This window comes from Lonchura striata, chromosome 2 (assembly GCF_050655825.1).
Source record: "Lonchura striata isolate lonStrDom1 chromosome 2, ASM5065582v1, whole genome shotgun sequence".
NCBI lineage: Eukaryota > Metazoa > Chordata > Aves > Passeriformes > Estrildidae > Lonchura > Lonchura striata.
Window position 1 is genome coordinate 56,559,285 of NC_140704.1, and position 144,179 is coordinate 56,703,463.

Consider the following 144,179-nt stretch of genomic DNA (forward strand, 5'->3'; position numbering starts at 1 on the left):
CCCTGTATTTTCTTCCTGATTATTTATTTTTAATTTCTATAATAAATAATTAAGTAGTGCTCAGATTGCCAGTGTAAGGACTTAAAAGTGAAAGCTGGAAGATATAAACTTGAAATGCTGTTGTCATATAAATGGGAAGATAAAATAAATTACCTGGGATTTCAATATGCAAAAAAATAACTAACACTGAAAACATTACTAGGGTCATCGTACCTAGTCAATTATCTATCAGTCTATAAAGCCGCATCATATTTTTCATATATCTCATTAAGAAAAAAAAATGCAAAGCCATATCAAAAGTAATACATTATTAAATGAAGTGCAGTACTGTCCTACTTTCAGCCAGAACAGGGCTCATTTGTTCAGTAGCCAGGAAGGAGGCACGGTCAGACCCAAACATTATTGAATGCTATATCATGGGATGAGATGCAAGGGGCAGGAATAAGGGACTCACTCCAGGTGGGAGAAAGTGGGAAGTGGTGGGGAAGAGCCAGTCAGTATTTTGTCAGTTTTTCTGTGTAAATAGTTTCTTACGCTTATACCTTTTGTTATTAATACTGTTGCTGTTACTGTTTTTATCTTATCTCATTGCTGTTTCGAGTAAATTGTTGCTGTCTCAATCCCTAATTTTCACATTTTAGAGCCTCCAGTCCTCAGCTCCATTCCTGGAGTGGGAAGGCAGGGAAGAATGAGTGGGGAACATGCAAGCAGCATCTGGTCTGGGAGAGCCTCAATTGCAGGGGGCACTAAGATGCAAAGTAACCTTCCTGAACCATGACAAGTACAAACACTGGAAGTGTCGTATACAAGTACTGGAAGTCTAAAGTTCAGGTCTAGTAGTGCCATGCTTTTGTGTCTGGAGCAATAAATAATGAGACAGGTTGTTAAAACCTGCTACTGCTGTCTAGTCTCACCCACTTGTCTTCTTGGAGTGTCAAAAAAAGTTCTCACAGAACTTCAATATTTCTATAGCTGAGTTTTGTGTATTATTTTGTATAGTATTTCGTATATTATATATGTATATTTTATTTCTGCATACTTACAGGTTAATACAGAGAGAAGCGAAATACTGTATAAACATGTATAAAGGGAAATAAAAATTTGAAAAATCTTTAAGATGCTTAGACTGATTGTGCTTTTATTATTTATATAGACTTTGATCATAATTATGATGAAGCTAAACTGTTCCATATATGGTGTTGAAGAAGGCATACCCATAAGATACTTCAGGATGTTCTGAATACATTTATTTTATTCTTAGTCTGGTGATTGTGCTTTAATTTTCAAGTAATTTCATTTCAATATGTCCTTTTTGTATATTTGTCAAATGCAGGTCAAGGAAATAAATGTATTGCCATCAAAAATCTGGTTTTGGAAACAATTACTGGAGAAAAGGATTATTTTGGAAGAAAGCTTTTAATGGAACTTTATGCCCTGAATACAGATCAAATAAGTCTTTTAGCCAAACTAAGTGAAATATATGTGCTATTCTTAGGTGAATCCTTCTGTTCCCACCTTTTTAAAGGGAATATTAGAAAGAAACACATGTAGGATGTATGATGTAGAAATCTGTGTTTGATAACAAGCTTTGTAATTGTGTAGCCATTATTCAATCAGCCATTTTGCCACTAGAGGCACAGGAAACAAGTTCCTACACATCCATTCAGGAAGGATAAGGTTGCCAGGTTGCAACCTTATATGGCTGTCCATATATGACACTATGTTAGTATTTTATACAAAGAAATATTGCAAAATATAGGCTTAATTCTTAGACTGGAATCTAAATATGTTTAATCTGTAATAAGCTAGTAGACTTTATATAACTGTGAAATGTTTCTCAACATTTTAGTTTTGGATCACTCACACTTAATAGCAAGATTTTGTACAATTGCAATTTTTGTTGCTTTTATTTTATTCTTATTTATTGCTCGCCATGAGTCTTGTTTTTAAAAGCCTGCTTTTTTTCTTGATGTTTTTGTATTATTATTAAAAGCCTGATTTTTTTTCTTTGCTATTTTTTTATTAAAGTCATATTCTATCATATTACTTTTTTATAGAAAAGAAGTTAGAACTGTATTTGAGACTGGAGAAAATGTTAAATTATTTTCTTGTTATCATTAATAAAACATGCATGAAGAAAATTATTTAAAAATTAATAACCTAAGATATCTTGTAGTACAAATATTCAACAACTATAAGGATACTGTGTGGCTCTCTTTTATTATACATAATCACTAACATCTCTATGATGTGCTATACAGTGTTCATTGTAGCAGCCTATTATGTAGTCAGAAAAGTTCATACTACCTTTCCATCATTTAAACATCTTCTACATTGTCTTGGTCACCCTAGCACATATATATATCTTATTTAAATGCAGTAACCTTATTTAAATGCAGCAATAATGTTGTACATATGTTATTAATATTGTGATAATAATTTGAAAGATTATTTATATTCTAGATATATAATTACGTCCATAATAATTAACGTATTTTAATATTGAGAAAAGTGCAGAAAGATGCTATTGTAATAAACAGTCCTAGCATCTAGTCCTTACATACATATAATATGTATATATATTATATGCATATAGTATAATTACTGTAATGTACAAATGAAAAATAAAATTTTGTTCCATAAATACAGAAAATATATTTTTATGTAAAATGAAGAACAGTTTGTAAGAATTCCTACTATCCAACAAAATGTAAAAGCTCCACGTATAATGATCCATGCTCTATTTAGGCACAGATTCTTCACATCTAGATTTCTTCATAAGTGAGAAAATTTCCTAATTAAATAGATTTTCTTAGGTTGGAAAAGATCTTTAAGATCATCATGTTAAACAGTTCAAGCAGCACTGGCATGTCCACCACTAAACCATGTCCCGGGGTGTCACATCTATATGTCTTAAATGCCTTAACTTCTCCAGTCCCTGCCTTGAGGTCCATCCATGCATTATATGTGGGTAGAGAAGTTGCCAATGAAGGCTGAGGTAAAAATGTTGTTGAGTACCTCAGCCTTCTCCTTGTCTGTTGCCTTCATTTTCTGTCTGACATACCTGTAGAATATTTTACTACTACTACTACTACTACTATTATTATTATTATTATTATTATTATTGTCTTTTTCTGAGCTCTAGCTGTGCCTTGGACTTCCTGGCTTTACTCAGCTGTGCCAGTGTCTTGCCTTCCTCTTTTGATTTCCTGCACCTGGACATCAAGGGCTCTTGCAGTATGTAAAGGATCCTTAAATCCTTCTCTTGTTCTTCTCCCTAGTCTCTCAGGGCAGTTTCCCTGAGTGCTATTGACTAACTCTTTGAACAGCTGGAAGTTTCTTTTCCTAAAATTCAGAGTCCTGACTTTACCCTTTGCCCACCCTATAACTCACAGGTCTGTGAACTCCACCAGTGCATGATCACTGCAGCTCAAGTTCCCTCAAATCTTGATGACCTTGTTCAACTTGCATTGGTAGCCACCAGGTCCAGTATTACATCCACTCTTGTAGGGTTGTCCACTACCTGGCATAAGAAGATATCTTCAATTCTCTTCAGGAACCTCTTGAATTGCCTACAGCTTATTGTGCTATTTTCCCGGCAGATGTTGAAGTGATGGTTGAAATTCTTCACTAGGTCAAGAGGCTGAAAAATGTGATACTTCCCATAGGTGTAGCAAGAAGGCCTTTTTAATAGGCTTTTCTTGACCAGGCAGCCTTTAGTAGACAAAACAATAATGTTCCCTTGCCTCAGTCTCTAGTTCTTCCTCATAAGTTTTCAACCTGCTCATGGCTGCTCTTCAGAGACAGTTTTTTGTATTTCTGTTCATTTCTTGGTGTAGAGGACAACCCCTCCACCTTTCCTTCCTCTCCTGTCCCTTCTGATTTGCCTGTAGCCACTGATAGCCAGACCCTCAGCTTTGTACTCATATCATCAAGTTTCACTTATGGTCACTAGGTCGTAGCTTTCCAGCAGCACAGTGGCTTCCAACTCCCCTTTGCTGAGAATGCTGCATGCGTAACTCTGGAGGCACTTCAGCTGTCCCTTCATAGAGAAATGTACCTTAATTCCTTGGAGGTATTTAGGCAGTATTTCCCTGTTGGTTCCTATTACTCGTCACCCATCTATGTAAGACACCAAGTGTGCTCCAGCATGACTCAGAGCAGCAGGCTAAGAGCCCTTAAAAGCAGCATGTCCCTCTACCCTTTGAAGAAGGTAATTCTTATAACTGGACATCCAGTACCCAAAAATATTTCACAGACATTAAGGAACTTGTAATATCTAGACTTTATATAGCATAGAGACCTACTTTTAGAATCTTTCTAGATTTTAACAATAAAAGAAAACATGAAAGGAAATATGGAATGTGAAAACTGGAATAGTGGAATAGAATGGATTATCCCAATTGGAAGGAACCTACAGTGATCATCTAGTCAAAGTGCCTGACCACTTCAGGGCTGACTATAAGCTAGAGCACATTATTGAGGACAGTGTCCACATGCCTCTTAAACACTGACAGGCTTGGTGCATCAACCATATCTCTAGAAAAGATTCAAGTGTTTGACCACCCTCATGGTAAAGAAATACTTTATAATATCCAATCTGAATATCTTTTTTTTTCCTGCATACCCTATCTCTGGATCAGGGAGAAGAAATCAGTTCCTTCCTTCCTCTCCACTTCCCTTCCTCAGGAAAATGTAGTGTTGATGTCATCCTTCAGCCTCCTTTTCCCCAAGCTAGGCAAGCCCAAAATACCCAGCAGAGAGAAGCATTCTAACTAGCCAAATTTTGTTGATTGGTGTCATTTTTTATGGATAACATGCCACATTTTACTAGTTTAGCTAGCCTTCCAGTGATGCTTATCCAGAAGCCAAGGTAACAGGTAAACTTCTGAAGCAGCACTTTTGGCCACAGACAGTCCTTCCCCTAGAAGATGGTTGCTAAGAAGACTTTGGCATCTGTTCAGGTGTCATGTCATTAGCATACCTTTAGTAGCTGTTACACATCCAACGCCTCCTGTACAGGCAGTTTTGGACATGGACTGTCAATTGAATGATTTCCTTGATGTAAGGTTTTTGAACATGCACTGAAGAGGTGATAAGTGGAAATGTATATCCCACACAGAGGAAGAACAAGTAATATTTTGTCCTGACTTCACATTTCATACTTCTACAGGTTGACAGAATATAAAGATGTATTGAAAAGTGCTTGCAAGTAATTGAAAACTACCTGACAGTACTGGGGAGATTAAGTCAGTGAATATTTGATTTTTAATCTAAAATATGAATTTTTGTAATAATACTAAGGAAACTGTAATCTTCCCACTCATATATACTAATATTCTGATGCTGGCAAACTGTGTGAAATATATTTTTGTCAGACAAGGGATAATGGAGATCCTATGAATGGATAGTTGCATATCCTTCCTCAGAAGATAATAAATGAATCTAATTTTAAAGAGATGCTGAGATGATCCTAAGTAAGTTACAAGCTTAGCCTACTTTTTCTCTCACATTTTACTTAGAATGTTTTGTGCTAGCCAATCAACTGATATTAATCATTCAGGTACCATGAAATACGTACAAGCCCTAGGGGCAGTACTGTTACATTTATCTTATTGTGACAGAACTGGTGCAGAACTGCCTTAAGATATCTGTATTCCTACAGTGTGTGTAATGTCACCTGGAGCTACCCCATGAACATGTGGCAGACTAATCAATTCTGTGAGCTTGCTCCTTCTATCCTCACTGGTGCAGGGACTGTAGAATGGAGGCAGAAAGAGAGGAAAAATTATGACTTAAAATAAATGTCTCTAGAAGGGTGGAAAAACATGGAGAACTCTCGTTTGTGCAGGAACTGTCATATTTCTACTCTATGTCATAACTGAACATCTAGAGGCTTCTTTCTTTTTCTTTCTTTCTTTCTTTCTTTCTTTCTTTCTTTCTTTCTTTCTTTCTTTCTTTCTTTTTCTTTCTTTCTTTCTTTCTTTCTTTCTTTCTTTCTTTCTTTCTTTCTTTCTTTCTTTCTCTTTCTTTTCTATTGATCATCGTGTAGTTCCTATTAATAATTTTTATTTTTAATTTTCCACTTGATTTTTTTTTGTGAAGAACAAGCATGTGAGAGGGGTTATATTTACTGTGTAATGTTGATAGCAAAAGGTTTTCACTACCTGGATAATCTATTTAATATTTTAATGCATTTTTTTTACAGTCTGGTCCTCCATATATATTGAACAGGCCAAAGTACATGGAAACCATTCCTTAATTACAGTGTGCCAAAAAGAAAAATGTAGCTTGAAATAAGATGCATGAAAACTTGAATGTTAGTGGTGTTTTGATATTTGGCTTGTTTGACTGTTCACTCCATTTAACTATTATCCACAATAAAAAATGTAAGTCCGTGGTATTTCCCATGCTTTTGCCAGATGAAAAGCTGTGGCCTTGTTCATATTAATTGTAGGCCACTATTATTCCATTTAGAGCCTGGCAAAATATTATTTGATGTGATTTGATCGTCATGGGTTAGAAAAGTGTTCTGACCCCTTGTGAAGGCTGTGTATTTATTTTGTTCTTCTTGTACAATTTCTTGCTTCTAAATATATTTGTTTATAGACACAACAAATTTTCCAACATTTTACATTCTCAATAGCATTGGAAAAGTGAAGGTGGATTAATCTAGAGTCTGATTTTAACATTCTTTTTTCCTTCAAATGGGACTTGAAAATCAAATGACAAATACTTACACCTTACTTTGTTTTGTAACACTCCTTCTCTTATTTATATGTTTGTTAGTCATAATAATATGCACTTATTGTAGAAAATTGTAAGTCAAGGGAAATCTTCAGACTTGTAGCTCTAGAAATTGCTTTGTACAATGATAGAAAAATCTTGGTGAAGAAGAAAATTCAGGACTTAGTTCACAATAATGAAATGCATAGAAAAAACTGAAAGAAACAAGAAACCAATTTCCCTTGAAACAGGTTTATACTACTCTTCTTATCCTCTTTTTTTTTTTTTTTTTTTTTTTTTAAGCTTTAGCAGAATTAATCCTGATATGTAGTAATTTAAGTGTAAGCAAAAATTACATCCTAAGAGATAATTTCAAAGAATAGCCTGATAAATGTACACTCTGGCACTCTTAGCTTCAAGCAAGTAAAGATTTGGAAACAAAAGTATCAAATTATGTTAAAAATTACATCTATTTAATAGAGAAACTAGAATGCCTTCTCATTTAAATAATGTGTATCAACCACATGAAAATCCAAAACTCTTTTGACTGTTTTAATTACATATACTGTTCCTATTCAGATTAATGCTTCTAGGAAATATTTATATGTTTCTTATTTTAAACTACTGGATTTAAGTGAAAAACTGAAGGTTCTTTGCCATATAACAATCTCATTGCTATTCTTGGATCTTCACTGCACAGGAAGGAGTGGTATGGTTTAGTAAAGACCTGCAGTCAGTGGAGTGGAAAAGGTACATTAGACCAGAAATAGTAGCCTCTAAACGAATTGTGCCATCAACACAAAAAGTATAAATTTTATATACAGCGATTATTTGAATTTCTCTTGTACTTTTTGTACATACAAACATACAAAACCTAAAATATTGTGAATTCACACATATAAAAACAGAGTTTAAAGTAGAATATAGCTGTTCATTAAGAGATGCTTATAATAAATTGCATCCAAATAGCTAACACGTGCTACTTTTCTACATAGCAAAATGAAAGTTTTCCCTGGCAAACTTAAAATGGGTAATGACTTGTTTTCTAATGGTTGATGCAGATACATTAACCATCTAAAATTTTCTCTTAATTATTGTGATGGACCTAGTCTAAGTGAGAGCATCCTAATCCTGTCTGCCACCTTTTCTGTTGTAATTTCAATTCACCTAGTTTCTTCATGCTTAAATATTTCTGCAACGTTTTGTTTTACCTACACTTGGATAGGAAAATTAAATACTCAAAAACATACAGCAAGCTCAAGATTCAGTTTGAGATTCTTCTTGAAAAGCCAGCTTCTCCTCCAAGTAAGTCTCTTTCTATTACACATGCCTCAAACATTAAGTGGGTATTTTTGTATTGCATTACATCTTATATGAGCTACCAGATCAGGTCCTGAATTCATCTTAATCTTCATATAACTGTTCTCAGATACAAGCTTGCAGCCATTAAAGCTGCCTTACAACAAAAGCAAAGCACATTTGCTTCTGCTTGCTACCTTTCCAAATGTTCTATTGATCCTATGATTTTTTTCTGACCCAAATAGTGGAAAAAAAAAAAGATTCTGTGGGGCTGCTGCAATTACTAGCTGTTCCATTCCTCAACAGTCAGGTTTAAGTGTCAGCGTTGTCATGTAGGAGGTGTCAGAATGTTGCAGAATTTCAGAAAATGCACAAGAGAACCTTGAGAATAATAAAACCTCTGATTTTGGTGTCAGGAAGGTACTAAATGGACTCATCTGTATTTTTTAGCCATGATCCATTTCCCAGTTTGCTAGGCAATGATAAATAAACATTTGTGTTGTGGTTCAGACTTCTTGTTTGTTCTACCTGTAAGTTTAAAAGGCTCTCATAAATACAACTGTGATTTCATCAGACAGAAGAAAACTATGCATCAAACAATTCAGTACCTTGTCTGTCTTGGTAACACAATGAAGATATTTATATTGACATCTTTCCTATGTTCATTATCACTGTCATTCTCCTGAAAGGTTAATGTCTTCACAAACTCATTTAGACTCATTTAACACACAAAAAAAATTAATTTTTCACTTCCATCTGTGCAATGAAATTAAATCATAATATACTCAAATTATGAGGTCTGTGTTAAAAAAAAAAAAACAAAAAAAAAAAAAACCAACAAACAACCAAAAAACAAAAACTAATTTCCATTGTTTTTTAGGATTCTGATTTCCATTTGTGTCTGGCCATCTTATCCAGAGTAAGACTAAATGCAGACATGTTAAGGGAATAGGCAATGGTGAAGGAGAGAGAGGAATAGAAGCTATTTCTGTTCAAAATCCAAACAAGAATATGCTCACAAGGTTCCAGATCATAAGTAAAAGCACTGTTTAAATAAAAGCTGTGGCAAAGTATTTAAGAGAATACTCTGATTGTAGTAGCTGGAGCTGTGTGCTTTAATTCACCACCTTAAAGATTCTTCTGTAGTTTTTAGTTCACCAATTTAAGATTTCCCCAGTTTTGAAATTTTCCCAGTCAACACACCAAAGAATGTGATGGGTTCACTGCTGGTCCATCACCAATACACTCACTTCCTACTGTGAGATAGGATTAGAAGAAAGGCAAAGCAGGCTCAAAAATTTAAAAGGGTACAAAAGAGAATTTTATTAAAAGTAACTAGAGGGAAAAAAAGGTAGTAAAAATGGAAACAAAGAAATCCTTCAGAACACTTCTCCTCCCCGCCTCCACAACCTTTTTCTTCCCACTGACAATGTAAAGAAACCAAGTCCCTCTTGTTAAGATTATGGAGACTTCTCCATAAGAGGAAAAAACATCTCTCTCATGACTCTCAATTTTGTCACAGGCAGCCACCTGGGGAACTCTGCCATCGTGAAATCTTTCCCATTGCCACAAGCCTTCCCACAGCTTGTTGATGAGCCATGCCAGTTTATGGGGTATTGTTTTAAAAATGAGCTGTTAAAAGGCAAAATTTGTCATTATCTATTTCTAAAAATCATCTTTATCCCTGGAAACAGAGATCTTCTTCTCCAGGAAGCACAGGAGTATTCTTCTTTCTTTCTCTGTTCAAACTTCTCATGGGATCACAGCTATTTCAACATCTGCTTCTCTTAGCATGGATGCAATATCTATTTTATATCATGTTCAATATAAATTTGAATACTTTCATCTTCCCAGTTTCATGCGTTATAAGGAAAAAAGAGTCTTCTCCATAACTCACAAGAGGATTTCAGCTCCAAAGCAGCGAGATTTCAGCAAGGCCAGCTACATTCTGCCCATGGCACCCTCTCTCCCTGTCCTGGAGCAGATGGAGCAGATGGGGAAAAGGAGGGAGGGCCGGCAGGTGGCTCGGGGAGAGGGAGCCCAGCCCTACCCGTATTTCTACAGATGTGCCTGTATATAAGGAGCAGCCAAAAAAATTTTAGGTTGTCCCAGTAATCAAGGTAATAATGCCCATCATCCATCTACAAGGCTTTGGTTTAGCACATTATTCCCAAGTTTAAGACATCTATTAATGCTTTATTTCATATTTTTAAGGGTGTTAAATTGGCATTTGGACAATTTTGAGGATACTTCTTGTATGCCTCTTATTAAGAGTGTAGGTACTTTCCAAGGGTAAACACGAAAGCTGATAAAATTGACAATAGAACAATGTATAATGAGCTTAGAAAATTCATAGGGAATTAGAATTGTCTCTAGGACTTTTGAGTAAGATGTTGTCAGCTGAAAATGAGCTAAGACAATTCTTTTAATTGCTGAAGAGATACTTCAGAGGTTTGCAAGTTGTCACCATAATTTCTTTCCCAATGTATGCAAAATGCATGTGTGAAGTGGTACATGCACATTAACTTGCTATATCTAACGGGAATACCATCACCATATGGCAGGTTTCCATTACTTTTAGCCTTAAATATGTAAGCACAATTCTACCCCTCTCTGCTGAAAAGCGGCTCAAAGTTGGAAAGGCAGAATGATGTGAAAAGAAGGGCTGGAGAGACAGGATTCACAGCTGGAACCTGAACAGTTTGAAGAAAACCAGGTTGGACCTTGTAAGAGACGGTCCCAAGTTCCCTCATTTTTGCCTCGCATTTGCCACAATGGCAGAGACTGAGATCCTGGAGACTCTGACTGGAGTTCCAACTTTGATGACTATTTTTGCAGGTGTGTTTGCTCTACCACCATGGACTACTGCTCTGAGCAGGGCCTGGCAAGGGCCTGGCAAGGAGCAGCTTGTTCTAAGTGCTTACACCTGCTTCACGATACCTGCTCAACCCACAAATTTTCCCACCTCTTGGCCAAATAATCTTTCTGGGGTAACTGGTGATCTCCCGTGGAAAACCCCTCCTCTGCCTCATGACCACCGGAGATTGAAGCCCCCTCCCAAGGAATGAAGCTGAGACTCCTAATACAGGGGGGAGGGTTGGCCTGACTGAATGAAGCAGGTGTGTTCACTAGACCAAGAAAACAATGGGTCTTGTTCACTGCTGAAATTGACTTGCTTCAGAACATGGACTGTCTGTACCTGTTCCCCCCACTTGGCAGATGACTATAAAAGACCCCTAAGTTAACCAAGACTTCAGTGAACCCCCACAGACAATGGCAAAGCTATGTGGCTGGACCATTGAGGATTTTGTCTCTCTGTTTGGAAGCTGTATTCCCCCCCACATCTCTTTTTCTGTCTATCCTTTATCTCCTTTCTGATCCCTCTATCATATTTGCTGTGGGCACTCAATAAAGGTGCATTTGTTGTGATTAACTGATGGTCCCCTGCTTTTTGCCTTTTGCACTTTTGGGATTGGTTAATGAACCATCATGACACCCTGCTCCTCCAAGCAGATCATGACAGACCTATGACAGTCAGATGAATTACAGAGTTACCTATGTTTCATACTTGTATAAGGTATCTTTATATCGAGTGAGCAATGACTTTTTATTCAGTAATAAAACCCAAAAGAAATCAAGAAAGATGGAGCATTTCTTTTAAAATAAAACCAAATCGTAGAATCACAGAACCCTTAAGTTTAGAAAAGACCTCCATAATCACTGAGTTCAACCTTGAGCTGAGCACCATAATGTCAACTGAACCACCGTGAATGTCTTGAACGCCTCCAGTGATGGTGGCTCTTCCACTTACCCAGGAAGACTTCCAGTGCTTAACCATGCTTTCAGTGAAGAAGTTATTCCTGATGTCCAATCTGAACCTCCCTCTGGCATGTCTGGATCCCTGGACCATTTGCTCTTGCTAGCTGCGACTGAAAAATGGAAACTCCCACCTGGTTACAGCCTCCTTTCAGGTAGTTGCAGAAGAGTGGAAGGGTCTCCTCTGAGCTTCTTTTACTCCAGGGTGAACAATCTCATCTCCCTCAGCTGATCCTCACAGGACTTCCTCTCCAGACTATTCATCAACTCCACTGCCCTTCTCTGGATATGCTCCAGCACTTCAATGTCTTTCTTTTGGTGAGGGACCCAGACTGACACAGGACTTGAGATGTGGCTTCAGCAGCACTGAGTACATGGGGACAATCACTGCCCTGGTGCTGCTGGCCGCACTACTGCTGACACAGGCCAGGATGATACTGGCCTTCCTGGCCACCTGGGTATATCCTAGATCATGTTCATTCAGCTGTTGACTAGCACCTTCATATTCTCTTCTGCTGAGCCAGTTTCTGGACACTCTGCTCCCAAACTGTAGTGTTGCCTGGGTCATTGTGAATCAAGTGTAGGACCTGGCCCTTTCCTTATTGAACTTCATACTGTTGGCCTTGGCCCATTAATTCAGTGTGTCCAAATCCCTCCGCAGAGCCCTGCTACCTTACAGCAGATTAATACTCCCACCAATTTAGTGCCATCCTGCATGGATGTGCTCAATCCCATCAGACAGATCACAGGCCCCAATCTTGAGCCCTGGGGAATGTCACTTTTGACTGGTAGCCAGCTGCATCTAACTCCATTCACCAGGTAGACTAAATCCACAACTTTTCCTTTATCCACTAGGCAGGTCATAAAGTTGTATTTACTTAAAATCTTTCAAATATCTATTCCAAACTTTGTTAGCTGCAAACAATATGTTGTAATAGATATTTGTTTTGTTGTTTTTATTTGCATTAAAACAAACAAACAAACAAAAGGAAACAAAAAAACCCACCCAAACCTGCCTACAGCTGTGTCTCAAAACATTTTTTATGCATAAATAATAATGAGCCAATTTTCAGGGTGGAAAAGTTTTTTCACTCCCACCTTGGCCAAAGAGCAAAAAACTTAATGTGAATCCCACAGAATAACAGAAAGGTCTATGACGCTTCTGGTCACCAACATTCCTTGTTCATACTTTAAGGAGATATTGTGTTTAATCACAAGTTAAACAAAACCTCTCACAGGAGTATTGTGGCTTGGTAAAACCATGTTAGGAGGAAAATTTCATATCAGCATTTTATATTTTTCCCTCTGCTAGCACTGTATGTTGGTAGATTCCACTTGCAGTTGATCACAACTGCAATTCTTAGCCAAAATCTCTGAAATTACCTAGAGAAAAGAAAACATCATGCAGACAGTCAAGCCCTGCATGACAGCATACACTGCAGTGGGTGTTTCAGAGTCAGAATTCAGGTTTTGAATTTCATGGAGAAGTCCTACCTCACAATGATGCCATTCACTTTATAGAGCAAACACTCTCAAAGTCCCTGACAAATAAAGACCTGTGAAAAATGTGTGAAATAACTAATTAGCATGAAAGTAAGAAGCAGTTCAGAAGGTATACAATCTGCAGAAATGAAGTGTGAAACACTTTTTTGGAAGAGCTAAATGAAATAACAATCAGTGGTTTTCTAAGAGAATTGCTGGCTATTTTCCCCCACACTGAATTTTGCCAACAAAGGATATTTGAAGAAAAAGAAAAAAAAACACTCAATGTTTATCTGAAAAAAGTATGCCAAAATTTTATGGTTTCCAGTTAAAAATCAGAAGAAATTACTTGAAATGTGCTTGCTTTGCTTCAAAATTTGCATGGAAGCAAATTAGATCAGTTTCACTGCTGTAAATGTTTTGAAGGCAGAAGCTGAATTGGCTAAATCAGGTGTTTTATTGCCATGTTTTAGATAGCATTTTAGAAAAAATGAGATTCTATACAAAATTATGTATTTTCTCAGCCTGATAAATATGTGTTCCATAGCCCGCAACAGCTGAGGTAACTTCCTTAGAGAAAAAATATATCCTACCTTTAATACTGCAAGTGCCATAGTAAAGAACGCCTCACATTTAATGAAAAGGTAGTTAGACTTCAGAAAAGCTTTGAATGCCATTTCATCTTCATACTGTGTCATTTAAAAAAACAGTACAGGTCCTTTACACATTAAGTGAACCTTCCCAAAATTTTTCTGTGGAAAGAATGAATAGTTACAGCCTCTGGCATCAGACATTGGATTTGGCTGACCAAGAACAAGCAGCCAAGTCTTGAGCAGGATAACATGGCTGGCTGAAAAAGAGCTAAAACTGTTCTGACTCTTCATCCAAGAAGAGATGCTATAGAGTCACATTTTTTTTGCCATATTTACAATTTATGTAAAAATATATAGAGAAGTTCCTAATAGAATGTCACTCAAAGTTGTAGTATGGGGTTGGGAAATGAGATTTCTTTTCTGTGAAGATAGTATTATGTAATATTAACAACAACAAAAAGATAAAATGAAAAGCATCCTAACGGATATTTCTTTAGTATGTAAAACCACTAAACAAACACCTGGAGTAATCTTTTTCTAATTCTTCCTAGTGCTTTATGTTTTGCATTGGTAACATTATTACAGGACAGTCTTGGGTATATTTTAAATAAAAGTCTTTAAATAAGAGAGTTGAAAAAAACAGTTATTACAGCAATATAATCTTCCATGAAGAGTTAGTTAATGCCATCATTATGTGATTGAGTCCAAAACATTAAGGTGAAAGCAGTTTGGCAGCATTTTTGCATAATATGCCTCTGCTTGAAGCATCAGGCCAGTTGAAAAAAGATAATGTTTGAAGGGGGAGGAAATGGGGGAAGACAGATGAAAAATACATAAATCAGAATAGGAGGATTTAAAGCCCATTAAAAAAAAAAAAAAAAAAAAAGCTTTTCATTTCCAAATATAGAGCATCAGATTTGGTTGTGATTTTACTTCTTTTCAGTTGGCACATCAGTTATACTGAAAAGGACTAGAAACACCACTTATTGGTGCATTATCCTAATGCAGAACCTCACTAAATTAATAAAATGTACAATAACAGTTTTGAATATGCTAACATAAACATATTTTAATGCTCAATGTAACTCACTTTTTTCTCAGACAAAAAAGTGTTAAACTAAAATAATATATATGGGAAGTTGTTCACTTGGGCATGAGGATTAATTGTCATTAATTCAAATACTGGTTAATTTTGTATCTGTAAAATGAGTTTCTCTAGAGAAGAAATTTCAAATGCTCTAATTTGTAGTTCATGAGCCATTTCCTATATATCTCTTAGTGAGATAATAATATGCATGTCCTGTGTAGTCAGAAATCTACACGACATGCTTCTTGAGCTATCTTTGTGAAAGTTATACTTCTAATGATGTGGTGAAATATGTCAGATATGTTTCAATAGAGAGACATAATCAGAGCTCTCTTATCAGAGAGGGATGATATACCTTTATTGTGATAATGTTATGAAATATACTAATACTTATGAAAAACAGTTTCTTGATTTCGTGTACACTTTTAAAATGTGTCTTCCTAAAACACAATGTGCAGTTAACAAAGGAGTTAGGAGTTCAATTTTTTACAAGCTCTTGGTGATTTTACAGGACCTAATTTTAAGTAGTTTTATTTTTTCATGCTGTAAAAATATCAAAATATCATTGTTGCTTGCTAAATATTTGGGTTTCTATTTAAGTATACTCAAGATGATATAACTGAAATATGCTGATATTTGCATATCATCAAGAAAACAGATGATAACTTGCAAAGGCATTAGAAATATAGAGCTTCTCACTGAAAGTCAAAAATATTTGGTCGTATAGAATGTGTTTTAGACAGCTGGATTAGATGATATTTTTGAAGTGTATACATTTCAGCAAGAGCACCAGCAAAGATCAAAAAATGGAGCAGGTTTATAATATATAAATATATAGTATAATTCTTGCCATTCTGCAAAAGTCTTCTGGTTAAGAAAAACCTGTAACCAAATATGTTAGAATCAAGTAATAGCTTTGCTCTGCTATTAACATATATATCTGATTCTCAAAGTAATTGTGAAATATTAACAATGGAATTTCCCTGAAATATCATAATAACAGGAAGAGATATGGGTCATCTTCAGTCATAGTAATGCCAGGCAAAAATATAGATAATTTTAGCTCTTTTAGTTTTCTGAAAGTAATAAATAAATTAAAAAAAAATCTTTATATTGCTTCTAGTTGTTTTTATGAATCAGGGAAGGCCCAAGTCACAGACTTCGGACTTGAAATTGTCTTTTCCCTAGTCTCATTTTACTCCTTATGCATCTGCCTTTTAAAGGCATCAGCCTTTAAGGAAATGAATGGTGCTTCTCTCCAGAACTGCACCAGGACATAGTAGTAGAATCTACTACAGCTTCTTTTCAGATGCAATCCCCCTCATGCTCAGTACACAGCTTATTTCATGCCCATGTCTAATGAGAAAGAGTTTAAAAATCCATAGCCCATTGTTTTCCTTTATAAAACTCTTCAACTGTTCTTTTTTACTGGAGAACTAATAAGGGAAAAGTAGACTTTCAGAATGAGTTAACAAGTTTATTTTACTATATATGCTGATTTCTCAAAACAAATGTTTTTTAATGGAAGGTTTTATTTATTCATACATTTTTATCTTTGCAAGTTCTACTTCTTTGTTTGTGCATGACAAATCCCACTATAGTTATGAAAGATTAAACACTCTGAATTCATAAAGTACATGGTCCTCACTAACTCAAACTGCTGCTGAAATTACATTAAAGTTCTTATCACTTTTGGGTTCTACTTTCTTTAACATCAGCAGAGGAATATCAAGGTGCTAGCAGGGACAAGGGTCTAAAAATATTCAGTTAGTCTGTCAAAGGGTTGTTTGTGCTTATCTGAACTGAACTGAACCTGTTTGAGGTACATCCACTGGAAGAAATAAAGCTGAACTAATGATAGAAGGAAACACTGGCCATTTTTTCAAGTAATAAAGCAGTATTTTATTGCTATGTAATCTTAATAATTTTTCCTGTAATAACACTGCAAAAAAACTACCAAGCCAAAAACATTATTCAGCTTTCACTACTTTATAAATAAAAATTAATTTATATTCAACTCCCAGCGGCAGTGTGAATTGCTGTTAATTCATTTCACAGCATTTGGGTGCTAGAAAAAAACTAGACTGCTCCCCGCTCATGGCATTTTACTTTTCAACATAAAATGTTTTTCCTTTAATATCTTATGTAAGATAATTGTGCATTAAATGGCTTAGATATATATAAATAGCTGACACTGGCTAGGAGTAGTTATTTTCAGTGGGCTTAAAGAGATTTTATCTGCACATATGAATCTTGATTGCTATTGCTTTTACTTATGTTAATTAAATTAAGGCATGCAATCACAGAAATATTTTGTTTTCATTCAAATGGAAAAACTTGACAAATAGCTACAAAGCTGAATTTTAACTGAGCAGATTCATCTAAGCCCTGTAGGTGGATTTGTTTTTCCTAACATCAAATATTTGAGAAAGATTTCCTCTGTTTTTCAATTGCAGGTCTTCAAACATACTCTCTATTCTGGTTTTAGGCATCTTCAATGAAGCTTACTGGCATTCATTTTAATAGTGTTAAGGCATTCTTTGTGTGGTTTGTTACAGGATGTACTTGATGCTGAAAAAAATTACATCCTTCTGTAATGAGCATAATCAGGCAGGTTTGTAGCTCTGGAACTACAAAGATTTGAATTTAGAAAGCAGATATACAAGATTGCTTGCATGCTGTCTCAGTCAAAAAACAGTTTCAGTTTGCAAGCATGTTTTATGTCAGAAAAATTTTGTAGTGAAAAGTAGAAGAATAGAGCACTTTATAAAACCAATTTCACATTAGATATTTGATTTTATTCTCACAGTTCTTAAGACTAGGGGTAAGGCCTACGGTATTAGAACATGCCTGTAAATAAATATGACAGAAATAATTAATATTCTTATTTGAGGGTTTCTTAATGTGCTATCAGAAAGGAATAAATACAGAAAATATTGCTAAATGTACTTTTAAGAATATTTACAATTTATTATTCAATCATATTTTTACCCTATGAACTGGAAATAGAATTTGCTTTTATGCCTCTGCTGATAAAAAGGCTTTTTAAAAAATGTTTTATAGTTGAAGGTTTGGGGTATGTTTTTTCTATTTTCCTATATGACAGATAAGAACTCTGATGTTTTACTAACATTAATATTAATAAATTATTCAATTTTTTTCAGGAAACAATAACCTGGTAGGCCTTTATTTACAGTAAACAAATAAAAAAAATTACCTTTTGTTTTAAAAAAGGTAAAACAACAAGGGAATCTTATACCACAGTCCACCACATAATTTTCAAATTGTATGAATGAAATGGTTCCTTTCACATTACAATACAGATATAACTGAATTTGTAAGGAAAAATCTGATGAAATTTATCACATAATAATGGGAATAATACTCAAACTTATTATTAGTTAACAAAATTAAGGCTGTAAAGGCAACTCAGAAAATACTGGGTTTAAATCTGTGCTTATTTCTTTATTTTATGCGTGTGTTACAGGTGAGTTTTAATCACATGGTGGATTTTTCAGACTTTTTTTCTCTCTGCTGAAGGAAAGCTGGCCTGCATTTCATAAGTAACTATTTGTCCAATGAGTAGCCAAATATTTAATTTACTTTATTCTCCTTAGAAGGGGCTATCAAGTATTTTGCCTTGTTTTGGTTGCTTTTTCTTTTTGTTTGTTTCTTTGCTTGTTTGTTGGCACTCCTTGTGCTTGCCACTATAGAAAACCAGTGTTTGACAATTAATTGATCAATAAAAATCCTCATGGCCTAAAAGGCTTATTTATACCTCTTTTACAAATAAGATCTGAGGAATAACTACTGAAGTAAGTGAATTCCACCCAGCTGAGATATGTGGCCATGAATTCTTGGTTTGAAGGACTGACAGTTTTGCCACTAGCTTGGAGCTTAGAAATTCAAAACTATATAGGTTATGGTTCTCAATATTTATTTTATTTTAAAACTCTCTAGTAGAAATAGAAAACTGTTTCCTTGGGAAGTGGTATTTTGTTGGAATATTTTTACTACAAATGACAATCTCTTTATGAAATGAGGCAAAACCCTACAGAAAATAGTTTTTTTACAGTAGCCTCTAACTATTCCCAAAGCAAGTTTACCCAGTGTGGAACTGAGGAAAATAGAGCAAGCAGAACTAAAATAGGGAAGCATAAGAGTTACCATAATACTTGGAGTACATGGAAATTTGCAATAAGGAAGATTTTTCTCTCTCCGTCTGGTGCACTAGTATGGAAGAAGACCAGACTGAGGCCTTAGCCAAGAAGAAACACTCTTTATTAGGAACTGTTTTCCAGATTATATAATTAAAGGTCAGAAGCCAACCTTCATGATTTTCTTTTTTTCTGTCTTCCAGCCTCATTTGTACTAAGGCTGCTCAGGTCACTGTTTTGAGTTGGTGATGCAGGAAGGTTTATATATCTTTGATATAATTTTCCATAGCAGTTTCCTAAAGTTTCTCTGCTGAGACTGTCATCCAGAAAGGTTACTGTGACATTTCCAAAACAGTGTCTTATTAATAGGAATGAAACATGCTTGATTCCCTTTTCATGCACTAATATTGTGTACATGTTTATCTATATTGTGATATGTTTATCTAGAACATGAATACATACTTATGTATATATCTATATATATGGAATATTGATGTTAGAAATAGTTTTTTCTTTTGGTTATATTTTACTTTGAATGTAGCATAAAGAGTAGTAAGCAAAACTACTTCTCAAACATGAATAATTCGGAGGAGAGAAAGAAGTTGGGCAACAGTGTGCTTCCAATAGTAGTTTTCAGCATCCTCTGTGTTATAAAAAAGGTTTACCAACTTCCATTACTAAAAAAGGTGATATTTATGGCAGCTAAATTAACTATAATATCCTTGACTATGTCTGATGGACTCTCATGTAGAGGGAAATATTTTAAATTGCAATTTATATATCATCTCATTAAACCTAGTGTTTGCTAGCTATTATGCCAGACATGTCGTAGAAAGTACCCACTAAATTTTCTTTTAATAAATTTATATTTTGGTTCCACTTATATTAAAGTGCAACTATAGTGAAGGGAAGGTAAGTTTAGCTGAGTAATGGTAAAATAGAGCTTTACTGTCAAAACCATCTAACATTTTCCTGGTCTACTTCTCTTCTGGATACTGTTAAAACACTTTCTGGCATGACAATTAGCAGCAGTTAGAGATATATTGAAAGAATGTCAAGAATTTTTGATCCATTGAGAATTATACAGTGGAATTTGTTTCTGGGGACAGAGGGAAAGCCATAAAAATGAGAATACATTAGTCATTGTAAAATAAATCCAAATGACTAGATATCAAAACTTGTCTTTGAAGGTGGCCAGCTGTGGGTGATTAGGAAGAGTGAAAGGATAAAGTTAGCATGTAGTGATAACTCCATAAAGCATTTTTTTCTATGATCACTTGGAGTGTAAAATTTTGGGCCCTCTTGATTGATTATAACTTACATGGAGGGGCTTTTGAAACATTTCTTTAAACAATTCTGTAATCCGGTTAAGCAGCTGGCATCTACAAAATCTTGCAGCAAGGAAATTCACAATCTAAAATGTGTTTTGTATCTGAAAAATAACCCCTTTTCCTTGTTCTTTATAGAGAAACCATTTTCTGACTTTGATCATCGCTTGTCCTCTTCTTTATCTTTGTCAGATTGAGAATACTTTGTCTGTAGGAGGACATGCTAATGACAGCAATAAAACCTTCACTATAAGGACATGACAGTCAGTAGTATAACATTTTTTCTTTATTTCCTAATAATTCCTAACATATTATTTCCTTTATTTACTTAACACTGAGCTAAGACTTTCCCACAATTAGCTATTATAACTACAAGATTTCATTTCTGAATAACAATGTTGTATCACTTCATCAGTTCACATTCTTTTGAATGGCCTTTTTATTTACTGGTCTTAATAAAAATCTCAAATAAGCTCTTATACCCATTATTCATTTCCTTTGCCAGATCAAAAGATCAGATCTAGAAGAATTCCACTTTTGTCCATCCTCTATTAGGATTATTGAATATTTACTTTAATTATTTTTTTGTATTTTGTTGAGGGGAAGATTTTCTAGACTGATTTATTTAGAAATGCTGATATAGACCTTGTCAGATACCATGTGGAAAGCCCAGCAGACTATGAAATCTGAAGCCCCCTCCTCTGTAAGTAAAAAATATGATTGCCTTGATTCATAATATGCAAATAAAATTCCTGTCTGTGGCCAAATCTTAATTTCTGTCCTTGTGAACAAGCAGGTTACCACATTTTCCAGAAAACAGCTGAAAATAAGGACATTCATTGAATTTGTAATTTTTTACAATTCTAAAATTAGTAGCATGAGACATCCAATAGCAACATGCAATATGATGGAGATATCCTGTATGCAGCTATGTTAAATACACCAAAGTTCCTCTGTAAATTAAAGTTTTTCACTAGTGTCATGACTTCCAAGTCTATTCAGGTGTTACTGATTAATTAATTTGTATTTTCCATGTATTTTCTGTGACTGCAAAGTTGCAAGTTCTGCTGTTTGGAACATAAAAGATACCTTCTAGATTCAGCTACTTATTTTCCTCTGACCTTTCAGTGAATATAATAAATTAGAATTTTTTCTGTTTCCCTCAAAAAGTTTTGCTAGAAGTTTCCACACACAGTACCTAGACATGGGGGCAAAACTAATTATAAAATGCTTACTTTCCAAAACATAATTATTAAATAAAATACCATTTGACAAACAGTAATGGAAATGTACAAGATTATTTTTGCCAAATATAACTTCAAAATTTATATGATTTCTGGTTTGCAGCCAAAAAATAAAGGAATATTTCATATTTCTTTTCAAATGCATTTTTAGATTTTCTATGTTGACTAGGATTTACGTCCATTTAAAGACAATTAATTTTCTCAAAAATTAAATGCTTGTTTTGATTTTTTTGGGGGGAAAACCCAAGAGAAACTGACATTACAAAAAAAAAATATTTGTTTAAAAAGTGTCATTTTGATTACATTGTTGACTATATTCTTTAAAATTGAAAACAAATATAGCTATGAAGAAGAGAAAAAATAATTTAAAAAATTCTGTCTGGCTTATTATTGTGTTTGTGAATTCCCATGTTATTAGTTCTATCTTCTGTCATGTAGAAAGTGACTTGTCATCCAGCTTAACCATATTAGAATAGAGTTTAAATAAACCTCTGAAAGACTGGAGGCAATAGGGAAGCCCAGAATACTTTGTTGGAAAAATAAAAGTTGTATTCACATGTCTCCTTATATTTCCAATTGTCTCCTTTTGTTTACTATTTATAGGATGGCTTTGAACATAATAGACGACACTGTTATGAATAAGTGAAATTGTTTTAGATTGAACATCAATTTGTGCATCTTGCTGTGAACAGATTACAGCTGAGTGATTTCTGTGCTGTTCAAGTGAGCCTGATAACACAGTATTTGAATGCTTCTGGTAACTTTTATTTCCTGATCTCCAGTTCAACTTATTTGACACAAAGCAAGGAAATCTAAACTCTTTATATTCTTATACAAGATGTATGTGGGTCCCTTCCAACTCAGGATATTCTGTTATTAGCATAATGAGCAGCTCTGTAGCCATTAACAAATGTTTATGTAGTTAACCCAGTAGGAGCAAATTATAATAACAGGTTTAAAGGGAAATAATGTAGCAAAATTGGTCCTCTTTCTTCCAACTTTGTGTGACAGGCAGCACAGGAAGAATTTAGGAAGTCATAGGAACCTGTGATTCAAAGGCAACAGAGTCACACTGGGCAATGAGTGAGAGGAATGAAAGGTAAACTCTTGACAGGCAGTAATGCAATTGATAAATAGTTTGACCTGGGAATAGTATTACATATGACTGAAGGAGAAATGATGGAAATATGATATGCTATAAGAGTGAATGAGAGAAAAACATCTGTATATACAGAGATGGAAAATGGCAGATATTACCTGATCTTCGCAACATGAGGATTTTGTTGTTTTAAGTGCTTGTTTTGTACTCTGGGGATGTTTTACTCTTCTTAGACTGTTCCTCCTATCAACCACTTTCCTGAAGGCCTTATGAAATATTACTCTTTACATTGTTGTCACTAACACAAGATTTTGTGCACATCTGCTTCCATAAAATCCCTTTAAATATACTTTTTTTTTGCAACAAACTCTAAGAACTCTCTGTCAATTGCATGTCCAGTGGCTACAATAGTTTTTATATGCTTCTGACTTTTAAAACATTCATAAGGTGTCTTGTTGTTAATAACTTGTATTTCCAACTGAAATGCAATATTAATGTTTTTTTTTCTGTTTCTGTGATCCAGTGGCAATTTTGTCTTAAGAACATATAGAAAATTCATTCGGACTAAACAATACCATGATTTTGTTTACTACATATTGGTATGTTTTATTAATTTCTATCCGATTCCATGTGGCTAAGCTTAGGAGGTACTACTTGGATAGAAGGTACCCTGTTTTCCTTTTTTACTACTTTGAGTTGCCTAGGAGTTTCACTTTCCAATTCCTCACTATTTAAAGGGTTCAAGAAGACATTTTAATAGTGCCCTTGAGTCCTAAAATTTCCTAAAATGTACTGAGAAATAAATGTCCAATGATATGGCAACAAATTTAAAAAAAAATCTTCATTTATGCTATTTATGTAATAATGTTAGTAGTATGTTTATATATGGTTATATACTTTCAAAATTTATACTAATATTTTATTTAATAACACATACAGAATTAAATTTTAAACATCAGATTCAGATTCTACTGAACAGGTATAAAATAACTTCCTTCAACATTGTGATAGAAAAATATTTCCTTATAGTTATTGGACATTGGCACTGTAATGCAAATCAAAGTCATAGAGTCTTATTTGATATTTGATTATATAAATGTATAGGGAGAGAGATATGTGTATTTGCTTTTGCCTTCTGGATATAAACCAGATATTTTTACTGAGTTATATGTAGAAGTGTTTTCTGGACCAGCTTAACCATTTTTTTTTTTTTTTTTAAGCAAAGAGGTAAAAACACCGATGTTTTACAGCCCATTTCATCTTCTGTCCTAGTATGTACTCAGTTAAATACATAGCATGTCACTGATCTCAATGTTTCTGTAGGCAAAATTAGTTTTGGAATTATGTCTTTTGTCTATATGTGTAATGGCTGAATATTATCTGTTTGTTTCTTCTTGTTGCTGTTGAATGGGGATTTAGTAGAAAAAAAATTAGGTCCTGTTCATTAAGTGATCATAAAGATCAACTGTTTGTATCACCTTTTAAGAAGCTTGTAATGCTGATTATGTAAGACATTTCTTAATATTCTTAAATTAATATTCTACTAAGGAATATAAAAAATCACTAGTTAATAAAAGTACTATTGATTGAAACTAAGAAAAATCCATAATATTCACAGTTTCTTAATAGATCAAATAGTTTAACTTGATATCAAGTCAATAAAAATTTGGTCTCCATTTCACCAAAATAGATTGCTTAATGGTAGTGTATTCAGCTTTCAACTTCACTGGGTTTTATCAGCCCATGAAGGAGAAGAAATATCCAACTAAAAGAGAATGCAGCATTCCACTTTTCAAAGGCCTAATATATTTCCAATATCTCTTGGTGTTATGCCAATAATTAGCTAAGAGAAAGTGAGGAGGAATAAACCTTCAGGTGTTTTTCTCCCACAGTAGTTAATACAGATCTTTTTACATACTGCTGTGACTCTGGAATTATTTAATCTCAGCAGCATTTCAAAATTGTCTTCAGTGCTTGTCTAGTACAAAACTTGTGTAACCTAAAGATTAAGGGAAAAGAAGAGGCATTTCAAAATGGTTTTGGATATCTACTCTATTTTGTGATAGCTAAAGTATATTTTGGGTTACCGTTGGCTAGTTGCTCAGGTTTCTTTTTACCAGAGTTGAGAAAGCTCAGTATATTGAGGGGAGGGGATGATTGTTTTTGTGACACTTTCTCAGTTTTCAGCCTGACAACTTTAAAGTGTTGAAAAACTACATATAGCGTTTGTCAGCAAATGATTTGTCTTTGGAAAAATAGAGTTTAAAAAACGATTGAGCATCTTTTTACACTTTATCTGTTGTATTTACAGATGACTTATGTAAATGATAATTTAAGCATGATTAAAAATGGAGAACTATAGAACAAATAAACTGAGATTTTAAAACTGATGTTATGTGTTTGGATAGATAAATTGTGCCAGCGTGTTTTTTAGAATAAGGCTATTTGAGTTGACACAAGATAGTAATTCATCATTCTAGACTAGAATATGATTAGTTTAGTTAAAATGTTAAACCAAAAAAATCTCATAAACATTGAACTGTAGAAAGTAGCACTTGTGAGTAAGCAAGTAAGTGTATAACTTGTTCCTGCCTCAGTGAGCACACACACTTCAGACTGTGTTGTATGTATGAAGAATACTTCAGCACAGAAGTATTAGCAGTTGGTTGCGATGTCACGGAGAAATTCCATGTTCTCTTCAAGCTTGAAATTTACGGCCAGAACAGGCAGGCAAGCATTAACATAGTTGTAAAAACTGGTTTATTTTTTAAAAATAAATACAAAAATATAAATATAAAACATTGGCAGATAGAATTTGATGAAATGAAGTTGCACAAACTTTTTTTTAAACCAGCTGCATATTACACTTATTAACACCACATGTACATTTTGTTTTATTTTAATGTACAGAACAGGACATATTGGATTTTTTTCTTCTTCGCCATCTTAAAAGCTGCACTTGCAGGAATAGGACATGTACCTAACAGAAGCGGCTTGTACATGAGGTTGCTTAAGGGATTATCACCCTGTTCAAATTTCGGAAGGTAAGATATTTTTTATTTTACTTACTAAAATGTACAACACTGAATTTCCATAGCTTTGGCTCTTGGAAGTTTGATTAAATAAAATGTTGTATATATTCCAAGTGGCATCCTACTAGAAAGAATGAATGACATTAATGGACAAGTTTAAAATAAATTTTAAAAGGAAACCATTGTGCTGAGTGGCAGGAAAGTTTTCCTGAATGTTAAATACTGTTGAGTGCAGAAGGTGTCTGTAAAATTACTTCCGCTCAAAGGAAAAGAAAAAAGTAGCCTACTGTAGGTTAAGAAGTGTCTTTGTCACTTTCTCCTCCACCGTACATCTCAGCTAGCTTATTAAACCGAGGGCCCCACTCTCGGAGGTAATCATAGTTTTGGTCTCCTTCTGTAGTACCTGACTCCAAGGAACTCAAGGATTCAGCTATGGAATCATTTCCTTCATAGGCATAGGTTGCAAGCGAGTCATACGGCGGCGCGGAGGGATCAGTGTCGTGCTCTTTTAGCCTTTGGTTAATGAAATCTCGGACATCTGTGTTGTCTGGTGCCGAAGGAGTCCTCCGTGGCACAAATAACGTTTCAGGGATAATGTCTCGCCGAAGCTTCTTATCTTCGATAGCTGCAGGATTCCTCAGCGTGCCGATATCAAAGGCTTGGGTGTCTTCCTCTCCACCGCCTTCGTCATTGTAACTCACAATGTTGTCTCTGATGTCCTCTTTAGAAAGGATCAAAGGCTCCTTCTTTCGTTGCCTCTTCAGAGCAGCAAATAGCACCACTATAACTTAAAGATGGAAACAAAGAATGGGTAAAGATCTCTATTTAACAATTTCTTAGCAGCAAATCCACCGGGTACAAGAGCTACATTTCAGCTACATTTCATCAACTCTTTCTTTTTGATAACTGGATAAACACCTCTACTATATAATGGTAGTACAATAAAGTCTATATCAAAAACCTATTTTGCACACATTGTGTGCTCTACTTTACAGGACCATGAGCTTGTCTCCTTCTGAAGCTGTAATGAGTTTTAAAATAGCAGGTCTGTTCTCAAGATATTTTTCCTTTTTCAAGCTCAAAGGATATTGTTAAAAAATGGGTTTGGGTTGAATTATAGGTCATTAAGTGCTATTCTGCAAACCACAAAATGAAGGTTTTACAAAATTTCCTTTTTTTTTATTACTGTACTGAAATCACTGTATAGACAGGGCTTTGATGTAGTAAAATTTCTGCTTACTGTTATATTATATGTGAAATATATACTGCATACTGATTTTTAGTAGTTATTTAAATAAAAAAAAAAAGAGACTTTTCCTCAAAAAAAATTTAAAATAAAAAATATGAAAGCAATTTTTGATTATACTATTCATCCTCTCTGAACTTTCTTTTTTTGGCCAACTTAATGAAAGAAAATAAATGAGCTTCTGGTTGCACAGTGATAGTTTTAAAAGTCCCAGACTTGAATTCTTATTTAGTGTTAAATTAAGAGATAACGAGGGTTTGCCTTTGTTTTTTTTTCCTTTTTATTTTAAGCTGCAGTTATATTCTTCTTGCAAAATCCAGGATTGTTAACTCTATCAACCTGCATAATTTTGTGAAACGAATCAGGCCTTAATTTTTTGTTCCTGGGTAGGGGAAGACACGTTTCCCTTCTTACCTAGCAGGATAATGATGCAGAGGAGAATGGCCACCAGTGCCCCGGTGCTGAGGCCGGCAGGGAGCAGCAAGGCCTCGGCGCTGCAGGACTGCATGTTCCCCCGGCTGTCGCAGGCACACACCCGGATGGTCAGCGTGCCCGTGCTGCTCTGGATCGGGTAGTCGTTGTCTGAGATGACCACTGGCAGAAGGTAAGTACTTATTTCATGTCGACTAAAGCCATTCCTCCTCGTCAAAATCCTGGCAGTGTTATCTAGATCGATTAAAAGACACTGTTGTAGGCTGGTACGAACAGAAACCATACCACTTATAGTAGATGCAAATTGTATTTTATATGACTTCCAAATAGATCCTGATAACAGTGGTATCTCTGTTTTTCTAACAACATTCTCATTTGATCAGAAAGCTATTTATAGGTTTTTAGGTAAATCTGGCATGCTTCTCCGTGCCTCTGCACCACTTTGGCTTGTGATTTGAAAAGAGGATTTCTCAAAGCTTAAAATGTTTTATAGATTAATGCATTCAGTGTGTGACACAGTTACAGTTCAGGGCTGAAACCCTGAAATGCAGCATCCAACCAAGGTAAAATAACCTTTCACTTTGTGCAGTTCAACAAGTTCTCTGTTCTAGAAGATTCTTTCTGCGGATCATCTGTGACAACACCCACAGGAATGCTGTCAACTCAGTATGAGATTTGCTACACCGCTTTCAATACACTGTAGAACAATGAATGTACCTTAGCACATGAAGTAGGGCTTTTTTTGGATAGAAATTGTCTTAGGAATTCAGAAAATGCGAACGATGGTAGGTATTCCTGCACATTTTTGATATGTGAACTTGCTAAACTGTATCTGCAGCAGACAAATCTTAGTTTTGTGCAGGATACTTGAGCATTAAAAGCTGTCCACTTGAGTGGCCAGAGGGAAGGAAAGGAAGAGAAGGAGTGAATAACATCAAGAGACTCTTTCTTCTACTGTTAGAGCCACAATGCTAGAATGGCAGCCAATACCAGAGTTGATAACTGTTTAGTCCAAAAGAGAGAAAATACAGGTTTAGTGTGCACTAAAATGAAAATTTAGTTTTCATCATATTTGTGGGTTGCCTGAGCTATGTGGTTAGCTATCTGTTCAACTTCAGGGACAACTAAAATTACCCACATGCAAAAGGAAAGAAAATAATTACAGATAGTAAGGAAATATCAAGATCTATACCTCTCTGTACTCAGGACCTAGTCACCAAAATATAACCTTTGTTTAAAATATTAAATATTTTAAATTCATAGACTTCAAGATGTGAAAGACAAAGGTTTTCTTTCTTGCTTCCTTTCACTGGTTTTATGTATTTTAGCATTATTTGTTTTCACTCAACATCAAAAATTACGTGTCTCGTGGATCTGTAAACACCTCTTCTGGAAGGGAATTTATAATGTATGCAAACTATTTGATTTAATTACTTCACTTTCCCTACCATTAGAAGATTTTTTTCTGCTGTTGTTTGTAGTCTACTACATCCTGAAGTACTCATCAGGAACAGAGGATTATTCCCTTTGCCTTTATGCCTTTGAAACTTTTGAAGGCTAATACCATGTCCCCTCTCATTTATTTCTTCTGTAATCTAGAATTCTCTCAATTAGTCATTCTAATAATGAAAGCCAAAATCCATAGTCTCACTTCCCCAACAGAAGCTTCTGAAATTTTTTTTTTTTTGATAAGTACAGCTTGAGAAAGGATCAAAAGAAAAGCCAAAGTGGCTCTCAGAACCATTATTTTCATTAATGGTCAGAAAGAAGTAAAACAGAAGGCCAGTGGAATCAGAATTATGTGACAAAAGGCTAAAGTGAAAAATCTCAACTTGTCAACTTAAGGCATTTTTGAAAGCTTTATTTCTTTTGTTGTCAAGTATTTCATCTATCAACTCCAATTCAACACATTTCTGATTTTCTTTACAACTTTTTTTATCACATTTTTGCTTCACCTACACAGATAGAAGTTCTAAACCTCATTCAGGTAAATTATTCTTGATAGTAGCAACCTTCACATCTTTTCTACATATTGATAGACATCAAAAGCAAATATATTTCAGGAATGTAGCCAGACAGAAAAGATAAATCTCCTTCCTTGGAACAGGCATGAATTTTACCTTCATTATCCTGAACAGTGAAGTTAGGGTTAACGGCAGCCAAACTGAAGAAAAATTTTTGTCCACCAAGAGGGTCATCTTTGTCTACTGCACTTATGGTTTGAATAAGCTGCAGGAAAAAAAGCAAGCAAACAAACAACAACAACAAAAAGACCAAATGCACCTAGGTTTTTGATAGAGCTGTCTGATCAAAGAAGATGAAAAGCATTGGAATAACTTATCAGTCACACATACTGACTTAATATTTATTCTGTAAAATATGAAAACTAAACACATGTTCAACAAGTGTCTTATATAAGTTTTTTTGAAAAAAAAATCTGTATTTTTTCACATGATTACACATATGCACCTGTATTTTTGTAGCTACATAGTGGACAAAACTTGCTAAAAATAGTTTTAGCTGTTGCTGGCAGTTTTTATACTTCATCTTTGATTCATCATTTTAAATTCAAATCAACACCTAAGACAGTAATTCACATGAAGTTTTCTATTTTTGTGATAAAAATGGAATTTTATCAAACAGATATTTCTTGAAAGGGAAGTTAATGTTTCAAATTACATTTCAACATTAAAGCATTTTTCCTTGAACATGATTTTTCTATTTATTAGTATAGGAGAACACACCATCATGATTCCTCAGATAAAAAATGCCAGTTATATTTTATACATATTTTTACTCTTGTAAAACATTGTAGCACACCCTAGAGATGCACAAATTTGTAGTGGAATGAGAATCAGGTGTCATAATTCTCAGAGTAAGCTGTGCCAGGTCAGTTCCATGCTTAGACTCAGAGCATTCTGCAAGGCCTAAAACAAATTTTGGGTATTTTTGGGAAAAGTAATGGCAACCCCTTTATCAGTACTTATTTACCTTTCAAGTAAGTGAATATGTGGCTTTTTCACTGAAATTTCTATATTTAAGAGTGGCTAAATATTGTTTCCCAAGCAAAATTAATTTTTTTACTTTTATTTTTAATTTTATTGCCTAACTTCAGTCTGGGGCCTTTTTTATACCATGGCATATAAACTGAATTTAAGTCTGGATTTTTGTGTGTGCATGGTTGAAGGTTCAGTTATGTTCTTAAGTTTAACTGCCAAATATAGATTATCTTTAGTCTAGATAATTTTTATTCTTCATTTCTTATCCATCATTTTAAATTGCACTGCTTTTTCAACCATGGAATTACATTTAATTTTTAACACTATTTCTTCCCTGTGGTGTACATGTTAAACCCTATTTGTTTTTCCTCTTCCAGTTCTCCCAAATACAGCCATTTCTCTTCATATCACAGCTTTTGTCAGGTCCGATCATCTTTAACATCAACAACTGCAGTACACTCCTCTTTGACTTAAAAAAACGCATGACTAACTCCCAACTTCTCTCTTGTCCATCTGGAAAATAGCAGTAAATATCTTGATGAGGCAAGGATGAGATTTCTTTTAATATAGTAGCTTCCTTGCTTTTTCAACAGGAGATTTGTCATTCTCTAAATCTGTTTTCTTACATAATCCTCCAATAACTTCCTAAATAAATAAAACTGATAATGCAAGCATAGAATAAAATTTGTTTTTGTAAAATGAATATTTTAATTATTTAGTGAGCAATTAGCATATGAATTTTCATAAATATTTACAAAATTAAATTAAAAACACTAGTTCATTTTACTTAACAACTAGAGACCATGAATATGGTCAGTTGTAGGTATTAGGCTACTGTAAATCAACTGATTTGCTGAGTGTTCATAATCATAGTTTAAAAAGAGTGTGTAGAATTAAAAGCATTATATTGCAGATTGAAAACTGTTTCCTGATAATATTAATTACTATTTTAACATGATAAATCCTGTTTTACATGTGGTTTTAAACAGCTTTTTTTCTCTTAGACCTGGTCAGCCATGGGAAACCCCAATTACCTTGTAAATAGGGTTATAAAACTCTAAGTTTCTTCTTTCTAGAAATGCCACAAAGCAGTAACTGTAGGGAAGCCAAGGATGTTACTCTGTATGATAAAAGGCAGGAAATTAAGGGCCCAGTATCAGTCATGAGGGTTGTTAGCCACTAAAAAACTGATAAACCACTGGAAACAAGTTTGCTGTATAGTCTGCTTATTCCAACAAAATTCATCTTTCTGCTTGGTAGGACCTCTGCAAGCATCAGTTCTATCAACTGTTTAGGTAGATGTGTTCTTCTAAAATATACTATACATTTGCTTTTAAATTTAGGGCAAAGAAAATATAATGTGCTATTGAGAAAAAGAAAGCAGAACTCTTTAGAAACCCTACATCAATTTGCAGTTCAAAAATGTTTTCTTGCTCGAATGAAAATCCTTTGAGAGTTTTTGAAAAAGGTAAGGCAAAGACAAAATTCTGATACTCATAAAACCACTGGAAGGTATAAGATCTATGGCTATATAGTGAAGAAATTAAAGTAAGAATGAATCAGGGGAACTGGGAAAGAAAGAGAACAAAATTTCAAGTAAATTGATCACAAATTGTCATTTGTTAAAAGACATGAAAGAGATGCAATAAACTAAGATAAAATAACACTTCAGGATTAAAGGATTTAAGAAATTTTTATAGAAGTATCTGAAAAATAGGAAGGAAAAATTGAATGCTAGAAAAAAACTCCAGGGAGTTTAGTTTTCAATAGATACAAATTTTAGCTATTTTTAGAAAGACACTTCATGAATATAAAAAGGAAATTTCTGGAAATATGAAGAACCCAAAAGCCATGTTTAAGCAAGATTATGGTGAGAAAAGCATCCCTGATGCTTTTGTTATCCCCATTGTTATATGGGTCAAATGAGCTGATGACATGAAGAGCAGCATAAAAATAATTGGTTCAAGAAACCTAGTGTGTTTATATAATCTATACTGAATTAAGTTATCAGAAAAAGGAAAGTAGACTCTATGGTTCATATTTTAAAATGTCTTTGAAAGAGACTCCATTATGAGCTAGAGAAGAACTAAAAAAACTTCCCTTAATACCCCCCTTCTTCCCAGGGTCACCTCCACCCCTTCACTAGTGAGTTCCTATTCTCAGATACCCCTTCCTCCTCACACTTTTCCCTGCCCCAGTGTGAGCATTCCCCATGGACTGCAACCCTTCAGGATAAATCTGCTGCAGCACGGGATCACCTTCATTTTGCATAACCTGTACATCCCTTCTCACATGGCCAAATGTTATGTAAATAGATCTGTTTTGCCAGTGATGGTAATTTGAAAGTTTTCCCTTGTCTTAAGCCATTTATTTTCCATCTTTTTCTCCCCTTATAGTGTTGAGGGGAAAGGAAGTGGCTCTTTGGGCACTTGACTCCTGACCAGGGTTAACTCCTGCCTTCTTTTGTTTTGGCAGATCATTTACAAATAGAGAAGAAGAGCCTCTCTTCTGACATCTGCTATAGGGATAATGAATATATAGAAAAGTTATACTCAGCTTTCATGCAAGATCTCTCTAAAGCAGGACTGACTCCTGCTTTCTAAAATGATTCTTATCTTTTACATTAGAGGATCTTTGGAGGCTGGCAGCTGAGCTGCCAGACATGTGACAGCTGGGAGCTGACAAAACCAGTGGGATTCCATCTGTCCAGATGCCCAGCTCCTGGCTCTTCTCACCTGGGGGCGGAGGACAGCTGAACTTCTTTGGTTGCAGGGCTGCAGCAGTCTGAGCATTTTGCTGCTTTATTTCCCTGAACTCCTATTGACTCAGTCTTGTGTAGGTCACATGGATGCCTGTGACCTCTTTATGCCATCATACTAAGACTGTCCTCATTTTTGGGGGGCGGGTCAAAAGAACAGCAGCTACCAAAATAGCATTCTGCCAGAGGTGCTGCTTGTGTATAGCTTGAGCTTTTTGAGATAGGATATTTGCATGGTTTGTAAGTTCACGGTATGATCTGACATCAGCAGTAATAGCAAGCAGGAAAACAATCACAGGCCCTTTGAGTCATGTAGACTACAAAAGTCACATTTCTCTCTTGTTATATATTTGCATATATGTGTATGTTTGTATACATGGATTGATGTGCACCTCCCTAGGTATCATATATAGTATGTGTGTGTCTATATAGATGTATATATAAAATTTAGGATTCTGTACAAATTAAGTAAATGGAAAAATATAGTATTTGTTATAATGCCTGTGTTGAGTAGATGGGAAATCCTGAAATGAATACCACAGAATCTGTGACTGATGAAGCATCACTAGTTTCAGTGACCTAACAGATATAAATTTCATGGATCAAATGTAATTATGAAAACCTGAAAGGGAAGAAAAATAGCAGAAATGTGTGAGGAATCAAGCTCAGAGGACCATGTTCAGTTTGGATTGATTACATTCTCTCAGGACAGATTGAATTTGAAAAATAAAAAGTCTTATTTATGAGCTGCCAGTAAACAAGAAGAATATAATTATATTCAAATAGATTATTCATGTTATCCTGCATTACATTTTTTTCTCTTCCCACAAATTGTTTTCTTTAAGCAATCATTTGCAACTCAGATTTCTTAAGAAATGTTAATATTTATGGCCCTCTCAATAACCTTGGCAGGTTTTTTGTGATAAAGGCACTATTGAGCCCTATAACAATTTAAATAAGAATTTGTGGATGTGTAAACTTTTTAGCATCTCATTTATTAGTTATAAGTGATTAGCGTTATTTCACTCAACTTTTTAACTGACGGCCTATTCTGATTATAACAAATAAAAAATTGCAATGTAAAAATACGTTTATATTTTCTTTTAAATTATACTGGCTTTAATAGTCTAGATAGCTCAGAATACACTGTTCTTTAACATACATTTACATGGAAATTTAACTGCTCTCTTAACATTTCCTGTGTGCCCTAGAACTAGTAACCTGCACAGAAAAATTTGTGAAACCTGAGATGAGTAAAATTTGTAGACACATGCATTTCTATTTTTTAAAACACAGGATGGGGTTTTTTTTTGTGAAGCTGGAAGAGGAAAATTCAGTGTTCTTCTTTTACAAGTCTTAATCCCTATGCCATATCGAAAATTATTAAAATATTATTTTAGCATTTTTAGTTGACACTTCAACTGTCCAAAATTCTACATTTTTAGCTGGTGATTTCACTTTATCTCATACCTTGAATTTTCTTGCAACTATCACAGCAGAAAAATGCACTTGCTCAGTACCTTTAGATATTTTATGCATTATAAATTTGGGCCTCAAATTCTTTGTTCTAAGTTCAAACTTATAACAAAGTATATATCCAAACACTTTGGAATGAAGGATGGCAACCTGAATGTGAAATTTGCAATACAGCCTGAATGTTATACCTGTGGGACTCTAACAGTTAAGCTGGCAGCTTTTCCACATTATATTCAAATGTGCTGAAAAGGTTTCAATCAGATACTACTGCTACCATTTTAAAGGCTTTATTATTGCCTGATTATACTCTGGGACATGTAATAGAAAAAAAAATTAAACAGTTCTAATACATAACTGCCTATTGGGCATTAGGTATTAAGCAGTACAATCATTTCACTTAAATTGAAGTACACATTGCCTCTAAGAAGCAAAAGAAAGTATTATGTTACCATTTAAAAAAATGTATGTTTTCTTTTTTAGAAATTTTTGGTGTGAAAATGTAAGACGACATTTGGGGAAAAAAAAAAAAGTGCAACAGATTTTTTTTTGTTTGCAATTACCATCAGCATGGATTGAAATATATCTGAATTTTGCTATTGGAGAATTATTGAAAATATAGATCAAACTTTCTAGTTACATATAATGATCTACTTTGTGAAATTAAGGGCAAAATGAATCATGACCATGTCATGGACATATCTCACCAGGATTTAACAGCAGTACAAGGTTAGGTAAGGAAAAGTGGTGACCGAAACACTGATGCATTTACAGAGCTTATTTACTTTCATTTTTAACATTTCAAAAGCTAATTTGGATACGATTTTTTCCTAAGCAATAGGCAAGAATGATCTACAATTGAGTGCTGTAGCAAAACTGGATAGTGGGAAGGGTTTATCAAAGGCATACCTGTCCAGCTCTTGCGTTTTCACAGACAAAAGTGTCGTAGAATACAGCAAACTGTGGGGCATTGTCATTAACATCCAAAATTCTTACATAGACAGGAACACGAGTAGTATCTTTGGGGTTGTCTGACAGCAGAATAGAGAAGAAACATGAAATTATTTTCTTATTAAGAATTTTCTGTTTTCTTTCAAATTTCATGAGCAATACACATGCAAGATGAAGTTTGAATCTGGTTAATATTTAGTGTACAAACCAGTAACAAGTCAGAATCAGGCCTTCTGAAAAATAATGAAAACTATTTGTATAGAGTAAAAAAAAAAAAAAAGTATTGTGATCTAGTAAGAAATTAAGTTTTTCACAAAGGTACAGGGCTGCAAATGTTAATATATTCAAATATTGTGTATGAAAAGTATGCCCACTCCTACAATAACAAATTTGATCCCTTGGTGGACTCAAGGTTTTGACCATTAACTTTGAAATACTTTGTGATCTAGTATGTTTTACAGCAAAAAGACATAAAAGACATCGTTTGTGCATTGTGTTGGTTTTGGCTGGGGTGAGTTAATTTAGTTAATCACATGCATACATATCTTGAAAAAATTTCAAGTCTGACTTTCCTGTCTTGACACTCAAAGAAATTCCAACAAAACAAATGAAAGTACTCCTCCAAAAATTTGGTAAAGAATTTATTAGAATAAGATTATTTTTTGTTTAAATTACCTTTAAAAATATAAATGTAAATTTTCAGACTTTAGGTTCAGAAATGAGAATAACCTTCCCCTTGCTAAATGCCAAATTCTACTATTATTTAGAGTGCTCTTCTGTTAATATAGGTTAATTAAGGAATACAAGTGTCCGTCCCTGCTCTCACTTGCTGATCTTGTTGCCATACCAAAAATAATAAATAATGCCTGGGTGTAAAAAGTGCAACTGTTTCTTGGAATTCTGCTGTGCAGTAGTTAAGCACCATATGAATTTTTTATATTAATGGAACTGGTTAAGTTACAACAGTAACAGATTGTTCCAAATTACTGATTTCCTCCTCCCTTTTCTTCTGCTTTAAATGAAACAAAAGACATTTAGGAGCAGCTGGAATTACACTGGCTTGTTATCAGTAACACCTTTGCTAAAGAGCATGAAGAGGATCTTTTTTGACATCCTGAATTATTTCAATTTCCAAGTTTAGGATGCAGTTTTTAATCACCTTCTGCATGTTTGTACTAACTTTCCAAATGAATTCTAACACTGCTTTAATTCTGTCATGCTTCACAGGTAGCATTTTAAAATATTTAAAAATCTAAACCTCCCTCTTCACTTCTTTCTTCAAAATAAGCATGTCTCCATGGTGAATGCTAGCTATACCAGGTATGTCCACAATATAAATTTGCTCTGTTTCCTGTCAAGGAGATCAGTTTAGCACTAAGATCTAGGCATACAAGGGTGCTAAGTTTCATCATTATATAAATCTGAAAATAATTTATACAGCATTGGACAGCACTCTGAATGTTGTTGTTTTGTTTGTTTGTTTGTTTGTTTTTTAAATGCAGAATGTTTAACTGGCAGGATGCAATGTTCCATTTAGTCCTCCGCAGTGTAACTCTTGCCAGCCATGTTTCGCTGCTGACCAGTATTTTTTAAATTTTTTTTTAGCTGATACACAATTAACCTTAAAGAAATTAGTGACTTTGAGAGGAAGTGATTCTTAGTTGCTGACTTCAAAGGTCAGACCTTTGTCCCTCCAAAAATTTTCTGTGCATTGATTAAAGCTATTCTCAATAATGTAGTAGGTTTAGGAGAATATCTACTCTTCTCTTCATACTCTTAACATGAAAATATTTAGAGAGATGTTTTAAGTGCTCTAAGTAATTCTACTGCTTCAGGATGAAACTGAATGGAACTTGTAACATATACTGATTCTAAGAGCTGTAGGTGTAGATACCATAGGAAGAGATAATGAAAGTATTTCTAAGTAAATGAAGAAAATAATAGAAACAAAACCATAGATTATTATGCTAAACTCAGTTATTTTAAGACAAAATCACATTATTGTCCTCCAATAAAGGGAATAAAAATAATTACTCCAGTCTCATAATTCAATTGGCTAACATCTCAGAAGTAACTTGGACATTAAAGGTCAGTGATAGAGGTAGGTGAGGAAAAGAGCAATGAGGAGACAGCTGCTGTTAGCTACCCTACAGTTCACTTTTCCAGAACATCTAGTATAAAGGGACAGGGGGAAAATAAAGGAGGGCTGTTTTCTTCACAAAGTAGCAGCTGTAAATTTACAGGCTAAGGAAGACTGAAAGGAAAAAGAAAATCAAATTAGCTTACTAATCTCAGCTGCTATAACACTAAGATTGTGCCATTGGGATATCTCACGGTCAAGTGGCTTAGAAGTATAGATGGACCCGTTTCCAGAATGAATGTTAAATATCCTGTCAAGGTCAGTGTGACGATCCAGAGAAAATCTAAATATGAAAATGAAATAGAAAGTATCATCAAAATTACAGAAAGTCAATGAAAACATATATTTCAAAAGTCAGTATAGGTTTTATGTTCTACATTACAAACTTTTGAAAAGAAGCATTTACATAGTTTTGGAAAGTCATATATTTATTTTCTATAAATACTTCTGAAGGTTAGCTCCATAGAACAAGGAATTAAAATCTGGATTTTAAGAATGTGATACAATCATAATATTTGATAATTGGAGCTTTTACAAGAATATAGGAATTTTTTTTTAAACAACCAGAATTTCAATGTATAGTTAAAGAATTAATTTAATCCTGAAAGGAAAATGGTCTTTGTTATACTGTTTCTTCCAATGAGACTGACAACTAATTTACAAGCTGTTCAAAAGTATTGCTATAAGCTCAGCTTCTGCTATTTAGGATGTATTATTCACTAGAGATCAAGTTAAAAAACTTGTATAAAAATAAGTCCACATGCAGAACTTACATCCATAGATGTTAGAGAACGTTCTATATTTCTATAGTTGCTATACTTCTGGCAGGCATGATGTCCACCAACATGATATGGTGGTGTCAAACTAGTATAAGAAAATTTATTTTTCCTCCTTCTTTTTAATTTTAACATTTTAACTGTACACTTGTACAGTAGAATAGAAACAAATGCTTATGTTTCTATGAAAATGTATGAGTGATCTAAACTGTTTATCAAGGGCATCTGGTTTCATTTACAGCACTTAACTAAATTAGGCCAAATGAAAAAAATGCTGTTATATGAAAATAGCATTTATATGGTCTTGGTGGGTGTTGTTTGCTCTCTCTACTACATGCAATTGCACTAAATATGAAAGACAAACAAATAAAACTCCAATAAGTCAACACCAAAATTAATATAAAAACAACAAAAACAAGGAAATTAGAACAGCCAATGAAAACTTCTGATAGTGCAATGAAGACTTACTTAAATGTTTTTGTTTTTTTTACTACTAGCTTACCTTAACAACTCTTAACTAGAATAAAATAAAACCCTGCTATTTTCTAGAGAAATTATATTTAAGACTATTTGGCTTAATATGATAATCATTTCATTTTACTTCGTACATGATATTAGTTTTATTGAAGGCTAGAACTCGTTTCATCAGCATTCTAAAAGCTTTTCACAGTGAGGAGCAAAAAGCAATCCTGATGGGCCTACTTGAAATCAAGTTTTTTATGAATTGTGGCACTGGAAAATATTTTGTGTGTCTCTTGGGTGCAAGTAAATTGCTATTGCCTGACATGTTTATAGGTTTATAGATTGCACCATTCTCCATTCTGTCTATCTCTGGGACACTAATAAATAACACAAAAAATGTCTATGTGAAATTAATGTTCTATTACTATTTATCTTAATTTCTTTAGCAAATGATGTGTTTACAGACACTGAAGTATTACCTTATTGGACTTGAAGCAGAATCAGGATCTCGTGCCATTACTGTTCCTATTATTGTCCCCAACTCAATATCTTCATGCACCTCAAATAGATAAGAAGACCTGCTGAAAACAGGAGGTTCATCTACATCTTCTACAGAGATTTTCACAATAATTGTGTCTTTGAAAGGCCCAAGGTAATAGAAACGGGGATCCACATGGGTATTTTCAGCTTCTACTTTCAAAGTATAAAGTCGTCTTGTCTCGTAGTCCAGTGGCTAAAAATGAAAATTGTGATAAATTTTATTAAATTAGATTTACATATTGGCAGATGTTGACCTATGTACATAATGGAAACTGAAGAGGGCTCAAGCCTTACCAGATCCTGCCCCTGCATTGTGAGAACACCAATGCAGTTAACATTTTCCCCCCACAGGATTCACTTTGTCTAATAAGAAATTATATTGTTTCTAGAAGAAGTATCTTTTCCTGTATATTAGTTAAATTATCTCAGCATGAATGACAAAAAGATTTTCACTGCAAATTTACCAATTATTCAGGGAATTTTGCAGCTGATTCACAAGAATATGGATTTGAAACAAACATATAACCATTTAAAATGCTTGAAATACTGACTGGAAATACAAACATTCCAGAACAATAACACTAATGTTTCATAGGAAATTCTGTAAATATGGATAATAAAAATGGATAATCAAAATGACCAGAGTATTCTTATTGTCAAGCCTATATAGTGGGCCTTAAATAAGAGGAATGTTTTAGGTGTCTTTGAGGAAGGTGTGTGTGTGTCAAAGCTCTCTATATTTAGAGAAACAGCAGGGTTTAATCTTGTTCCTTTTCATTTAATTTAATGAATCCGACATCAGAGGGTTTTTTTTTTTGAAAATGTATTTGACATTTTTGTCAGCAGTTCCTTTTTAAAATGGGAGGAGGAGCAGTTCACAGTTATAATTAGAAATCATTTTGGATAGAAAATAATTCTATTCCTTCAAATTTTTCTAGCTGTCATAAATGAAAAGTGTTACCTAATTAATGATTCTAAGGAAATGAGCAAGCTGAAAATCTACCTTTCTGACACAAAGAAGATTTTATTAACTCCCACAGATTTTCAGAGATATAGAACTGGTGGTTTTCATTCATCAAAATGGGTGGTTGATGGCGTATTTTTTTCTGCCTAGATGCTTTTAAATACTAATTAATGTTCACTAAAGATGCCAAAGTGTCAGGTTACATATTTAAATACACCATTCAAAAGCAGAAAGATGCAGTCCAGTGAAAGAATGAGTTTCCCCACTGCCCTAGACTTGTTTTAAAAAAGTAGTCAGAGCAGATGGGAGAGTATCTATGAATACAAATGAGAAAAGCAACTATTTAACCTAGATCTGAGGCTATTGTGTGTTTAAAGTGTATCATTCAGCTGTTAAGGGACACTGGCTTCAATCCTAAAAGCAAAGACATGCTACTCCTGATTTATTCTAATTGGTTTAATCTGGCAGAATGTGCACCATGAATATGTAAACTTGCTACTACAACATTCACATCCATTTTGGACATCTTGTCCACCTACAGTGCAAAACATGGATATGAAACCTGTGGATTATACAGGCATTCCAGCACATACACAGTAATGAACAAAAGTCTTGCCCAAATATATGAAATTGTGGGAAATAAATTATTTTGTCTGTGAGAAATTGTATAGAAAAATTTGTATAGAAAAATTTCTTTTACAGCATATAATAAATTCAGACTTAATAACTTGCAGGCTTTGTAAAGGAACACAAGCTATTTGTAGTTATTCACTACTGAAAACAAAAATTACAATCAAAGTGGATAAATAACAACAAAAAAAAGAGACTATTTTAATGAATCAATGAACTCAGCATTCTCATCTCCTTCCTTGCTTGTTAGTGCTGTTGTCTGTGGTATTGAATAAACTACTCATTCATGACTGAGAGAGCACCATGAAAAATGCAAATTCTGTCAGACTGTTAATGACAAAATCAGAAGATCTTGTTCATTAGTATTTATTGACATTTTTGGAACCGCTGTATTATAATTTAGGAAAGTTCTTGTGCTTGATTCAGCTACTAGACTTTTTTTTCAAGACACCATTAATTTAATATAATTGTGTGAAAATCTGAAGCAAGCAAGAAAAGAGCATCTCAAGAGAAGGCTTCACAAACTAGGAAAAGAAAAAGTATAAGACCTCAAACTTTTTTTTTTTTCCCAGATAAACAACTACACTGACTATGAACACAATAGAAGACAGAAATTAAAAAGGAATGCTCTTTGCAGAACTTCTGTCTTCCTTGGTTGCCATTATCAAGAGATGTGAAGGTATCTTTTATATCACTGTTTATTTCATTATTCTGTGCTTAAGAACATTTGTTTGGAAAGCTAATATAAACAGTGCTTTATCTTAAAAATGTTGTCTGAACTCTTTGAAGTTCATCTCAAAGTCCCAAAGACAAGGACCAAGGGACTTCTGGAAGGGAAATTTTTGAGGAGTAGGAGAATGACATGTCTACTTGTGAGATCTTAGACTTAGAAGACAAGCATTTGAAAATGCTCTGACAATGCAAGACAGAGGGTAAAGAACTAAAGAACTAAAGGTAGCCCTGGACCAGGAACACCTTCATTACATACACATTGTTCATGTGGCAGCTCTCTCATTTGCAACTTATGTCTGTGTTCTGGCATACAGATCTCATCTCACCCAAGTAGATGAGAATCTCACAGAGAAGGAAAATCTGTGTCTCATTAGTAAGCTGCTTGCAGAAAACAAGTTATAGAAATACCTAAGAAGTCTGCATTTGAAATCACAGAGATAATTTGTGCTAACACTTTGGGTCTGGCCCACTTTTTCGTACTTTGCTTACAACAATGTTTTAAACCTATGCTGCATCTTAGATATGGTCACCACCTTTTATTTCCAGTTCATCTTAAAAGGAAATAGTACCTTTCAGCCACTGATGGGGGATGCTTGCAAATGTTAAGCAATTAGCATGTGGTATCACATGATATAAGCAATGAACTCTTGTGACATAACATTGACATCAAAATCATTTAGTGAATGCCATTAATAGACACCTTTCGCACAGTGATGATGCCTTCCTGTGTGTCCTTCTGTGTCACAATGTCAAACATATCGGTCCCATCACCATCTATAATCCTGTACTCTACTTCTGCATTTTTTCCAGTGTCCGCATCTGTGGCTTTAACGCTGCCAATGGCTGTCCCAACTGGGGAGGACTCAGGAATGCGGAGATGGATGGTACCTGTCAAAAAGACAAAGAGTGATTCAGGACCCCCACAAACTGGTACACATGCATGAAGTAACACAAAGCTGATGTGACACAATAGATGATAACATAATTTTGTGTATTTTTTTATTCTAGAGAATTTGCCATGTAACACCGAGACAGTAAGACAAAATATGAGGCAGAGAACTATCCAGAGGAAAGTTTTATATAGAAGACTGAAAACAAAACTGTAGAAAAAACATTCATAGGAAAGTAAGGTTGAGAAAGACCTTTATTCTGTCTCAGAGAAGATTCAATTATATCTGCAGTCTTCTTGCCTTTATTTTCCTTGTAAATTTCTTGTCCTAGTTTTTCTTTCATTCCTGAAATATCATCTGGAAAGACTGCTTTGTGTTCTTTCTAGGCTTTACTCTTCTTTTTTACCCCTTAATATCTAAGGGCAATCTTTGAGATATATTTTACATGTATTTTATCATGGAGGTTATAACAAGAATAGGACTCCTTGATTTTGCTGACCAGATCTATGTAAAAGGCTGAAATTTTGTCTTTAAAAATTAAGATAGATAGTAATTAAGATAGTAAGATATCATATTAAATAAATCTGAATAACACATTAATGCATGGGGAGGTGTTTTAAAAATCTACGAGCAGAAATTATACCTATACTTGTTAAAGCAGTTAATTCATACTTAAATAGGCTTATGAATATTGCAATTCTTGGTTTGTGCTACTTTTCTTATCTCAGTTATATCCCTTTATGGTAGTGTCATACAGCTAATAAAATATATAGGAATAAAACTGTCATAATTCAGACATGCTGCAGTAAATTGAAATAAGTATCTTACCATATATTTTAGCATTCTATGTCCTAGCCTTAGTGTGAAAACTGTAAATAAGTGTTGAGATATTTGATCCCATCTGTTGGAACATATGCTAGAAAAACATGTGGGGGACATAATGCTGTGAAGAATTCTCAGAAAAAATATTTTTAAATTAATGCATCTACAGTTGTCATTCCAAAGATGAAAGTGAATTCAACAAATCTCTCTTGGAAAACTTCTTCTTCTATGGCCTTTGTTAAGTTTTCCAAGATTTTCTGTTCTACTTAGAGACTACCTAAGTTAAAGGAGTTAGAGGTATACTTGAAATAACAAAAAAATGGAAATGGCAAAGGACAGCAACCACAACAGTAAAAAGCTGAACAGGCTACACAAAAAGCAACACATAAATACATTGCCCAAATAAGTATTACAGAAAAGTCCATTAATGGCATATTAGTTTTGTGCAATCAAGAAGAATCATGGGGAGAGATTGGCATGGCTATATGGGAAGGTCACTGGCAACGTGATTTTATCATAACTCAGGAAAGCATGAGTCATTTGAGGATTATTGATGTATTACAAGCCAGCTACAGAGTGACACTTACTACAAAAAACCCCTATTATTTATTGTGTCATTAAAGATTGTTTCTGCTTCCACAGATTTTTTTTTTCTGTTCTATTATGTTATTATGTTCCCATTTGACAAAGCTAAAAAAACAAAAATGCAAAAATTGAAAAAGAAATGCATTCACATTTAGTTTGCAATTAAACATTGAATGAAAAATATTAAAATATTAAAATTTAATTTATTCATATAATTTTACTTCAGCATATTTTAATATGAAACAGTCATATAGCAGCAGAATTAATTCTTTATGGCTATGTACACACCACAATCTATTTATATGGTTTTTTTTGCTCAGTCACATTTTGATGTTCAATCCAGTATTTTATCCTGCTTTTTCTCTAATATTTTTGTTACCTTTCTCTAATATCTAAACCTCTAGAGACTCACTCTGTAATCACCTAATGGTAAAAAAAGGCAAAAGAAAAATTATCCCCAATTTAGTACTTAAGCAGCACTATGGATGAATATGGTGAAAGACTGCTTTTTTTATCCCCAATTAATATTTATATGTTATAATTATTTTTATGAGGTGTCAACTACTCTTTTTTTTTTTTTTTCAGTGCCTTGTGGATACTACTTTGACTCCCAGTGCAATGCCCAAGTTATTATTTAGTCTATAAACTGGTAAGAGGTCATATCATGAATTGCTAATAAGATAGTGGAAACAGAGAGGGAAAATAACCAGAAACTTATAATCTAAAAGATAATTTTTAATCTAGCCTATCCATTTCTAGAAATCTCCACCATAATATTAATTTTATTCCTTTTGTCACTGAAGACATTTAATGCATTGACTATATATGGTATGCAGTGCAGCTTCGGACACTGTATCAGAATACAAAGGACACCAAAGCAGAATCATCCTTGCAAAACTCTACTGTCAATCTTATTTCTCTCTTCTCAAGGAAAGTAGATTACTTTTTGCATTTACTCCAGTGAATGATGTCCTTTCATTTGTCTGTCAGGAAAAGGAATGGGAGGATGAAGGAAAGGAATACTTTTCCATATACTAAGGAGTGCAGAAATCAGCTTGAGGATTAAAGTCTACACACTTGGGATTGCAAGTACTTCAGTCAGTCATAAAGAATGAAAAACCAATCTCATTTTTCCGTTTACTCTTCTTCCCATTCACTCTTGAATAGGCATATAATGTAAGGGTAAATATTATAAAGGACTAATGGCTATCGTCTCACAGGATACATGGGCTGCCATAATTCAGGTGCACTGAGTTTCATTCAGGCTCAGGCTTCTAATTCTATAAATCACATTTTCTGTTTATCACTGGTCAACACTATCTCCTTATTTCTGAGGACACTTGGAAATATTACAGTTGAAACAAAGATCCAATGTCTGAGGTCTTTGAAGACCTTTCTGTATCACCTTGAAAAAGTTTTCAATCTCATCATCACTGTTATCTATGTGGGTTTTAGTATATTTTTAAGAAGACAAAAATATTCTGAAGAATCCTTGCTTCATAATATAAAAGACAGAGGAATTAGGGGTTCTATATTTTTTTTAGAAAGTATGATATAATACATCATGTCAAATTTTCTACAATTTTAATATGAATTTCTTGTGGGAGACATTTAAGCTGATATTAAACATTTTATTGAAACATATAGCTGTAATATGCTGAGTCCTGTGGAAACATAATAGGCATTCTAATACTTATCTAATGCTTAGATAATTTATAAATCCGATATGCATATTATTGTTTCATTAACTTAATCTATCTGTTTTTTTTATTATTGGAATAGAATAAGATTAATTTAACTTAATCAGTTTCAATTCCATAAGTCTCATTGAACTCTGTTAAAATCATGAATCATTATAATGTCTATTTCAGTTTTGAGGTTAAATATATATTTTTTGAAGTCAATATCTATTTTTACTTTCATATATCTAGTAAAATATGTTATCTTTATAATGTTTTAGTTTTCATCTCCATTTATATCTAACAAAGAAATTGGCAGAAAGTAGAGAGGAAAAATCAAACAACAACAAAACCCATGAGAGGAAAATTAAATTTCTTTAAAGCAAATGACACTACTGATTTAAACTGACATTAAATAAAAATGCAGAGATGCTACATCAAATCCTTCTCTCTCTCAAATATTATGTTGGAATCCCAGATAAGTCATGTTAAAATGGTCTAGAAAGTTGATTCCATCATTCTGTGTAACTTCTAATTTAACACAGTGCTTAAAAAGTAAGAAAAGGAGAAAAAGTATAAATATGCACTGTTGAAGCTTCTATGTTGTCTTAAGTTTAAGTGTTATTTTTTTTTCTGTAAGGTTTTGAACATGACACTTCGTTGAATAGTCTTCTTCAGTGTGTCCAGAGTAATACCACATTCCTGTCCTACACAACAATGGAAATACTATAATCTATATACAAACGGAAACAATAAAAAAATAAATAAAAATTGTGAAAAAATGAAAAAAATTATAAATTATCAATAAATTCTGTTCAGAATACAACCTTACAACCTTTGTAGAAACACACAAATTCTACTTACTCAATGGTGCATGACTTTTTTTTATTTCAAATGTGTATATGAAATTACATGCTGATAAACATCTTAGCTGAACACATATATATTAACTTCAATATTAAATTGAACATAATTATGTACTCCAGTTCTGCCATAAAGAGCATAATTTGAAGCTGATTCTGTTATTTTGATCAAGAAGTTACTGAATCCATCAGTAAACTACTGGATTGAGTAGAATTATAGAGCGTATAAAATGTGTGGTGAGGATACTCTAAATCCTTTACGTATTAAGTCAATCTAAATCATCATGAAAATATTGCAACTTCAATTTATGCAAAAAGCTTTAAATGTATTTAAAATGCTTAACTGTTACAAGTTTGATGCTACATAGTTTAATACTTCCATATCAGGTAGATTTTGGTTTGAGGATACAAATTTTTGACAGTGGTATTATTAAAAGGCAAAAATCATTATAAAAACCTTCATTAAAGCTGTAAAAAATCCATAAAAAAGTTAAATGTCATTTGCTTTAATTTGGGAAATTTTCTGTGCTGTTTTGTAGCTCTATAACTGAAAAAGTAAAAATCTGTCTGTTTCCCTTTGAGTAATTTCCACATTCTTCATGATTAAATATTTAAGCAGATACCACAATTCAAACATTTCTGCATATCTAGAATTACAACATGTTTTATTCTCCAGTGGGAGAGCATGTAGGAATTAAGCAATAGGTAAGGAAAGCAAAAGCATTGCTGTAATGCTCTTACGAGTCCACCGACTATTGCTCCCCATATTTCTGGGAGTAATTCCAGGTTTACTGCAGTTATATTTGATCATGTAGCTGTTTCTAAACAAAAAAAAAATGCTTTAACATTTAATATACTGCTTTAATAATAATAATCAGCACATAAGCCTTTTGTTTATGTGTGCCCCATAATCTAGATTTATTCTAAATTAAACCAGATGGTGATTGCTTAACTTTTACAGCACAAGTCAACTATTAAATACAGCTTACTCTGGGGGAAGCGAGGTGGATTGTCATTGACATCAGTCAGTGTGATGTTCACGGTGGTGGTCCCTGATAATCCACCCATCTGGCCTCCCATGTCCTTTGCCTGGATAACTACTTGGTATTGCTCCCTGTTTTCTCTGTTCATGTTCGGCAATGCAGTTCTGATGATGCCTAAAAGAAATAAATTGGAAAACAAAACTACTAATAATATATTTGTTGCTTATGTGCAGCAATCAGCTGCATCTTTTTTTATATTAGTCTTGAAATAAATCTCTAAAATATTAATTTAATGTTTCAAAGTACAAATTTCTGTCCATAAGTTTTATTGTAGTCTTATAATTACAGTAGTCTTTGGTACAGGCTGTGTCTTGGTTGAACACTTGTTCTACATCACAGATCCTTTTCCAATTTCATCCTAAAAATGCTTCAAGATATTTGTGTACAAGGTTTAGGAGGAAGAACACCTTTTATTAATCTAAACAGAATCATTAGGGGAAAAAACCCATTATTTTCTAAGAAAAATCCCTTTATTCTTGCCTTTATCAGAAATGTTATTTAAATCTTAAGCAATAAATAGTACCACAGTAAAATTACTTATACTTCATGATTTCAGATGTCTTGAGTTTTTGTATGTATTATATAAGTTATAAATCATGAAAAAAAGCAAGAAATGCTCTTTCATTTCAGTTAGTTTTTAATTACATTTTTAATGTGATCTTAGGTATTTTAAATTAAAGTGAAAGTTTAAAGTTTATGGCAAATGAAAATAATGAAAATTTTCATTACCTGTTTCTGGTTCCACAGAGAAATATGGCTGCCCTTGAAGTATGCTGTAAATTATTCTGGCACTGTTTCCATATGAAGGGTCATCGGCATCAGTAGCTGTAACTTGGACCACAGAAGTACCTGAAACATCCAAAGCAGACTTAGTTGCATATGACTCTATATGGAGGTGCCAGAGCATTAATTTCCATTCCAACAGACACCAAAGAAATTTTCAGCTAATACTGATTGGATTTTCCAAATATCTTTGTATCTTCTAGTCAACATTAGGTACATTTTTCCTTATTCCAGGTCTCCTTCTACGTAAATTGAAAATAAACTTCTCTAATCCCACAAGTGTGATTAAGATTTAATTAGAAAATATAAACAATAGCTATGTCTGAGCTGAATTCTTATCTTTACCTAGCTACAATAATTTATGTACTCACACCATCTTTGCAGAAGGCATTTTTTTATTGCAATAAATACCTTCATTCCATTGCCTAGAATGGATTTGGGGTGTTTTGTGGTTTATTTTCTTTCTATTTTATTTCATTCAATGATATCAGGATGTTATAAAACTACACATGCAGGAACATGACAGAAAAAGATGGTTAAACAGGTCATTGGATCTTGTGAAAAACAAGCCATCAGTTCTTCCTGCTTTCTGAGTGTTACTATAGATAGATACTAGCAGAAGAAAGACTGTCATATGTACTTTGAAATCTGCTGATTATTTAGATTACAGAAAATTTCCTAAACATAAAGACCTTCTCTAAATTTTAGTAGAAATATACTCCTTTAAAACATCAAATCTTTGCCATTACCACTGACAGTTTTTCCACAATCAAAATATTTTCTACATCCTGTTCAACTGTTCCATCACAGAAATAAAGTATAAAGAACAAGGATCCCCCCTACTGTGCATGCATAAAGTCCAGGTGCTATTTTAAATATATAGGAAATAATTAGAAAAAAATAAAAAGGAAAAACAATCATCATATGCATGACTAGCTAGCCATGGGCTAATCTGAGGATCAGAAGACTTTAAAACTTGTTTCTTCTTTTATCCCAATTATTTCAAAATTATTTTCCCCATCAAATACTGCCAAACATAAAAAAAACCCACCTGTAAATCCAAGACCCTTGGCACAACTATTTACTTCTTCACATTGTCTGCACTGTCTGTCTACACTACATAGTTATTCTAACATATATAAAAAACATATAAAAGTAAATGCTATTTCTCCATTTATTTGTGATTTTATGACATGATGACAAATCCACTTTTTACAAATAAATTGGGGTCAGCAATTCCTTTAAAAACCTGACAGAATCATAGCACCAATATCAAGGGAATAAGAATGTGCCTAACTGTTGAAACAGAGATGAGGTCTCCAAAATGTTTTGTTTTCAACTGCTAGAGAATCTAAATACTTGTTTCAGTGAGTCCCTAAAAGTACTGGCTTCTCATAAAAATGGGGATATTACTGGTTATATTATTCCTATTAAAATGGTGTGAATCATTCATTTAGCAGAGGAAAGACCCAAACACAAAATAAAACTTTTAAAGATAAAAATTTCTACACAAGTATAAAGAAATTAAGAGCAAATAACTTTTTATTGTATTAAAGATTGCCTTGGTAACCACCTAGAATATGGCTGAATCCATAAATCTGAACTTTTCTTAAAAAATAAGAATGTGGGGATGATAGGTCTGTTCTAAAAGCTTTGTCACTATGATTCACTAATGTCTCATGTCTTCAGCCAAACTGAACTCCATGTGTAGATATATGGCTATATAACTATTCTGTTAAAAGGTGAATAGTCCTTTCTGTTTAATATATTTAAGTTCCGAAGAGTGTTGTCTTGATTCTGAAATGCACTTTTGGACTATCCTACTACTACAGAGAAACTGCAGTGCTAGAATTAATACTTGTTCCTAAAGAGCACCTTCTCTGAAATAGCAGTTGTGTAAAAGAAGGATACGACAAATCATCTTCAGTAACTGAAGTGCTGCAAGTTAAAAAAAAAAAGGCAAAAAACTCCAAGCCACTGAGTAACTGAACAACATGGAATTGTGCAAGTAAAGTTTACAACTCCTCCATTTCATATCCATAACAACAGAGAACAGTCATAATCAAGACATCTGTCACAACAGCATGATGTGTTAATCAGAAACTTCTACATTGTAAATCCATGAAAATCAATACTTTGTGTTTTTACACAATACACAATACAATAATATTGTATTAATACATAAATACATGTAACTGAATAATTTATTTTTTCTAGTTTTCACATTCCCTTCATTTGTGAAATTAGACGTATCTATTAATAGGTCAATTGTATCAGACCAAATAGAAGGATAATAAATTTTGAAGAATAATTTGGAAGGAAGCTGATGAGCATGCTTAATCAATTTTAAATGTGTTTAAAACAATTCCATTTTAAATATAATAATATGTGTCTAACAGTTACTACTGTCTTATTTGGGTGTCATAATGAATATATTAATTAATACTCTTTCATTGCACATGAACATGAAACAGCAAATTATATCATCTATGCTTTTCTTCAGCTGGAATGAACATGGCTACATAAAAAACTATTGGAAACTTCTGAAAACTATATATTTGCGTCTATACCTTTTAAAGTCTGTGGAAAGAGACTTGTGTTCCTTAATTTCATCACTATCACACAGTGCAATTGTAGGTTATGATCAGGACAATGTGCACTCAATTACTCAAAAGCAGTAAAGATGACCTTTACTTTTTACCAAACCTCTTCGACTTTTATGGGTCAGGCACCTGGCAGGAAAAGCGCAAGGGCATTACTACACTTCCAAGTGCCATTCAGGGTGCAGAATTCCCCTTTGATCTCAGCCATTGCTATGAGAGGAAAAGAGATGTGCCCTCTAGGCTTCTACACGGGGATCAGCAATTCCTTTAAAAACCTGACAGAAGCCACGTCAAGAAGTGAACAGGAGTAGTGCTATCAGTGTATCAATTACATCCTGCACATCAGCTGTCAAAGCACCAGCTGGTTTTGCTTTGCTTCAGTACACTGAAGACCACTGGTGCTCAATAAAACAAATGTATTATTTGCTCTGGTTTGAAACCTGGACCAGAAATCAAAAGGCGTTGAAGATGATCGGTTGTGCCAGGACTTAAACACTACAGTAGAGGGGTCACTTAGTGATCATCACTTGGTCTAAGTCTTGCTCTGTCTTCTACATAGTCATAGGTTACTTCTGATGAAACTGGTCTTTGACCTTCAGAATTTAAAGCCTAATCTGAACTCCATAGCATTGCATAAAGGAGACAGTGATTACATACAGGAGAGATGGAGACAGACATTTTGCAAGGGCATGTAGTGATAGGACAGGGGCAACCGCTTCAAACTGAAAGACAGCAGGTTTAGATTAGATGTAAAGAAGAAATTCTTTACTGTGAGGGTGGTGAGGCACTGGAACAGGCTTCCCAGAGAAGCTTTAGCTGCCCCATCCTTGGCAATGCTCAAGACCTGGTTGGTTCTGAGCAACTACATCAGTAGGTGACATCCCTGCCATGGAAGGTTGGCTGGAATTAGAAGATCTTTAAGGTCCCTTCCAACTCAAACCATTCTATGAATCTATGAATAAGGCACCATCTATGTTACTAGTAACACACCAGTGAATTCTGTTATTTTCCGCTTGCATAATTGCCTATTTTACATACCATGAACTAGAATTCAACAGTTGTAAACTTGGCCCAGAAACAAACAGTCTTTTGTCAGATTATTGTAGTTCTCAGAAGGCATATTTTAACATAACTTTAATTATAGTGTTTGACTCTCCCTAGAGTCTAGGACTATAACAGTAATTAATATATTTGGCCCTTGCTGCTGTTTTCTGCAAGCATCTTCAAACACAATACAAGTATTAATGACTTTGACCTCACAAGTCATTTATGATGCATACATATTAGATAAAAATCACTGGAAATAATTATCTATGAAAAGGAATACACAAAATATCCACTGTAGAGCTGGATTCTAAACTTAGCTTTTGTTTTTTTTACTCCCAGCTGAGTTATGTGATATTTAACTAGAGCAAGTACACTCCATAGTAAATTATCCAGACAAATAACAAGCCAAATTAATAGAAATTTTCTGCTTTTTCTAGTGGAAAAGACAGGAAATAATGACACCTATTTTCCCCGGAAATAATGACACATGTTTTCCTCTGAAATAATCTATTTCAAGCTGCAGAATGCAAAAAAGAACTGAAAAGGGCTGCATGCTCAGAGAACTCAGTGTCAGAAACAACTTTGAGTACAAGGTCGTCCTGTAACTTAGAAAATAATAAATTGCAAACAAGCACAGGAGTAGATAATTTCAATTCTTTTAAGATGTCCTTTGTATGGAAAAATAATGTTTTAGCTTGGTGGGTTTTTACTTTGGGGTTTTTTTGGTTTTTTTTTTTGTTGTTGTTGTTGTTTTTGGTTTTTTTTTCATTTTTTGTTTCATCTCCTTATGGCAGGATTTACGTGCAAAGTGAAATGAAACTTTGTAAAAAAATTTTTAAAAAATCATTATTTGGGTTTTTGAAATGTCCTAAGTCAGAAGTTTCAAAGAGATTTGTTGAGAGAACGTTATATGAAAAAAAGATTTTAAATTATCTTTGTAAGTAGGAAACTAGAAGGAAGTGTCATAGGATGAATTCCATGGCAGACATGACTAGGCATTGGGAACTGGTGAATGGCACTAATGAGGGAGTACAGAAGAAGCCAAGGTAAAATTTAAGCAGCTCTAACCGCTGTCCAAAGAGAAAGAAAAACATATAACAAGACGTAGAGATGACAGGCCCACTGGGCACCCTGTGCATCACATGTAAACCCAGAAGGATATCCCTAATTTAGAAGCAGAAAAGTTTTAAGATGCAATAAAGATAAAGAATTATTATAGAATATATAGGCTTTGAAGATAAATATATAAAAAGAGGTCTAAATAGAAAGTTCTGAAAACTTTTCTAAAGTACACTAATAGGCAAAATCTGCAGGAAAATCCATCTAGAGGAAAATAGACTATCTGCAGTTCTGAAAAGAAATCTCCAAATTATCAGAAAGAGATAGGTAAAAAATATGGACAGAGCAGAAGACTGACGTCAAAACTGTAAGATTTTTCTGGGTCACTCACTCTGAATGTAAGGAAAGGAAAAAGTGAAAGATGAAAATCCAGTAATCAGTACAAAGACTTCAGGAGAATACCTTGTCTTCTTGGATATTGACCCAGCTGAGAGATCCTGAAGTTAGCCCATTTATGTCTGCCTTTTCTATGTTTAATCAGCAACAAAAGAAAGATGAACAAGACAACAAGGAATTTATGGGCCTTTGTCAAGACACTCTGTTTAATAATAGGAATAGCCATATTCTCAGGTGTCTGTCTGGTTAGTACCACAGCTGGAGGAAGAAATCAAAACTGCTGTTGTGGTCTGAAAGAGTCTGGTGTATGGCTACATCATGATTTGATAAGGTTTATGGATGGAGGCCTATGGAGTAGAAGAAGACTAAATAGTGGTTTTCTGACTTCCTGATCACCTTATTGTTCCTTCTAGAACCAGGAATTTCAGGATGGAGAAAACCCTGTACTCCGAGGGTGCACAGATTTCAATCATATTTAGTTTTTATTACATGACCATTTCATTCTTTTTATAATGTCATACCATGTTTGCCTTCTTTCTGGTATCCAGATAAGTCCATACAAGGTTCATATGAACACCTCACCACTATAGCTACAGTACAGATGTGTAGAAATAGACAACATAGTGGCAAAACTGCAGAATAGTTGACTTTTGGGAGTTTTCCTAAAGTAGAGATAAGATTGAGCTCATTTGAAATATTGATATTTAGTACCAGGACAGAGAAGTCAGTCACCAGGTCATGGCCAAGCTTTTGAGAACACAGTCACAGTATAACAAATATAAGGCACAGGCACAAGTTGTAAGTTAGTAGTCATATTAAAGACTGATATGGATTTAAAGTATAACAAAGAAAAAAAAGAGCAAATATTTATTATCTATAAAACACCACTTGTGTGGCAAAAATACATATAAAAGATGATGACAACTTCCACAGGAACAGGAAACAATGAACAAAGAATATTGTTTCAGTGTTGTGTCCTCCAATAAGAGGCATGATATCTGATCTCTATCTGCACCATCTATGTGCACAAGTGTCGTTTTGATTTTTAAAAGTGTTAAGTTTTCTTTTATAGTTTTTTGAAAGTTTTACTTTCTTTAGCTTTCTGATAATGTTTGCATATTTGAGAGTCAGAGTTCTTACACAATTACATGTATAAATAGAATAGTTTACATATTTCTCTGTGGGTAGAGAGAAATGATTGATTGATCTTTGGACCAGTGTGTTGGAGAAGTGGTAATTCCATCCTCCAATTCAGTCACCTTTGAAATTGTTAAATACCAGATGTTTTAATAAGACTGGGTCTTTTCCTCTTTTGAACTTACCAAGCTTCTGTGTACTCATTTCATGTCCAATAGCGACACACAAAGTCCTCTTTCACCTTTGATAGTGAAAGGGGCATGTATTTTATTTTGCTTTTCAACCCATTTTACTATTGCCAGTCACCAATCCTACTCTTATATTTAAGGATCTTTCTCTGTGCAGTTGAATAAACTTAAAAAACACTCTTTGTATGTTTGGGTATGTTTATGGGTATGTTTATGTAACTGTCTAGTGGTCCAGCCTTCACACCTGATTGATAGTAAACTATTGAACTTGGATGTACCAATAGTAGCAAGAGTGAAAGCCATTGTATAAAAATATTGATGCATTTTTGGTGGATAATGCTATCATGAAATCATATCATGTACTGGGTTTGAAAGGACCCTTAAGGATCATCAGCTTCAGGAAGTCCAACTTCCTGCTTCTCACAGGACTACCTAAAATGAAACCATAAGACTAGGAGAAACGTTCAAGATACACTGACACTTTCCTGGGGAGCCAGTCCCAGTGACAATCTCTTGATGAAGAACCTTTTCCTAATGTCTGATCAGAGCTTCCCTTGACACTGTTCCATTCAATTTTCTTGTGTCCTACTGCAAATCAGCAGAGAGGGGAGATCAGCATATCCCCTGCAAGAGCACCTGTGACAGTGAGGTAGTCATGGAACAGATGCACCTGCAGGACTGGGCAGGAACTTGTCACCGTTCTCCCCTATCCCTGAAGTCACTGCATTCAGGGAAGTGGAACAGAGTGAGGACAGGGAATCCTTCACATGGTGTTCTGTCTGCTTGGCAGGTCTGGCCCAGGAAAGGCAGCGTGTTGTTCTCTTTCTCAGTATCTCCCTTTCAGTAGCAGTATCTCTCTTTCTCAGATTCCCAATATACAGCATGGTGCCACACCATGTTGACTATCCTGTGTTAGATAATGAAAATAATTCAGTTCTGATAGTACCACACTTTTTTATAGAACCATATAACTCATCTCTGCTCAGGTAAGGGCCATGGTAATTTGGCTTCACAGTTTCTTTTTCTGGCACCTATCACTGTGAAATGATATTTATATCATAAACTCCTCTTAATGTTTGCAGACATTTATAGAAAGATTAACTGTTTCTACATTCTCACAGAAGTGACTACTACAGGGGACATGCAACAGAATGTGCGATTACATCCAAGACTGCAATTTCTATCTGAATTCCTTACATCAAGCCTGACAATTCGTTAGCCCATGGCCAACAGTACAGGGCAAGTAATGGGCTGCTCACAATACTATAACTAAGAAAAAAAAATTAAAAATCCAGAGAGAGAAAAATAGAGAAATGTAGAAATTTCTATGTATTTTCCTTTGAATGGGGAAGTGAAATTGTAATAAAAAAATGTAATTGTCACTTTTTTTCATAAATTTCTCTTGTAAGTTGCTGTACTAAAAATGCTTGAGTTGTATGATGCCAGAAAAAATACTAATTTAAAAATATTTTGTAATAATGATGTGATCATATATTATTGTGGTACCAAAAGATGAAGAATTTTAACATAATGACTTCACAATTTCTATTAATTCTATCTTTCTCAAAAGTTTTATGCAGCTTATGCTTTTAGAAGATTTTTCCAATTTATTGTTTAGCCTTTAGTTTTCAGAAACTGAGTAGATTTTTTTAAGTTGGAGAATTAAATTAGTGTTATGAAGAAATGAATCAATGTTGATGAATACTGTATAAAATCAAGTCATTCTCTCATGGACCACAGATGAATATATACCTCTAGGGAGCAGACATAAAGCTAAAAGTAATAAAGATAAAAGAAAATGCTACCTATCAGTTTCTCTAGCAGCTGAATGACTGCATTTATAAAATCCAGGAACATGATTGATTTGAACTGAGTTATAATTCTCTTAATTATTATAATTTTATTGACAAAATGAAGTCCATTTGTTTCAGCACCGCTATTTATGTAAGATACAAGGTTAACACATTAAGTACACCCAAGGGTTTTTTTTGCTGCTTTTTTTTTTTCTATAAATTATTGTTTTCTAAATATTTTTCTTATCATCTTATCCCATTTTTTTTGTTGTTACAGTGCTGACTTTTTGCAGTTTCAAAATTTTATGATCTATGTACAGCTGTACAGATACACTGGAGACTTGCAATCAGAATACTTTAGAGGCATTGAAATAATGCCATGAATGTTTGAGAACAGTTAAAGAAAAAAATATAATTTATGGAATTGAGACTGATGAAATGAAGAAACAATAGCTTATAAATTAGTGTTATACAGTAGCATAATATTTAATGAAAACACTGAGTAATTTCTTATATCTTTTCAATTATGTTTTAAACAACACCTTTTGGAATTTATAGAAATAACATGAGAAATAAAGTGGAACTCTGATATATACTTTTCAACCCTACTGTAACCTTGCCATGTGCTTCTCAAGAAAATGCTCTTGAAATGTTCTTTCAGGATGCACTTCCAAGATGCTCTGCCTAAAGCTGTATATCTTTATGGCAATTTAGAAAGCTGACTGGTACATTAGTAAATTTGTATTACATTTTGTTAGATTCTGGAACAGTAAAGGTGGAAGATTTTTCAGTTCTTGTCTTTACGTGGGCTGATTTGATGAGATTTCAGTACAGGCCTACACAATAAACTGTCAGATTTCTTTATCTTTCTTTTTAAAATTTATTTTCCTTTACAATAAAAACTAGTTGCTGAATGCTGGAATTTTAAAAACTGATTCAATCACAAACTGAAAGTGGATTGAAATATTAAGAATAAAAAATTATTAGTATTATGCTTCCATACATTGCTGCACAGATTTTCTGAGGCCATTCTCTTTCAATAATTATGCTTTTTTTTATTTTTTAGCATTTTCCAAGGCCCAGGAAAGTAAGTACTAAATCATCAATACCTGTATATATAAAATATCTTAAAATCTTTTCATCTCAACAGGCTAATTTAGTCATCTAAAACATCTATTTGACCTATTCAGGCAGTGGAAGCGATTAAAATGGTAATAATAGCTTAAAATTGTATTGTATATATTGTTTGTTTTCTGAATTTTTAGAATTTAATATTATGACCGCTACAGTTATACAATGAATAAATTAATATAATTTTTTAAAGAAACATCATATTTTAAAGTTTTTCAAAATTATTCCTAATGAAATTTATGCACTAATATCAGTTATAGCTCATATTCTAAAATGTTATTGGTTGTAAGATTCACCAGCTGGCATGATCCAGGCCACAACATTGTAGTTAAGATAGGAAGAAAGAGTAATTCCAACAGTTGTTTAATAGTCATGAATGCTTCATTTGTGGATGGAGTTAAGGGAGGGAGTGAAACCACAAGTGGATTCATCTATACAGTAAAAAAGTGAAAGAACAGAAAATAAAGAGGGTGTCTACCTTCAGACAGTGCATCAACAGTGCATGAGTCAATATATAATTCTCCTCACCCACAGAGAGAGTGGAGACAGCTCTCCATTCAGTGCTTATCACCAGTGAGAACTTCCAGTGAAAATGAAAGAAAAAAAATAATTGATCTTTCAACAGGGTAATTTAGCTGTCTTATTCTAACAGCTCCTAAGGAGGAGGATGATTCACCATTGCCTACTATCTGTAACATTCATATTCCAAAGAACAGTAAAGACAATAATTCCAAGTAGAATTATAATATAGACAATAATATTCCAAGTAGAAACAGATCTCAGATCATAAAAATCTGGTTCTGAATGCCATTTCAGTATTTGAACAAATATGTCAAAATGAAAAATACTTATCTCATCTGGTAGAATTCTGCACATGACTGACTTTTGAAAAGATGGGGAAATAATTTGTCAAGTAATGAAGAAAAGGCATTTGTGCCTTAGTACAGAGAACTCACCTACTACTGACATTTCAGGAACACTAGCAGTGTAAACTTCTTCTGGAAATGTTGGTTCATTGTCATTGATGTCATGGATCTTGATGACAAACTCAGATTCAGGTTCCACTGGTCTCAAAGTTCTTCTATTGATAGCTTGGGCACGCAGGGTGTAAAAAGCTTTTTCTTCCCTGTCAATTCTCCGAGTTGCATGAATATCTCCTGTTTTCTCATCAATTATAAAAAGAGTACCAGCCCCATCTCCTGACAAAATGTATTTGAGGGATCCATCTCCCTTATCTTGGTCAGAATGAAGCTGAAATGGAAGAAGACAGTATTTTGTTTAGAATAAATTAAAAGAATGGTTGTTTTTAAACATCATTATTATATTTGCGACATATGTGGTTGATACCATTAAGAAAGTAATTTTAATTCACAGTCAGTTTCCTAACTTAGCTCCAATTTTCTAACTTACCTCCAAGAATCTTTCAACTTGACTGTTTTGGAAGATTTTGCTTTTTGCAGCAACACCTGTTCTCTGCTAAGAAACCTCTGCACCACATTCTTAAAGAAGATTTTTATGTTAATACTGACCTTTTCTTTCCTTGAAGAGATCCTATTAAAAATTCACAACTGCTGTGCTACTTGTAAATTCACTAAGCAGATAAAGAACATGGCTAAATACAAGACAATTAAGGAAATCAGAATCACTGGTTTCATGAAATAATATATTTTTTATATTTCATTTAATATTATTTATACTTCTCCCAAATTGAGGAACATTTAATTTTAAGTCATTATCACTTGTACTCCATCAACTATTGTAAATAGACTAAAGGAAAAACACCCAAATTTATTAAGTATTGATTTAACACTTATTATTTAAGTTCTATAAAGCTTAACTTCACATATATAACTTGCAGTCCTGACTGCCTTTATGTGAAAAATTATTCAATTATGCTTTGTTGTTCAGTACAGCAGTGTGGATGATGGCTCATTTGATTTTTGGATACATTTAGCATAATTTCTCTAAACACCTTGGTGGAAAGGTCCTTTCAAACTCATTGATTCCATAATTAACTGCAATAATCTGGCACTCAGATTTATTTTCACCATTAAATATATTCTTTTTAGTAAACTTTTGAGTTCAGCAGAAAGAGCAAATAAAGTAGAAGCTCTTATTACAAAAATGAAGTGCAAATGTATTTTCTTAAACCACACCCAAGAAATATCAGAATATTCCACTTTAAGATCTGGTGCGGATTTTCTTTCTAAAAATAGTTATTTGCACACATAATAATAGCATTGATTAGATCTGCAGTAGGAGTCAGTCATGTGAAAATTTTTTGTTAAGTCTACATTTCACATAATGAAAAATGTTATACATGTATCACAATATAAATATCCCCCTTGTTATGCAGCCATGAAAATATTTCTCATTTTCATCTATTATGCCCTCATATTGTCTTCCATAGCATCTGTTTTAAGTATTAGAAGTAAAAATATTTAATTATTATGGTTTCCTTGTCTTTTGTGGTGAAACCAAACATACAAAGTGGAATGGTGGGATAAACCAAAGTCAAGTATAAAATTTCTATGTTGTGAAAAATTTTCAAACACTGAATATTTCCCACAGACTTGATGTTGTGAAAAATTTTCAAACACTGAAAATTTCCCACAGATTTGATATATGTGGAACAGACTAAACTCACCAGGCATCTTGGATCAAAGCCTTCATGGTAGAAATTTGAATACTATCATGTTCTGAACTTTTATTTTCTACATTAAAGTATTTAGACCTATTAAACTTTGTTTACACTACACACGTGCATGTTTACTTTACAAAGTGAGTATTTTCTTACTGTGTATTTTCATTCTACAGCAGATATAAAAAACAGGAAACTGCACCAATCATAAAAGAGTAGGAAGGTAGATGTTAAGAAAAATCCTTTGCAAATGAATATTTTCTTTCTTTTCCTTCTGTTTCTCTTGATGAAAATCTGAAGGATTCAAGCCATTCTAACAACTCTTTTGAGGAATGAATTTTTAAAGTGAATTTTAATCCCTCTTGCTTCTCTCCTGATGGCCCACAAAAATTGTGACCTTTCACACCTCCAATTAACCCTTTCACCCTTCTTTTTAAGGGACTAAACAGTATCTTCCAAGCTGTGTTCCATTTTAAAATGTCATCTAGTGTAAGTAGTCCTTGAGTGTTTTCTTCTCCATGTCTTCCTGGAATACAATTTCATTTCAAAAAAATGTTGGTCCTAGGAACTCACTGCTGGTCCATGACCGCTCTATAAAATATTTTCATAGCAGAATGATGAAGAGCATGGTAAGAGGCTGCTCTTCTTTAGACCTGTGACAGAAATACAAAATAAAGTCCTGTTTGAGGGATCTTTAAATGGGCACATTGCAGTTTTCCCAGATGCCTTCCAAAACCAGGTGTGGTATTATTAATTCTTGAGAAAGTTTAGAATAGTGTATTGATGCTGCAGTGCCTGTTCATTGACTCAGAAACCAGTAGGCAGCCTGGCAAAATCTGTTCTAATACATTATCTCCAGAACAGAATAACTCCATGCCAACAGTTCCCAACAAGAGTGTCTGGCCAAATTTAACATACAAATAATGCATGGAAATTGTTTTGGAGAGTGATATTTAGCAAAACTATGCCAGGAAGTTGTAAAATAATTTAGCAATCCAAATAATTATATTCTGGTGCCTCAAAATATTGCCTGGCACTTGAAGCCTGAACACTGTAGTGAAGAAAACTAAATCAGAAAACTAAGAAAGGCCATGCACTAAAAAATATGAAGCTTTTGAACAAGTATATTTAGATCCAAATTAGCATGTGAAGATCTTTTAACATAGTTATTTGTCTAATAAATAAAGTATTATCATTGTTGATGATTTTCCCTTGCCTCTCCTGTAGCTATGTGTAAATCTTAGTAAGGTAATTTGAAAATGGTTTTTATGCCCACAAAATTATTAACATATTACTTCTGCCAAATTCTAACTTCCTACTTGTGTGGTTGTTTTTGTTTGTGTGGCTTGGGGATTGTTGTTTGTTTGTTTGTTTGTTTGTTTTCCCCCACACATATATTAGCCAAAAGTCTTTGAGACTTTGTGACATTCACATGAAGAGTTTGAGGGAGCTGAGTTGCACTTCACAGTACCATAAAAGGAATACAAACCTACATAGTTAAAAGAACACTATAAGCTATAACACTGTGGGTTTTTTTTAAAAAAAAATATTAATAATGCCTTTGGTTTGGTAATCCAATTTAAATTATATGTATATACATAAGAGTCCAGAGTTATGGCAGAAAAAACTTCAAATTCAGTATAACCTTTCAGGTCTTTTTGAGTGATTGGGAAACACAAAACTATAGATAAAATGAGAAAATCTTCCAGAAATAATTCAAGGGGTGAAAATCTGTAGTATAGTTAAGTAACAGAACGGAATACCTCCCTTTTTTTTTTTTTTTTTTCAGTTCTTAATTCCATCCTTATGCTACTAGAGGAATTAAGGTGACTAAAGACTGCCCAAGGTTCTTACAGCCCTCTATGGTGAATCTTTACCCAATTCTGAAATGCGCAAGCAGTTTGTCAATCAGTGCTGCAGAGTTTTTTTCATTTTACTCAAGTACTAAAAAAATGTTCTGTACAATATTTTTCTGCTACTTTTAGCAGAGTGTTTCCTATAGTTATTTTAGCTAATGGGCATCTGTGATTCATGTCAGACAAGCTGAGAAATGGAAAGACATCTGTTTCATTTAGCAATTTCATCGCACAAAATGATCAGCTGTGAAGATGTGGTTTTGTTTTCATATCTGTCACTGATATTTTGCAAACTCCTGTTTCAGTGAATTTCTTGCTGTTCTTTCACAGAAATACTTCCCTTTTCAGCTGCACTGGTATATGTAGTTTATGCATATTTTCCCTCACTTTATAGGAAACAATATCAGTCGGTATTATTTTATATAGCCCTGTTTCATCATACAGTAATTGCAATTACCATGAAAGATATTTTTGCATATCTTCTATCTAAATTGGTTGAACAACCTTTTTAATCCAGAAGGACTTTATATAAATTAAAAAGGAAGATCTTGTTAAACAGAAGATAATATTTGCAGAGGGCCACAAAATGGATTATTATGTGAATATTTAAAAATGAAACAGTATTACCAATCCAAGATGGAGACAAAATCAGGCTTTAAGAGACAGATTTACCTTTTCTTCAATTATGGGAAAGCACAGAATTAATGCACATGTTACATCCTTCTTTAGAGTAAATGCAACCATAAATAAAATGAGCTCATGCAAAGATGCCCCAATCAAATTCAAATTCAGCTCAATAACTGTCACTATAGGACACGTGAAAGCACAATGTGAGCCACCTGCTATTTGCAAGGTAAAAAAGAAAATTTATTTTCTGACTCCAACTTTTATGCTTTTCCAAAGGTGCCAGTGGATTGGAGAGTGAATGGGCCACCTCTCCAAAGACATTGGGCAAACCACTACTACATCAAATTTCTCCACCCCCATGAAGGAATGCAAAACAATATGTTGTTTATAGAAATTGTGTGGGAAAGTTTTCTAACAGGATGTAAACTCAGAAGGCTTTAGAAAATCTTAAGAATCAGGGTGACAAATAACTTTTTAAATCTGTAAAAACTGTTGTAAACTTTCAGAAGACTTTACTTGAGCAACATAATAATTCTACTTCAAAAATTCCAGCACAGGAAATCAGCGTTAATTAACATCCAATGATTCAAATCAAACCTAAAACTCAGGATTTTGTGATTTCTTTCCATCTTGCCCCATGAAATCCATGCAATTCTGGAATTTCCCAAAATGAGTATAAACTAAGTGGACTTTCTTTTCTAATAGCATACAAAGTGTTAATCCTATTTTCACCAAAAAGTGACAAGACACTACGCTGAAAACCAGAGAGAAGATTGGGCTAGTCAGATCTATTTTATCATACAAGCTACTTCTGGAATTTGAAATTATTTATGACAATGAGAGATAAAGACTTTAAGATTTGTCACACATATTTGTATTTGAATTTCTGATTCAGAAGTCTTTCTATGATTTTTCAGAGATTGGTATTCAAAAAACTAGACACCAGATATGAGTGTATTAAGAAACTTCCCTCTAGTTAGAAAACTTACTGTAAGTCTTAATGTACTTCAAGTTATTTTTAATCTTAATTTATTATACTATAATGTATAGGACACTTTCCAATACAGTTTAAAGTTTCTGTAGTCTTTGCAAAATGACAGACTATTTATTTTAATATGAACTTACTAAATGGACTCTTACTCTCTTACTTTATAGTAGTAATTTTTAATTGTACAATGCAGCAATTTTTTTTGCTACTTTCTTCGGCAGTGTGTCAATATTTCAATTTAATCTTAGTATCATAGGAACAATGAGACCTCAGTATACACTTGAATTACTCTATATTTTAGATTTTATACAAATAATTCAGAGTGTATCCTAAATCTGAGGATAAATTTCAGGGCAAATTGTAACCTATTAGCTTTTTTCTAAGTAATTATATTAGCATTGTAAAGCCAAAATACATCCTAGAAGCATTTGCCATTTAATTCAGTGTTCTAGTGCACATTTAATATTAGCAACTTGACTGAATAATTAGTTGAATAATAAAGATTGTGTCCCTAAACATAGTCACAACAGTGGGCAGATTTGACATGAAGTCAGCAGAAAATAATTGATACAGAATTACCACAATGGAGATATTTATTTTAAGCATCATGAACTGAACTATTAAATGATGCAGTTGTTTAACATTAGCTGCACTTACTGTTTTCGATTTTCAGACCAGCTCAAATCCTGTGCAGTGTTCTCACAGTTGACAAATTTAACAGTCATGGCTTTAAGCCACATTTTACTCACCGAAGAAGTTCCCTTATTTAAATTTATCCAAAAGGTAACATTTTAAGGAACTCTTTTCAGTGATCCTGTAATTTGCACTAGGTTTTATTCAGACATGTCACACATTAAATTTTCTGACTCAGTTATATTGTCAGTTTCCAGGACTGTGCTATTGTGTGTTATTTAAGAGGAGATGGGGAGAAAGGAAAAAAATAGATTTCAAAAAAAGTGCTTTTGAGAGTAGGAAAGATAGGGGATGAGCAAACTAAAGTGGAAGCACAACAGCTAATGTAAAGATGAGGAATATTCTGAAATTCTTTTGCAGGAAATGGAAATGAAAAACTCCAGTCTGCAGTGAAGACTGTTTTCAGACTGTGTTTGCTTAACTTGATTCATTATCAAAAGAAAAGATAAAAATATTTTCCACCATCTTTATTGATAAACTTCACAGTAGTTCCTTGATGTCCAAAATTTTTGTTTGTTCTTAACAATATTTTAAAATGGTAAGATATAAATTAAAATTAATATACTTTTTTATCATTTCTTTCCACATCCCTGAGTGAAATACTATCTATCACATAGATAGAATTGTAATTTTCACAGCTCCCTACAATTTTCATTACTGATATAATCATGAAGATTCTCAAGTTCTAGAAAATAACCATGTTTTTTCATCACTAGACTTGTATCTTTTTCCTCTTACTGTAGATTATTTTTAAGGGAAGAGTCAAGTCCGAAGAAGGTAAATAGTCCTGTCACTGACAAAATATTCTAGGACTTCAGGCGAGAAAGGCTAAATTTTTTTTTAAGACATATCATATGAGCAGTAGTTAAAGGTCTTTCATAGATGCACTAAGTCAATATGCCAATACCCAATCTCCCTCCTCAAGCCAAGGTCTTTAACTTGTTCAGAGTTAGAACAAGAAAGTTTCAGCTTCATTAGGTTGCTGTAGCTTCCACTCCAGAAGACACACAATCACTGAGCTAAGATGAAAGACTAATTGAATTTCATACACCAAAAAGTTCTTGCATAAGCCAATATGTATATTGTCTTCCAATTTTCATGTAATAAATAAAATCTGTACATCAGGTGAAGACAGAAAGCAGAGAAGTGCCAGTAGACCTGAAATGCCCTTACTTCCTTGTTGCCCTGATTTTTAAAGATTTTCTAAAACCTTCTGAGTTTACATTCTTGTAGCAAACTTTCTTGTGGTGGTGTGTTTTTCTTTACTTTGATATTTGTTTAATATCTGTTCACCCCCCCATCCCTAATCTCCTCCTCTCCCCAGTTGTCAATCTTCCCTAGCTCTTCCCTAACCCCCTCATCTCCAAGTTGTCAATCCTCCCTTTCCCTGCCCCTTTGCCCAGAACATTCCCTGTCACTCCTCCCAGGTTCCCTCCCCTGCTTCCAGAGCAGTCCCTGTCTATTTAGTGAGGCTCAACACCCTACTGGTTACTTTGTGTTATTCCACTCCCCTGCTTCCCCTGATAGGTTTGTCATATGTTAGTCCTGCCCTAAACTCCTCCCATGCTATTCCCTCATTGGTTGCTGTTCCTATACCCCTCCTCCTGAATTCTTGTATAAAATCTCTGCTCCCGCTCCCGAAGAGGTCTTGGGGCTCACTGAATAAAACCATCCTGTTCACCCCCAAGTCCCGTGTCGCCTTCGTCTGTTCCTGCACCACTGGCTGGGACAGCAGAGTTTCACAGGGGGAGCGGCTGCCCATTCTCTTCCCTCTCGCAGCCCAGCAGGGGACCTCTCGGGGAATCGCGGCGAGGGGAGTGCTTGCTGCACTACAACACTTTCTCACACACTTTCTGTAAATAACTTATTGTTTTTACATTCCTTCATAGAGGTGGAGAAATTTGATGGACTGGTAGTTTGTCCAGTGTCGTTGGAGAGGTGGCACTTTCACCCTCCAATCCACTGCCACCTTTGGAAAAACTATAAATGCTGGAGTCAGAAGATGAGCTTCCCTTTTTTTAAATCTTTACAATAGCAGCGGTACACGCCATGCTTTCTCATGTCCTATAGGGACACTTCCTGGCACCTTGAATGCATGTCTGGATGTGAGTAAGCAGAAAGGAAATCTTGTGTTAAAGAGAAGAAAAAAGTCCTGACCCATGGGAGTTGTTAGGTCCCCATTCATTAAAGCTCTGGACTGAACAAAGAAACATTGTTTGGCTCTTTTCCTACTGAAATCGATATGGCACAAGCCTATATTCCTACTTCTACAAGTAGTCTCTGTATACTATCCTGTGGTCTCAGAATGAAAAAAAATATCTGCTAAGATTTTCCTCAGACTTGGAGGTTTTTTAATATCCATGGTTTTTATGTGCTATGTTTTTTGCCTGGTTTTTGACTAAAATAAAAATCGCTACTAAATATTGTATAAAGGAATAAGTAGTTTCCAGAACAATCTCTCTATTCCACCAAGGAACAGCCAACAGCCTAGAAAGGTAAATATGCTAAAAAAGCATATACTTTTCTTTCACTGAATTCACAATAGCTTCATGTATTTTAAAACTTAGGGGTTTGTCTGTTTAGTTTAGGGTTTTTTTAAGGAAAAGTCACCACTTATTCCTATGTTCTCCGCATTAATCACAAAAGAGTGGTTGTGAGACCAAATTGTAGGTTTGGGGTTATTTGTAAACAAGAATTATTTTATTATATATTTGCTCATATATGTTTTCCTAAAGTAGCCTAGTTATTAACAAAATAATCATTGAGACAGTTAGTTTTTATATACCCTAATGTATAATTTGCACTAGACATATAAAGTACTTTTTTAAAACAAAAGCAGATCACATTTAAAATATTGATACTTGGTTTATTTTGCCTACTGCTGGAGGCTATTTAAAAACATGTTACACAAGATTGTTTCAGTCTGAAATCATTGTCACATGTCAATTGGTAAGAGCTTTGAAGGTTTTCTACCCTTGTGATATATGCTTTTTCTCTTCATGTATACTCTGTATTTATCACATAGAAATGATAACCCAGGAAGTGGAAAATGTTGACTGAAGTGGAGACTGTACATCAAAATTAAGGAATAAAAACCATTTTAATAATCTCCAAAACAGTGATGTCCACAATAATAGAGCATTATTGTTAAATTCAATCTCAAGGAAGAGGAGCAAAAGACAGAGATGATATATTTTTTCATATGTTTCACAAGACTTCTGATGAGTCTGAATTGATACTATCTTTAATCATAACAATTAAAACAATGAGAGATAAAGATGTCCTGTATCAATCCTGACCTCATTTATATCATAGTGAAATCAGTGGGACTATACTCCCATCCTTCCTAAAAGGTCTGTATCCTTCAATTTCAACACTTCAGTCAAGCAAGTCATGCCACCAAATATCCATATTTCCAACAAAATCAGAGTACTGCAGCTGTATGCTGGTCTTTAATTCATTGTGTTTATTACCCACACCTCACGCTTTACTATACAGTCATTTAAGAGTGAAATCCTAACATGCTAAGTTCCTGGAGACCATTTGGGGATTTATCCACAATGGTTCCTTGTAGACACCTTGTAGGCATCTCAGTTATGTAGGGAATTACAATCACATCATGAAATTGAATTGAATTGAATTGAATCATGTTTCTACTAATACTAGCTGTACTAGCTGTGTATGTAGCTATAATTACAACTTTTTCTATATAATTAATAAATAATTAAAACTTTTTCTACCAAAGCCACATATTTTATTCCACTATCAGAGTGGAAAATACAAAAAACCCCACCAGACATGTGTGTAAATGTTGGCATAAATCATAGATAGAATTGCATGTTGTGTACACAAAAAGACAGCATTATCAGCACCAGTGAACTCTATTCCTCAAATACTTTTACTGGGGACAAAAAGCCCATCATGATCTTGAGTGATACAAATAAAGAACTGTATTCCATAGTAATTATTCTCCCTTGCACTGTTAATTGCTGGTTTCAAAAAAAGTGTTTTGTGGACTACCTCAGTGATGAAAAATTATTTCTAACTTACGTGAACTCTGGTAATCAGCTGATAGGCCTAGCCAGTATTTGCATAAAGGTTCTGTGACATTTGCTGACATTTGTAAGACATCAAAAGCACCCTTTACTTAATCTCTGTTTTCCTAATTACAAATAAATTACACTATATTAATTATGCTGCTGGTGTTTAATTTTCTTTTTGTGAAGTTTTATGTTTTTTTCTATAGAACAAAAGAAATCCTTTACATTTTCCTTTTTTTTCCCTAGAATTAGTTCATTTCCATGAAGCTTGAGCTCTTGCCTTGTTTATTATGTGCTCCTACTTTCTTTTGATAGTAAAAAGAATTCTAAATTACCCCTAGTAAACTTCTTAATTCTCTTTTATGATACACAGACTTTTACATGGCACTTGAAATAGTATTCCTTATTCTTTTAACGACTTTGTTTTCTATAGCATGTCATTATCCTTTCCTAGGAAATACATCAGTATTACTGAAATCTCTTCCATTATTCTTAAATGACAAGCCTTGATTAATCCTATGCAGCTCTTTCCAGTGTCAGAGCCATCAGCAGTCCTCTAGCTATTCCATTTATTTTACTTGGCTTTTCATAGACAACACGCCATTCCTGACACATAGAGAATGGTCTGTCACATAACCTGACCTAACTAAATAGGTAATTAAGTAGTTTCCTTATATTCCAACTGTATTATTTATATAGCAGTCTCATTATCCTTTTTGAATGACCTAAGATATCCTGCTGATTCCTAGAGGTATTTCTAAGTCCTCTGTGGCATCTTCAATAGCAAAAATGTGGCTGTATTTCTGCACAGGAGTTCTTAAAAGGGACAGGTATTTTAAAACTACAATAGGAATGGAGCGTCCTGTAAAAGATTTAAATTTTAGAAAATTATATAAATTAACAAAAGTTATGTTTATTTCTTTTTCCTCATAGATGTATTTATTTTCTGTATAGTGGCCTCTCCTGAAGCTCATATATTCTTGCCTCATTAATTTCACTTTTTACAAGTACCTTCACTTCATTAAAACTTTTCTTAAATTTTTGTAACATGGCTTGGAACACTGCCTTACTCTATCTATCTTTCCCGTTTCCTTTCTAAAAACTGATTTTTTTGACATTTCTTTAAATTCCTACTCATTAAAACAAAATTTTAAAAATAGAACTCTCTTTTTCTTCCCCCATTTACATCACCTCTCACAGAGTTGCAGTAATCAATCTTCTCACTGCTAAAATATCAATGTAATTTTAATAATTTAGTATTAAGGTAGATAATTTCTATCCAAGATTGCCTAGGTAGTAATAGTTGTTAATTATTATATTCACTCTAAAATAATATTTTTTAAATATTTTTAATTCCTAAAGATACCATTTTAAATGGAATTTACAATCATCAGCATGGAGACTTAGAAATTTGAATTTATGCATACTTCACAGCAAATGTCATACATCAAAATGGATATGCAAATGCTGTCATTAGAAGATGAAGTTCTTAATATAGAAAGAAGAAATCTGTATTATTACATGTTTCTGCATATCAAGTGTAATTTATTATATTAATTCCTATATTGTAACATATGTACCTCTAAATTACATAATTGCTAAGAAAACTATTAAAACATTTTAGGAATAAAACCAAGAAAAGCACTTTTTTTGTTTCTTAGCCAAATTTTTGGAAAGAGTAGTTGCATCTTTTCTCAGCTGTTCTTGAGTGTGGAAGAGAAAAAATATCCCATATTATCATATCTAATGCATCATGCAGTCTTCCAAACTTTTCTACAAAGCAGGTTTTTTTGTGGGTTTCTGTTTGTTTGTCTTTGTGCTTCTTTTTGCCAGCAGTTTCACCCAGAAATATTCCAAATTGCCATTCCAACCTCTGTTTCCTGTTGTGTTAACAAATGCCATTTGCTTGAAAATTATTAAGAAAGTACAAACATTCTAAAAAAAAAAAAAACAACTAAAAAACAAAACAAAAAACCCCAACCCAAACAGAACCTCAAAAACCCCTCAGATTACCAAAACATTGCCAGTGTTACTTCTAACTTTACAACAAGAGTAAGCTTAATTTGCTTATGTCTTCCCCCCAACTGCTTTGACATATATACTTAGGCAAGTTGAAAGGAAAGGCAGGACTGAAGGAATACAATTTCAGAGGTAGGAAAAGCATCTACACTACTGCCTAAATAAAAATGTCACCAGAAGAGTTAACTTGGTGTAGGTTTGCATTGTACGTAAGACAATAAATCCAAATAGCATAACTGGATTTTAGACCACAGACCTAGGAAACAGATGAAAAGCACAGCCAATATGAAGAAGCAAAGCTTTTCTAAGCTTGATAAGGAGAACAGAAGAGATGATCAGAATTGTTGTTGAGCACCAAACTTTTCTTCAGCTGTTACATGTATTTGCAAGTGTGCAGTCTTTTCCCACTCAAATTTTGCATGTCCAGTTATCTGAGTATACAGCATATACAGCAATACTTGCAACTTCTTAGTTTTAAAAACAACAATACCATGAACATCCCAGAACTTTATCTTTCTTTGTTCAGCACATATTTTCCACCTAGCTCTTTGCACAAATCTGTTTATGCATGCCTTTTTAGGTTACCAAGCCTCCTAACTATTCACTAATAATTTTCTAAGCTCTGAAACGTGTTCAAATGTGTAAGGTACCTTTGTACCTGTATTTCAAGCATGTGGGTAGTCTGTGAATTCAATCTTTGAAACAAAAACAAGACAGCTTCTGTTCTCAGGCTTGAAGAGATTAGGAACTCATCTAGGGTTATATATTTAAAATTACTACAGACCAAAATATTGTAAAATTAAAGGGTAATTTTTTCCCTTAGTGTTACTGTCCTCCTCTAATGTTCTGAAGTAAATGACTATTGAAAAAAAAAACTCAGGAATCAGAAATAACTGTTTAAGAAAGCAACACTGATGAGTTGGACAATGATGTTTGTTTACTCTGCAAGAAAATCCTACTCAGTCTTCAGGGAGTTCAGATACTTACTAGCTCAAAACAAAAGGTATTAGAGACCTTGGAAGTACTTATCATTACAGTGTTTTTGCTTCAGCTTATTTTAATTATCTTCAAAGACAAAACCACTCATAAATATAAGGAAAACCTTCTAGCAGGAAGACATTTTAAAAGGGCAAACATCAACTTTTAACTTCTTAGAACTCTCTCCCTCATGGGTATTTTGTTGCAAGTCACCAATTTTTCCACAGTATTACTCCCAGATCTTCCTTGCTATCTGTGTATACAGGATATTTAAAAGGTCATCTGCATCTGATTTAACAAAAAAAATCAAGAAGGAAAAAAAAAAAAGCCCCTAAGGAGAATCAGCCTTTGAATTGCTGCTGTAACTATTGGTGATTTACACATTTATAATTTCAAATAAGGTATAGGTCAAACATTTGTAATGCTCTCTTTTATATTATGTTTTTTAATTCCTTGAGTGAATGAGTGTACTGTGATGAAGCGGACTCTGCTTTTCCTGACTGTGGCTTTGAATATAAATCATTTCAGTTCTATCAGTTATTTCCTTTTTGGTCTATCTTTTTGTGACAAGAAGGTAAAATTCTAAAACCAAAAGATAAATTGAACTGAAAGGAACTGGAGAGTCCAGATTAAGCTATTTCCCAGTTTCTTATACTATTTTGAAGTATGTTTTTTTTTTAAGTACAATACATAATCAGATACAAACTCTGAATGAAAACTAACGAAGAGAGCTATAGGTGTTCTTCATAAAGGCAGCAAAATGTATCCTATTGGTGATTTTACACCTGCTGGAAGTATTCCTGTAATTTAGACTATCTTCCTTCTAAATATTCCTGATAAGTGATAGCTGTTATTTCATTTTGTGCTTACATGGATGAGAATTATCTATTTTATAAATTATTTTCAAAATGGCAGTCCACTGCTACCAGGATTACTAGAATTAAAATTAAAATCTACCATTTAAAAATAGTTTTCTCAGATACTAAGAGCAGTTTCAGGAAACCTACCTCCATGACTAGCAGAACCGTACTGACTTCTCAGTCTCATCTACCAGTTCTCATCAGATTGATAAATGGCTTGGACTCAAGTATCAATGTGCAAAATAAAAATTAAGAAGTCAAAAAATATTGTTCACTCTTGTATCAAAACTAGATAGCATTCATTAAATTATTTAGGTAAAGCTAGCCTGCCAGAAAGCAAAAGGCATTGGACAATGTTCTCAGGCATATGGTGTGATTCTTGGGGTTCTGTGCAGGGTCAGGAGTTGAACTCAATCCCTGTAGGTCCTTTCCAGCTCAGGATAGTCTGTGGCTCTATGATTCATACATTCCCAGTGTTTTGCATTTAATCATGCTACCTCAAAGCACTCAATACCATTAGAGGTGTAGCTTCCATTCACTTGACAGAAGAGGAGCAAAAAATATTCAGCTATTTGTCCCTACTCATATTTGCATTAATTTATGAGTAGACTTGCAAAGTATTTGCATAAGGGTAAAACACTTAAAAACAATTAGATGGATGGACTTGGAAACAGATGAATTGAAACACCCATACTGTTTTGAAAGTGGTATTTGTGAAGCACTCATGGCAGATTAAGTATGAACCTAGCATGTAATTCTGCAATACTGAGAAGTATTGACACATTGACAAGGCAATAAAAAAAAGCTGGTTTGATACACGTGAGCTAAGCATGCTATCACATACAGAGCAGATGCCTGGGTAGCAGCAGCAGCACTGGGGCTCTGCCGGGCACTGCCAGCTGCCCCAACGCAGGGCACGGCTGAGCCCCTCAGGGAGTGGCAAAACACTCCTCCTGACATGTGACAGCAAACAAGAAATACTTTTTAGTGCTTTACCTCAAGAGTTCAGCAGACCAGTTTTGTATGCAAGGGCTGTACTTGAAACAGAAAGTTTTAAAATGCCTGCGAAGAGTCATTTTGTTCAGGAAGAACAATTAAGTTAATTTAATTTTCAATTGATTAATAACTTTGTTCAGCAGAACTTAATATTTCCATCAGTATCTTCCTCTTCTTTGCACCTCCTAAATTCAGTTTTGGTTTGTTTTCCTTGGCGGGGGGTGGGGAATAAAACCACCTAATTTTTGTTAAGATCTATTGCTGATTCCAATTAAAGACCATTAAAGGGTTAAACTTGGTAAATAAAATACTTAAGGTCCTATAGAGGCCAAGGAAATATAAGAACAGATTTTAAATTAGTATTTGCTTGAAAGCTGAGCAAATATAATTTTAGAGATGATATCTCACTTTGTTGACTGTAACTCCTTCAGTTATAATGACCTTTAAAACTATGTAAAGTATGCCTAAAACTACCCATGGAAGTGAAGAAGGTCCTCTACTATGCTCACTGTTTAACTTCAAGCTATTGAATATAAGCACATTTACATGTGTCAACCTGAAATATAGATATGTCTACTTAAGCAATTTAGTGTCTTACTCTTCTTTTTCTATGTATTTTGCCTTGCTTCTCTTTTTGGAATTGCAAGGAGTTGAAGAACACAGTTGCCTGTCTTGAACTGTTCAGCCCAAAGAAGGGTTTTGCCATGAGATAGGAACAGAATGGAGCAACAGGATGATGTGAACCCCAGGCCTCACAGAGGTGAGGTTTGGTTAGCTCATCTTGGTTAATGCATCCAGGCAGAAATTCTTCCTGTGGCAAACGGTGTAAGGAAGCAACTGCTTGTACACGTATCACTGGTCAAACAAAGACCACCCCAAGTTATGGGACAGATGGCATCTGTGACCACCAATGAACAGCAAGGCCCACCCAAACTTCCTTTCATGGATACCCAGAACTTGGACTGTAAGAGAAGGCCCCACAGCAGGAACTTGGGATAAGATAAAGGTCTATTTTCCCAATGTTACTTCAGATGCAGGGGGAGGTTAAAAAAAAAACTGAAGGAGAAGAGCACATCACTGATATTGGACACAAAGAATACAGAATTTATGGACTACGAGGAAAGCCAAAGCAGCAAATGTGCTGAATCAGCTCTGACTGGATAAAAGGTCGTTCTGGCAGGGGGACATCATGACCCAGCAACTTAAAGAACCCTCTGGCTCAAAAAAAAGGGAAGTCTTAAGAGGCAACTGGGAGTGTTCACTTAGGTCTTTCATTTAAAGTGTGGGCCACATCTGAGCAAAAATATCATCAGATAATTTGGACTGGAAATCGTCCCCTTAAGCAACTGGGTTAAGTATGCCCTCAGTATGCCCTACTCAAGTGACTTAACCTGTCTTTCCTTCTGAGCAGACAATGCTTTAAAGAAACTTACACATACAGACATCTGTCCAGGGCTGTGAAGCCACAGTCTTTGAAAAAATATATCTGGCTTCAAATTCAGGTATGCAGGAACTGTGGCCCTTTCGGTCATGGCTACAAGACTTGTAGACAAGTCTTGTGGACACTACAAAGCTTTTGCATATCTTCAACAGTTGTCAATTGCATTCTGTGTCATCCAGCAAAACCCAGTGTCTTGTAGGGGTACATCCAGAACAGTAGCTAACAAACAATTCATTATTTATGAGAATAAAGCCTTAGTATTCAGCCTGGTTAGCTCTTTGCCACCAGCACCTTCTGCTGCTGTTTCCTGAAGCAAGAAATCAGAGCCTCCAGCATACACTGAGGTTTCCAAAGGAATAATCCTTTTGCAAACAGAAAATATCAACCCTCTGCACACTTAACAATATAGAGGAAGTGATGAATCTAAGCAGTTATAGTCAGAAACTTTCACTAAGCTGAGACTCAATAGACTTTGAGAATTAATCTTTCCCAGGCTCACTGAGAATCAATCAGCCTTCAGAACAATCCTACAGAAAGCTTTTGATGTCTCTGATGTTATGGAAAAACAGTATTACATTCTGATACTGTTGACCTTTTCTTAAATTTCGAGGAGGCCCCACATGTACCCCCAAAAGCAATCTTTCATATGCTTGAAATGAATTGGTTCCTTAAATAACCCTCTTCACATCATATATTTTAAGTCTTGCTGAGAAAGAAATAAATTTTTTAATGTTCTTGTGTCTCAAATATCAATTCCATCACACTGCAGTATCTTTAATAGGACAAGGTTTATGAAGATACACAGGTGTGAATAACTTGGGCTTTGCTTCCAGTGCAATTATACCAAAACCACCTCACATGGAAACTGTTAAAGGACTAGCTGCCCTCTTTCACCTTGACAGGTCACTATCCATTTATTCAGTGTGCAGAATATCTTCCATCCATTTCCATTCTTTTTTATTAATCTCTGTCATGACAATCTGCTCTAGATGAAAATTCAACCTCTACAGAACTCAGTGCCACAGAGCTGATCACTGTCACCTGAAAGAAAAGGCTTTTTATATCTCTCAGTCAGATCTTCACACCAAATATTAAGCCCGCACACTTGCAATTCAAAACCCTACTCTTCAGTCTCTCATAGCAGCAAAGGTCTTCACAAAAGAAAGAACTATGGTAGAAACCCTCTTCAGAAATCAAAATGCAGAGATTATTAAGAGGGTTTGGTAAGTCTTCACCTTAACACAACAATAACATCACTTCATTGGGACCTTTTATTGTCTGTGTCACACCTGATGAAGAATCTTTTGAAATCAAAATGTGGTATTTTGTGCTGCCCTCTTCAAAACAGTACTTTTGGTAGCTGCTTCATCAGAAAGAAAAATACAAGCAACATCTGAGGCTTCACTGCCTTGCGACTTTCTGACTGTTATGTGGTACATCATCCACTGTGTCAGTAGAGAGCTACTGAAACTGCAACTGCTGTTCTTGAAAATGTGTCATGCACACACAGATTGCTAAGACTTTCCCTCAGAATCAGGTCTGGGTTGGGATTCTCAAAGTGAAAGGAACTAAGTGAAGTTGACATGTTCTGCTCTTTACATCATCAAAGATGATGACTACACTCACAAGCACGTGATAATGCATACTGCCATGATAATCCTTTCTGGTGACAGTTCCAATATGACACACACAAATGTTATATAGATTTATGTGCAAATATATGATAAATTGCCCCTTGAGATAGCAAAAGGCACTGCAGTGTTACTAGGAAATTCAGTCTATCAAAGTGCTGAAATATTTCCTCCACTTGATTCTTTATGCAATAAAACTACTGTAATGGAAATTGCTAGAAAAAGTCAATATCTAGCTCAGAAAGCTAAGTTGGGAAAATATCTGCAAAATTAAACAATTGACAAGATCTGTTGAAAAAATAAGAGGGGAAATGAACTTAAATATGGATAAAGAATTTATTTGTAAAATTATTTTTGAATGACCACGTACTAAAATATTGTTGGTACATAGTAGTGCATCCTTTAGGTGACAACTACTAGAAAATAAAGTTTAGATTTAAAAGAATTTTTTTTTTCCTGGATATACTCAAAGTAAATTGAAGTTTTTCAGAACAGGATTGAAAATGCATAATACTTTATAATTTCAGCACTTAATTTGAAAAATAATAAATGGTCCTTGAAACTGTATACTAAGAAAAGAAATAAAAATTATTAATCAACTTTCTTTAATATTAATAAAGTTGGTTTTTTTGACATGATGTTTACACTTCTTTTAGAACCTTCCTGCATTGTTTCGCTGAAACTGGGAGGACCACTTTTACTCAGATTTTCTCCTAGTAAGAAATTTCTTCTAAATTTCTTCAGATTTTCTTCTATCTTTTGCAAACATATCTCAAAGACAAATTGTATAATATCTATATATATAGAGACAGATTTGGTTTCCATCTTCTTTATGACTTGAACCTTTAGTAGAAATACAGCTGGAATCATTATTAGAGGTTCTGCATATACAAATATCACTTACATAATTTTGATTTCTGTTCTAAGGATGCTATCTATTACATGAAGAAAAGGATGACCATCCTCTTTCTTGTGATAATGATATTGATCTAAAGAAACCTGGGAATGTTCATAATCAATCAATATGTACTGTGTCAATATTTCTCAATGTATCTCAGTCAATATTTCAAACAGATTAAAGAAGGAATGCTTCAGTTGTTGGAATGCTTCATTAATGGAATTATGTATTCCATTAATTCAATGAACAGTTTTTTTCATCATATTATTGTAGCTGAACATTCTCAAGATGACCCAAACAGTGAATAAATGACTGCCTAAATTGCACTGTGAATTATAGACACTTCTTTAACATTCATCATTTATTAAGTTTCCCTGACAGATATTTAAATGCAGGTTAAGAAACAAGAAAAATTATATCAGCCATGAGATCAGAAACCAAAAGGTGTAAATCATAAATCCAGATGAATCATCTTTGGAAGTTCTGCTGGTTCTTCCACTGGCATTGCACAAAAATTCTCTCTTAGTCCTTGACCATGAATCATTGAGTTCTCTTATTATCTTAAAATTTGCAAACACTATCTCCAAACACGCTGCAGAGAAATTAACAGGAAAGTGGCATTTTATGTCACTCACCTATCAGAATAATTTTGTCTCTGGATGAAATCAGATAAAAGGAAACATACAGAAATGTTTTGAATATAGAATTGAGATGACAGTTGGAAAGGTAAGTGCAAAAACAAGAGAAAGGTGATGGATACTATAAAATTTATATAGAAAAAAAAATCATCAGTAATTCTTTATTTACCTAATCATTTGAGATTTTGGACTATCAGAATAAAGCATTATCAATTTAACAATTTTTTTTTTTTTATTCCATATATAAGTACATCTCTTTCCCTTAGCTTCCTTTGTGTAAAACTCCCCCTGAACAAATACCATGCAATGATACTCTTAAAGTTATATGTGTTTTCTACTCTTTTCCCAAACTTGTCACAAAATTACTACTGGGCAATTTTATATACTGCTTAATTTTAAATTTGCTTTCGCAAATTAACAACTCTTGTAAGGAGAACAAACTAGATGAAAGGGCTGTCTTAACTGCTCATCAAGTTTTTTCTCAGTGCTATACTCTTAATCCATCATTTTACTTATCTTTACTTACCACTTCACTTTTGCAAACACTTATTTTCTCTCAGCCAAATTAGTTCAATGTTTATCAACAGCTTTTTTAATGAAGGTGAGTTAATCTAAAAAATCTTAACCCTTTACTCTTTAAAGAGTTTTTCTTTGCTTATTTTTGGCTAGAAGAAAAATTTTAAGGTACACTACTCTCTCTTCATGATTTGAAATCATAAATATTCAAAAATAATACAATAGGAAAAAAGTAATCAGCATGTTTCCGAAGGTTCTTAAATAATATGAATTTGGGTGCTCTGGAAATCTATTTATTTCCTAGGACTGTTGTAAACAATATACTTTCAATACATAGTAAAGTGTTTTGATACAGTACCCCTTCTTATTTTGTAGGCAAGGTCAATTTTGATAAGCTATCAACCTGACCCAGACTGTGCAACTAGCCTACTTGCTTCAGAAAACTTGGGAGTCATGACTTTACACTTAAGAATTGGATTAAATAAATATAGGGACTATTTACAAGACTCTCAACATGCTTTGGAAATGGCTATATTATTTAAATGCTGGTGCTAATATTACAGACTCAAGACAACAAATAAAAAATGGCTTACACATTCATAAGCTTGCACTCTTAAATTTTTACTTGGTGTTTAAATTTCGTAAGTTTTAATATGCATTTCCTTTCACAAATCCTCCAGTGTCCTTAATTCTTCCAAGAAATATTTTATAATATAATGCTCCCATACACCAATATGTGCTGGGACCTAGCTGGCTGGATAGTAGTTTTCCAGGGTGAGCTTGGAGTCTCCTTTTGAGCAGCAAGCTGACCAGGAGGCAGAAAAGTGCCCTTGAAGCAAAGGTCATCAGCACCCTGGGCTGCATTTGGAAGAGAACACCTGGAGATCAAGAGAGATGATCATTCCTCTCTCTTCTGAGATACATTTGTACTTCTGTGTCAAGGTCTGGGTTCCCCTTGTGAAGCGAGGTACAGAACTACTGGAGGGGAGTCCAGGAAATAGCCACAAAATTGAGTAGAGAATTAGGGCATTTTTCATATGAGGAGATGCTGAGAGAGCTGAGATTGTTCAGCCTGTAGAAGAGAAGGCTCAGCACAGACCATATTAATGTATATAAATACTTGTTGGGAAGAAGTGAGGGAGACAGGACCAGTTTATTTACAGTGGTGCTCAGAGACAATAGACACAATGTGATATACAAGAAATTCCCTTTAAATATAGGAACAAATCTTTTACTGAGTGGATGGATGGTCAAACACTTGAATAGTTTGTCCAGTGAGATTGTGGAATCTCTACGTTTGAAGCTATTTAAAATCTGACAGGACATAGTCATGAAGAAAATCAAGCTTTCCCTGCTTTGAGCATGGGGTTTGTTCTAGTTGATTTCCAAACATGTTTTATAATCTTAGCTGCTCTGTGATTGAATGATTTTCAAAAAGTCAGTATTTCATTGTGGTATTGTTCAAGTTCAAAACCAGGTAAATACTGAAAATCTGCTTTATAGAAAACGGAATTTCTTTGTTTAGAACCAACCATTGGTGCTAAGTTGTACCCGTTACTGTTGACACTAAATTTCATTTTCAAGAAAATTACCATTCTGAATTAACATCTTGTACCTGTTAGAATGTTATTGTGGGATTATACATTATATATTTTTCAATAAATTATGTGGGAAAACCTAAACATCAACAGAAAATTATTTAAAGGACACTTCCAGTGTCATTTATGTACACCTCTAGTAAGGTACACAGTCACATGTACCAGTCTGCTGTCTTCTAATGCCGTTCACTTCCTAACCATGTAATTTCTATCACATGGTTTGCAAATGAACTTTACTCCCTGCAGTTAATTGATTTTCAGGGAGAGATAAAGAGGAAAAACATTTTTTCTTCAAAATAGGTTGCATTCCTCAAACATGAGAATAGAAAAAAATGCAGTATCTTGTATGAAACATGAAATATTCAGAGGCAGTTGGAGAATTATTTTATAATGATTTAAATAATATGCTTTGATAACAAAGACAAACTGAGTGGGCTGCTTGTAGGTATGATGCGCTGAAATAAACAAATCTGTCAAAAGTATTTTCATTTGTTTCCTTCAAGTATTTCTCAGTAGCTCTAACTAGCAACATTAAGTTAGTGAGTCTAGTAGGAGAAAGAATATATCTGTTTCTTGGAAATCTGCTTCTTATACATTAGAATAAAACATAGAAAGTAAGACTGTGGAAAGGTAAGAACACTTGAAAATTATACAGAAAACGTTATGAGAAACCTACCTTGCCTACGTACTGATAATCAGATCCTGTATATTCCTCTAAAAGAAAAAACTGATTCCACATCCAGCCTCGCTTCTGGCGGTGAATTGCTTTCCCATCATTCCCTAAAGCACGTCCTCCAAAGCTTTTCGGTCGGAGATCAGGAGTCCTTCTGAAGAGCATTTCTGTATGGCAGGGATGTGGCAGCCACATCCAGAGCAGCAGAAGTAAAAGGACTTGCTGTATTGTCATAGTTCTCCACTGCTGATGCTCTTCAAGCCGGTTGGCAGTGGAGTGCAGTTTTGTTTTTCTTGGCTTGTTTTTTAATGTATCTAGTTTCTGATGCAGCTAAGCAGTTTCCAGCAACTCATCTCTGAACTGTATACAGTAAACAAATCCTGAAAGTAAACAGAGAAGAGACAATGTAAGGTGAAATGCATTCACTTCTTAGTGCCCAACATTACTGCTACTGTACCCTTCATATGCAAAACATGATGACATAGAAAGCGATCTGGTCAGAAATATAAAGGTTATCCATATAGGGGGAACACTGAATATATCAGGTAGCTGCTGTAAGAATACTTCCAAAAAAAAGTAAGAGTGCCATTAAAAAATTTCAATTTAGAAATTCTAAGAGTGTTCTTTATTTAGACTGGTGGATAAATATTGCTTTAAAACTTACACATTAAATACTGCTGCCTTTGCTTCAAATGTTTTCCACCCAATTTCATTTACAAGAATTTCAGTGTTTTATTAATCTTAGTATCAAGAGACATGAAACTCTAAGACAAAGTAGTTTTAGAAATTACAAATGGTAAAACAGCAGTTCTCCAGGGTATTTTAAATGGTAAAAGGGAATATCATATGCATCAGAAGAACTACAAGATACAAAGCAAACTTTTAAACATAAAAAAGTTCTTGAGATGGTCTTGCAATATGGAGTGATGCACGCTTAGCCTTAAAATGTAGGAAACATTTTAAAAAATATGACAGCCTGTTTTCCAAGTATCCTGAAATACTGAATTTAATCTCATTGTGGGAAATGATATTGCAGGCAGAGGGCAAGTCTCTCCCAGCTCACCCTTTTTTTGTCTCCACTTTTTTTTTTTGGCTTTGTTTAATTTTATTTCTTCCTCCATCTAACAGAACCATGAGATGTTATTTCAGTGAGAGAAATTCAGTAAATTCTCTTCACTTTACTTCTATACCAGCATTTAAGTGAGACCATTTTGTAATTGTTTCCTTCAGTAAATAATAATAACCTGTCATCTTAATAGGGTGTAGTTTCTGCAAACTTTAATCAGGGTGATTCTTCCTAGCATACCCATAAAAAACAATGATGATTGTTGCATTTCCTTGAATATTCTTCCACATGTGGCAAAAAACTCTAGTAGTAATAATCTTGGGTTGTTTTTACTCCTCTATGCTGATTTTAATAGGTAAGTAATGTGCTCTTCTTTCAATAACTTTACACTATATTTCAATATAATCTTAAATATTTTTATTTTTCAAAGAAGAACTATGTAAAAATTTCAGAAAGTTTTCCTGTACTTCAATTTGATATTGATGTGTTACTCAGGCTATTTCCAGTAGGCCTGTGCTGATTAAAAGAGCATATAATAAAATGCCAGGATTTTTAAAGTGGGTGCACTATGAAATATAGTGCCACAGTTTAAAAACTGTGTGTCTGTAGTGAGGCATGTTAATAACTGAACAGATACTTTTCAGGAACCTGTGGGTCTCAGATTCAGTCAAAGAAAGAAACTGAGACCCACAGGAATCAGTTATATTCATCAGGAGAACATTTTTTCCTCTCTCCCAGTATTTGGAAGTCCAGACAACTTCTTAAAGCCACTGCTATTAAGGATTTTGGCCCCAACCCTGTTCTCAGTAACTCACAGATACCCATTTCCATTGGTCTAAACAAATACCAACTTATGTATCATTTCATTTACCTCTTTTCCCTTTCTCCTAAAATTTTGACATGTACCTCATTTGTGAACTTTGATTAATACACAGAACAATCTGTTCCAATATAAGCTACTAATGATAAATATGCTACATATGCTGAATTATATCAGCATGTACAAACTGGAGATGTGGTCCTCCACCTTGGAAATTATTTATCACAACTTATGCTTGTATTCTTTTAAGACAAAGGTATACTGAATGAGAGAAGAAGGCAAAGATTTATTGATAATTAGAAATGTGTCTTCTCAAAGACCATAAGAAATTCAAAGTTGAAATTTTCTCTCTCAATTTTCATAAAATTTTGAAAACTACTGTGTTTTTTTTTTTGGAAAGGGTATATAGAATTTCCTTCTCTCATTCTCTCATTTTGTGTGTGTGTGTGTGTGCGTGTGTGTGAGGGGAAGTGTTTCCTTTCTTTTTTTCCCTTTTTTCACTTTCTTGTTGCCCTCAGTATATATATTCCATTATCCACACATCATTATTTGATGTAGAAGTGTTGTTAAATGCCTCTTGGGAAATAATGCTTCAATATTAGGGGTTGTTATTGAATTTCCTTCTTGTTAAATTAGGTCAGCAGAATGAAAGCTCAGATGAAATTTGTTAAACTCACAAAAGTAGCTAATGTACTTGGCAAGCACAGCTGCTTAATGGATGTACATACCAGCAAAGACTTTTCTCTCCTTTGAGAGTCCTGTTGGAGTTCAGTTTCCTGCTCTAAATGTGATGAGTTTGATAGTAGTCTACCCTAAAGTAATACCATTTACCTCTAAAAATGAGCTAGCAAAAAAAAAACCCACCTGACTAAACTAATAAAAAGCATTGTATAAAGGTTAAGTTTGAAGATATTTAGATGAAGGAAACCTTTTAATTCATAACTACAGAAAGTAAATAGAAATCTGAGTTCTGTATTAGACTGCATATCTGGATTCTGTGTTGGAAGAGTCAATGGAAGAAGAAACATTTTTCATCTGTTTGCTTTTTTTGGTGTTTAGGATTTTTTGGTGGTTTTGTTTGTTGTTTGGTGGGGTTTTTTTTGTTTTTGTTTTGTTTTTTGTTTCTTTTTAATTCCCTGGAAAACTAGTTGGAAAACTGTCCAACTTTTGGCAATAAATTTATCTTAGAGGAGGGTTTGCAAACTCAGAAGAGTTTAAATAGCTTTGCTGGTATCAAGTATTTATTTTAAAAATAATTTAAAAAGTTTAAAATAGTTTTAAATAATTTTAAATTATATTATTTCATCAATCATTCTCATCAAATCTCTCTCTACCTCTTCTTCCAGAAGATCACTTCTTGAATTGTTGTCACAATAGAAAAGTAAAAAAAAAATAAATCTTTATAAAATCTATCATATATGTCCAATTTGTGTATAATATCCTCCTGTGTAACAGCCATATTTCTGTGTAATATCTTTCTAAATTTCATTAAAATTACTAGAGAAGAACATTGTGCCCAACTGTGCTGTTGTTTATACAGGTTTGTGGATTTGTATCATTTTTAATGAGTTTTCTTGGCTCAATTTCTAGTATAAAAGAGATGAATTAATCATCACTGAAGCTGTTAAATCACCATTAGCTTTCAGGTAACAGTTTTAAAACCATTAGGCAGTATTTTCCACAGGTTGATCACTGCTATACCTCTCAGAACTTAGGCGAAAATGTTTTAATGCCACTCAAAATGTATTCATGTGATTTTCAACTTCTAGCAAAGTTTGAAAAATACTATATTGCTCCTCATTCATGTAACCCCTTCCTCCAACAATAAAACATACTTCATGCCATTTGAAACTCCTAAGATTTAACACCTGTATAAGATGGGCCTGTGAATGCTTCTAACTGATAAATGTGTCAAAGTTTCACTTACTAGTTCAGGAGACAAAACTTTTACACTAGGGATTTTATTTCTATATTAAATTATGTCCTCTTTTTTTTTTTTTTGTCATTCATATATAGTTGTTTTTGAAATTCAGAAAAACCAAATTTATAAGAGAAAATTCAGTACAGATCAAAAGACAGTGTCTGTTTAATTTTTTCTAATAATAAAATTTAGTGAATGTCTACTGTGAGGAACAAATTTGAACAACAAAAAATTTACTTAGGATAGCTACCCTTTAAGAATTTTGTTCTGCATTTGACCTTGGTCAGACTTGAACTGAATTTTAATTAGGTGACATTTCAAAAAGCTTGTTTAAGGAAAGATATTTATGCAATGATGGTCCTGTTTTATACATTAGTCTTTCAGCTGGGAGCCATTCATAGCTTTAATATTGTCTTCAATCCTTTTTGCTATGTTTGTACAAAAGAAAGAAATTTTTGGAACTGAAGATGCTTTCTGAAAAATTAGATTAAACTGTGTTGGAATCTCATGAGGAGAATAATAGTTAATTTTATTATACTAGAAGCAAGCAGAGCATATTTTGTTCTTGCTTTGCTCTTGCTCTGCAGAGTTGATGCCAATAGTGCTATTCTTATATACAGCCACAGTGAGAAATTCTTCTTATGTTCTGTCTGACTTCTCCAAATTTTTGGACCCTCTACAGCCACTGGTAGAGAGTTGCCACCTGCAGACCTTCTATCATAGTTCCTCCAGCCTTCAGCATTTATGTACTAAAAATTCTAACTAGTTTAAAAAAAATAACAAATAAACATGCACTATACTTAATTCATAGTAGAAGGTTAAGAATGCAATCTATGTTCCACTGGTAGTTCAGTAATTAAATATCCACAACTGCAGTTAAGCAAATAGAAATCCAAAACATGGAAAATATAACTTCAACCTAATGTTAAACTAAAGAGGAAAAAGGTATCGAAATTCACTCCTCCCAGTCCCCCTGCTGTGAAGACTATCATCCTCCACCCTCTAAAAATCTCTGTATGCCTCACCAAAACTTCTCTCTTGTCTTCTTAAGGAAGAGTGAAACCCTTAGGCTTAAGACAGAATGGGACATTCAAAGGGTGAGCAGAAAAGCAGAGAAAAGGCAGAAGATATTAGTAAGTTATCCAGCATAAAAATTTTGACTGTTTATTAATGAGGATTTTATGTGTTAATTAGATTACCTGGATAGTTAACAATAATTCTTAGCTCTCTACATCCAGTGAATACACCTTTTCTGACAGTAAGACATGGAGAGTACCACACTATTATAGCAATTTTCTACATAGTTAAATTTACTGCTGTCGCTAAAGTTTTGTGGGAGAAGTTATACATGCAGCAGTGACAAAATGGTGGGTGACTTGTGAACATGCAAAAGTTGTTTGAATCTTTATAATTTCTGTAAATTGTGAGGTACCCAGAGCACTTCATTATATGTGGTACCCTGTTCTCCCTTCTAGATGACTCTTTCCTATCTGACTGTATATACTGAATTAAAGTTCTGCAGGGTAGCTACCCAGTAATTTTCTGCATGATAAGGATGAACAGGTATAGAGTTAATTTATTACATTTATACATAAACCCTCTCTGCTGAATTAAAGAAAAAAAATTAAAGTATAAAAAAAAATAAAGACACTATCTGAAATTTGCAAGATGTAGCAAAAAAGTGGAAAGATCATAATAGGTTGCACGGCATAACAATATGCTACTGTGTTGAGTTGACACAGGCAGGCAGCCAGAACAACCACAAACCCATGTCTGAAGTGAAAAGAGTAAAATAATTTTGTTACTCACTAACTAGAGGTTCCTGAAGCAACACTGGGCAGAGACAGCCAAGAGGGAATGCAGGCACCATCAGGCTCAGTCCACCCTGATGGACAGCAGCTCTGCTGTTTGCACACTTTTGTCAAGGTCCTGTGTCCATGTGGTTTACCACCATGCTCTGATCTCCTCTGTGGTTTTTATGATCTTTGCTTTAATCTCTCTCCTAAAGCAGGGAGCTCAAGCATATCGGTGAAACTGCCTCCAAATATTTCAAAACATTGTCATCATCAGCAGAAGGTGTAATATGTTAGGTGTCCCACACAGTTATTCTCCAGGCCTTGGCACTCCCAGATGCAAGATCACCTGAGAGATTCTACCATCCTCCCCAGCCATTCTTCTGCTTTTAACCCTGTCCTCCCAACAACTATCTAGGCACAGTTCTGGAGAAAATAATACAGAAGAAGCATAATAGTTCCGAACAACCTCAATATGGTAGATTTTTTAATCACTTATTAAAAAAAAAAAAAAAAAAAGAAGAAAAAGAAAACAGGAAAGAAGCTATGTGGACAGGAATATTACTTATAAGAAGTATGAAATAGTTCTTCCTCCCCACTCAGCCTGATTGTAAATTCAGTGTTCAGGCTTGAGCACACATCTAATGATTTATAACATGTAAATTATTAGGCATCAGGCAGGCAACAAAACATTTAGGGAAAAAAAATATTATTTTTGAAGAAAGAACAACTACACCTAGTTACCCAGACTACAAAAACAAAACAAAATGAAAAAAGGGTTACAGTTGTAGTTTTTAGAACCACTTCTTGAAATTAAGAAATTATTTTCAGTGCACACCACAGATAGTCTGAGCAATTTACTTAATTCACAGCCATGGTGATTTAGGTTAAGTGTTAACTAAAGCTTCCTATATATTTGCAGGGATAGTTGGCAGCTGAAATGACATGTGACTGAAGGATTTGAAAGACAATCTGAGCAAACTGCTTTCTGAAATTGGCTGCCTGGAGCAGATATGACCAGAGTATTTCTCAAGATGTTTTCAACTCTATCCCATTGAACTCCATCCCTTCTTCTTCCATGCCATTATTTCTTTTCATTATCTCTCTCTATGTTCTGGTGCCACTGCTACCAGTGACCATTGCAACCACTGGTCACCCTATTTTCCTGTATGAGTATGGATTTTTCATTCCAGATCAACTACATCATTTTCTATTTACCTGTTTTAATCTCAAAAGTGGCTTTAGATTTGCTTTTGTGTGTTGAAAGCAACAGAAATTCTCTTGCTTGCTAGCCAGCATAACATGCTTTTCCACATCAAATTATACAGTCCTAGACATATGGTTTAGAGAAGGTCTTGCCAGTCCTCTGAATTTCCTTCCATAAGATTTTGAAATTGTAATTCTTGAAGTTGTAATCCTATAAATTGTCTGCTATACTCTTCCTAGTGGTGAATTTAGCTCTTTCTTCCTCCAGTGCGAAATCATCCCATGTATATATTTCAAAACGATTATCCTCTTTGTGTCTAGCCTATAGCCGTGTTGTCTTCTAAAACATCCATATTTACAATTAGTAGAGAACTTTTTTTACAAAGAGGTTAGTCCTCTGCTTCATGTATTATAAAACCTAACTGAAATCCTAAAGCAGTTATAGCTTTTTAGTATTTGATCCCTCCCTCCCTCCCTCCCTCCCTCCCTTCCTCCCTCCCTTCCTTCCTTCCTTCCTTCCTTCCTTCCTTCCTTCATTCCTTCCCATCCCTATTTTCTTTTTTTCTTATTTCATCTTTGACAGACCATAAATTTTCTGAAAATAAAAATATCAGAAAATTCCATATTAATTTTGCCAAGATGAATCATGAGAGATTATTGAATATCTAGACCTGGTGACTATTCCTTCTCCCTGTACTGAAGCATTTGCCTGAGCAGGGTGAATTATAATGAATAATGCTGAACAGTTAAGAGAAGACATTCTTTTCCTTCAGGGCAGGTGAAATTTTAAATCTCTTAGCCTTTGCTATCCGATGCTTTCACCTGCCAGCACACTCTAAGCCTTATTAGGGAAATAGAATAAGCACAGAAGCGTGCCAAATATCTAAAAACTCAGTCTAATCTCATCAGGAGTTTATATCTTCAGCTCAGGCTGAAACCTTACAGCTTTAAAGAGCAGAGGCAGTTCACTAAAGCGTAAAGAATTGGGGCATTGAGAGACTGTGCCTGCTTAGAAAACTGTGTAATTTAATAAAGTGTTCATTGATGTCTACACAGTGGCTCCTCAAACTTGTGTTAGTGCCTGTGCCTGCAGCATGGATAGTAACATTCCTGCTAATTAGATGATAGCAGAAGGATTACATTCTTTCTTAGCAGTCAGGAAGAAATAGAAGCAATCATTTATCATGAAAAATCACAGTTGAAATTAGCAAGAGGATCAAATTTTAGGAAATTTTGTAAAAGTTATGATTTTATTTCCCAGTGTTATTTGAATAAAAGTGTAAGTATTGCAAAATTCATTCAGTTATTGACAAATTTTATAAAACTCACATTTGGAAGAAAAAACACTCTTGAATGAGAAGAAGGTACATTTGCAATGCATTTGAATTTTTTTCCCATAAATGTTTCTTAAAGTGGTTGAAATTTCACCTTGTGCTCTATTACTTTATAATTATTTTAGCATGCTAAAATTCTGCTATAGCTTTTTGTATTGTTCTTAGTTTATCTAGCAAAGCAAAAGTCTCCTTATGGGGTAACTGCAGTTTGTTGGCCCATGATGACTTGATATGAAAAAAAATGTAGGAAGTGTTAATATTCATTATGCTAGTTTGCTGTGGCTGGATGAAATGAACAAAATTTCTTCAATTTCAGTGAGTCAGAATTATAAATCGTCTTTTATAAGCTTGTTCATAAGCTGTTTCAAATGTCAAACCATGACTAGAAATCTCTTAAGAATATACCAGATACATGAATAGTGTATAACAGTCTGTAGCCTTTTGTGCCTTACATTAGACAATCTGCAGTACATTGCAGCATCATGAATTAGGCAATGTAATATTCACTGTTGCCTATGCAATGTGAAACTACCTGTTGTATGAGGTTATATGCAAATCATAAAATTTACAATTTTTTGCATATCTCAGTAATGAAGAGGATGTGTCTTGACTGGTATTGTGAAAGGATATCTGCTCTTAAGTAGCACATGAGCATGGTCATGATAAACTGTTGATGGACATGGGTCAATTAGAAACTTTGGAGGCAAGGAAATTTTCACTTAAGAATGTTTCTGTGTACTGTAAAACTCTACTATAGTTACACGGGTATTCAAGAGTGCTTTTCATGCTCAGAAAATATAATTTATACATATACTAGCACTACTGTGTAAGAAAAGAGAAATAGACATTGATAAAATGAATTAAATTATGCATAGTCTGACCCTGGGTTCCACAGTTGGATCAAGCGTGTTCTGAATGCCTTCTGTAGCATCGATATAACTCTATGCTTTACACAATCTCAGTTTCTGTCTCAGCCTTCAAGGTACAAGAGGTCAGGCCAATGCAATAGATTCTGTTGGACTACCAAGCTGAGGTGGAAAAGTCAGTTAAACCTGTGGATTTCAGAAATATTCACTGGACAAGTATGTTGACATTTAAGAGCTAACTTGTATTGTACAGCTTCTTTTGATACATCTTTCATGTTTGATATATATACTGAGATATATATGTTAGTTTGCTGGCCTTCTATATGTTGTCATTTTTTGATGTTGACCATAGCGTCTGAGGAAACAGTAATAATACTGGACTATTGCAGAGATAGCCTGAAGAGAGCCACTAAATTTGTGATAAAAGCCAAATAAGGACATGCCTACTTTTTCCTCTCCAGGTATCATTTATGTAGAACACTTCCTGAAAAAAATAAATACTTGAAAATTATTTCAGGAAAAAAAATCAATGTGCTGAAAAACACTTGTAAGAACCCACATCAATAATGTGAGGAGAAACTCTTCCAACAAGAACACTTCTCTGGAGAACTAAATCACTGAATTCTACTTTTTTTCCCCCCTCCCCATAATGTAGCACATTTCACACTATTTGCTGTGTGCTTTTCTGAGAAATACATGAGTGGAAATCAGCAATCACTTGCACTGGAAATGACCTTGCATGGGTAATTGGTAAGGGCTACATCTAGCTGCCACTAGAGATATTTTATTCAAAACAGTTATTTCATCTCTCATCCTTCTCTCCTGATTTTCAAGGATCACCAACAAAATATCTTTCAAAGATAAACCTGGAACAGAACTTCAAAACTCTTCCAGGAGACAAAAACAATGAACTCAAGTGAGTTCATCTTTTTACTGTGCATCATATTCTCTCTTCCTTCGCTTTTAACCTCTGTATGTCTGCAGGTTATAAACTAACTAAATCTCTCTTCCCTTAGAGAGCTAACTATGTCTTGTTATTCTCTACAACACTATTTTCATAGCAGTCTATTTCACTGGTGGCAAATATATATGCATATACATTTTTCCTTTACAGAATTAAATGCAATTGATAGCTATCTAATTAAAATTAGAGAAATTTCTTCAACTTCTGTATAAATTCCACTTTTTTCTGTTTTGGATAGAAAGGTTTTCTATGCCTGAAAGAGTATTTTGGATTATGGTTTTCTTTTTTTTTTCCAAATACATCCATATAGCCTAGTAAAATATTTTGACATTATTAAATGAGTTATACCTCATCTGAAACATCTTGGATCATTAGTTGCAGCAACACTAGCAATCTTTATGGCGTTCATTACTGCTTCATCTATGATACAGAAAAGGAATATAGTCTTTTCTATTGACTACAGAACACAATAATAAAATATTATTGTTATTCTAGATCACTTGAGATTGCAGAGAAAGTATGTGACAGGCAAGAAGTCAAACTGCACCTTTTGAAGTCTCAGCATACAATACTGAGTGGTCTTTTATTAAACTTCTTCTGAGAGGCTTTTATTTCGTATACTGTACTTGTGTACTCCGTTCCAAGCCTGCTTGATGAGGTCATTAATTTATGACTAGCAACAGATTTACTATTATTCAAGTGAAATCGTTTGCCTTCTCAGTAAGGAGGACATGTGGTAGACAAGAAAGCAACAGTGAGCTCCTGCCTGTAGGATAAAGCTATGCTCTGGAGAGCTATAAATACACTGAAGTTGTTTTAGCTGCATAACTCAAGTAATAGAATATTACATTTAAAATCCATATGCTTTCTGGGGTCGGTAGTTGTAGACAGGGACAACACACAGACACACCAAATCTCCATGTGACAAACAGCCTTGAGTTTATTCCTCCAGCTCCAATTGCACATGTGATTGGTTGAGGTCTTAGCCCCATCCAGCTCTCTGCCCAGTGATACATCTGCCTTTAGAACTGGATGACATTGGCTGAGTCCCTGTAGATTGAATCCAACCTATCCTTGCTCACCCAGGGACTCCAATGCCACAATAGAACAGTGACATAATTGAATGTGGGCTAATGAGCAACTACAAAATGGAATAACAGGCAGAATCTCCTCAGTCCGTAGGGAAAATATCTGCTTTGCTCACCAAATGAAGAAACAAACCTATGTGTCAATGGAGTATTAAGTGAAGTTATGTGGGTAAGCATAAACAGCCCTTTTCTTCAAAACATGCAGGCAATAAGGCAAACTCAGAAGGACATTTTTAACTTCTGCATGAGAGATTGCAACTTGAAGGTTTGTTTCACAGTTTCAGTGTCTGGAGAATCAGTAGTTTAACAGCTTATACTGAGAAACAGGACAAAGTGAAGAGTGAGAAGCAAAATAAAGACTGTAGAGAATCAACACCCTGCATCTCCTTTCCTACATCCAAATCTTGCTTAGCAGCAAGTCATGAAGTAGCAACAACCATGGTGTAAGGCATAAAGATATTCCAAAGTAATGACTTTTGCGAGGAGAGGGACTAAGTAGCAAGCAAAAAAGTCTGACTCATGGTATAAATTAAAAGGAATTATTAGCCCATAGAGGTGTGTGCGCATATATATTTGCTTGAACTTGGAAATACAGATCTTGCAGAACAACTGAAAATGAATGGACACAGTGATTTGACTTAAGAAAGCCTGGAATAATCCCATGTAATTACAGATGAAATTGTTCTAAAAGAGCTGTAAAGGGAAGAAAACTGGATAAGGCCTAGGAAACTACCCAGATCTTGGCATTCATCTGAGATGTTTTCTTATGGTGTGCAGAGATTGCCTGAAGGAGTATGGAAGACAGACCAACAATAAAAGTAACTTCCTCCAATTTCGGTTTGTTTGTTGTTTTGTTGTTGTTGTTGTTTGGTTTTGGTAGGGTTTTTATTTTGGTATAGTTTGATTTGCTGTTTTTGGTTGGTTGGTCAGTTGATTTTGGTTTTGGTATTCATAAAACAATGATTTGGAGGTGAGAACTTACATAAGGTTTACTTTTACAACGTGTTACTTTTTTGAAACATAGCAATTTTTGGCCAACCAGTCATTTAAGTTCGAACACTGGAATAGAGTGAATTGGCAGGTAACATACAGCACCTACAGTGCCTATTGGTGTATTATTTAAAATGAGCATTGGATGGAGAGTTTTCATCCTTCATCACAAAAATACTGGAAAAAAAAATTCTCTAATTCCAATTCTTAGAATTAAAAATGTTCTCAAAGTGTCTGTTCAGTCATAAATATACTTCCATCCCAGCCTCATAACTGAAATGATAATGATGTATATACCACCCAGATTCCTAAGAAAACTATCTGTTAAAAAAAAAAAAAAAAGCTGTTCTTCTTAGGAAAACAGAAATATGATAATCCTGTGTACTTCAAGGCAAACCCTTTCAAAATGTGAAATATACAGAGATATATGCAACATATACCTGAGACATTTTACACATAGTTTCTTGTCACTATAAAGTAATAGTTTGGATAAACACAAAGTATTTCTGTAAAAGAATTAATACTTTAAAATTTTATTCAACTAAGGCAAAAAGAAATCTCACCACTTAATCCCACCAGGTGCATAGCATACAAGAATCCCTCAATTCATTTCCTCATTGTACTGGTTTTGTCTATGGTAGAGTTATTTTTCTTTTCAGTATGTTTTATTGTGGTGTATTTGGGATTTTTTGTTGGGAACAGTGTGGATACCACAGGGATGTTTTCCTTATTGTTAAGTAGCACTTACCTGTTAAGCCTGGTGTTGAGGCCTTTTTCTGGTCCTTACCCTACCCCTCCAGTGAGTAGACTGGGGGTGCACAGAAGGTGGGAGGGGACACAACCAGTACAGACCACTGTGACTAATCAGAGGGATGTCCCATGTTATGTGACATCCTGCTCAGAAATTAATATGGGGGGGGGGGGGGGGGAAATGGAAGTGGGGGATATCAGGAGCAATATAACTTGTCTTCCTGCATCACCTTTGCCACATGCGATTGATCCCTGCTTTCCTGGCAATGGCTGAACACTTGCCTGCCCATGGGAAATTGTGAATTAATTGCCTTTCCTTTGCTTTGCTTGTGTGAGCAGCTTTTGCTTTCCCTAGTAAACTGTCTTTATGAGTTTTCTCACTTTTATCCTTCCTTTTCTCACCTTATCCCACAGGAGGGGGAGTGATGGACCAGCTGTGTGGTGCTTACTCCCTACCAGGTTTAAGCCAGAAAATCCAGCCTTTTTATTCTCTTCCCTCACAGAAAGTTATCTTCAATAAAGTTACTCATTTTGGATATCAAAAACCAGATAATCTGTGCATTTTTATCAGCAGATTTCTTCAAATCACAGGGAGGAAAACATCATAGAAGATCACAAAATGTGATAGAAACATTTCTATGTGATAAGACTCTCCTTACAATTCTTGGGTTACAAAGTCATGAGAAAAATCTGAACTTCCCATCTTCTATTAATACTAATGTCTAAAAGCTGACTAAGAAATAAATCCATAAAGATACAGCTACAAGAGTACACATAGTACAATATATTCAGACACTTTCTGCACAACAAAATTCTAGAATTTGTCAATATAGGAAATGTTGACCATCTGTTGTCAAAATCATTCAAGTGGAAGCAAATCCATTTATATCCAATGTATATCATTACTTAACTAGTAGATAAAGAATTACTATTTTCAAATCCATTTATATCCAATGTATATCATTACTTAAGTAGTAGATAAAGAATTACTATTTTATCCAATCTGTCTTGATATTTTTACAGGGTGGCACCCAGCTTCTCTGAGAAATTTATGTCAGTCTGGATCTCTGTCATATTGCTACAAACATCATTTGTTGCACCTGACAAGAAAAAAATGCATTGACCCAGTGTTACTGTCAGCATGGAAGAAGCAGTACTGAACATTTTACATTTCCTATTTTCATTTATATAATATTTTACAGTAAAGCAAACAATTACAAGAAGGTTACAACTTTAGCCAAATATAGGAGGAAGGTTACTTGAGGTCTTACATCAACTTAAGATCCAATGGATCAATGGCTCCAAATGGAAAGTAAAAGTGATTATTAGGAGGCTGTAAAGGTCACATAAATTAAATGATAATACATCCAATTGAATGTTTTTATTCTCATGACTCATTGTGTTCACTTTTCCAATTTCCATCCAGTATCACTCACAAGTTACTTGCTCTAGCCTCTATTTTGAAAATGGATTTTCAGCGGCATGTCGAAAACTACCCTTTATTTTCTCCACGGCTTCTTTTTTATCTCTTGTGTTTCTTTTACTCCTCTTCTAAACACCTATTTGAGAAAGGCAGACTAGCATAAGAATCTAATGCCAATGGCAGTGTTATCCTTATGTTACTACAAGAATGTCAAGGATTTGTTCTCAGTTTCAGCAACAAAAAGCCATCTACTTCAGTGACTGAAGTGTACTTGCTAAAGATATTCACTGGCGCTACTCAAAGGAAAATGTGATATGTAATTAAAGTGTATATTATGATTTTGAAAGAAACTATGGGGATTTTTTTTTCCTCAGTGTTGAAAAGCACAGAACTACAATATTATGAAATATATATACATACACATTAGCAAAACTTAGTGAAAATGTCAAACAATTATTTCCTCCCTCTTCTTAAAACATTATTTTAGAGCAAAACAGATATCTTGTCTCTAATAACTGTTATATGAGTGAGGATTGAAGAACTCAAGTGTAATTTCTTCCAGCGCCTTTAAACAAACCTTCCAATTTGCAATCCTTCTTTCACATTAATCAGTAGAACACTTGAAGACAGACAGCTCTATGACAGAAAAGAAAATAAATACCAAACCTACAAAAAGTACACCAGTTTTGAGAGAAAGGTATTTTAAAAAAGTCCATTCACTGAATATGACAGAAAGTCATTCTTACACTGTTGAAAATTTTGTGCCTTTCTAGAAACTGGTAAGATGCTAAACACCATTGGCAGACAATGAGGTCAGCAAGAAGTCATGTCACAGAACAACCAGATCAGCAGCAGAACCGCTGCTGTCATTTCTAGCCTCAGTCCTGACAGATGCTGCATGTGAGTCCCTACTGCTCTGCAACTGGACAGCAGCTTCTTCAATGTCTCTGTGCCTTGGGGTTTTTCCAAATTCCATTCCATAACCTTTTCCAATTTAATTTCCCATCCAAAAGCTTTATTTATGCAAATTGCTGAGGTCTGCCACAAATGTTCATCCATGCCAAGGTTTGCAAGTTTTTTACACATTATCAACATTTGTAAAAACACCTTAATCTTTTCATTAACAAACTCTTTTTATTCATTGCCTTATAGAGAAACTTCTCATAAGAAAAAAACTCCAGTTCTATAGAACAGTATTCTGGAAATAAATTTGGGACTGATTGTGTCACCTGGACTTCTTTGCCTTTTTCACTTAGGGGACATTTTTCACTGAATTATTACATAAAGATGAATTTTTTTCCTTAGGGGACCTGGAGAGGAATAAGGAAGGAAAATTTATGTACTAGGTTAGTAAAAAGGATTCTAGAGATGAAACATGGGTATGCTAACACAAATATGTTAGCTAGGTATGGATAGGAAAAAAGAATATAGGACAGAATAAATAAGAGTTGAGGGGCAGGAAGGATAAAAAGCCCAGGTGATAGCAAGTCAGGGTGAAGAAGGTACTACATTAGGCATCTAATCAGATGTCCTTGACATCTGTACAATAACACAAAAAGCACAATGAGCAAACCTAGAAAATTGCACCATTTTTTGTTTTGAAAGTTCAAAACCATATAATAAGCATCTTAGAGAGTTGGTGCAGTATCCCAAAGGACTAGAAGATTATGATAATATTATGTGCAGGAAAGACAAGAAGACCAAAGGAGGAATAACTTTTATATGGCACAAACAAAAGCTTTTGTAGTGCAAAAGTGGAATAGAAAATGCAGTAAAGAATAGACGTTGGCTAAGACACTAATTTCATTCAAAACATAGTGAAATAAACACCTCAAAAATATAAAATACATTGCATTTTAAAATATTAATATAAAGGAATAACAGGGAAGGAAGGAGGAAAATATACAAAGTTGAGGCATAAAAAATAAAAGTCAGAGGTGTCTAGGATGAAATAATTCTGTAAGGGAATTAGAAGAAGATGCAAGATTGAAAATTTTCATTCAAAACATTGGAGGAGCAGTGTTTTACAGAGGAATTGAAGGAAACTGGAGAATGCTGTCTTAGCACCGCAGCATTCTTTTTACAAATAAATGTAGGACAGGTAGCTAATACAATTTCTATTGGCACCAAGATGTTATGATCTTTTGCATTAAACAGGAAAAAGTAATTAAAGAATTTATATGTGAATGGCCACCTTTTGCAATCCCGTTAGCTGAGTTACAATATGTTTTACAACCAAGAGACTATATAATATATTGAAGAAACCCACCAACACTTTCTAGGTGAGAAGTGATGTAAATTCTCCCTGAAAGGGATGGAACAACACTGGACAAGGTGTGCAGCTGTAAGCAAGGCAACTGCTAAGCTATGGGATGACTCAGTTATAAGATATTTAGAAAACCCAGCAACCCAGCAGCAGCACATTCACATGTTGATAAAATAAAACCAGCTCAGCAGGAGAATCAGGCATTCTCAAGGACCACACACTGTTCACTGCAATTTGCAGGTTTTCAAAGCACGGGTTTAATGAATTTACTACTGGTATAGAACATGAATTGGCTGAAGCAGCTTCAGAATAATTAGTCATTCTCTGATTAAAAGTATACATTTTCCACTCCAGTTCCTCTCTTAATTCTTCCTATGATTGAATAATTATCATGCCTGGTGGACAGAGAAAAATTACTAAATGTCAAACATCTTAACGCTTGTGAGGCAAAGATCACTGAATATGATTTAATGGCAGGCATCATTTGGATTTAAAAAAAATAAACTGGTATATAAGGAGGATTATTACCTATAAGAAAAATAAAGCCTATCTTCTCTACTCAAACAACAATGGGAAGGGCTCAGATAAAATAATAAATTCATTTTGAACACGACAATTTAAGAGAGGTGTGGAGGAAAGGGACTCTCATGGCTGTCATGGCATATGGAACCAACTGGTGCTGCTACACTACGGAAAAAAAAGGCATGTGAGGCATGTGAAAGGGAAGAACAAGTTACAACTTAGAAATATGAAAAACTTGGACCGAGGTTAACCTGTTATCCGTATCTATTGAATATGCAAGAATTAATGTTTAAAATTATTTGTAGCTGAGAAGAACTAAAAAAAAAAACAAGTCAGAAACACCAGCCCAGTGGATTTTTTTTTTGGTAATTTTTATGATAATCACATCTACAGACAGAACTAGTGCACATTAACATAGTGCAATTAATCTCTTAAAACTGTCTTGGAGATTAACTTCTTTCTCCACCTCTATCCATCCTTAATCTTGTAAGTGCTATACCCAGAAGACCAACCCTAACTTCATTTTATTTAGACTGAAAAAATTAATAAAAGGCTATTATATAATGTATACTTTCAAATATGATTCATATTCATATGATTCAATAACTGAACAAATGAGTACCAAGCTTTTTGAGCCAATCTTAATCATACTGGCCCTATTTTGTGAAATCAAAAAAATGAAGTTTGCTTTTTTACAGTTGTCCCTTTAGACTACTGGATTTTCAGAAGTATTTAATAATCTCACTGGAAACAGGAAACGGCCCAAGGGCTTGAACACAAAATGGTTAATGCTTATGTACCCACTGTATCTTCAAGGAAAGAAAGATGGAATGATTCTAAGCATGCAGAAGAAATGCTGTCTGAAAGAGGAAAAATCCTATGAAAACTGTAATCACATTGCTATTAAGAATGACCTGTCTCCAATATAACATTTGATTCTTTTAGCTATTTCAGCTGTTTCAAAACACACTAAGCTCTAATGTGACACATCATTCAGCATCAAACATAAAATGTTATGTTTCCAAAGAGACCGTGGTGGAAAGAAGCAGAAGAAACAAATCAACATTTTTTTACAGAAAACTTCTTAAAAAAAAATAAAATCAACATTTTATTAAATTGGCAAACTACTTCACCAGACTTGAAAGTTCCCAGATTTATTTTATTCTATATTGCCATGTTATTTTACTTAAGCGTACAAATGCAATACATAGCCAGTGGCCAGTGGACAGGGATGAACCTGAATTAGGACAAGTTGCTTCCTAACTCTGTGAACTATTCCCCAGTCTTAGTTTTACAAATGCCTTATCTTTGTGACAGTCTCTAGCAGGTCACAATATTTCCATACAAAGAATTCCATAGCTAGACTTCCAAAAGTACAAGAAAATCCAAGCACCTAATCTTGGCAGTTTACATAGATTTATCTTCAAGCTGGAAACCCAACACCAATACACTGTAGAAAGATTTTGCTGTTCACTCCTGTGTAGTGCAAAATGGGTAAAGCTGCATATCTTCAGAGAGCTGCACATCATAGGTACCCTGGGTTATGTTTCACCTCGCAATACACAGCTTAGACACCCTGGTTCTTCTCTCCCTAATGATTATTTTTTTTCTCAATGCTTCCACAAGGGGTATGCACAGGACCTGAAGGAAATGGAAGGATTTTGAAGGGGTTGAGCAAATCCCACCAGGATGTGTTTACAAAGAAGGAGCCCCAGAGATTATATGCAAAGCAGCCCAATTAGGAAAAATTCCCAAGATGAAACTGATATAGAATGCTGTTTTCAACACCTATACACTCATAATTGTATTCCATAATTTTTTATAATCTCAAATGATCAAGAAGACTTGATTTTAAGTTTTATTTGCTATACAATGATAATTGAGGTGCTCCCTCTCTAGGCTAAATACTGATTGTTAGTTTTGTTTGAGTTCAAAAAACAAAAAGCCCACCATTTATGGAATTGTGATTTAATTTAAATTTCACTAAATAATCTTAATGTAGTACCCAAGCATCCATATAAAATTTCTAAGAGGTAACAGGACTACAGACTAAGCAGAGTAGACATAGTCTGGGGGTGGTGGTGGCTGTATTCTTTAATTATAATATATTGAATCGACAAAAAGCAGCCTAAAACTCTTCAGACATTCTGAAGCCTTTGCTGTTTTGCAAACAACCAGTCAGTGCACAAATAGATAGATAAGAGGTCTATGCCTATGCACAAACACTGTTGCAGCCCAATAACCCCCATTACCTCACATACCTGTTAGTAGGCTAATAAGTGATACATTATAAAAACTGACTTTTTATCATGAATTAAATCTTAATAAATAATAACCTTTATATACTGAAAATTATCTAGGAACTATACCTGTACATCATGAACACCCTTTATAGCACTGAATATTTTTAAAAGCACCAAAATGCACTATAAAATCAGTGTTTAAAAACTAGAAGAAGGCTGAAGAAACACTAGAAAAATATATTTTTAAGCATATGCAAAGTATCATAGTGTCTCCAAGAACAATCTGTATGTGTGTGCTGATACCTAGGGATAGTCTTTTCTTATGTAAAGGGACTTATCTCATGATTGTTGATGTCTGAACAATTTCTTCATTTTTCTCCTTGCTACTGTTCCATATGGTCTCTTACATAGTTTCAGGGCATTGCTGCACCAATTAGGTCTGTTCAAGTTTAACCAATTTTTGTGGATCCTCATGATACAGCCCAGGAAGGGTATACCTGGAAGAGGTATGACATTACTCAGCATCCCACTACAACTGAAGTTTTGTATGCTCAAATGAATGTATTCTGATGCTAAAAAAGAAATGTTCTACGTTATAGCTACATAATAGTTTCTCACACAGGACTTCAGACTCCCTTTAGCCTGTAGCAGTAAACCCTTTGTTCACATGCACCAATTGCTTCAAAGCACCCAATTGTTACTTGAATTTCAAAGCATTCAGTTATTAATTTGCTATATTACATCATACAGATGAAAGATAAACATCTGAGATTGACAGAAAATGTGAAGTGAGAAACAATGAACATAAGAAGTATGTCCTAAGCAAAGAACATGGCACATAAAAGAAACTTCAAAATACCAGTACCCACACAGCACAGAAAGAAATCCAGTGATCAAGAACTGTATAAGAGCTGGGCCACATTGGACTAAAAGCAACAAAGCAACATTAAAGAAACATTTCTCATAATTTTGGAAATTTTATTAACAGAAACATATAAAGGATAATGCAACAATCATTAAAATTCTAGGAGTAAAATATGTGTATTAAAAAGGCTTGTATTTGATTTCCCTAATAATTTTATATTATAATCTTATGTGGAAGATTTAATATTTCTAAAATATTTGGCAGTGTTTGACTTAAAACACTGTAGTATTTCAGTGAGGTAACTTATTAGTATTCTATTAAATATATAATTCTCTATATTGCTTTGGATGTGAAAATTTCTGCTCAATGTACCCTGAAGCAAGAGCGCAATTGAGCACTTCCTAGGCAATAAGAATGTTCAGCTCAGTTCAAGTTCTCATTTTGCACTTCTCTTCCAGGACAAGCTCTGATCATCTGAATTCTCTATAAAATTTAATCATTCCAACTGTCCTCTTCATTTCATTACTAAAGCAGGCTGCTCATTGTGGTCCTTAAATCAATTAAATCAACTTCCTGACAAATACTTATTGGACATCATTGAAAGTCTATGAAAAAAGTCACTGCCTTCTAAGAATTATGTGGGCAATTAAAATTACCCTTTTATTAAAATTAAGACGGAAACCAATGAAGTGTCTGAAAAATTATAAGTTCTGAACATAGTACTACTAAGCACTAGCTGAGACAAATATGTAAATTTGATGGCTAACTGAAAGTTAGAAAAAGTTAACCTCAGAAATACAGAGTTGCTTTATTCTTATTTTCTGCTAGAAAATTAGTCTCAGAACAAGACACAGATTTGTTTAAGAATGAAATTGCCCAAAGCACAAGTGTGTACATATCTGGACAGAATTTAAAAAAAAAAAGTGCTGAACTTTTTATATCTGATTAAATATGATCAGCTCTGCATATCTGATCAACAGTATTGGAAATTAAATACAAGCTTAAATAATTTTTGAACTTCTGGGGTCTTCCCTGCACAGAAGCACATGAGGTCATCAACATAACCTGGCCTCGGACTTCTGTGGTTTTCTGCATAGAAACTCCAGGTTTTAAATACATAGTAGGAGGTGGCTTTCAGTCCTTCCTGGAGGCAAACTTCTTCCCTGTTATTACAAAGAGGGCATCAGAAATCCACTGACAATGAGGAGCTTCTGCAGTGCTGTCCAGCCCCGAGTCTCCTGGTTCTGCACATGCACGACTCTTCCGCCTGAACAAGCACCCAGCACTTCAAGCATGGCTTAATTGACAAGAGCACCTGACTGCTGCTGTTAACCAAAATGCCTTTCAGAGAAGTACCAAAACACACAGAAGAGACAGATTAATTCTTACTTAATCCCCTGCAGGATTTTTTTTTTTTTTTAATGAGTAGCAAGACAGACTAATATGGTCTTTTCAGAGTGCAAAATCAGTGAATCTTGTTGATAAACAATGTGGACTAACAAAGAAGCAGGAGAGCTGATCATTGTCAACATTCCTTTCCCAAATCAGTTGTCACCAACACCTAAGGAGCTAGAAAAGAACTGTAGCCTGGTCAAAAACTATCATAAAGACTTGTGGCATATCTGGAGATAAATTTTCCTGTGGTTTTTTTTTACCTTTGGCTGAGGAGAACGCAATTGAATGCTGTTAGAGAGACACTTCTAGGGACATAAGGGCTTAGTTTCTCTGAAAATGTTTCCATCCTGCACAAGACATTTTGAGGCTATTAAAAATTATGGTTAAATCAGGGAAAAATATGTTCTAAAATTTCTTAAGGCTGGAAATTTCTGTCCCATTTTTAAGGAACTACCATTCCTTTTGCCTTTTGCTTCCTGAATTTCCTTAACTCTACTAAAAAGTGACAGCTATCCCCATGACAGTCTGTCATAATGCTTTACATCAGAGTGGATGGATATAAATCCATTGCAGGAAAACACATTTTTATTTCTGAAGCGTGTTGATTTCATCCCATCAGTCCAATAAGAGATAATTTTGATTTTTGTCTTATTTCTATATTCATACCTCATACAAATTTCTATTATTATTATTGTTATTAATTTAAATAATTTCTATACTGTAAAAGGTAGGGAAGGAAAAAAGTGCATAATCTGCAGATAATACATACCTAGGCTTCTCTGTTTATCTTCACAAGAAAACAACCAAGTTTACTTTGGCAAAGGTAGGTTTAACCAAATGCCAGAAATTACATATTAGTGTCACTACTTTTAATTTTGCAATTCTCTTTTCTATTGCAAAAGCCCTTCCTAGCTTTCCCTATGAACTGTGATCTCCGAAGGACAAAGTCATAGCTACAAACTCATTTGGTCTATTTCTGCAGGAGCCTGAAAAGATGGCACAGCTACATCGTGCACATAATAACAGTGCCCATGATTGTCAGGAACCTGTGCTTTTGTGACCTTTATGTCTTGTTTAAAATTTCTGTAGGCATGTGGGCCCTGAAACATGTCAGTTATTTACTACTGCAGTTGTACAGCAGGATGATTTCTTTTTTTCTTTCACTGCCACAGCTTAGGTATGTGTTGCTTAGACTAACTGGTCGTCACACTAGATATAAATAATTTTGACAGTCAGGAGAACACACTAAATACACAAGTTCCACAGCTCAACGATCAACCTTATCTGACAAGCTAACCCCAGAAACAGTTTTAAAAAGCATTTTTTCCCTTTTGATCATATAGACAAGTTCAGTGACAGACACTTTTCAGTCTGCCCTTTATATACAGGATCCAACAGTTTCCAGCATAAATAATGTACTTACTTACCTAAAATTCTAACTAAATTATGCACACTGGGATTGAAAGAGCAAAATACTTTTCAACAGGTGCCATTTGAAGAAAGGGAATACAAGGAATTTTACAGCAGAAACGAGGAATTCTAGCAATTTTTTCAATAGTGTATTCTGAAATTGTGCTATACATACTTCCAGGCTTTTCTGAAGATAATCACAAAATCATTAACTTTTCACCCCCAGAAGCTCCACAAATAGGAAGAATCACTTACATTGACCACGTTTCCCCTTCCCTCCCTGACTTCAAAGAAGACATTGATAGATTGAATTATTTCATCTTTCTAATACATTTTCCTAACTATCTACATATTCTTTTTATCCCTTAAACTGATTTTACCTCCCTCTTATCCACATAACACTGTCTGCAAATTTTCTTAATCTCATCTCACTGGAGACTTTCTCTTTGGTGACTTATGACGTGCTGTATCAGCTTTCTGTACCTGTGCTTCCTTTTTTGCCCATCTCATTCCATGTGTCTGGTGGAGCAGACTGCCTGCCTTAGCTGAAGCTTTTAGAAGAAAGTATATTTAAAAAATGCCTTAAACCAAAACATATAAAAGAATTCTGCTTTCCTCCTCTTTAATATTTTTTAAAGTATTCTGTACTAAGTTTGTATTAAATGTATCAGAAAGAAATTTACACTGACATGAATAAACAAATGTGTATTAATCCAGAATAAGAAATGAGGAAGATAAAATACCAGTAAATATCTTTCTAGAAAAATTTTTAAGATTTAGTTTGTGAGTCCTTATGCTTCCCTCTTTTCTGTCCGTGTTTCTATCAAAACTATGACACATAGATTTTTCATTCCTGTAAGAAGATACACATCTCATCAATTCACTGTAATGAGCAATTGCAAATCTCTCTTAAGTCACTTACCAACAATTTTGTAGTCTATTACAGGAGGCAGATATAGAAAGAGAGAGGAGTATTCAATACTTAACTGTTAAGGGAGTTTTACTAGGATGAGGAGGAAATAATCACATTATCACATACCTGTATAAAATTGTTGAAATTCTGTATCTTATTACATTAATGTTATGATTCTTCTCTTCATTCTAGCTGATGGGTGAGGGAGTTTTATACCTAGCTAACCCTAATCAGAGAAATCACACAATCTCTAACCAACAAAAATGAATGCTTCACCTGTTGACTGACTTATCATAGTACACTGAACTTATCACAGTGGTGCCTCAGCTAGTGATTGATTATTAAAAATCACATTCTAGTGACTAACATTTTAATATTTACCCTATAATTGCTAGAAAATATATCTTTAATTTTTATCCTTCTAATATTTTTTTTCTGTACAAATATAAAAAGAATATAGTACACAGATATTAATGGTTTTGTACAGAAAGTAATGGATTCATCTGACATTAAAAGAACAGGTGAGATCTTAAAACAGTGTTCTCATTTGGTACTAATTTTGATTGATAGTATTTCCTTCTTCAGCTGGAAGGATAGAATAATTCACAAAGTAATAATCTAACATCTACTTTCAACAACTGCAGCATATTTGAACAAGACTATAATTTCTTTTTTTTTTTTTTGGAAGGATAAAAACATCCTTACTTTTGAAAGAATGAGAACCCTCCACCATGAGTAAAAGCAGTACAGACATCTCAATTCTCTTTCCAGCTCTTTACAGAGAGTAGTATATTTGCATCTAGAAATTTTCATCACACTGGAAGTTAGAGATAAGTAAGCAAATATGGACTATTGTATAGAAAACTCCTTCAGAAACTGAGCAAGAATGTGATCTGTACTGATCTATATTGCAGACACCTACAAGCATTACCTTTAAAACCTCCCAGTATTAAGCTAGTATTTATGTAGCACAGAACCAAAACTACTAATTTTTCTGAATCCCAATGAAAATACCAGAAAAATATACAGCATTCTTGGGCTGTTCTTGCTCTTTTTTGGATGCGGGCTGGTATGAATTTTCCCAAGCCAAAATCAGAATATAAAAAGAAACACAAGAATGCTATCACAGACCTTGGCTTTCTGTTAAACATTACAGGATGCTGAAGTGAATATTGCCTTGAGCTAGGTAAGTATGGAAGTATTCTACAGAGATGTAATGCACTGCTACAATAAAAATATATTGACAATTTCCTTGAACCAGTTAAGTATGCTACAGAGATCTAATGCAACAGACTAAAAATCTACTTCTGCGCTAATGACAGTCAATTTTTGTGAGATTTATCAAATCTATACTTATAGACTCTTAGAAAGGATGAAAATCAAAAACCAAATATAGTTTTGTCCTATGCATTAATTAGTTTTTTATTTTACAGTCACTATTAAAATTCATACGTACATATCTGTCACCAAAGCAAGGTACATTTTTGTTAAGCTTAGAAAATACATTCTGAAAAGACTACCTCTTTGTTTCATATAATTATCCTCTTGCCACGAGATGGCACCAAAAGATTAAAAATATCTTCATTCCTAAGGTTCCAATCTAAAAAAAGGAACACTTTTCAGGGAATTGCACAAGAAATGTCTTCAATATTTGACTTTCAATTTGGTTAGCAAGTTATGGATAGCATTCTGCTTACTTTGACAAACTCCCAAAATGTAGAGACTTACCATAGAGTTAAAGGAGGAAAAAAAAATACACTAAAGTTTAGGTTTCCTATAAATCGCAAAGAATTAGCTGTGGACATTTAGAATTATATATTTCTCCTATAGCACAGGGAAGTAAAAACATATATAGTATATTACAGAAAACTGAACAGACACTAAAACCCCTCCAAAATCATCAACAATATATAATTTCCCTTAAAGAAAATTTATGACACTTCAACAGTTTATTAATTACAAATTATTCCTTTACTCCACTTAATTTTCCCTTCCAAATGCAATTAAACAAAAAAAAAAAAAAGTTTATCTTGAATTTTTTGAGCTCTTTAAGAAGTTGTGTGGTACATAATGAAAAATGAAGAAACTATTTCTAGCTTATAGAATACCATATTTTCAAATGAATGATTTTCTACTGCCACAACAAAACCTCATCCCATATGAAGGGCATTACTATTTGAGATGAACAGCTTGAAGTGGACTAACTGCAGAGTTTGGTTAAAACAAACTAAAACCAAACCCCATAGTCCCATGTAGGACAAAAAAATTGAAACCATAACCACTTCACTGGCAAATATTTCATGTAATATTTGTCTATTAAAATTCCAGCAAAATTACTATTAAAAAGAAGTTCATAACCTCCAACCCAAAAGAAAGTAAGCATCTCAGAAAATAAAACTAAAAATTTCACAGCTAATTTCAAGTCACTATTGCTTTTTTCTTTAAAGAAAAATATTAAGATTATAAAAGAAGTATGTTTATGTCAGTATTGTCCTGATCTTCATTGCCAGTATTTCTGATTGTACAGAAACATATTAAGTAAGAAACTACCTTCAAATATTTTTTTCTGCACATCACTTCATTTTAGTTCATATATTATAAAGCACTAATGGATTACCCTTGAGAAGTCAGCACTTGATTAAACATTAGAATAATTGAGATGAATTCTGCTTACTTAGATAGACTTGAATACTTTAAAGTATATTTCTTTTGCTGTCATCATGCCATTATGACATTTTTTTTCATTTCATCTTCTTCATAACTAATAGCTCAGTTTTAATCCACTGTAAGGATAATTAAATAGCTTCTAAACTTGTCTAGGAATTATTCGTTTAGTGTCAGGGCATCAAGATTTTTTTGTGGTGTTCTTTTTTTTTTTTTTCAGGGAAAAGAAAGATTTTAATACACTAGAAGTAGAAATGGACTCCAAGCAGCATACCCAGAGTAACAAGGAGCCAGTCACATCACTAAAATGACCTGATAGTCATGGATACCTCTAAGACAAAACTGCCTGGGTGCTTTTTCAGAGATTCAGCAGGAACCACGTAACAGGCAGCTGTGGGACTGATCCATCTAAGGCTGCTTTTATCCCATTACCCCTGACTTTCACAGCCTGTCCAAGTGGCAGAACAACCTCAGACCCCACACGCACAAGCACTTACTGGTTGGATCTTGATGGCTGCAGCCATGGAGAAAGGGAATGGCAGGTATTTTCTCTCCTGAACATACATGACCTGAAATTTAACAAGAACTCACTGCTCTGTTAACACAGGGGGTCTGGTCCTGCAATTCAGGAGGCTGAACTACTTTGAGCTTTACCATTGGTATGTAACTCCAGCTAAGTGATTGCTGTTAGAAGTAAAAACTTAAAAGCTCATTTGTAAGTTCTGTTGTAAAGCACAATATAGCAAGTACCATTTAAATCCCTGAAAGTAGTGAAATGTATTTATACTGATATTTAAAAAGCCCCAACTTCTGATTTCATGGCTCAAATAATTGGTTTCTACTTCATTGTCACAAAATTTTAGGCATCCAGTTTAGACTATCTCAAGCCTAGTGACCTTTTTTAGTCACATTACAGATTCTCAAATTCTCTAGAAGATTTAGTCTCATCAGAACTTCAGTGGGATTATTAATATCATGCACTGTGTCTTAGTTTTTTTTCCTTTCCTAATTTTCATTATTCTGGCCTCAAATTAAAAAAAAAATGGAGAAAACCAACCACAGGATATATTCACAAATAGCACATGTGTTTCAGAATAATTCAGATGCTTTGTTAATCAAGGACAGAAAGAATAAATGTATGATTTTGTCTTTGTTTTCCATCCTGTACAAATATTTCACATATGTGCTTAATTTTTTAGAGAAGAGATCAGTTTATTCTGGTGATCAGAATGATTAAAACTCTCTAAATAGTATAAACTAATAAACAAACAAACAATAATACATTTCTACCTTAAGAAAGGTTGTCTCAAATTAATTAAATGAACCAGGATACTATTTGGTTTGAAACAACTTAAGAAGGGAAATTTGAAGGAATAACATAAGCAATTTTATAAAAGAGTAATATTAGAGAGGAAAACCCATCTATCCCTATCTGTTCATCTTCCATTCAGTTGTGACTACCAGAAAACAAAGTAGTTTCAGTAACACATAGCACAATTGTTTTTAACTTCTTAATCAGAAACTTAATAAAATGCCCCTAAGTCATGAAGAGAACAAAATGTAGCTAACATGCCTGGGGCTCTGTTCACCCGTTTTAATCAAGATTCCAGCTTCAGTGCTATCTTCACCATGAGGACATATTCACACTCAAGGGAAAGAGCATGCTAATGTCAGAAAATAACCTTTGTCCAAGAGGGGAAAAAAATCACACTTCTCTAAAATGGTTCTCACAATAGTGTTGTACATCCCACTCTTGTGTTGACACTAGAAATTTCTGCCAAAAGACTGTGGAAACTATCCCTGAGAGAAACAGAATTAGAAGACTATTTTTTTAAGACTACCCTATTTAAAACTTGGCCATGGCAAGTGGGAAGCAGAAGTATATTTGGGGAACTTAGATGTAATTTGTTTAAGTAGATCTTAAAATATATTTCATGCCATAATAAAATGTCTTACTTCTGCAGTCTCAGAAGCAAAGAAGTTTTTTGATTTGGCTGCAAAGTAGTTAGGTGTACCCCATGAACCCATTCATAAATTGAGGTCTACTCTATTACTTACTGCTTAAAACAAGACTGTTCTGATTAACAGTGCTTTTATTTTTTAGCAGAAATTCAGGAAAGCAAGGTAGTATCTCTGCATAGATTATGCCACAGAATCAAACTTACAATGCATGAAAAAATAATATAGCATGCAATGGTATTGACATGTAAAAACCTTGTCCCATATTAAATGAAAGAAACTACAAATTAGAAGGTATCTGTACTCTTAATGAAAATATGATCTATAGTATGATGTAAACTTTTTGTAAAAGATTATTTGCATAATTTGTTATTAAAATTTATTTTTACAAGTGGAAAGGAAGTAAGAACTGAAATATTGTCATTCTCTTACTTCAATTCATTGTGTTTGGGGATGTTTTGTGTTAAACATATTCAGTTGGGTTTTTCTTTCTATGCTTTCTATATTTCTTGCAGTTACTTCTAAAAACTGAAAGTCCAGATCATCTTCTGGATAATCTCAACATTTAAAAAACAAACAAGCAAATATACATCCCACATTAGCTTAAGAATGAAATCTTATTAATCTAATTAGCTCATGTAAACCTTTAGTAAATGTATTACCTATAATTTTAATGACATATAGAATCAATGACATTTTATCATAGACTTACAGGAAGGACAGGGTTGGAAGGGACCTGAAAGATCTTCAACATCACGTAGTTCCAAGCCCCTCCTACCATGAGCTCCGATGCCACCTAGTGTGGATAGGATATCCACAGCTTCCCTGGGCATCCTGTTCCAGTGCCCCACTAACCTAAGAGCCAAGAATTTCTTCCTAATATCTAATCTAAATGTCCACTTTAAACTAATTTTCTGCTGACACAGAGATAAAATGAAAGTGCATTTATGGTTCCCAGTTCCATACACCATGGAAAAGGCATCAGGGAAATGACAGCTCACTCCTTCAAAGAGAAAAGAATGGATACATTTATGTGATAATTTTTCTTGGAATTCTTAGAATCAAAATAAACCTAATCACCCTTCCTTATTCTCAATATTAACACCAAATAATTACACATACTTTGGGTTCTTATATCTTTTCTCACTCTTATTTCCAATCTCATAGATTTATTCCATGTATTTTGCCTTTTGTGTAAGATACAAAATGTTTGAAATTCTCTTGATTAAGGCTGTGATACTTAAAGGAACTAATGACAAAATGCACAGCTATGTTTTCTAGACACAGGTATATATCTGTTTTATTTGTGCTTGCTATTAGGAGAGTATGACAATTAGTAAGTTATTTTTTGCACGTATTAAACAGATAGAAAGTGTGGTAGACACATGCACTAAAAAGTTCAGTTCTATATACTTATATGGCAAAAATTAACAGTCCTCTGGGACACCGCATTTTGAGTCTTGCTAATAATGCTGCAAATTACATTGGTATACATTCTTCATGTTCAGAAAATCTGGATATTATAGCATTGCAGAGTTCATGAGGGTTGCATTCATCTTTAAGAATCATGTTCTGGTCTGGATAAGTGGTGGTATATCATGTTCTTTATGTTGTAATGCAAAACATTGCACTAGGGTGATACAATAAACACAATTTGTAATGTGCTAGGTGATGGAATATTAACAGTAAAATATACATGTACATGCATTCATATATATCATACCATATATGGCTCTTTGTGAGAAAATATTTGAAGAGGGTTTTTTTTGGTTTTTTTAGAAAACAAAATACAGTTGTCGCTTTGAAGCAACAGAATTCTGGAAACATCTATTTTCAAGTAATTTTTTGAATCATTAACTACCTTTACATAAACACACACATATGAACTCTTCATTACATGATTCCCTACTGTTTTAAATATGCTTAAACATTAACTTTGAGTTACAATTAAGAGATGCCATAATAAGACACAAATAAAAACATTATGTGAAGAATGATGGACATATGGGAATAATATTAAAAAGTACACCTCTCATGTTGCTTTTCATTATATCCAATTAACTTCTTAAAGCTTTGTATTTCCCTGATGCAGCCTGTTGGTACATGGTACACACTTCCAGATAGCAGACTTGAATTTGTATCCCAGAGCAGATGCCTTGTGACAATCTAGGAAGTACCTCTGAAATGCTACTAGAGCTTTAGGCCTCCTGCTGGACACACTCCTTTAACAAAAAAATGATAAACATAATCAATTTCATCACAGTTAATAAAGACAAGAAATGGTAGTGGGACTTGCAGAAAAAGTCAAGTAATGAAAGGCTGAATTAAATGTAAGAAAGAAACTCTACAGTATTCTGTTTCTTAGAATGCAAGCCCTGTTTAAGATAAAGGTTGTCCCTGTTTTACCTCTTTTGTAAACATGCACACACATTTGAGGTAATTGTCTCTGACATTTAATAATCAGGAAGACTGCATGTAAAAAGAAATGTGTATGAGGCTTCAACTGGCAATTTTTTGCCAGATCGCCCACATATTAAAAAATAGACTGATAGGCTGGTAGAGAGAATATATAACCTTAATTGCCTTTGGTTGGGTGGTGTTCGGGCTTCCCTCCAGATGAAAAGAAAAAAAGTGTTCAAGTTCAGCTGGTACCTTTTAGTTTTTTTGGGTTTTGTATTTTTTTTTTTTTCTGTGTGCAGTAATGTAGCCTGGTCACTATATACACAGCTCCCAGAGGTTGCGATTTTTTTTCTAGTGCTCTCTTGTAGAGTCATTAACCCACAGAAATAGGCATGTTAGGGAAGTCACCTTGCCAATGCTTCAAAGCTGAAGACATATAAATCCAGGGAGCAAAACACAAACAACTTTTGATATAGGGGTTCCTCTTGGCCTAAATAGATATTTGGAGAACATTTAGAACTGAGAATACCATTGCTGCTTCTTTAATTTCTTTTGCTTTTAAGTTTTACCTTAAGTGAATTTAGATGAATTATGGGTTTTTCTCAAAAGGCAAGTGTTCACATTAGTAGATTTGAAAGTGTAGGATGTGCAGCACATGTGCTTTTTAATCACCTCATTTTCAATGAACTGCACCTTTCATTTCTATGAGTTTCATTGGTAGTTACATACTGTTCAGAGCAAATGGATGTGTGCTATGGTGTGGCGTCCTTATGTGCAGTGAAGTCACCCTTCATAATATTTTATTCAGACATATTTAAATTGCTCATGAGAAGATGGTTTTTACTATTCTAATGTCTGTTTTCCTCCTTTACAAAAATTGATGTATCAAAAAGTATGTTAGTAAAAAGCCCATAGCAAATTCAGTGGCAATGCAGAACAAATACTGGTGTTGTTCACTTAAGTTACTTACAAAATGTTTCTTACACCAAATAATCAATTGTTTTCTTCTATTTCTATCAGTCACATAATTAATAATAATGTCAAAGAATTGGCCATAGAGTAGTTTTTTTTTTCAAATCTATGAAGGACATTTTGTGAAGTCCAGTTAAAATACCTTGGTGTTCGCAAACATGATTTCAGGTGATAATAATGAATGAATTAAAAATAATGTTATCATAACCTCAAATTCACCCCATTACTACTATTCAACAATAGTTAAATTTTTACTTTGACCCCCCTATACCAGTGCTGCAACCTAGTGGTACAAAATTATACTCCTTTTCAATCAGCCTGTAAGTATGGTTAGCAGACCTAAAAAAAAATAAACACTTCCACAGAATTATCCAGACAAGACTGACTATATTTCATTCATTTCTTTCCTTGGGAAATCACATTGAGATCAGGAAATTACTCACTAAGAATCAGAGACAGATATTATCTTCAAATTAACCTTTTCTGACTTTTACATTTAATTATTTAACAAGGGAAAAAACATCACTTAGCTGAAATTTGTATACTGCTTTGTGTGTCTAGATGTGTATTTTTTTAATCTCTTTCTGCATTTAATTAATTCTATGCTCATTTTCCTTCATGTATAACATTATTTCTCTGCATTTTTTTTAACTATTGCTAAGCACAGAAAAGAACAGTAGACACAGAGTCTACTGTGAGCACATTTCAGTATTTCATCATTCTTCACAGATCCTTTGTCTATTGAGAACATGCAAGTGTGAAGTTTTAGTGCATCTATCTCATTTATTCCAATGCAAAGCCAAAAATATAATTTAGGAATATATAAGATTCTACATACAGTCTTTTTAAGACGTATTTTGCTATTTTCTTTTCCACAAACTTTTAAAGTGTTATAAATATAAATGGTTGGCAAAGCAAGTAGCCAAGACATATTTTTCAATGCTTCTCAAAGTAACAAAAAAATCAAATAATCAGGATCAGTTTTCAGCTTAAATATATGTATTATAATCAACACTCTTCAGACATTTCAGTTTTCCTATTTAAGTGTACATCATTGTCTTGACACCACACATAAAAACCACAGACATAAATCTAATTTAAAATTAACAGAAACTGCTGCAGAAATTATTACCTATTCACTCAAACTTTCATGTAACAAAGTACATAAAAATATGAGCCCTCAGGCCCAAATTAGATTAAGAGTTGGTAATCCAAGGAGTATTCTTCTCTTGACATAAACTCATATTGACTCTAAATAACTGGTTTTCAACTCTTGAGGAAGATAACCTGTTTCCTTCTTGTTTTCCTTAGTTCCCTAAGTTCCTTCTTTCATTTCCTCCTCCAAAAGAGCATAGAGTGCTATTACAATCAGAAGGTAAGCAATTAATATAAAAGTTTGTGTAGCTGTAAAAATCTCAATAAAACCTAGTACCAGACTCATAATATTTCTAGTAAATGGCATATGTGAAAAGGATTTAGAGACTCAGAAGTGTGTTCCAGTCTCCCACTTTCTGCCTTTCCCCTCCAGTAATATCACCATGCAAATTTAAAGCCTACTACCTTTAAAAGAAGAAGGGGAAAAAAAGAAAAGAAAAACCCCATGCTGTTTTTTACAGACCTGTTTCCTCACACTGTGCACATACTCTCACACTCACATACGCATCCACACATACATGCACAACAAGTTGTATAATTAAAAAAATACCTTCAAAGCAACGGGAGTGCTGTTGGGATAACACAGAGGCTTTTACTGAAATGAAAGATGAAGATTATAGGCAACAGATCCATTTGTGTGGAGGCAACAGAGATGATAGGTCCATTTCAAAATGCTGGTTGCTATTTGTCACTGATTGCACGTGTAGATGCACTCTCCTAAGCTGAAGGGCTGTAGGATTTTTACAGCTGCAACTAGTATCATGTACAGCATCAGCCTATTGAAAATTTCTTATGCAGCTGACAATGCCATCAATAGTTAGTAGTTGGGAGCATGGATTTAGATTTGTATTGTTCTGAATTAATTTAACACCACATCAAATATGGATTTTATTGCAGCATTGACAATAAATGCTCACATAGGTGCACACTGAATTTTTTCTCCCTCCACCTTTTCCCTTCTATCCCCTGGTTTTTCCTTCTCCCTCCACTCCCCCTTTACTGAAATGTCAAACCAGGCAATTTTAACCCTGTCTGTGTGCATATTGCTCTGTACAGATATTTGAAATATTGCTTGTATCCACTTTGATATCCCTCTCCACAGGGATTTCCTTCAAAAGAAGCATTTTCTGTGAGTGTAGGTAATTATTCAGAAATTCAATCCAGGGCAGAACGATTAACAGTGAAAGCTGCAGCAGACTTGCACAGGTATACAGAAAGTGAGGGCACATATGTGTATGTTTCATGCTATGTTCATAACTGTTACACTCTGAAACATTGTGCTTTTTTCAATTCAATTAGACCTGTTCCCCCCATACTGAATTTTCAAGAACTGACTATAGATGGAAACTGCTGCTCAAAAGACAGCCTGCTTACTAGGAGAAAAAAAAAATATAAAATTCTTAGCGTTTCAATCCTGAATGCATATGATAATATCGGTTTACTTTGAGGAGAGACTGCACAGCAGTTATTTCCTATCCCTTGTGTCATTACTCCTGACGCATATTTATAAAATGCAGAAAGTTGCATACAGTAGAACAAATATACGAATCTCATTAAAGAACATACTGCTGTAGTATAACTGTAATAATATCAACAGAAAGAAAATGAAAAAGGTTCCTACCTTTTATTCTGCTGAGAAAGTGGCGTCCACCCCAACCAAACTGTAAAACGAGCTATTAGAGTCCTTTTCTTGGTCAGTTTTCTCCTGTTCTTTTTTTAAGACTGATCCTACTTGGATCTAACTCAGGCTTTTTCTCCCAGCATCACTTAACTCTGGACAGTCCGGAACCAAAGCTAAGGGGGAGCTCTCCTTCCGACTGGCTTTCATTCACAGCTTCTGATTTACGAGGGGAAAAAAAAAAAAAAAAAAAAAAGACCAAAAAAAAAAAAAATCCCTCCACCTCCACCAAAAACCAAGCCGCACCAGCAGAACACACACACAGCACAGACACACAGACACCCCTCAGTGCCCCTCCGCGGAGGGGAGCGGAGAGAAGCGCTGCTGCTGGAGCCGCAGCTCTTACCCTGGGAAGGTTTGCGCCCGGGGAAGTGCAGGCTTCCCGAGCACACTCTGATTTGCAAGTGAATGCGGTGGGAGGGTACAGCAAGCTGAAAGCTTTTTTTTGTGCGAGCCTGTCGCCCTCCCTGCGCTGCCAGAATGGTTCTCTGGTTTTGAAGCTTAAGCTTCATCTGCTTAGCTTGCCGTAATAATGAATACTGAAAACACCTCCACTTTTTGTGGTGTGTTTTTCTTCATTATATGCAACCGCTTAATTGTATCACCAGTGGTCTTACAGCAGTGTTTATAAAAGATATATCTATTTTTAAAAAATAGCATGCTGCCAAGTTAAAGGTAAACCTTTGAGGGCTGAGATGAAACTAGAGAGTAATTATTTTCTTCACTGAACTGCTTTTTCTATTAGATTAGTAACATTTTTCCTCAGACTTCACTATTTTGCCTTATGATTAATACAATGCAAGATAGGTTCATAAAATTAGGTATTTTCACATTTCCAGAGGTTCTAAAAAATTCAGCATCACTACTAATTCCCCATTAATATTCTTTCCCCAGTTGGTAATTGTGATGCCTGCTTTTATTTTAATCATTGTATTTGGACTTCACATTTTGCAATGTGTTTCTTTGCATCGAGTAATCTGTGTAGGTTTCATGTTTCTAATACAGCAAATTGGACTTAGCACAATCCTTCTTGGATCATATCAAATTCAATCCTTTCATGGTGATACTATTGAGAGTTATGTGTACATTAGTTAGAAGAGATTTAACAAATAGTCACATAAGATTAAACCAATGGATGTCAGTATTGCTCTATTTAAGAAGTGTCATAAGAGGCTTTCTCTGGTTGCAAAAAAAAAATCTTAAAAAAAAATTAGGGAAAGCCAAATTCTCTTAAACAGGAGTTGAAAAATGTGTTTGGGAGTGAGGACGAAAGTAACAATGAAAACTATTTCACTATTAGAAAATCTAATACAGAAATATGTAGCTCACTGGCTCTTGTTAGGCTACTCAGTTTTAAGTGTTCTGCTTCTTTTTAGCTGCTTTCAGGAGAATAGATAATTAAAAAAAAAAAAAAAAGGCAAGATCCTTACTACAACTTAGCATCATTTCCTAATGTAACCACCTGCTGTTGCTTCCCCTTATTTGTAATCATCAGTAGGAACAGAAATGACCCATCACCTAAGCACAACCTTTTGGCAGATGAGCAAGTCAGCATTTCAGTAACATACTATACTAGCATGTGAAGATATCATCTGGAGGTAGAAACAAGAAAAGCAGCAAAATGCCAAGTTGTGGAGGCAGAGGGAATCTCTTTTTACTGCCACAGATGAAATTATTTAGTTTTGAAAAATTCATCTACCCTGACAGATTTTTAATCTTTCTAGGAAAGTAATTAAATTCATTGGCTTTTGTTGTACTTGGGCTCATAAATACACAGCGCCATGTATAACACCTCCAGAGGAAAAAAATGTCTTTCCTTCTTCCCTTCCCATTCTTTTATCAATATAAAAATCAGAACTGCCACTCTGCTCCTGGTTTCCAAAGACTTTTATTCTCAGATCCTTGTTTTCTCCTGTCCTATCAAATGACTAACTCAAGCTTCCTAGTCTTTACCACCATTTGACGTTACACTATGTAAAGATACATTCACAGTTCCCATTAATCCATGTAGAACTAGCAATATTATTGAGGTACCTGTGCTATCTTCCAAGTTTACATGTTTATTTGTGCTAAACTGGAAGCATAAGATTCTTTTATTTTAGGCAAATCTTCTCATATCAATTTGAAGGTAAAGTTCATTGAACTTCCTTTTTGGTCTGTACCAACTGTGCTTTTGTCTCCTAACATAGATTTAGGCTTTGATCCCATAGCAGAATGATAAGGATTATGTTAGAATAAAAGTTGCACTTTCAATTTAGTAATACTAACAAATTAAATTATGATGAAGGAAGACAAATATGTGCAAATATATATATATGGATGTGAAATAGTTTTTAAAGCTGGACTGCTTTTTGGATGATGGACAGAATATTAAGTGTTGAATATTAAGGTAAGACCTCATCTCTTTTTAGCATTTTTCTCATTTGTAACCATGAAGTTGGTAATAAATGACAATTTGTGCAAATGCACAAAAATGTATTCTACACATGCACACACACATACACACAGAGAACTATGCCAAATTTTGAAATCAAGGAAATAAATGGAATAATTCAGGAAAAAGGAGGTCAGACACCCTGATTGTCTGCTTACTTCCTTTTCTGAGAAGTATTCTGGTACATTTCTTCTAGGATTTTTTTCAGCTGAAGTGAACCTATCTTATCCTAGAGAGATATTAATTTATTCAGGCATAGCTACTGCAAGTCATAATTGTACCCTTAAACTGGACTGACTTTAGGAATTGAAGTTTAACTCTAGAAAAGCCATACTTTGTCACAAACTACTGTTTCTGTTGGTATGGTCAGCTGCTTAAAATTCAGTGTCTATGAATGATAGCATATGTTCATCTAAGGAAAAACATTTACTCAACCATATACTTATTCATACACATGACAGTAACTTTAAAACAAGGTGGCATCACAACCTATTTTTAACACTGCCTAATACTTCCCATTAGAACAGTCCATTTGTAGTTACTTATAAATTTACCAAACAAATTATTTAGGATTAAATTTTCTACACTGATGGCCTGCCTTGGGCAGAAATCATTCAAAAACATTTCAGCCAAAATGGTACTGAAATTTCAGAGATTTGGAAAAAATTATAGAGCTGAAATTTTCTCACAGGAGTGAAACAACCTTCATGCTTTGAAGGCAGAATGTGAAACTCCACAGGGTACAGCTGGCCTTTGAGTCACAGAAGCTTACCAATGTGGACAGATTAGGTTAAGGAGCATGAAAATAAAGGGTGGTAGAAGCAGGAGTGGAGGCTGGAGGACTCATTCTTCTTGGATAGCAAAGGGAAAGAAAAACAACAATGTATTTCTGATAAAGAAGCAAGAAGGAAGAAGTAGTGGCAGAATAGGGGCAAAGAAATAAATTCACGGAAACTGAACAAGGAAATCTGGTGGGAAGAGGCACACAAGGTGAAAAGCCACAAAGATAAAGATCTTACCAGAGACTATGGAGTTGCTTTTTGCCATCTCTGCCTTCAAGGTAAGCAGTTTTATCATCTGAAATTACATATCTACTACAACACTTCTGTGGAGATGCTTTCCTTTATTTTCATTTCTGATTACAATAGTGGCAGAGATACCATAAGCCAACAGCTGCATTTTTAAGAAGATGAAGAGGTATAAGAAACATGAGAAAGAAATATCTGGAATTAGGCACCACACTCCTAAGCAAACGTCTGTCCTACCTACTGGAATTCTCTCCACTCAGTATTGGCCCACATGGAGCATGACAGTGCATTAGTAGTCTCATGAGCCCTTGAAATTTTGATCAGTGTGATGCTTGTAAAGACTCCAAACCTAGCAATGGCCTGTATGGAACCTAATGGTCCTATTTCTCCATGGTTTTATTCCACATTTGATACATTTTTTATCTCCGTAAAATTGTGTATAGAAACCTAACAATAAAAGTCAAGTGCTCCCAAATTAACAAAAGCCAGAATTGCTTGTTATAAATAAAGAAAACTAAAATATTGTAGTGCATATATGAAAAGAAATCAATTTATTACACATATATCCTAATGATTTTCCATCTCTCTTGACACAATCCAGAAGGTACCCTTCCTTGCTGCAGAAGATGGACTGGTTTATGGCTAAGTCACAGTCTGGCAAAAGTTATCTAGAATAAACTGTCTTTTATGGTGGCCAGAAAATTTTTAGGGAATGGATCTGAATGGAGGGGAAAATAGAAGTTTTCACAATGAAAACAATATTTGAACAAGACCATATCTAATCCTCTGCTACTTACAGCTGCTTGATGTTGAACATGTTATTGGAACTAGATATCTTTAATGGTTGCTTTCCTGTTATACCTGATTATTTCCAAGCTTCTGACTGAAGTGCTAGGTCTGATATAAAGAAGTACTGTACATTCAGTTTCATGTGCTGAAGTAACAGCAAAAATTGTAAAAGTGAAGTTTGATTCTCTGTGTGTTTTCATTAAGTCAGCAAGTACTTCTGATCATGGTCTCTCTCTGTGTCTTAAATTCTATTTTTTGGAAAAGGTTTAATATCATGGCCCCAAGTTAGACACTTAGTAAGAAGACAAGTTAATGATTGGAAAACATTAATGCTAGGAACTATGGAAGTCCTTAAGAATTATGTAAAAAAGCAGGATTTGAAAAGTGTGCCCCAAACAAAGTCATACACTACACTGAATAATTACAATGAAGCATATTTTTTAAAAAAGAGAATATGTGCCTTTAAAACAATAATCTAGGAAAATATAATGTTGATGATGATGTACCACATGGTAGCTGCAGGATAAGCAAATAATTTTAATAATTTCCTGAATTACTGTAAACTTGAGTCTAAAGTCTTAGCTTTTTACTTTTACAATGACTACATGCACATCTGTAATGTTGATTATTTATTCATTAAAGTTAGGTATGGGGTCTAGTTGGAGGCCACTTGTTAGCAGTATATCCCAAGGATGGGTATATCCCAAGAGTATACCCTCAGATAGTTTGCTGCTGACACCAAACTGGGAGGAGTGGCTGATGGGCCATGCTGCCATCCAGAGGCACCTCAACAGGCTGGAGCTAATGGGAACCTCATGAAGTTCAACAAGGTGAAGTGCAAAGTCCTGCATCTGGGGAGGAACAACCCCACACACAGTATATTCCAGAAATGGACCAATTGGAAAGCAGCTTAGGAGAAGAGGACCCGATTCCAGCTGAACAAGAGCCATCAATGTGCCCTTTCTGCAAAGCAGGCTGATGGCTGCATTAAGCAAAATACTGCCAGCAGGTCAAAGGAGGGGATCCTTCTCCCTTCTCAACACTGGGAAGGCCCTGCCTGGTGTCCTTCGTCCAGTTCTAGGCATCCCAGCACAAGAGAGACATGGACATGCTGGATAGAATAGCAAAGAGCATCTCACATATGAGGAAAGGCTGAGAGCTGCAACTCTCTGTGCCAGAAGAGAGATGGCTCTTATCAATGTACATGAACACCTGAGGGGAGGCTGCAAAGAGAACAGAGTCAGGCTCTTTTCTGAGTTGCCTTGTGATAGGACCAGAGGCAAGGGGCGCAAACCAAAAAGCAAGAGGTTACTCTGAACATCAGGAAATATTTTTGTCCTGTCAGGGTGACTGAGCACTGGTACAGGTTGTCCAGATGGTTGTGGAGTCTCCATCCTTGGAGATATTCAAAAGCTGTCTAGGCATGGTCCTGTGCAACCAGATCTAGATGAGCTTTGGTAAGAAGAGCTGGGTTGGACAAGACAATCTCCAGAGGTCTCTGAGAACCATAAAAGTATAATAATAAATAGTAGAGAGGTGACAGTAATAAATGAGCAGAGGATCCAATGTCAAACAGTCTAAGTACTGTGGAGGAACATACTGGTAGTCCTAGGAACAAAAGGAAGGAGCAGCAAAATATCTCACAGTGCAAGCATTAAGAAAAGCAATCCAACACAGCAGTACCCTATTACTCTTCTTAAAGTAGCATGGCCTCTCCATTCCATCCAGTAATGTTCACACCAGCTGCTGCTCTGACAATACCACCATTTCCTTTAACTCTCCATGCAGTCTCAGCAATGTCTTACAATGCCCTGACCTCTGTTATAAAGTCCCCTTGATCCATTGTTATAGGACACAAGGAAAAAAAAAAGGAAAAAAACAAACAAACAAAAAAAAAACAACAACAACAAAAAAACCCAACAAACAAACAAAAAAAAACCCCAAAAAAAACCCCAAAAAAAACCAAAAAAGTGTTTGAATTCTCTGGGTTTCTGGCATCTAATTTCAAACAAAACAATGGGTTGGTTTTTTGGTTTTTTCCTTTGTTTTTTTTTGCAATTTTTAAAAGCAAAAGTCAAGTAGCTGGCACCAAAGAATCAGTCCAACATCTAGTCTTTCATTCATTGTGGTTATTTCAGAATGTACACATCCTGGTATCTGCTAAAATTCTTTTGCTTTTATAAATCATCTGCATTCCTGCTCCTCTATCTTAGAGTGCAGCTGGTCTGATGCTACAAATTAATTTTAATACAATAGACTAAAAATGTTTATACTTGGAAAACATCTACAAACATGGAATTATGTGCCATTTATAAATGAAACATAATTCATACAGATGTCTACACACAGAATAGATTAAATAACTAAGAAAGATGTCAAAAAAATCTATATTGTACAAAAAGCTTGTCTTTTGTTTACTTAATAATTATGAAAAAAAATTATAACAACCAGAGGGACAAATATTTATGGATTATTGGTAGCAGTCTTCAAATAGTCTATCATTTCTTTAGCAGTTAGAATACACAGTGCTTTTATAAAATAATTCTTTATTAATACAAACAAACAGAAGTCTTTTGATAGAACAGCTATCGTCTGATTTGGACAAAAAATATTTCTGTATAGTAGTATGAAAATAAATAGGAAAAATTGACTTCATTAGAATTACTCTGTGGACTTCCCTTTCTCAAGTCAGCCAGTTGTTTGTTATTTTTTTTGTTAGTACTGGTTAAAGTTAATTTGTTAAAGTTAATTTGCAGATTTAAGACATTACACGGTATAGAAAACCTGCTGCACTGCAAAGTGTTCTTAGTTATAGTTATGTGAAGGTTGCCAGATCTCTCTTTTCCTTGATCTTTCCATTTCTTAGTTTTCATTCAGCTATAACTTCACCAGAATTGTTACAAACAATTACAAAAACTTGTTATTTGATTCCCACTTAGCATTAATATGTCTCTCTGCATTCCTTAGAAAATGATATTTTTTATACTTCAGGCCTATAGACACGTTTGCTTTAGATGCATGTTTTTGATTCAATATCATATAGCAATGTTGTTACACATAAATCTGTCTCTGCAGGTTTATAAGGAGGTTTAGTGTCATTCCATTTAAATAAGAATGTGCATGTAAATGCAATTGAAAATAAATTAACAATTACACATGAAATCCTTCCTCCCTTGATAACATAGCATATCTGGAAGAACACAGATTAAATATATCAATTTTTCATTTGGCAACCGTGATGGTGATACATTAAAAACTGCTAAACTGCTAACCATGTTTAGATCAATTGCTCACAATTGAAAGAAACTATATTCCCTCAGAGAACAAAATCAAATTCAGCATACATTTTCAGTCTAAATAATTCCAGGAATTATATTTATAGAGAAAAGCAGACAGTAAATCATAACCCTGCTCAGTAGAAAAGACAAAAATACAAAATATTTTGCTACATTTTAACGTGTTAATATTGTTGCTATATTACATTTGAATTCAGAGACTTTTTAATCTCCGTAGTCATTGAACAGTTCATGTGCAATTAGCAGTACCCACATTGACTCTTCTCAGCTTTAACAGATTATGAAAAGTGCTACTCTTGTGCTATCATCTGCTTGTCAAGAGGTACACCTTCAAGTTAGTCCAGCATACAAAAAATGAAATAAGAAGTGAAATAAAGAAGGGACTTGTTATTTCTTTTGCTGTCCCTGTTATGGGTCAAGTTACCAATGTACAAAGCAGTACACCTGAGGAAATGTTGTTTTCCACAGAACCTATCTCATGGAGAATGACATATAGAGGACACAAGTCAGACAAAGAAAAAACATTTTAAAAACCTACAACAACAACAAAAAATCTCCCCCCCCCGCACCCCGCCCACGATTCTTTCTTAGCAGGTTTTAGGTGATTTGCAAGTCAAGCTGCAATTAGCAGGTCTGGAAGTCCCATTAGTAGTCTTTCCTAGTCCTTCTAAATTTTTAGCTATAGATTCTCCTCCAGGAATTAGCCATGTACTTGTACTCCAGCTTACTTTGAAACACCTCCCTAGGAGGTGTTTCCACATTTTTAGTAGTGTTCTGACTGAGAATACAAAACTATGTAACAGCAGAAGTTGTAAAATATTTTATATTTTCATATTTGAATTGATTCACCTGTCTGTTCTTTTATAGGTTCTATTCACAAGATCATGTAATGGCAGGACAAGGGGGAATGGCTTCAAACTGAATGAGGGCGGGTTTATATTAGATAGTAGGAAAAAATTCTTTACTGTAAGGATGGTGATGCACTGGAACATGCTGTCCAGAGAGGCTGTGGATGATCTATCCCTGGAATTGTTGGATGGAGCTCTTTGCAACCTGGTCTAGTGAAAGGTGTCCCTGCCCATGGGAGGGGGTTGGAACAAGATGATATTTAAGTTCCCTTCCAACCTAAACTATTCTATGACCCTGTGATTCTTGATTAGCAGGCCTAAGCATATTCAGTCTCTCCTGTCTATAATTGGACAAGGATAAACTCATTGGTTAGAGAGAGGGAAGTTGTCTAATAGCAGAAAAGTGATGTGGTATTCAATGTTTCACATTGTACTAAAACTAACAGTAATTATAAGTCTCCTATTAAATATCAATCTGGTGTCTTCCAAATAGCTCACACAATATTTATTTCTATTCCAGATAGTCCGACCAATAATCCAGTCTACCCTTGGGAATATGTAGAGGCAGACTTCTCTATAATTTCTTACTCAGTACCAAAACTCGGATAGAAAACCAGGAGTTCATATGCTTAAAACGCATGTATTCAAATACTACATAAGTGATAAGACAGAACCTAAGATTTTTGCCAAAAAGTAAATCAGATTAAAAACCTGCAAATCAAGTACTTCCAGATTCTGGTTATAGTTGTTTCATGCAAGATTTTTTTAGGTGCATCAAATACAAATTAGCAACTTATCTATACATATAAAATATTTTGTATAAACTGACCAAGGTGTACTCAGTTATCAAGATATAGGAAGAGAGCTTCTGTGTTACTGACATATTTTTGACTAGTGGTAAAGGAAAATAAACTGTGAGGAAAAAATAAGGTGCCTTGGTAAAAAAAAAAAAAAATATAACTTGTACAGGTGGATGTTAAAAGATGTATTATTACCAGCAGGAGAAGGCAGTCTTATTGTTCATGTAACAAAGGAACAAGGTGTTGAAATAACAAACATTAGCACCTTTTCTTAACATCAGAGTTTACCCTGAACTCCCAATCACAAAGTTGAATATCTATCTGTATGTTTTCCATTGAATTAAGGGGGAAAAGCCCCAAAACATGCTTCCATAAAATAGAAGGATTACACTTTGAAACAAACAAACAAACAAACAAATAAACAAACAAACAAACAAACACAAAGCTGATAATTGATGGAAACTCTGCATCTGTGCTTAAACAATGTAGCTGTTGCATAATGTTGCACATGGAATGTTTTCTTTTTTTTAACCCCTCCCCCTATGCTTAACTCTCCTGCCTTACACTTTCCTGACTGCTAGAGGAACAGCAGTATCTTTCTCTGAGGAAGAGGTAAAAATACAAGGAGTAGAAATACAAGGAGTAAAAAATTTACAAGGAGTAAAAATACAAGATCAAACAGCTCATTGTAGTTTGCAAAACCATCATCAATATCTGCAAGCAGAACTGTTTGTTTTTAACCTCTGTATTCATGTATAACAATTTTTTTTTTTTTCTGGAAAATTTAGTGAAATCATCAGCTTCCCTCTTCCAAATACAATACCAGAGACTTACCAATCAGGAGACTTGTAGGGATTTAAGTCTTAAGTAGCACTCTTGATTATAATTCATGTTCTTTGTATTTCAGTGGGGTGCCAAACAGAGAACTCACAGACTGCAGAAAAAGGACTGTCCTCATCTGACAGGAAAGACTTCAGAGTGCAGAGTACTCAACTCTAACACCAGGGACAAGCTATGTGAAGTCAACAAATGCTCCTATCCATGTTTGCATGACACAGTTTTTCCTCCTTGAGCATTAATCTGATCTTTCTGTATTGAGTAAAGAATCCTACTGAAGTGTCACTTAAAGAATGTCTCATTTTCAAGTCAGTCCATCCTTTACGGATATCAGCACTTGCAATGTGTGCAGAGCTATCATCATTAGGCTTTATGAAAAAGAGACGTGTTAACTGTCAAAAGGAAAATTTTAGCCAAATAGCAACATACTAAATTGCAATTCAAAATCATCTGACAGCTACAGGAAAGTCTCTTTTTAGAAATGGATGTTTCCAGAGTAGGCAAATATATATATAACCAAGGACATGACTATGCACATACCTTATATGAAAATTTAGTCTGTAGTTAATATAAGAAGTCATCATTATTTAATGTCCAGTTAGTGGTTTAAATAAAATCACTTTATTGCTTGGACAACTGCCCAAGGAATAAGGACCCACATCATAAATATGCACACATAAAAATCACCATCAGTACTCATTAGAGTAGCAACTTTGTTGGCAGACTCTGCAAAAATGGAAAGGAGGTTTGCTTAGGTGACAGCATAACATCTGATGCCAAAAATAAAACTGCATGAACAAACACAGAAAGCGTAAGCAAAGAAAATTGCCTATGAAGTCAGATGAGTTTAAAATAAATGAATGAATCAGTCAACCAATCAAAATCAAGTGAAGCTAATACATAGAGCAGGTTGCTTTGTTGTTAGTTTTCATGGCTTAGCCAAAATAAGGCAAGGAAAAATTCTTGAAAATAGTATAACAAAACACAGTTAAACCAACACATATAAGATTTTATCTATTACTCTTGTATATAACTTTTTGTTTATTTCTGTAATACTGCACACTTCCTGGCATAAACAAGAATTAAAGTGTTATTTCTGTGTTTTGTTAGATATTTTAATAGTGAGAAATATGATTTTTTTCATTACTTGGAATTTAGAAATTGTTACATTTATATGACTCAAAATATAAATGTAACACTGCTCTGAAGATGTATACACTTATTATTTACCAACAGTTTCTTCTCTTCTGAAAAATATACTGATACATGATGGGAATATACTGGATAAAGTTAAATAGATACCATTCTCGAAAAATATTTCTCTGTGACAAGATATTTTTATGCAGGAGTTGGGAAGTGACCTAAAAAACCTACCAGAAAGCAATATACCTTCAAACTCTGTTTCTTCACCATTTAAGCAAAATATGGCCTTTAATAGCATAGCAACATAATAGTAAAATAAACCTCTAAACAATGATTCACCATTCAGTCATTTAATACTTTCTCTTTTTCAAAAATGCCACAACACAGCACAAAATTAATTTCCCATACAGCTTTCTAAAAGACCATAATATTTTAGCCTCAGGACAATAGCGTGACAAAAGAAAAAAAATCAAACAAACCCAAACCAAACAAACCAACAAAAAAGAAAGAAAGCCAAAGAGGACACAAAGGAGGCAACACCCTTTTATAACTTATCTTTAAACAGAGCATCAGATGAGAAGCCTGGGTACGCTCTCTTGTTAGGCCATTTATTGTGCTACATTCTGATCCCAAAAAAGTAAGTATTCAAGAGTTCCCATTTCTGGCATTTTTAAATTATGCTTCTGTGCAGTATAACATGAAGTTATAAGGTATAATGAAGGCCTACGGGAGACTATTAGCACAGTTTTTTTGGACCTAGCAAATAAATTTTAATATTTATTTTGTCACAAATGCCATATGCAGAATTAGTAATTAAGAGATGCAGCCAAAAGAACAGAACCCTGAAAACCAGACTATCATTGTTTATCATTTTTCACTTAATATTGCCCTGGTTTAGTTTTTGATTTTAAGTAAAAACAGTTAATAAAAAAATCTTTAAAAGGTAACTGGTCTCTTAGGTCTCAGGACAGTTAAATTGTATGGCAAATACAATGCAGAGTGCACTCAGAGAGAGCACCATGACAGCCTCCTAGATTTCATCATGAAGAAATGAACATTCCTGAATTTTTGAAAAACTGACATAACTTACATGAATCAAAAAACGTAAAATTTAACACTAAACTGTAAAAGTTGTAAGATGATGCATGGAACATAACTCACTATTAATGGGTACTAGGAAGAAGATGATAACTGCAAAAAATTCCTTGTATAAGTATTATAAAATAGCTTATAAACTATAAATGCTGTCTAATTGTACACGACAAGTTCTAGAGATAATAACGTCTATTCCATCTTTGTCACAAATTCTTTCTGTGAATTTTGGCCAATCACTTATCTGTATTCATCACTACAATTGAGCTGTTAATTACAGAATGAATATATTTCACCTTCAATTTGCAAATTGCTCATGCAAAACTTACCGTTTCCTTGCATTTCTTCTACATAATTAATAATTTAATTCTCAGATGACAATGTGTTTTTTTCCACTGAAACTTACACAACGTTGGCTAATTTTTCTTGAAACATATATGATATTGTGTTTTTTCCTAATTCTGTAAGTCTAGATTTTAACCAATTAAAATTCTGTTACCAGCTGCAAAATATTGGTAACATACATTGGGAAAGAATGTCTCAGTTGTCATTAAAGGACATTAAATAACTTCAGCAGAAACTACCAAATAAGAATTGTATTTATTTAATTTTTATTCATTGGCTTTCCTCAGAGCTGTAAGAAGTATCATACTAATGTTAGCATTGAATGTTAACAATTATGACAATAAGCAATAATTATTTATACGTTTTCTACAAAATGCATTAAAGAGCATTACAAGTTTTTTATGAATATTTGAGGATACTTGTTTTATTTTGATCCAGAAGAACAATTCTCAGGTTTGCAGTAAATTTGGAAAATTTTGAAAGTCACCATTCCCACTTAAACATCAAAAGAACCCAAGAATGTTTCCAGAATATTCTTTTACTCCATAGTGAGAAGCTAGACCGAGAGAGGAGAGAGATGGAAATAGTGCGTGTGCAGAGGAGCCTTTAATGTTTCTCTATGACAAGAAACATTCTGGTAGAAAATACTGGCCAAAAGAAAATAAATATCAACCTAAAACATTCTATCCTACAGAGCTGAGGTCACTGCAAAGTTAGGATTAGACAAACCTACGGATCATCAGAAAGGCAAAACCAAAACCAAAGACAGCTGTTGTGTTCATTAAAGATATGCTACTATTCTCAAAATGACAATCTTTATGGATTCAGCTAACAGAAAGTCAGGTTTTCTGGTGAACACAATATGTCTTAACATCACACAGGGAAAACATAATTTTGTTATTTCATAACAGCATACTAGATTTCAAAGACATTTTGGAATCAAATCTTTTTTCCTCACTTTTAAATGTTGCAGAAATAAGAGAGAGAAATTAATCTTATCAAAATACTCAGAATAGCAGAAGCAACACTCCTAGATTACAGTTAGATGCTGAAGTTTCAGTCATCTTATAATACTTTTTCTAAAATTTTTGTTTTTAAGGTCTTAGAAATGTCCCTTCTGTTGTTGATAAAATAACATCTGAGAGAAGCACAAACACTGTGCTTTGTTGAAAGATGACAGATACTGCTACAGAGTTACCCTTGTAGTAATCTCTCTCAGGTACCTACTGACTTTCCTTCAGACACGCTGTGGACGTTCACTTAAGTTCACATCAAGATCTGCTTTGCTTTATTCTTTAATTTTCTGTTCATCTCTAATGTGGAATATTTTAAAAAATAAACACCTTTAATTTGAATTGAAGCATTCAGAAAAGAACCTTGAACACATTATAATGGAAAGGAAAATCAAACAGTATTTCATTTAAGCAATAATTTATGTATCATGATTTAATTTAAAAATACCTTCTTTTTAAATTCTGAAATTTGCATTTAACTTTATCTTCAAGCTATAAATCAGTCTTTAATATTCTTTGTCTTTGAGTAGATGTTCATAAAACCATCTTCAAGCTAATCCTTTATAAAGGCTATTTCATTATCTACTTACCTTGACTATGAGAAACTCTATTCCATGAATTAGTTAATTTCCGATGAACTATCATCCAGTTTCTACTTCATAATTTCTATTGGATTTTTATTTTCCCGTGGAAAAGGATAGGAAAGAGGTATAAAGAGTGAAACCACATTAAAATAGATGTATTTGTTTAAAGATGGGAGGGTCAGAGTTTAGTTCAAACAAATTACAGAAAGCCTTCATGTGAGTCATATAATGAATATTACAATGTTCTAGTTTAACCAGCTTTTCAGAAATAATTCAGCTTCTCTTGAGCAAAGCATAAAAAAAAAATCAATTAGTAACCAGGGAATAAAAACATTATTCTTATGTATGAATAAAGAAACCATTCAGGACAACAGCATGGAGTTTCTAATTTTAGTTGCATGTGAATCAAAATCAAGAGAGCTTCTGAATGGCAAAAGAAGTTATAAAGTTATTTTGGTTAAACTATTATAGTTGTGACATTTTTCTGTAAGCTAGTGTGGATTTTTTTCTGTCAGTGTTGGAAAAAGAAGAAATTGTATGTGAGTGACCATGAAACTTTTCTAACTCATAAGTTTTGTTTTTATCAGTGAACTGAAAAGGTGTGGAATTAAAACAAAACAAAACAAACAAACCAACAAAAATTCCCAAAAAACAAACCAACAAAACAAACAAAAAAAACCAACAAAAACCAAATTGGCTCAGCATGATCATATATCATATATCATATATCATATATCATATATCATATATCATATATCATATATCATATATCATATATGCAGCAATAAGTAATTTCTAGAATAAAAACCTGAACCAAGCCTGGATGTATTAAGGTACTGAAGATAAGTACACACTACACTGAATATAGAAATGCACTATCATCTTGAGACGCAAAGACCCACAGCATTTCAAAACCAAAAAATATACTTTTTATTAAAGTAAACTTGTGGGCGAATAACAGTGTGGTGAAATAGTAAAATAGTAGGCAGAGGGTAAAATAGTTTTGGAATAAACTATAGATTTTAATCAAATAAAACAAAGCTAGCTGCATGTGCAATCTTCTCACGTTTTTCAGAGGTGAATTGACATTGTTTGGTATTTCTCTACAGTTTTTGAGTCTTTTAGATATTTATGAACTCATCATATTTTGTACTCTACATAATTTTGTCAGCTTACAGAATAAACCACAATAATGCAAAAACGTTTCACTCTTCACATAGATTCCACTTGATATATTAAAAAATATATGTATGAAGTAAGGTGGTTATATACATGACATACATACACATGCAAGATATCATATTTAATGCAGAAAAATACTACTGCACATATAATAAACCTTTCCTATGAATGTCAGCAGATTTTGGGATGGAGGACTACAAAGCTGTATGATTTGCATGTCAGATTAAAATAAACAAATAAATCCCTACAGAAGTTAGCAATACACAGATTAGGAAAAATGTGATTAACACTAAACACTTTTTATACCAAAATTTCATCAAAAAAAAAAAAAAAGGGAGAGTGAGGGACCCAGCAACCACTGACAGTGGCAGTGTGTGACTGGGATTGTGTCATGAGATATGCTGACCAAGATTTTTCTAGGCCATATGACATTTGTAACCTTTCTTCTGAATGAACAGTTTCTGGTATGTAATGAAGGGTGAGTGCACATTAAAACTTTACTGCAATTTATCTTCAAAATTCAGCCAGCAAAAAAAAAAAAAAAAGCACTGGAAATTAGCCTCCTACAAACTCATAAGTCTTCCAGCAACTCAGAGAACTATTAAAAAATACTTTTTAATTTATTTGTCTCATAAATATATTTTCTTATTTCTATTGTTCAGAAGGTCTCCAGTTTATTTGCTGTCTGTAAGCAAGTTCTCCCACGAATATGTCATTCTTGGCCCATGAACATCTTATTTATTTGAGCTCTGAGGTTAATTTCCAGAGAGAATTAATGACAAAAACAAAGAAATGTGTTTTTCCATTGCCAGATGCTTTACTTACAGAGCATTAACAAGTTAAGAGATCTTGATTATTTATCTCAGTCTACTTTAGTAGATTGAGCCATTAGTTATGAAAAGCTTTAATGCTGTTAAAAGAGCTGAGATGAAATAGGGAGGTGGCACGTATACTGTTTGTCATTTTGGTTCCATAATTTCAGAGAAAACTTATTCCACAAATAAATGCACCATTTTGTCTGGGGGAAAAAAGGAACGACATTTAAAATCCACAACTGGCAGGAGACAGTGTATCCATTCAGTAATGACTGAAAAATTCTGCTGCTCAGGAGACATCTTCAAACTGATCATGCTAGCATGCCAATTTACATTCAAGTTGAATTTTTGCTAAATATACAATAGTAATATAAAAATTAAATATAAGCTAAAGAGGTTAGGACACTAGTATGCATCACCAGCCATTACTTGTCACTAACCATTTCCTGGATTTGCATGTTGGGTTTCCAAGACAGACGGGTTAATTTTAAAGTGGCACTAATGGCCATGTGTAATGAGAGAAACATGGTATTTGAACCTTGGTTACATTTTTTAAAAAGATCCGAAGTATATTTCACCTCTCCCCCAGGCAAAACTTCTGTTAACTTAGTCAAATGCAGAAGTTTTGAGTGGGACATAATTTATCCAAAGTCATTAAGTCCCCATCTGTAGAAAGAGTAACTTTTTCACTAAGAGAGCAAGCACTTTTTATTCTCTCCTGTTCAAGCTCCACCTGAACATGAGGAAGAACTTCTTTAGTGTGCAGGTACTGTGCAGGGCTCTTTACTGAGCTCTGAACAGATTGTGCAGAGAGGCAGTGGAGCCTCCCTCACAGGAGATATTCAAGAACTCGCCAATGTGGCAGTACAAAAGGCAGTAAAAACCTTGGCTCTACACAAGCCCTGCTCAGAAATAACAAAAACATATCTTTATTATCAGCCTGTTACCTCAGCCAAAACCAGCACAAATGTTCATTCCATCATCTTTTGGTCCCAGACCTTCTTCTCTTAGTGAAACTATTCTTCCTTGAAATTTTTCATTTCTTCATTAACCAAAAATTACAATGAATTTCAGTATTAGGTATCATAAAAAATGAATTCATTAACTTGCTTCTTCCAAAAGTTAGGGGACTACAGAGAGAAGCTAATAACTTATCTAACTTATCTTGGAAAGGTGTTGTAAAAGTGTTTAATTGTTTTCTATCTTGTGTATTTGGAAGGTACATTAAATAATGCTGTTTAATAAGTACACTTTTATACAGTGCACTACATAAAAATTGTATATATTACTTTGGAGGAAATTATTCCAAGAAACATTACAATTATATTGGTGTTTGCCTCTTTTCTAAAGCAACTCTTTGCAGGAATGATAGCTCACGCTCTATATGTGCAATGATTTACACAGCTCAGCTGAAATGCCTATTCAATATGCCAAATAATATAATCATCTATCACCTATCACATATGTATGATATCACATATCATACATTCTTTAGAAACTGAATATATTCCCATTACACACAAATTTATCAAATAGTTTCATAAAATTTACAGTCAATAAGGAAAATGCAAGTTCACAGTAATAGTAAAATTATTGCAAAAGTAAAGAGTCATCTCCAAAGGCCTAGGAAGAGAACATGCCATGTCAACAAAATGACTTTCCATTTTCCAAGTTGTTTGATTATATTTTCCTGAATTTCTGAAAAAAAGCCCCAATTTTCCCCAATTTTTAGGTTTTGAACTTTTTTTTTGGAGTTTGTTTTCAAAAGATTTGTTACTATATCTCCAGTAACTAAGATTCATTCTAATCTCAGAGAAAAAAAAAACCAAAACAAAGCAACAAGTACAAGTGCAAGTTTTTCCACAGAAAAGGTTTTTTACTCCATATAAAAGGTAAAGTAAAAAAATATCAATCAGAAATTAAAATCAAAAGTGTTACCAAAATGGGTAACAGCACATGAAAAAAATTAAAAAGATAATTTAATTTTCTTGTGACAAGAAAAGAAAATTAATCTACCTTGTATGAAATGTGCAAGATACATACTTGGAGGATATATACTATGACCACAAGAAAAAAATCATCTGACCACTTGTCATGCATTGAGCAAATATTCAAGTTCATTCAATCAGGCACTAATTTTTCTAATGATGAATAGAATTAATTGTAAATTCAAACAGAAAACTAAAAATTCTTTCTGAATTTGCAGTCCCAAGTGTTACAGCAATACGGCACAATAATCTTGGTGATGCATAGGCACAGATTAAGGGACTCAATGGCATCCCATGCTACACATGGATCTGAGGCAGACCTCCCTGTATCTCTTTGCTAAATGAAAACACTCAGAGATATCTAAGAACCTTTGATCTTTTGCACTATATTATTGAAATATAATCTGGAATAATGGAACTTTTTAAAGTGAATTTTCACTTTGTTGAGGCAAATAAAAGTTTGAGAAAACAGACCTTGAAACTCTGCCTATCATTTCAGCATGATTCCATGTAGCTGCATGTCCACAGCAACTTATGAAGAAGTAAATGCCCTCCTTCATAGGAATATACAAGTTGGATACCACTAGAGAAAAGGAAAAAAAAACAGCTTTGTGTTTTGACCCCTTTGTGTTCTTACCCCCGAAGATGGGGTAACTGATGTTCTTGTAATAGATCCTTTGGGGTGGATTAAAGTGAAATGACACTATATGTATTTGTGGCAGGTTTTTTTAGAACAATTTGGTTGCAATTGAAAGGAGTTATGTAGCGGGTGCTGTTATTATAAATAGAAATATAACAACATCAAAGTATAAAGAAAATATATAAGAAAAGGAAAGAGAGAAAGAAAGGACAAGAGTAGATAGTGGACAAGAAAGAAATCACCACTCATGGATTCAAAAGTGATACCTGCTTGTTACAAATTTGATGTCCATTGGTCTAAGTAATGGTAACAGCCATGATCTGTCTGGTGTGGGGGAAGCCTGCAAAACATGAATTTCAATGGGGTAATAAATGTTCAGGTTCAGGTGGGGATGCCCAGGCATCTCCCCTGGGTGAGAGTTTTACACTGCCTGATGTAACACTGTGGATCATCCACAGTCCTCTGGTGGAAGACCCCAGAAATGACTCTGAGGGTGCTTTGGGCATATCTGATGGTTTATGACCCTTTTGAATGCACAAGCACTGTTTGCCCTGTTCCTCACATTGGGACTTATCAGAAGGAATTGACATAATAGAAGCCATCGTATCTCTGCAGGATCTGATTCTTATTGGCCTTTCCCTTCATCTGGACAGAAAGCAGCTTGTTTAAGACATCATTCAGAGGTTATCAGGGACACAACAAGACACAGGATTTAACTGGTTTATCTAAACAAAAGTCAGCTTGTTGTGGTCATCCTCCAGCAGTGGGTGCTCATAGCCTCTGTCTTGTGGGTCAGAGGTTTTTTGCCACCACAAATCCAAAACTCTCCTCCTCACCTTTGCCCAGGGGCTGCAAACCCAGCCTCACCAAAGCACCCATTGCTTTTGCAGATGGCCGATTGTGTGAGTCAATAACCATTAACATTTCAGCCTCCAACACCTTGGAGAACTATAAACTACCGAAACTGAAAAGTAATTACTAAAAAGCAGATGAAGGAACATTAATAAGTGGGAGAAATACTGTAATATTTCTTTTCAATATTGAAGCTCCAAAATTAAATACCTAATGTAGTTATCTCAAACTGTTAAATAAAGATAATTTTAAGATACGGTTTCTAATTCAAACTGAGTTATTTTATTAGCTAATCAAATGCAATACAGTGTTCAGTATATCTAGCTTCAAATAAATCTAAAGTATATAAAAATGCAATCATTTCAGATACTTCTAAATGTCCGAGGCAAGGCATTGGATAAAAACAAGTAAGCAATGAAATTAATGTGACATTAATTATATTCATTCTTATGATGCAATAAGTTGAAAATCAGAAATATACTGCAAATAATCAGGGAGGAGATTACAGAGAGGAAAATAAAAAGGTTAAATTTTTCTAAGTTTTTATCCACAGCAATAATTTTTAGTATCTTTATAAAAGATTTCCAGTTATTAACAATACATTTTTCAGAAATAAGTTTTGGTTTTGAAAATGGAAAAATTACCTACAAGCATACTTAATTTCCTCATAAAATCAGGCAACTTCTCTCTGTAAGAAAGAAGTTTACTTCTCTTACATGGAACATATTATCATACTACTGGAACATGTTACTAATAATTCACTGTCCAAATGGGAAACCTCCCTTTTCTGTTCTTTCTTATCTGACTTCTACTATGTATAAAGATCTATAAAAAGAATACATCTATATTCCATATGCATATATATAAACATATACAAAAAGGGTCAAGGAAGAAACTAGTCCAATGTGAGTACGGAAAGTACTGCAAGCAGTTAACAATGAAATTTCTTTTCTCTAAAATCTCTGGAGACCTGTTCAGTTTGGGGTTTTTGCTACTATGAGATACACATTTGCACTTTGCTGTTATTTTTCCAGCAGATGTAATACTGTAAAGAAATGGAAATGCTTTAACAAAGTAAAAGCATACCAATGTTTTTATCTCTCTGGTCACCACTTAGAAATTTTCTTGAAATGAACAAGAAATACTATTTTGTCAGCTAACCAGCATCCATAAATTAAAGACAGTAAAACTCTGAAATGCTATATTGACATTGCTTTAAGAATTTGCTGCAAAGTTGCTTCTAGCACCTTTTTATGTGTGGTCTAAAACTAATTTGTCTACAACAAGAAAAACAAAACTCGGCAAGTAAAGGCAGTTCCTGAGGTCTATCTTAGCTGAATAGGTGCATGGAAAGATCCAATGGCTGTGGTTCTTTTGTTTATCTGTTTATTGTTTTGTTTGGGGGTTTTTGGTGGTTATTTTAATTTGGCAATGTAAAGTCTGCCAAAGACACCTGTAAGGTCCTTACAACTGTTTAATTTTCATATTTACTTTGGGTCCTTTTAGAAAGGCATTTTAAGAGTTTTTATGAAAGCTTAAAGACTGAAGTGAATTTCCCCTGTGCTATTATATTAGCTGATTAAAGTGATCACTCATGACCTTCATTATTAACTTTGTATTCTACGTCTTTGTACTGTTTTCCTTTGTTTTCTGTGACAGAGGACTTTCAGATGCAAAGGTCTTTCAAATAAATGTTGATGTTAACTTTTAAACTTAGAGATAGAGCACTTACTGGAAATGGATACCCCTGTTCAGTAACAGGCACTTACATGGCCACATCTGGAAACCATCCAGTTTTGGACTGCCCAGTACAAGGGAGATAATGCACTGGAGTAATTCCAGCAAAGGGCCACAAGGGTGAGGAAAAGTTTGGCTTTAAGAAGAGGAAACGTAAAGGTGAATTAATTGTTGTCTACATCTACCTTGGTAGATGTAGAAATGGTGAGTTTATCTTAAGTAATAGCCAGATGCCCACCCATTCACAGTCTCACCCCCTCCTTTACAACAGATCAGGAGAAAAAAAATGCAAAGGCTCATGGTTTGAGACAAAGACAGGGACATCTCTTACCAATTAACATTAAAGGGAGAAAAGCAAAGTAAATAACTGCCAGATAAAAAAGACTTGAGGAACGTGAAACAAAAGCAGAAGTTCACACATCACCTTAGCCTACTCCTATCCCCCTCTTTTTTTTCCCAGGTTTACTTTCACTTCATCAGTCACTCCTGTACCCCTTACCCTCTGTTGTGAATGAGTGGCTTAAATTACTTTAGGCTCCACCCTCAAAGGTATTATCCAAACCAGGTTTAACACAAATGCACCAGTACACTCCCCAAGCAGAGCAGGGGGATGAGGAATGGGGAACTGTGGTCAGCCCATAACAGCTCCTCTCTGCTGCTCCTCCCTCCTCACAGTCTATACTGGTTCCAGCCTGGGGCATTTCCATGAGGTGCAGTACTTCAGGACAAGCTTACTTGTCTTGGAGAGCGTGGGCTCTCCATGGGCTGCAGAGTCCCTTGGGGCATGTCCACCTGCCCCACCAGGATCTCTCCTGGGGCCACAGAGGCATTCCTGCGGGGGGCCTGGAGACCCTCCTGACCTCATCCTTCTCTTTCTCCTCACTCAGCCCTGGCTGCTGGGCAGCATTTTGCCCTACCTTGCACAGACTTTCCCTCAGGGCTCTCACCTGCCTGCCTGTGGCTGAGGGGCTCAGCCGTGCCCTGTGCTTGGGCCACCAGCAATGCCTTGTGAGCAAACCCTCCTCTGAATTCTTCATCCCTTAAAACCCTGTCCCTGAAGCACTGCACAACATGAGGCAGTAAGAGCACAGATGGGATTGATAGACCCCTGGATGTCTTGCAAAAAAAAAAAAGTTTCTGGACAATGTATTTATTTATTTACAAGTTATACAGACCAATTTTGAAATATCTGTTTGGAGCAGTTAATAAGGCTAGAAATTATTATATGACATCAATCACTGATGGTCAGCACACTTCTGAACTCTGGCAAACTCAGGAGTTTGGTAACAATGTCAAGTGACACTGACTTTTCTAAAGAGCCCAAAATTCTTGTTTGTAGATGCAAATCTCATGCTGAAGTATCAGCAGGAAAGACACGTGATTGATTCTACATCAATTAGCTTATTTTTGTGTAAAATGGAATATAATAAAATAATACTAAATGCATTAATGGTTTCAAGATCAGTGACATTTCAAGAAAATCAAAAGCTTACCAGCCCTATATGAGAGAGCTTTAGTTTCTTCCTAGTCCAGATAGATTTGAGATTTCTTATGAACTTTTGATTCAACTCCAGCACAACTTTTCATTTCCCAGCAGCTTGAGGGTAATGCCCATTAATTTTGCCTTTCACCTCAAACATAGCCTCCCTGCTGACACACATCTTTCCATATGAATGTTTCACTTAGGCATTTCTATCTAAACTAAGAGCTACTGTGTTGATTTCCAGAAAAACTATGAAGAGACCAAATACAGTATCTTTCTCTCTTCTTGGGAAAAAGAAAACCCTTTATAATGAAGAGGTCTTATATTTTATATTTTAACTTACAAAAGAAAAATAATGCAAAAAACCCAAGCAAATAACTAACTAACTAAATAAATAAAAACCAACCCACAACACCTCACAAGCACTTCACACCAAAAAGTAAATTGAAATTCAAAAAACACATATTAAGTGGTTAGAGGGTTAGACAAGGTAACTGGTAGCTAGGCAAGATAACATGGCAACTTTGATTATTCCACAGAAAGGAAGCCTTAAATAAAGCCGAGGTTCTCAAAATTGCAGCAGAATAATAACAGACTAAAAATGCTATGTCACAATCTAACCTGTTTAGCCTTCAAGCCTTAATAAAAATCAGATTTTACATCACACAACATATTCCACATGTAAAAGGAAGAAGGAAAAAAATACGTAGCCCATAAACATATTGTGGAAATAAAAAGACTAAACTATACAAAAGACTAAACTATACAAATCTCAATGGTTCTGACAATGTAGGCTGTATTTAGTTTCTGACCACTGCTTACAATTACGAAGCAAGCTGAAGTTGCAAAGATAATCAAATTAGAAAAATGGCACTTGATTAAGTTCTGGCAATGAGAATCCCAAATTTTCTCATGAAAAGCCAGGCAAGATTTTAATTAATCAAATGTCACAGTGACATTGGTAATATTGATCTCATTGCCCAATTGCCTTATGAAATGTTGTAAAGGAGGAAAGTTAAAGGATCAAACCAGCTAAGAGAGGAAATTACCTGAATATTGAGGGAACTTATGCATGTCAGGTTCTAATAATTAAATATTCTAGTGACATTTTACTTTAAAAGGATTGCAAAGTCTGATTTCTATCTTCCTAAGTGTTTTAAGTCCTTATCCTCCTCAAAAGGTATTAAATATCTTTATTGGCAAGTTAGTTGTTCTGATGTCAGCATAAAGATATTACCTTCCATTTTATCTATCTCAATATTTGCCTCACGATTTCCTTCCTATTCTGGCTTTTTCCTTCCCATTTCTTTTAAGTCACAGTCCTCTCTCGTCTCAACCAGTGAAAGCAGCAAAATCTCACTCTGCATGCTTTTTCTACCTTAAATCTAAGTTTCCAGAGTTCTGGGAAAAAACATCCACATGTTGGCTCATCTCATAGATACTTTCAACTCCCTCTTATTCCATTTCTGTTCTATCTTATTAGGCTGCTCTTGGTTTCAGGCCGTGTTTCCCCATTAAAAGCCCAAGAAGTTCTATTCCCAGTAGTCTGACTCTTTCCTCTATACCTCAGGAGCTGAAGTTAAAAACAGCTGCAAACTGCAGTTGTTTGTTTTTTTTTTTTTTTTTTTTTTTTTTACTTTTATGGTAATGATTTTCCAGGTAAAATAATTCAGATTTTTTTCCTCATCTCAAAGTGCTTTAATTAAATTAATTTCATTTTTCAGATGAAATCTCTGAAGATATTAGGTACTTTCTATGTAGCAGGCAATATATGTTCAGAGAATTCCCACATTTCTACCTATTTTGCTTAGAATTTTTCATATTTATCCAGTGTTTGATGCCAATATACAATGCACCTACCTGAAATATTTTTCTCCAAACTTACCTATAGGCCCACTTGTGTTCCGCTTTGACACTACCTTGGCTGAAATACTCATTAATGTTTTTCCTTTTTAAGACAGATGAGATGCATTCACATCATTTAACTAAAAAGAAAAATTAATTTTATTCCCCTTGTATTCAGAGGTCCTAGTTAGGAATAAAAAACTTTTCAGTTGAATTTTGAAATTAATTTAAAGTGAGAAAGAGAAAACTGTTAGGCAGCAGGAAATTTAAAACAGCGGGCTCTTTTACTAATGGCTCAGTGCAAGAGACCACTACTGAGTGAATCTCTGTAAACTCTTCTGGAGGAGGTGGTTCACAATTGCATTAAATAATCAAGTGTCTTGTAATTAATTTAATATGAAATATTTTAACAAAACCTAGTATGGCAGCAACCCACTGAGTTAGTAATGGTTTCTAAAAATTCTACTTCAACAACATCTACTGACAATGTATTTTAGAACTCTTAATGAATCTTAATGAATTAGGTGTGTTTGCCTGCTATTATGAAAAAAGTCATGCAATGATACTTAGGTAATTTGGAGAGAAATTAAAAGAAAGGAATTCCTCACATCTTTGAAAAAATAATTTTTTTTTTTGCTATAGACCGAATGCACAGACCAGAAAGTTGGAAAAAATAGAAGTTACAGGTCTAAGGAAAGGAAGATAAAAACTGGGTTTTTTTACAGTGGTTGTCTTTACTTTAATCATATATTGGGTCTAATTCTTTCCATTTCTAAAAAATTTTAAAATTTTTTCAAAAAATTTTAAAAATGTTAAAAATTTAAAAAAAAGCATTTTAGCTTAAAAAACTAAAGCAATAACTATTTTATAGAATACCATAAATGAACAAAATATTTCCATAATCTATTTTACAATATATTCTTTATATTTTTCAAAATATATCCTAGGTATATGACAACTGAACACGAACAGAATACTTGGAATTGGTGCATGGCACTTTGAAAGCTTGTTATGACTATGGTGCTTTACTGTGATGGTCATAATGGGTTGTTTCTGAATTGTGAGAAATTGCTATAGTATTATAAAATACTTTTTTTAAACTACTAAAAAAATAGCCAGAAGTTTTCTGCTAAAATATTTGCTTGTGAACCATGAAGACATATCCACAGTTAAGGAGTTAATGTGGGTGTTTTTGAAGAATGCTTTAGACCTGAGGTAGACCTTAACATAAGCAATGTAGCCAGTCATAAAATAACCTTACACGGGTGCTAACTTTGCCCAGGCTGTGTCCCTGCAAACCCACAAGGCTTCCAATCTTGCTTGTGCTAAGGATAAATTTCCCTATCATGGTCAGTCATGAGCAGAGGTAATTGTTTCTAACCCAGTACTTTGTATGTCCATACTACCAGAAATAACAGAAAACAGCAATAACAAAACCAGAAACAGAAACAGGATGCCTGTCCCCGTACATTCTTCCCTACGATTTCTTGTGAATAAGATAAGACTGTGGCATAACACCCTTGAGCAATGATGTTTTGGCCACACTGTCAAGCAGTCTTCATTTACCTCATCTCTTCAGCACTCATCTCTCATTTTTTACAAAGACTAACTCAAACAGAACATTAAAGCCCTTGGCTTTTAATTCTGCTTTCATTTTTATAATTGCCTGTCATAATCACTAGCATAATGGCTACTATTTCTTGCAAGAGTAACAGAAAAAAAAAAGCAAGAAGAGGAAATTTCCTTCTAAATAAGGTTTCTGAATTTCAATCAAATTATACTCATTTCACATTGTGGAAGCAATCCTTTCCAGGGCAAGTTTCTCTTCTGATTATAAAGAAGTTTGTGGAACTGCCTTTCTTAGAAATATTTACTATTTATCACTGAAAGGGAATTTACTATTAACAGTGTGACAGTGAAATAAAAATTCTGTTCTACATGTGTCTAAGAGAATTCAAGACTAACAAGTCATAATTTAGGCAGATTGCTAACTGATATTTTTCATACTCTCTGCATTTCTCTGTTCCATATAATCTTAAAAAAAAGACAAATATTTTTGAATTATTTTTTGTCATTTCCAGGCAGGGAGTGAAATTCTGCTGAGCAAGAAATATTTTTCTTTGGAAGAGATGTGTTTGCAAAAAAGACTCTGAAAACAAAAATCAACATAAACAACGCTAAATTTTTAAAGAGGTTTTTCAAATAAAATGCACACTTCTGCATTTATGAGAAAGATAACAATTCTTTTAAATTAGCCACAAAGAATATATTAAAAAAAATATCTTCTGCAATGAATTGTAACAGGAGGCAATTCAGAAAACTTTTTTTTTGGAAACATAGCACTTTCTAGTTTATTTGTGATGTTGCTGTAGACTTTTTGAATTTTTTTCAGTTTAAATCTTTAACATGTGAGTAAGAGATTATTACCCACTTTTCCATTTAATTGTGAAAGCTCTTCAAAAAAACTTTTTTTTTCCTGATTGTTGCTCCATCACACTGATCCACAGCACACGCTCTTCTAAGATCACTAACTTTACCTTATGCTTACCCACTTTTCTGCAAAGGTTTGCAAATATTTTAATCCACTTGTGACCTCTCCAATTCAAGTAGCCACTGAACTAACTTGCAGTTCTAGTCTCCCTGTATTTCATGTGTACCTAGTCCTCAGCTGTGAATTTTTTTGGGTAAAGAATCTTCACATGAATTTGCAGAGTCTGTGCTGGAAGCATGCCACAAAGGTACCTCTTAAATTTCTTTTCTAGATATATTCAGATGTAAATGAGTATCTAACTCTTATGCATGTAAAGAAAACTGCCTTTCCAATTTTTAAATAGGGAACCCTTAAATATTGCAATGGATAAAAACCTTGGTATTTTTTCTAAATAATCTCCAAATACTTACCACATATAGAGCACATTTATTCTGTGTAATACTTACTGTAGAAAGTTCATATTCAAGTAGTTGTGTCTAACCAGATGAGGATGAAACATGCTCAAGTGCACTAGTTACTTGTTTCCATAGGGAATTAGAGCACAGGAACACAATCTTGGAAGATTGCAAATAACTAGTCAAGATTTTCTGTGCAAGATCAAGAGGTCAGTACAGCCATGAGTAAATGTCTAATGTCTTCTGTCAAGAAATGAAAAGTGTTCTGAAAAGTGTTTTACAATTTCTTGCTCTTGCAGATTAAAGAAAACCCAACAGATCTCTCCTTGACATTTTCAAGGTATACTGTTTGATTTTAAGTTAACTTCAATGAACTTGAGCCCATAATAACTTTTTTTTATGCTGATATTTTTTCTAAAAACATGATGCAAATGAAGAATTTCAGGAAGGATTTAACCACTGTTAATATAATTATTTGTAAATAAAATTTTAAATAAGTGGACTGATTAAAAATGTTTCAAAATCATACACTTTGTGAAAGGAAGCTTGTAAAAACAAACATCCATTTAGTGTTTTCTTACAGAAAATTCGTCCTGCTGTGAGATTTTTTTATTCTGTTAAGCATTTTTACACTGTTGGAAGACCTGACATCTTGGCTACTAAAATAAAAATAGGGGTTTTTGTCTGTTTCTTTTTTTTTTTGCACTTCTTTGTCCATAGTTTTTTAAGTCATTCTACAATTAGAAAAGCCCAAGAAAAACCATGCAATTTCGATGGAAATTTTGTCTAAAATTACATTAT

The 144,179-nt window shown here is 34.3% G+C and overlaps 1 protein-coding gene across 2 annotated transcripts; it reads right to left on the reverse strand.

The window, feature by feature from the left end:
• Positions 1 to 25,574: 25,574 nt before the first annotated feature.
• Positions 25,575 to 116,137, reverse strand: CDH10 (cadherin 10). 2 transcript variants are annotated; one of them, XM_077786143.2, is made up of 12 exons: positions 116,088 to 116,137; positions 81,082 to 81,458; positions 58,942 to 59,236; positions 48,578 to 48,697; positions 47,795 to 47,962; positions 42,667 to 42,854; positions 39,580 to 39,833; positions 38,009 to 38,145; positions 35,681 to 35,802; positions 29,662 to 29,770; positions 27,524 to 27,775; positions 25,575 to 26,650 (listed from the first exon to the last, which is right to left on the reverse strand). In XM_077786143.2, the coding sequence occupies exons 2-12, from the start codon at positions 81,310 to 81,312 to the stop codon at positions 26,157 to 26,159; spliced, it is 2,370 nt and encodes a 789-aa protein (XP_077642269.1). In that variant the 5' UTR covers positions 81,313 to 81,458; positions 116,088 to 116,137; the 3' UTR covers positions 25,575 to 26,156. The 2 variants fall into 2 exon arrangements, with proteins under 2 accessions (XP_077642269.1, XP_021402076.1); XM_021546401.3 differs by having other exon boundaries at positions 115,685 to 116,106.
• Between the last annotated feature and the right edge of the window lie 28,042 nt (positions 116,138 to 144,179).

What these genes read in the sequence shown, in the direction of transcription:
- CDH10 (XM_077786143.2), bottom strand. Translation starts at nt 81,312, where the DNA reads ATGACAATACAGCAAGTCCTTTTACTTCTGCTGCTCTGGATGTGGCTG. An exon ending in CTCTGTGGAACCAGAAACAG is followed by an intron (nt 47,963 to 48,577) that starts GTAATGAAAATT and finishes TATTTCTTTTAG; the next exon opens with GCATCATCAGAACTGCATTG. An exon ending in CACTGTTCAGGATAATGAAG is followed by an intron (nt 27,776 to 29,661) that starts GTAAAATTCATG and finishes TAATCGATCTAG; the next exon opens with ATAACACTGCCAGGATTTTG.